We start from the raw sequence: 144,179 nt of genomic DNA, 5'->3' as shown, positions 1-144,179 counted from the left end.
GAGCATCCTCCTGGAGGGGACGGTGGATGTAGACATGTGAGAACTAAAGGAAACCTTTGCAGGTGAAATCTCAGGGCTGAGAAACCACATTCCCATCTGATTAACTGCCATTTATGCTTCTAAAGACCTGAACTCCCCTGGGTTCTCAACACCCAGCCCATACAAGGACACTCAATAAACACTATATGAGAAGCATTAATCAATTTTTGTAGACTCCGTTATGGAGCTGTCTTTTTTGAGAGGTTTCCTCATGTGTTGGAACCCTAGAAGAAGCCTCTCTCATCTCATGCTCCCCTGTGTGGTGGCACTTAAAGAAGTAAACTGACACTGAAAAAAATGGCCAAAATAGCCAAGGCTTCCCCCACCCCAATTAGACACAGAGCTACTAGAGGCAGCACCCTGATTCATTAATGTCCATATCCTTATCTTTAGCACAGACCTAGGTATGTAGTACGTGCTCTGGGCATGTGCTTCTTGAATGAATATTGATGACACTACTATAGCCCAGAAAGGTGGGGCAGTGATTATAGATCTTGGGCACACTCTGGTTGCTAGTGGGAGTTGAACCATAATTTGGAAGGAGGGGTGGCCCAGGGTACTCACTGTGTCACTAACGCAGTAGACTAAAAAAGGAGTTCCTCCAAACAAGTGTCCCCAAATGTGTTATAAATAACAGACGCTGCTGTGGTTGTAAATGGACATTACATAAAAAGGGGACCCCCAGGAAGGTACCGGTTCATTCTGAAGCCATGTATGTATACTGAAGTTGAACAAATAAACAAAGGGGTGGAAGTGATGAGAACCGGGTTGCTCACGGTTGGAGTGGACAGTAGCTTATAGATAAGCAAGTGGGGAGGGCTGGAATGATCCATGTGGTAACAGAGCCATGTGGTAATGAGACTTAGAGACATCAGTATGGACTTATATTTAGCTTACTCTAGATCAGGGGTCCTCAAACTTTTTAAACAGGGGTCCAGTTCACTGTCCCTCAGACCGCTGGAGGGTCGGACTATAGTTTTAAAAAAACTATGAACAAATTCCTATGCACACTGCACATATCTTATTGTGAAGTAAAAAAACAAAACGGCAAAAACTCCCACATGTGGCCCACGGGCCGTAGTTTGAGGACGCCTGCTCTAGATACAGATAGAAATATAGATAAGTATTAGATTTGGATACATTAGACAGAGATAGATGTGTGTGGATTCATGGGTAAGTTGACACACATACATATATTTCCTAGTTCTGGGAGGGGCTAGAAGCAATGACACCCCAGTAGTTATGAGCACATGCAACATCCAGATCTTGGTTTCTAAATGCCATTCTCCAATAAGAGAAACCAAGGTTCCTTGGAGAAATGGCTGATTCTAGGACTGGGATAGAAAATACAGAAGATGAGCCTAGAGCATCTCCCAGTGACAGGAAGTAAAGAAGGGCTCAAAAGACAAACTACGTGAGTATGTCAGAGGGACACAGGAGTCAGCTCAGAGTTCCCAAAGATGAGTGACTACAGCTGGAACAATTTGGGCAAGAAAAATACATAATGTAGTACTGGGTCAAAATTCAAAGTATAACATAAATATCCATAATAAATGATTGAATAAACAAGTGAGGAAGAATATACAAAGCTCTTACAAAAATTCCAAATAATTTATGTGGATACTCTGCACATTTCCTACCTCTTAAGGTTGGATTGCACATAGTGACTTTCTTCTAAAGAGTAAGGGATGGGAAGGGAGGGGAAAACTAACTTTACAGTGGGAGAGTCTGACAAACATACCAGTCAGGTGATCAAGGTCAACATCAGCATTGATAAGGCATTTTGATAGCATATACTTTTGATATGATGCCATGAAAAGAGCACTTTACCTCCAGGTTCTTCCTCCCCAAAACCCATAACCCCAGTCTAATCTTGAGAATAACATTAGCCAAATTCCAATTGTGCCTACCACCAACTGAGGGCCATTCTACAAAATACCTAAACGGTACACCTCAAAACTCTCAAGGTCATAAAAACCAAAGGGAATCTGAGAAACTGTCATAGCCTTGAGGAGACACAACATCTAAATGTACAGTCAACCCTCCGTGTCTGCAGGGGATTGACTCCAGGACCTACTGTGGGTAACAAAATCCGCAGATGCTCAGGTCCCCTATATGCAATGGTGTAGTATTTGCGTATAATCTCGATTTGCATATGGGCTACCGCAGGTGTGCCCTCACATCCCTTTATTTCCATGGATCCAGCATAGAGCTAGGTGTGCTCTTTTTCCAGTTTTGCTCTTTGGAAGTTCCTGGGATTTTATTTTCCAAATATTTCTGATCTGTGGTTGGTTGAATCTGCAGATGTGAAACCCACAGATACAGAGTGTAATGTGTATCCTGGGTGGGAAAATGATTTTACGTTTAAAACTATGAAATCCAAGTAAAGTATGGAGATTAGTGAATAATAATGTATCAATATTGATTCATTAACTGTGACAAATGACCATACACATGTGAGATGTCAATAGTAGGGGAAATCAGGTGTCAGGTGTATAGAGACTCTCTGTGCTGTCCTTGAAACTTTTCTGTAAGTCTGAAACTATACTAAAATGAAAGTTTAAAAAGGAAACAAATAAAGATACAAAGAAAATAAAAACAGTACAGAGAAAGCCCAATAAACACAGGGGTAGGAACACCATTGTTTATGATAACAAAGGTGCCTTTTTTAGGTCACCTCATTCTGCATCTCCCCCACCTCTTTTTTAAATTTATTTTTTAAATATTTTCATTGAATTCAGAGAGGAACAGAGAGGGAGAGAGAGATAGAAACATCAATGCTGAGAGAGAATCATTGATCGGCTGCCTCCTGCACGCCCCGTACTGGGGATCGAGCCCGCCACCTGGGCATGTGCCCTGACCAGGAATCAAATTGTGATCTCCTGGTTCATAAGTCAACGCTCAACCACTGAGCCACACTGGCCGGGCTTCCCCCACCTCTTTAGTTCTATGCCTGGGTACATCCTACACCAGTACCTTCTGGGTTTCTTAGCTATACCACTGATGCTAGCATCTCTTTTAAGTCATCTAATGCTGCCTGATGCTTTCAGGTGGATGCTTTTCATCCGGCAAGCTCCATGCTAACCTTTCAAACTTCAAAGTGCTTAAGCATCGTCTGGAGAAGAGTGTTCGAATGCAGATGCCTGGGCTCCATCTCAGAATCGGATTTAGTCTGTGTGAGGGAGTCCAATTAATCTGCATCTTTAATAAACTTCTGAGGTTTTTCTGGTTCACACATTCTGATCAACCCTGCACTAACGGGCAGAGAACAAGAATGATTTCTGACTGTCGTTCCTTCGCTTCTGGTTCCACATCTGGCGCCATCAAGCTTCCTAGGCACTATGAGCTTGGCAGGTAGTTGACACTCAATAAATATTTGATAAACGAACGAACGCATGAACTATCAAGATCAATATTAATCTTTACTCTTTTTTTATTGTTTAAAAACTTCGATGCTGGGTGTCAGGCCCAGGCATACATCATGGTAAGAGGACCACAAACTCCTAGAACTGAGATTTTAAAAATCCACCAACACTCAGGGCCATTCATTGTGCAGACCCTGACTGAGGTCCAGCGTGGTGGGAAAGATTTTCTTTCTCCAATGTGAGAGAGAGTCTTGCTATTTGTTGTTCTGAAGCCAATATCATTTTTTTAAAGATTTTTTTTCCCTTTACTTTTTTTCCCCCCTGCTTTTCAGGATCAGTGAGATAGCCCTGCCTTCTGAATCAGCAGCTCAGTTATTAGTTTGGTTGCATTTGCAGGTGGAAAACTGGAGACACATTTTTTCCCCACAGGCAGAAAGGTGCGTGTGCAATTAACTAATTGCAGGCTGATCCTCATCTGGTGTTTGTGAGAAACACACTTAGACACACACCTGCATGTCCAAAAGGCAACCTCTGACCAGGGTGGGGAGGGGCGGTTGTGGGGGAGATAAGGAATGATATGCTCAGAAGAGCTAAGGCGTTTGGGCAGAAGTGTCCCCTTTCCACCAGGGCTCCTGTGCAGGTCACCCCTCCGGTGCCCCCAGGAGCAGAAGGCCACATGGGAAGGTGAAATGTTCCCTGTTCCCAGAATTCAGTTAGAATGGCTGTCATTGTTTAAGTTAGAATATTGCTGGTTAATTGTTGGCTCTGAAAGAAAAATGATGAGCAGGGGACCGGTTCTGCATGGATTTAGTGTATTTGAATAATTTAGACCCCCGCCGTTAATCTGACAGGATTGTTTTTCTCTCGCAGTAGCCTGCTGGTACAAGAATTAAAACTGCCGGAGTAGCAGGGGCTGTGCTAGAGCTTAGTAATGAGGTTTATCAGTCAATAAATGATTTTATACAGCAAATTAAACTGTAAATTTCGTATGGGTGGTAAATATTTAGAGAATAAAGATATCTGGTTAATGAGGAGGCTGGATCTTGGGTTGTTTTTGTTTTGTAAAGAGCGAGAAGGAAAAAAGAAAATATCAACCTTCTAAATCTTGAATGTGGTTGGGGTTGGATGACAATTTGCTCACTTACATGTCTCTCTCTCTTTCTGTAAATAACAGAGGATGACTTCATTGTGTATTTAAGGATGCAATGGAAAACCCTCCTGTCTTTGACTGTGCCTACCACCAGAATGAGGTAACACTTCCCTCACAGCATCCTTCGGAATGCAGAAGGACAGATAGTATGTAAATTGCTCAGACAGTATCTGGCACAAGGCTCATCCTTTCTGCTATGATGTACTTTTAAATGCAGATACCCCCACGCTGTGCCGTGCTATGTGGTAGCCGCGCACTACATGTGGCTGTTCCAATGTCAACTTACACTAATTAAATTGAACTACAAAAACCTTCCCTTTCCCAGCTGCCTTCGCCCCATTTCAGGTGCCCAGCAGCTACCTGTGGCTAATGGCTGTGGTTCTGGACAACGCAGGCATTTCCCTCAGCACACGGAGTTTTGCTGGACAGCACGGTGCCTGAATCAGTCGGACAAGTTCACGCTTCCTGAGCTGGGGCAGTCCTAGGTCAGGCACAAGCTACCTAGGATGGTTTAATTGGCACAGGTTTTTTATTGTGTATCTGGGTGTACGTGTAAAAGGAACATCAGAAGGGAACATTATATGGTTTCACCCATATCAGCATTCAAGACAAGGCCATTAAAGTAATGTAAAGTAAAAAAAAAAAAAAAAAGCCAAGCAAATCAGTTTAAGAAAATATTAAATACATCAGTAGTGGTCATAACTATTTGGCAAAAATATTCAAGGTATATACAAAGGAATAACTGATGTTTGAAAAATATTGAGCCAATAGGTCCCAAGGATCGAGAAACTGAAGAAGAAGTGAGAGAAGAAGGAAAAATAGCCCAGTTGAGAGGCAGAGAGGGAGGAATGTCCACATCAGACTTGTCCAGCCTTCGTTTTGCTCTGGACTGAATGAGACCACGTCACCTGGCCCAGCTGAGTCACACACAGTCAGCACCTGCTCCAGGACTCCACAGGCTCAGCCTTCGTGGCATTGCCAGCTCCTTCAACATGAGCTCCCCGTACAGGTGGGCTGTTTGGAACGGGGCTCTAGAAACTCTCTGTGACACTCTGACCATCTCAAGTATGAGTGCGATTTGCAGACAAACATTGTAAGTCACACATCAAGGATGAAGACCTAGACATTCTGAATTGCACTTGCTAGCTTCCCACCTGGATAGTCCAAAATCAAGTCACCATCTGCTAGGAGGGTACATCACCCCCCATTGGCTCATTCCTTGAGGCAACTCTCTTCACCTTTCTGTCCCTAGTCCACCTGGTAAAAGTAAAATCTTGGGGGAGCTGGAAATACCATTATATCAGGGTCCTTAGAGAGAAAAAAATATCACAGTCAACTTGGATTATGGGGAGAGAGTTTAATAATTTTTAAAGACTATTAATAAAGATATGGGCAGTGTACAGGTAAACCAAAAGGTTCAGAATCTTGGGGCTGGTAGCATGTGGGTACCATGGCTATTGCTAGACTTGAAGGAGCAAGAAAGATGAGTGGGATATGGCTTCTGGATGGAGAGGACCTCCTGACATGCGTATAAGCTCATAATGACCTGAGGGGAGGAAGCCAGAAGAATACCCAACCACACACTCCTCCCTTTATCTCATCTCTTCCTGGGTGCTCCCCACATGCTGAGGGCCAGACAGCAAGGACTTTGTTGATGAATCCTGCCCTCCAAGGCAGGGGCAGGGTGTAGAAGAATGGAGAGTGCCTTGAAAGAGCAATGGGAAGCTCTTGGCACAATCGTTCTCCCTGTTGAGGTTGACTGAGCCTCATCTTCCCCTTCTGGTATCATAGGAGAGGTGCTACCTGCCAGGAGGCCCCGCTCTGTATCTGCCCGCAGCCCCTTTCAGGAGCTCATCCTCCCGGATGGGCTCCGAGCCCCAGGCATCACTGAGAGTTCAACCTTCTGGAAACACTTGACATCCCATCTCTGAGAGTCTGAATTCCTGCTGTCTGCCCAGCTCCTTTAGAGCTCAGTCACAGCACTGGGGAGATCCCAGGCTTTTTCTTCCTCATTCTGGTCTAATCCTGCACACCCTGGTGCACCCACTTCCCTGAGCTCTCAGGAAACAGGACTCAAGGCCATGTGCAAGTTTAAATTCTTTCAATAGCAAGTAAGAGAAACCCCTGTCTCACACTTGCTAGAACAATCAGGATATTAATTGGGCTACATGATTGGGAGTGCAGACTTTCACTGAATGCTGCGTTCTGACTCTCCTCACTCTGCCCCTCCCACAGGCTGATAGCAAGGTGGCTGCAGCAGTTCTTGGCCTGTCTCTGTAAACTACAATGTCCAGATAAGAGAGGGAGTCACTTTAAAATAGTTCTGTTTAGTAGATATAGAATGCATGCTACATTTCTAATTTCAAAGAGACTAATACTTATATTTAAAAAGTAAAATGAAACAGGTAAAATTAAATATACCAAAATATATTTTATTTAACCCAGTATATGCAGAATACTAGCCTTTCAACATGAAATCAATAGTTTATATATATATATATATTGCCCCAACCAAGTAGCTCAGTTGGTTATAGTGTCGTCCCAGATGCCCAGGTTGCAGGTTTGATCCCCAGTCAGGGCATATACAAGAATCAACTAACAAATAAGTGGAACAACAAAATGCTCCTCATCTTTTCTCCTTCTCCTTCTCCTTCTCCTTCTGCTTCTCCTCCTCCTCCCCTTCCTCCTCCTCCTTCTTCTCTCTAACACCCCTATATCCCTCCCTCTCTCTCTAAGAAAAAAAATTAACAAGTCAAATAGATGAAAAAGAATGTTGCAACCAAAAATAATGTGTATTTTATAAAAGAGTACAAATATATCAATGAGAGATTTTACATTGTTTTTTATACTAAGCCTTCAAGAGCTGATATCTATTTGAACTCACCACATGTCAAGGGCTCAGCAGCCACATGTGGTTACCAGCTAGTCTGACTGGTACAGAGCAATTCCAGAAAGTTCCCCAGAAGAGTAGGGAGCAGCTAGAACATGGTGCCCTGTGTTCCATTGTCCCAATGGTCTTGTGGCCCTCATGTAACCATCACTGGCAGGGGAGACCATTTCCTTGGGACTCACCCAGCCCATCTTTTACACTGTGGGTTGAGTCATTTCCCCCAAAGCACATGAACTACTTGCAGAAGCTGAGAAACATAGAACATGAACTAAAAGCCTAATAACATGAGTTTTCTGTTGGGAAGGGGTGTACTGGACACTGAGTAATCCATAGACAGGGTCCACAGCAGACGGGCCCCTCTGGCAGGGGTCTTCCCTGCTCCTGGCTTGAGGACCCATTCTGTCCTGATGTAAACGCCTTTTCTCCGAAAGGAGAGCTCTGAGGGTTGGATGGGGGCAGGTTTCCCCTCTGTGGATCCAAGAAAGCTGACAACGATGTAACGGACCCTGCCATGCAACGGACCCTGCCATGCAACTCCACAGAGATTGATTTAAGAGGCAATTGCCTCATGGGGCTGATTGGGCCTTTTTGGGTAGAAAACTGCTTTGTCAAATAAACTCTATCCGCTGTTTAAGCAACTTATGTGCCCTCAGTATCCAAAGGAACAAGAATGGAGATGCAGGTGCTTCCTTTTAAGGGTGAAAAAGGCTTAAATGTGTCAAGATTCCGAGTGTGAGGTCGTAATAATGACGGTTTCCGCTAATTAAACACACACCGAGTACTCTGTGGGCATCACCTTATTTAATTTTCTTTTTCTCATTTTTTTAAAAATATGTTGTTTCATTGATATTTTTTTTTTTTTACAGAGAGGAAGGGAGAGGGATAGAGAATTAGAAACATCGACGAGAGAGAAACATCGATCAGCTGCCTCCTGCACACCCCCAACTGGGGATGTGCCCGCAACCATGGTACATGCCCTTGACCGGAATTAAACCTGGGGCCCTTTAGTCTGTAGGCCGACACTCTATCCACTGAGCCAAACCGGTTAGGGCACCTCATTTAATTTTCTAAAGAAAGTATGCATAAAAAATGCAAATGGATTTGTGTTCTCTACTACATAAATATAAGCCACTAAATTTCATTTTCTCACTTCCACGTGTGTGAGCGAGGTAGATATTTGGGGAGTCATAGCAAGCAGGTCATGGTATAGGGAATGGTGCTCTGAACATCACGTGGCAAAGACTTGTTGCTCATCAAATAGGATTTAGGTGCCGCCTCTCTGAGCCTGGGCCCAGGGCAATACTGTGTTTAAGTTAGGATCATGAACCCCAAAGCACACAATTCCTAGGGTGGCGACTGTCCCTCTGTGTTCATTGTATCTAGCCATGCCATATGAAGGGCGCAGAGAAAATATGAGTTGAGTGGAACTGAAGCTCAGGGCCTCATCCTGGCTATTTTGAGAGCATGAACTCTGCTTTCAGCAAATCTAGGTTCCATTTCGTGATCCGTCACTTTCTGACGATGTGACCTGGAACAGATGACTCAGTACCTCTGGGCCTCAGTGTTCTCATCTGTAAAACAGGGATAATGGCCACCTCATGGTGTCAGGGTTTGGAGTAAATGAGATGATGTAGGTCAGATAGTTAGCACTGAGCTTGCCCTATGTAACAGGAACCCAGTAAATGTAAGCAATCACCAAAAATAATCTTCACCATTTTTGCCACAAGAACAATGAAAATGAAGCCATTTTCATTGTACGGTATACAAATTACTCTACTCATCATGCCTTTTGATGATGACAGACTGTTTTATTCAGCTTTGCAAGCACCGAAAAGAAAAATAACAATAATGTACAGAGTGGGGGCAGTAGAACTTAAATCTTTGCTGAAGGGTAAATGAATGGATTGAAAGGATGAAATAATATGGAAGTCAGTATCTTTTGGTTGGAGGAAAGGGCAATACATAAACAATTGTATGCCTATGTTCCCTCAAACTTTTTTCTTCAGTAGGTCTGACGTGCCAACTAGGAATCTGAGTTTTTCCAGCTTTACTGAGGCACCAATTACAAATAAACCTCTATGTATCTAAGGTGTTCAACATGATGATTTTATATTTGTACATTGTGAAATCACCACAATCAAGCTAATAAACACATCCCTCATATCACCTCACATATAGTTACCTTTTCCTTTTTGGGGTGATAACATGTAAGATCTACTCTATTAGCAAATTTCAAGTATACAATACTGTATTATTAACTATAGGCACCATGCTGTATATTAGATCCCCAGAAGCTGAAAGCTTGTACCCCCTGACCACCATCTCCCCATTTCCTCCACTTCCTGTGTCCCTGGCAACAACCACTGTTTTACTCTTTGATTCTATTGGTTGAGGTCATACAGTTTTTGCCTTTCTGTGTCTGACTTATTTCACTTTGCAAAATGTCCCAAGGTTCATCTATGTTGTATAAAGTGGCAGGAAGGACTTCCTTCATTTTTATAGCTGAATAATATTCCATGGCTTATAACCTTAATTACAAAAATTAGAATGGCGGGTCAAGTTTGGCCCACGGGCCTTGACTTTGCCAACCTCTATCCTAAATATACCCTTCACAGGCCTTTTCCTCTATGCAGCTGTCCTGGTTGCTGTGCAATCAATTCTACTCTTTTTGGCCATTCCCAGCCTTTGTTCATCTTCAGAGGACCAGAGTCCTCTGGTGCCACTTGACATGTTTCCCACCTGCTGCATTTATCTTTGATGTTAGTTCAGAAATCAGGAAATCCAGTATGGGCGAAGATCTGGCCTTTGGGTGCTGTCTCTCTTCAGGTGACTGAAGCTAAAAGGAGACCAACACTCATGTTGAACTAAAAGCCATAGATGGTTCAGGAAGAAAGGCACCCTTGCCCTACAGGAAGCCATCGTGGCCACACACAAACTAAACCAGGGCTAGGGCAACTGACTCTTATGGTCACAAGGGCCCCTGTTCCCAGCCCAGCTCAGCCCAGTCATTTCTCCAAAACCAGCGTGTGCACCGGGAGCCATTCCTTTGTTTAACATGGCATCTGTTAAACAGCTTTGAATATTTTTTAAAATCTTATTTTGTCTCAGAACATCTGTGCCCATCTGGACACTCTCCCTCCCAGCATTTCACTTTTAAGTTGGATGTAATGATCAGATGTTCTTGCACAGATTCCGGAACAGATCTGGGTGTTATTGAACAGACATCAATTATACTGATGTCGTGAGGCATGTCAATCTCAGCTGGGAAAGTGACAGCTTCCTTATCATCAAACCAGCCAGCGTCCCAATTCATTTGCTGGTGTTGTCAATAACAGTTCATTGCAGACTTGGATATGAGCATATGTTCCCCACCTCAGTCTTCTCTCTTGATTCTCTTCCCCCCAAAAGGACTGAATATTCACTTTCTATGGTAATTCCCCACAATGTAGGCCTTATTTGTCCTACTAGTAATTGCCCCTAATCTATCTTACCTAATAATAGACAAACATGTAAATTGACCTTACCTCCACTACACCCACAGCCAATCAGAGTGAGTATGCAAATTAGGAGGCCAAAGATGGCGGCCGCCCAGCTGCTCCAGGAGCAGAGTGGCCAGGCAGGGCCGGAGACCTGCTATGAGAGGGAGGGTGAGGGGGGGCGGGTGGCGAAGGGATCTACAGGAGCGGCACTCTGGCCGCAGCGAAGACTCCGGAGTCTGCAGCGAAGACAAAGATGGCATACTCCAGCCGGAGTCTGCAGCAAAGATGGCAGACTCTGGCCACAGTCTGCAGTGAAGACAAAGAAGGCAGACTCTGGCCGGAGCGAAGGCCTGGGTCCTGGGTGCCGGAGGAAAAAACGGTGCTGGAAGCCAAAAGAAGGAAGGCCTATTGCACGAATCTCTTTGTGCAACGGGCCTCTAGTATATATATAAGCTTAAGCAATCAGCCAACTGGCCAATCGGCCAGTAGGTATGACACACACTGACCACCAGGGGGCAGATGCTCAACGCAGGAGCTGCCGAGTGACAGCAACTTTGCAGAGTGCCCTCTCACACTCTGGAAACCCTCAGGGGATGTCATACTGCCGGTTTCAGCCCGATCCCCATAGGCCAGGCTGAGGGACCCCACCTGCCAGAGGGATCCCGCTCACTCTACAGATGCCCTTCGAACTCTGGCACCGCGCCAGGTGTGGCTGGGGAGGGACCGCAGGAGGTTGGCTCTAGGGTGTGTCCAGCCGGTCTCACCCAGTCCCACCCCCCTGGCCACCTTTTAATTAATTTCCTTTCAATGTGCATGAATCCGTACACCGGGCCTCTAGTAGAAAGATAAATTCCTCCTTTAAGCATGACTATCATAGTAGGCAGGGCATCTCCTCTTTCCTTGAACTTGTGCCATTTTTATTTCTTGTTCAGAATGTCTCCCCTTTCCCACAGATCCTGGGAAACTAATTTAGGGATGAGCTGCAATTTATATAAATATTCAGACCAGGCCTCCTACAGGTAGTGGACTAGAATTCACCTAAGTTAATACTTGCTTCCTAGAAATCTGTCGATCTACTTTTCTGGTCCTTTTAAATAGTTTGGTTACAGCTTTTGCAATAGTCCTGAGCTTCCAGGTTGGTGAACATGTGGAGATGTGGGGAGAGTGGCATTTTTAGGGGGCATGGAGTCCCTACATCTTTCCCCACACTTGCCCTATACATCTCTTCCATCTGGCTTTTCCTGGGTTATGTCCCTTTATAACACCCCCATAACCGAGAAAGAAAAGGAAAAGAAAAATAGTCCTATCTTCTGTGTTTCAAGGAGTTCCTTATATCTTTTTCTTTTAAATATGTGAGATTCACATAAATCCTTACTGAATGATTTTATACAATTAGAATATTGGTGCCCTGGCCAGGTGGCTCAGTTGGTTGGTGTGTCATCCCATAGACCAAAAGGTTGTAGGTTTGATTCCCAGTCAGGGCACATACCTAGGTTGCAGGTTCAATACTGCTCAGGGCACATATGGAAGGCAACCTCTCTCTCTCTCTCTCTCTCTCTCTCTCTCTCTCTCTCTCTCTCTCTCTCTCTCTCTCTCCCTTAAAAAAAAAATAAAATAAAATAAAAAAAAAAAATTAAAAAATCAAATATTGGTATTGCTTTGTCTTACAATAGAGACTAAGTTTCTTACAGAAGCCCTGAAAGTCATTTGATAGACTGAGTGAACTGTAAAATGAGCTGTCATACTTTTCTAAATGGAGTAAAAATTTAAAGCCGCCCTGTGACACATTACTGCTTAAGCTTAAGAATGACTCTGGGCCCCTGGTAACTAAATCCTCCTATGCCAGTAATTTCAGGCCTATTAATCACCTATTCAAAAACTATTAATCACCTATTCGAAAACTATTAATCACCTACTTGAAAACAATCACTTTTTTTCTTAGTGACTCTGGTTAGGAAACTGGGGTTAGTGATGTTCCCTCCAGGAGTCTAGAGAGTGCCTTTCCCTTTATGTTACACTCTGGGCATGTCATTGATCTGCCAACCCTAAAGTAAACAGGCTGTGGTGCGTGTCATGATAATGGTCTCTTCCGTGATTAAAACAAAACAAGAAAAAGAAAAAAGGCTTGTATTAAGAAATAATGACTAGATTGCACAGAAGTTGGGCTGACATAGATACTGAGTTATGGCCTATAAAGATGGTCTCTGTTTTAAATGTAAGGTGTGACAAAGAGTCTGTCTCATCAAAATTCAAATCTTTGAAATTCGAGTTTCTTGTCTATAAAATAGGAATTAGAAGACTTAGCAAGCATTTTTGGATCTCTTCCCATCGGACATCCCGCAACCCTTTATCAAGAACATCTCCCCCACAACATACATGAAGATGCCCCTAAAACCATATGATGACAAGCGAAGTCTCCTTTCCCAACCAGAGTGGTCATGACCTTTTGGACTTAAAATGGCCACTTGTCCCAGAAAGAAATACTTGGTGGCTGGCTGGAACCATCAGATTCTCCCCGTTGGGAATGTGGAATCAGGGCATAGAAATACTGAGTCTTAAGTGTGGCCATGAAGAATGTTAAGTTTTCCAAGGTATGGCCATGTTTGGACCACATGCAATGAGGTGAAGAAACCTGTTTTGCAACAAGTGAGTGGGAGAGAAAGAGAGAGAGAGAGAGAGAGAGAGAGAGAGAGAGGTGGAGAAAAACCTACATAGAATTCAACACAAAAGCTGATGAGACCCTGGGAAGGGGGGCTTCCTTTGACACTATTCTGATCCTAGTTATCACCCCTAGTGAGGCTTACTCCCCCTCCTCCCCTTGGCTCCCATAAGGCCTAGCTCTCTTTCTTCTTAAACCCCCTTTTGCTTTTGCTTAAACTGTTCTTTGCCACTGAATACTGTAAGACATAAAGATAAAAAGAGACAAGCATCTAACCTGCCTAGGACAGTGAATGACTCCGATGTAACCAACACTTTAGTTTCCCTTTGTATGTACAGGTTGCAGGTGACATGCATTTAACTAACAGGATTTGTGTTCTGGAAAATGCTCTGGTGGTTTAAGTTTAAATGAGGTGATATTAACAATAGGTTTCTGGGTAGTCTATAGTTTAGGCATGCGGAAAAAGCCCCCTTCAAGAATAAGGTCTGATTCTGTTTCTGTAATTTTAACTTCATTGTGTATGTTCTTATGTGTTCATGTGTGTCCATACCATGAAAATTTTTTTTTCAGAATCTTCAAGTCTATGCTCATCTGATCATCAGTTCACAGCATCAGGCCTTCCCTCTTGCCCACTCTTCATGGAAATTATTCTTCCTCTACCTCCTCTTGTTTCTTTTCCTCCTCACCTTCTCCTCCCTTCTGTGGTCCCAGAAGAGTTCAGAGGAGGAGATAACTCATTCTGGCTCTGCTAGAGGCAGAGAGTGAGGACCACTGGAACTGGATATTCCAGAATAACCAGGTGATCACATGGGGTGGGCAAAGATGAGGAAATTGAAGAAATAAGTGTTTCACAGACATAATTTCATATATTGGGAGAGTATTGCAGCTTGTCACTAGGCAAGCTAGATTGTGAGAGTCCTTGATAGTTATGCTAAAGAACATGGGGTTAGCCCAGCTGGTGTAGCTCAGTGGTTGAGCATCGACCTATGACCAGGAGGTCACAGTTGGAATTCTGGTCAGGGCATATGCCCAGGTTGCGGGCTCGAGGCAGCTGATCAATGATTCTCTCTCATCGTTGTTGTTTCTGTCTTTCTATTCCTCTCCCTTCCTCTCTGAAATCAATAAAAAAAATATTTTTTAAAAAAAGAACATGGGTTAAAACACAAAAGCAGAAAGGTCACTTTTGAACCAATGAAATAGAAAATCCTCCTGCAACAGTCAGATATTAAGGACAGCCTCCAATGAAACCTGCCTGCCAGTATCCGTGGCCTGTGCAGTCACCCATCATGCTGAATCTGGGCTGTCTTGTATCTCCCTTTCACCCAGAGTAGGGCAGAAGTGACTCTATGCCTTGCATCTTTCACTTTTGGGCTTTGGAGATCTCTCGGGTGCCATGTAAAATCCAGGACATGAAAGGACTTGGTGAACTGAAGCATGTTTAAAATGTGATCTAGTTGGGGCTGTGAACCACAGTGTTAAAATCACAGTATCACTTGGGTCTTGAGATGGCTAGGGACATATATGCCCGGATTGCTGCCCCTCAGAGGGAGATGGTAAGGGAGAGATGGCCTGTTGCCTGATTGGTCGTGACTGCCTAGGAAACTATGGTGAATGGGATTCTAAGATGCAGCTGGTTGAGTGTTAAAGTGCTAAGATTGATTAGTGATGTCTGCCACAGTCATGGAGTGAGAAACTAGGCACATATATGATCTGTCATCTCAGAGATGAGTGTACTGCCCTGGCCCTAGTGAACTTGAGAAGGTCAAACTCTACAGACTCAGGGGTGGGAAGAAGGGTTCTGATCAACTAGTTGACCCTCCCTCTGCAGAGCAAAATAAGTGGGAAGAGGGAGCAGCCATATGGAGAGAAAGCCTCCATCTGAAAGCAAGAATGCTCCCTCTATTTTGACATGAGCAAGCCCAAAGCCCCCAGCCATGGCCAGGCTCCAGTCCAACAGGTGGGAGAGAGAGTCACTCTGCACACTTCTTCCAAATGGCTCTGTCAAGTGTGACCCTGAAGGGCTGCCACTGAGCCAGCCTGGAGACTCAGACACTCATCAGCTCCTGGGCTCAGAGAGCTCCCCTGGCCGCCTTGGCCCCTTTGGAGACACCAGAGCTGCAGCCGCTAACAAGCTCTGACACAAAGCAGCCAGCGCAGCCATTCACCAGGAACGCTCCTTCCTAGGGCTCACTGGCCACGCCTGCTTCCTTGCTTGCTTTCCAATTCTGAGATGAAAGGCATGAACAGGACTCCAGGTAAAGAGCTCAGAGTTTCCCCAGCACACGTGCTGAGCACATTGGTCTGAGTGTGATGGTTGTTTGGATCGCTTTCGTTGTTTGGCTCGTCCTTCACAAAACCCTCAACAAGATGTAAAACAAGACGTTTGTGAAACAACGAAACCCAAGTGGCGTGGGTATCTTCATTGCTTCAACCCTGAGATTGACAGTAAAAGACAAAATATTTCAATACAATAAAAGTATCGTCAGCAAAAAAAAAAAAAAAGGTATGATGACATACTGAGAATGCAGCACTATGATAAACCAGTATAAAAAAATTGACGAAAAGCAGAAACACATAAGACTGCAATTTAATCTTTTTATTTGAAATATAAATATTGTTACTATCAAGCTTGACAGTATAGAAAATGTGTGCCCTGCAGCCTTCTGACAAAACAAAATTTATATTTAAAACTTCCTGAAATAATACCTTTTATCCATAGGGTTTTGTCACATTGCAATGGCTCTGAGCCTACTGTATGGCCCTGCACCTTTAATTATTTTATGCCTAGAAGACACATTTTAAATAGAAGAGGCGGGTTACAAGAGTTTTGACAGCTGAAGCTGATTAAAATACTGACAACATGCACTCTATAGAATTCCCTAGGGTTTTTGTCAAAGACCCATAGGAAAGTTAAAAATGAGAATCCAAAAAAAAAAGTATTTTTACCCACTAGCATGAAACATTCAGGCCAGGCTAGTGTCATTTGCTGCCTGGCCCTTGTCAGAGAGACTCTTAACAAAAATTCCCTCTTTCAAATGTTATAAGGCCACAGACTGAAAAACCGGTCAGCCCATTGAATTTGCTAATCTGTTTCCAGTTAACAAAGCGCAGGGCCTCTTTCCAAGGCCAGCTGTTTCATCTCATTTGCTGAGGAGAAGAAAAGCTGGATGGATCGCTTATTTATTTATCAGTCTCTTTTACAAGGGTGTTACCAACTGGGCTGGTTTCCTGGATCAAGTCCCCACATTGTTTCTCATTAGGGAGTGTGACTTTTACAACCCCCAGTGAAAACCGAGTCTCTACCAATCCAATCACTCGTGTTGCCCAGGGTAGTGAGCCAGAGCCACTGTGGTAAAGGATCCCTCAATTTGGAGGTGATTCCTAAAAGCAGATAGTCTCTTGATATCTGAGGCCTGAATTTTAGGGCTGGATCATCATGAGTTCGTTGAGTCCCATGTGCATTTATTCATTCTTTCATTCATTCACTCACTCACTGTACTGATGTAAATGGAGCACCTATTCTGGGCAAAGTTTTCAGGGTCCTTGTTCTTGAGGAGGGCACCCATCAAAAAACCATGGCCAAGTAGCACTATACCTAGCAATACTGTTCTTCCAAAATTTCCAGACAAATAAAAGCTAAGGGAGTTCATCACCACACAATCTGCTTTGCAAGAAATGCTAAAGGGAGTTCTTCAAGTTGAAATAAAAGGGCTCTAAGTAACAACATAAAAACATATAAAAGTATAATTAATACTTACTGGTAAAGGTAAATATATACTCAAATTCATACTTCCCAAATACTATAATGGTGGTTTATAAATAACTTTTATCTCTACTGTAACTTTAAAAAATAATAATATTAAAAATAACTATAACTACAATAATTTGTTATTGTGGATATGCAATATAAAACAAAGTAAAGTTTTACATCAATAGAATAAGTTATGGGGAAAGGAGAAATAAGTGTTGAGTTTTTGTATGCAATTGAAGATAAGTTAATAGACTAATATCTGTAATATCTGTTTTATGTAAGCCTCATGATAACCACAAAGCAAAATAAACAGTAAATAGAAAAATATAAAGAAAAAAGAATTAAAATATACCACTACAAAAAATAAATCACACAGAAATAAAGGAACTAAAAAAACAATAACAGTAAGAAAACAGTGAACAATATGGTCTAATTTATCCCAACAAAAGACACAGAGAACCAACAATGTGCTGCCTACAAGAGAGTCACTTTAGTTCCAAAGACATACATAGGTTGAAAGTAAAGAGATAGAAAAAATATTTCATGCAAATGGTAACCAAAAGAGAGCAGGGTTGGCTATCCTTATATCTTATAAAATAGACATTCACTCAAAATCAGTCACAAGCAACAACAACAAAAAATCACTATCTATGTATATAAAAGCCTAAGTGACCATTTGACTGGTAGTTATAACATGCACTGACCACCAGAGGGCAGACACTCTGACCTGTAGGTTAGCTTGCTGCTGGGTCCATTTGGGACTGGGTGAGATGGGCGGGACACACTCTGAAGCCCTCCTGCATTTCCTCCCTGGTCCCAATCAGCCCCCATTGGGACTGGGTGAGATGGGCCAGAAACGCCCTGGATGAATCCGTGCACTGGGCTGATTTCAGCCTGATCCCTGCAGGCCAGGCCAAGGGACCCCACCAGTGAACGAATTCATATACAGGGTCTCTAGTATAGTAATAAAATGGTCAATTCCTCAAGAAGATATAATAATTGTAAATATACAGGGTGTTCCAAAACATGTATACACACTTTACAACTGATAGCTCAATTGATGTTTCTTTCTTAACCCATTGGAATTAATAATTATCCAAAGTGTGTATACAGTTTCAGGACACCCTGAATATTCACCCTACATTGGAGCACCTAAATATTCAAAGCAAATATTAATAGAAAAGAGAAATAGCAATACAATAATAGTAGGGATTTCAATACTATGCTTTCAACATTGGATAGATGATCCAGACAAAAAAATTAATAAGGAAGTAGCAGACCCAAATAACACTCCTGAACAACCAATGGGTCAATGAAGAAATCAAAAGGTGAACCATAAAATATCTGAGATGAACAAAAATGAAAACACAACATACAAAAAAACTTAAGATGCAGCAAGAACAGTTCCAAAGGAAAGACTTGTAGCAATGAATGCCTACATTTAGAGAAAAGAAAGATCTCAAATAAATAACCTAACTCTACACCTCAAGATATCAGAAAAAGAAAAAACAAGCCCAAATTTAGCAGAAGGGCAGAATTTATAAATATTAGAGTGAAAATACATGATGTAAAGACTAGAAAGACAATAGAAAAAATGAATAAAGCTAAAAGTTGGGCCCTGGCCGAGTAGCTCAGTTGGTTGAAGCATTATCCCATACACCAAAAAAGGTTGAGGGCGCAATTCCCCACTGGAAAACATGCTTATGTTGTGGATTTGATTCCCGGTTGGGGCGTATAGGGGAGGCAACCAATTGATGTTTCTCTCTAACATCAATGTTTCTCTCTCTCTTTTTCTCCCTCTTTCTCTAAAATCAAGGGGAAAAAATATCCTCATGTGAGAATTAAAAAGAAAGTCATTTTTTAAAAGATAAACAAGATTAACTAACCTCTAGCTAATCTATAGATTTAAGACAATCTCTATCAAAATTCTAATGGCATTTTTCATAGAAATGGGGGAAAAAAATCCTAAAATTTAGATGGAACCACAAAGAACCAGAACAGCCAAAGCAATCTTGAGAAAAAAGAACAAAACTGGAGTCGTCACATTTGTTGATTTTAAACCACATTACAAAGCTATAGTGATCAAAACAGTGTGGCATAAACAGACACATAGACCAATGGAACAGAGTTGAGAGCCTAGAAATAAATACATTTAGAGTCAACTAATAATTGATGAGGGAACCACAAATATATTGTGAGGAAAGGATAGCCCTTTCAATAATGGCGCTGAGAAAACTGGATATTTACATGCAAAGAAGGAAAAGGAGAAGGAGGTGGAGGAGGAGGAGGAGGAGGAGGAGGAGGAGGAGGAGGAGGAGGAGGAGGAGAGGAGGAAGAAGAAGAAGGAAATAAAAGAAATCAGACTCCTATTTTACACCACTCACAAAAATTGACTTCAAATGGATTAAATATTTAAAAGTAAGTCCTGAAACTGTAAGCTTCCTAAAAGAAAACATAGGGAAAAAGCTCCTTAACATTGGTCTTGGCAATAATTTTTTAGAGATGGCACCAAAATACACAAGCAATGAAATCAAAAGTAAACAAGTGGTTCTACAATAAACTTAAAAGCTCCTGCATAGCCAAGGAAGCAATCAACAAAATGAAGAGGCAACCTACAGAATGGCAGAAAATATGTACAAGCCATATATCAGACAAGGAGTTAATATCCAAGACATAAAGAACTTATATAACTCAAACAATCTGATATAAAATAGGCAGAAAACACTTTTTCCAAAGAAGACATACAAGTGGCCAACAGGTACATGAAAAGATGCTTAAAATCACTAATCATGATAGAAATTCGAATCAAAATCACAGTGAGATATTATCTCACACCAGTTGAAATGGCTATTATAAAAAAGATAAGAGATAAGGGTTGGCAAGCATATGGAGAAGAAACCCTTGTGCATTATTGGTGGGAATGCAATTTGGATAGCCAGAATGAAAAAGAGTATATAGATTTCGCAAAATATTTAAAATAGAACTGCAATCCCACTTCTTAGTATACATTCAAAGGAAATGAAATCAGTATCTCAATATCTGCACCCATCCATTGCAGCATTTCTCATAATAGCCAAGATATATAGATGTAGATAGAGATAGAGATAGATAGAGATGATATTGATATAGATTAGATATATAGTAGATGTAGATATATAGATAGATAGATATAGATATAGATATAGATATAGATATAGATATAGATATAGATATATAGACATAGATATAGAAATAGATATATAGATATACAGATATAGATATGGAAACAGCCCAAGTGTTGATTGATGAATGAATAAAGAAAATGCAATATACATCTACATCTTGGAATATTATTCAGACATAAAAAAGAAGGTAATTCTGCTATTTGCAACAACATGAATGGACTTTGAGGGCTTTATGCTTAGTGAAATAAGTCATACAGAGAAAGACAAATACTGTATGATCTCACTTATATGTGGAATCTAAAAAAGTCAAACTCATAGAAACAGAAAGAATGGTGGTTTCCAGGGCCTGGCAAAAGGGAATTACAGGGCACAAATTTCCAGTGATGAGATGAATAATTTCTGGGGAGCTAATGTACAGCATAGTGATCACAGTTAGCAACATTGCATTATATATTTGAAAGTTGATAAAACAGTAAATCATGTTATCACCACACACACACACACACACACACACACACACACACACACACACACATTGTAGTGATGTGAGGTGATAGGTGTTAACTAACCTTAGAGTGGTCATCATTTTGAAATACATATGGGGATAAATCATCATGTAGTACACCTTAATCTCACACAATGTTATATGTCAATTATATCTCAGCAAAGCTGGAGAAAACTGAGTATGCTTTGAAAGGGACCACAGTGGGAAGGGGACTTTGGCTGAAAGGGATCACGTGAGGGAGGAGCAGGAGGCCAGGAAGCAATACTGATTGGGGGTGTAGCAAACCCTCTTAGGGATGAGACCCAGAGAGTAGATGAGGTTGAAAGGGGTCAGCAACATTTTCTGTAAAGAACCAGAGAGTAAATACTTTAGGGTTGTGGGCCACACTGTCTCTGTCACAATTACTCTCTCCATCGCTATTCAATGGCAAAAGCAGCCATGGGCAATATGTAAGCAAACAGACACTGCTGGGTCCCAATAAAACTTTATTTACAAAATCAGGTGAGGGGACCATAGCTTGCCAGTGTCTGATCTAAGAGGAAAAAGGCAACAAAATGTGTTGGCTTTGAAACGGCTTACTGAGGGATGTATTCTATCAGCATTAGGGAACCACTGAAGATATGAAAGAAATGGATTTTCATTTGAACTTTTGAGGAAATATCAAGAAGTAAGATGTTTTCATTATATGTGACTCCTTTCTTTTAAAAGCTAGTAAAAGCAATGACCAATATTTATCAAGTGGTTACTTTGTTCCTAGGGCTTCCTTTGTGCCATTTCATTTACTACAGCAGCCCTAGAGCAAGATACCGTGTTTCCCCTTGTTGTGTCCCCTAAGGGCTCAGAGCGGGTAAAATCCAGCCTCTGCTACTTCATTTACAAGCAGAGTTGGCTTCTGCAGTTCACCTGGTTGACCAAGGGCTCAGAGGCAGCATGCTTCTAGATATTCACAAGCCTGCGGGGTAGATGACAGGAGCCCCCATGAGCAGGCCAGGAATACAGAAACTGAGAGGGTTTGCCTGCCTTCAGTTTGTAATCAGCTAAAATTAGCAAATATGGAGGAGGAAAGGAAGGGACTACAAGATATACTGAGCACCAGCCACTTGCCTGAACTCTCCAGTGCACTTCCTACTGTTGATGGCACTGGTGTTGTTTTCAGATTTGGGCTATGACCGAAATCCCCATGAACACTGTATTATAGTCTTTCAGTGAATGAATGTAAGCATTTCTGTTGGCCACATAGTCTTAGATTTGTTTTTTTTACCAGAAAGTTAGCCTGTCTATGCCAGATGTTTGCCTATTTACTAATAAAGTAGATGTATTGTGGATATATACTCCCCTAAACAGAACTCTTGAAGGCACTAATAGTGAATCTTGGACCCAAATCTCAGTGGGGCAGAATGAGAGGGGATGTTCAGAGGGGCACAGAATTACAAATTAACAAGGAGGTGAGCAAGACTCAGGGAAAATTTACCGCTAACCTGGGTTAGAAAATCCAGCTCATTATTACTTTATTGTGCTTTGATTCAAGCTTAATATCATTCTGAATCACTCCCATTAAGCTATTTTTCAGATTCCCCTGCTTAATGTCTTAAATAGAAATAAATTGTTTGCAACATTAGTTAACAGTATTACATCATGGGAATTTTAAACACCACAACTTGGAGACAATAAAGCTTTATTAGGAGTCTACTTATAAATCTGCATTGGCCAAGGCTGAAGATATTTTTGGAAAGTGTTGGCTATTTGAGCTACTAAAAGAAAATCTGTTTCTTTGAATTCTCCTAAATGCTGTGATGGCTTTCACTGATGGCACTGGCAATATTTCATGGCCTCGTCTATGACCTAAATCAAGGGTACTGTCAAACTTGGCTCTTGAAGTTGGGAGATGGAGAGGTGGTGGTGGTAGTGGGGGAAGGGGTAGAGGGTTGGAGCTTGATTATGTTGAATTTAAAGAGGACTACAACATGCAAAGAATAAAGAAGTTCTCATTCTGAGGCAATCTGAGCTGAACTTATAGAAACTAGTATTGTGTATTTTGTTACATCCAATCTTTGAAAGCTTTGGAGTCTGGATCACTGAATATTCTCAGTGTAAGGACAGTGTGAATTTTCATTCATTTACTAGTAAGTAGTTTGTTAAAAGAGCAGGAACATAAACTTCAGAGTCAGTTAAACCTCTGTTTCTAAATTGTGACCTTGGGTAAGTTTCTTGGCTTTTTTGAGCAGGGCCACCATGCACAGCTGGACAGGTTGCTAACAGCTAAGGGGGCAAGTGAAGGCTGAAATCCCACCTGTGCCCCACTAGCCAAGTCAGGAAGCTGTGTCTTCAAGGTGTGCCATTTGCACAAAGCTGTGGTTGCCCTGACACCAAGCCTCAGTTTACCCACCTTTGAAATAGAAATAGAATCATGAACTTCACAGTATTGCTGTGGGAATTTTTTAAAGATCACAGAAGTAAAATTTGCAGCACACTGCCTAACATCCTGCACATATTTTTTGCCATACTTTTTGCCTTTCCTGATGAGGTATATGCAGTCCTTGTCCTGGGTGTTAGGAAGACATGAGAGGGAAGGCATCTTTTTTGGGGGTGAATATGCAGGAAGCTTCACTCTTTACAGATCCACTCATAAAGTTGGCCTCCCTTTTCGTTCTGTTTGTTGTTGTTACTGTTATTGTTATAAAAACCAATATAGTGGATATCACAGGAATTTGAGGAACTAGGAAAATATCCCTGATAACCACACAGCTAATTATCATGTCTGTGGGTGTAATGATGGCTGTTACATGACAGTGTTTATCAAAGAAAATTCATGTAAATCAGGACACAATTCATAACATATAATTATAGAGCATGGCCTTTTGATCCTATTGAGAAAGATAATGTTAAAAATAGGAACTAAGTCTGGTTCTAACCAAAAGACCAAATTGTTTTAGGTCAATTTCTGTTCAATCAATTGGGTCGTAAATATTCAATCTGATCCCTTTACAATCACTGAACCATTACAACCAGCGATGATGAAATAACTATATCAGCTCAGTAGTCAAGCTCCTAATCTTTTTTGCCTCTTGACAATTGAATTAACTAATGTGATTAAAATACGGTTGAGTTAGTGGCAGCAGAGAGATGCCATCCATGATTGAGCAAAATGGAAAAAGCTTCCTGCATGAGGCTGTGTAGGACAGGAAAAGAGGTGGACGATGCCTGAGGCTTGAGTCCAGGCCCACGCTTTACTTTATATAAGCAGATGATCGGTCCATGGGGGTAATTTGCTGAATAATATGGGTGTCCCCAAGAGTGTGCCAAACAGGTGTCCTTGCCAGCTCAGTCCGGAATGACCCTACACTAAAACAAGAGAGACGATCAGAACCTGGAAAACGGAGCTCAGGTTTAAAACCAGAAATATGGGAACTCAGTGAGTTTAGTGGAAGACCTCAGAAGAATATGTAAGACACAAAGACCAAGAGAAGGCAGAAGGAACTGGCAGAACAAGAGGAGGGATTTGTTTCTGCTGTAACTTTGCATCTGTTGAGTGTCTGTTCATAACATCTGCCTTAAGAATTGATTTTGTGGTAGTTCTTGATTGATGGGGGAGATTTTTGATGTGAAGGTTTAACAAGAATGAAATAAGTCATATAAAATGAATAGCATCCCACAACAATGACAGTTGAGATGTGAGTGTGTGTGGTGGATAATAAATAATAATTTTAAAAATAAGCTCAATGAATGTAGACACTTGTTTGTATGTCAGACAAAGTCATAACAGCAGCGTTAACACCTACTTTGTGCCAATCTTTTTCATATATTTGGGATGTCTTTTCTTGTTTAATTTTACTTAGTTATTAATTTAAAAGTTTAATTTTGAGGTAAAACTGCAACCATTAGACATGATTGCTCCTTTAGGACATATGTGACCTGATAGGAGAGGTTGCCCAGGGGGGCGAGTGAGACTGGCTGTTTTAAGCAACGTGACTACAATCTTTGTGTGCATCAAATTATTTTTGCAAAGATATTTTATTTAGGAAACACAATTTTAATGAAAAAATATATATTTTAAAAAACAATTGCTGTTTCTAGTTTTTAATTTTTTTAGCCTTCACATATAGTAAAAAAAAAAAAAAAATTCCCGTAGTTGTGTTACCACATGCATAGATTCATATAACTACTATCACAGTTAAAATTTAGAACACACCCATTACTATCAAAACCCCTCCTGCTAGTCCTTTGTGCCATGTGTCTCCCATCCCCAACACCTGGACTGACCTCGTTGCTGTCACTATCCTTTTACGTTTTTGAGAATGTCATAGGAATGGAAGATAGTGCAACCTTTTGAGACTGGCTTAGCTTACTCAGTATAATGTCTCCGAGGTTGAGGTAAGTGGCTGTGTATATCAACAGTTCATTCCTGTTTATCACTGAGAGCATTCCATTGGGTGGATGCACCACATTCGGTTTACCCATTCACCCACTGAAGGACATTTGGGTTGTTTCCTATTTTTAGCAGTTATGAGTAGAGCTTTTATAAATGTTCATGGCAGGTTTTTGTGTGTGAACATACGTTTTTACTTCTCTAGGGTAAATGGCCAAGAGCGGGATTGTTTTATCACATGATAAGTGTGTATTTCACTTTATAAGAAACTACCAAAGTGTTCTCCAAAGAGGTTGTGCCATTTTATACCACCACCAAAAACATATGAGAGTTACAGTGGTTCTATGATTCACAACCACAGGAGTTCCCAGGGTGAAATCTGAAACTGGACCCCACATTGGGAGCGCAAGGAGAGACCTAAAAAAGAGGAAGGCCAACTCTAGAATGGCAGGTGGCAGGTTTCATAAGCAAGGGAACTTACATATGAGGCTTGTCTTGGGTGACCACAAGATGAGTAGATTTCCAGACCCACCTGCCAGAGTCTTAAAAGTTCATATACCTAGAGGCCTAACTGGGTTCAGTCACATATACTGTCTAGATGGTCTCAACGATACGCCACTCTTTCAAGGCTCCCACTCTGGGAAACATGAGCAAAATATGCATTCCCAGGACAGGGGAGAGGATAAGAAACCTCCAGTTGCCTGGATTCAGCTCACAGGTCAACCAGCGGTCACTTCATTTGATGACCTTCTTCAGTAGTCATCACTTGGGATTGTATTTATTTCCTAGCCATTCTAATAAGTGTATAGTGGTATCGCATTATGGTTTGATTTTGCATTTAATTAATTGCTAATGACTGAATTTCTCTTCAGGTGCTAATTTGCCTTCTCTTTGGTGAAGCATCCATTCAAGTCTTTTGCCCTTTAAAAAAAAAATAGGTTATTTGCTTTCTTACTATTGACTCATGAGAGTTCTTTATTTATTCTGGATAAATCTCTCTGATACTTTCCACTTTCCTAGGGCTCATTTTTTGGTCCCTCCTCCAGAAAATTGGGGCTATTGCTACCCTGCTCTGCAGCAGCTTTCCCACAACTGCACGTGCATCCACAGCCAGGTGGTGGGGAGACAGTGAGGAACAGAACAATAGACAGGCCACACCCTTCTGAGACCAACGAGAGAGGAAGGTTCCTCTCCCTCCGGGTTTTAGTAGCTTGAAGAGCCCAGTTTCCATCATCGTCACTGTGTGATGACTACCTGGGCATGGGGGCTCAAGAAAGGTATTTTTCAGAATAGAGGCTATCCCCCTTCCCTCTGAGCTTTGGGAGTCCCCTTTCCTGCTTCTTGAGCTGGAGCCAGATGGCTTCTTGGGGAGCTCTCTTTGTGTGTGTTGATGCCCACTTTGTGTTGTGAGCTGCCTTTCGACCAGGCTGTGGATAGAGGAAGAAAAGAGGTGGTAAACTCAGTAGAGGTTCAGGGACACTGAATTCTGCTCTTTGTCCCAAGCTGCCTGCTGCTGTGGCTTCCAGAGTCTTCAGATACTTCTCGAGGCATATACTTCAGATACTTCTACTGAGCTTCACAGTGTCATTCAGTGGAAGAGACAGGATTGGGGGAATGGTGCACACATCATGTACATGGAATTGAGACTGATCTACTGCACTTATGTCTTCAGGTTTATCCTTGGAGATGTATATTATCAGGGACAGGACTTGGGTATGGAAGTCAGATCTGAGATAGGATTTTCTCCGACGCTTACTCGCAGTGCAAACCTAGACGTGCTGTTGGCTTCTGTCAGCCTCACTTCTCCACCTTGTTTAGTGGGAGATGAATGCATGTCACTGAGTGTTACTGTCCAGTTCAAACAGCTAATGTGCAAAGTGCCGGACTCAGAGCAGGTGATAAATTACTATTTATTTATTCCCTCCATTCCCCAGTCTACCTCCCCGATGCTTTTGTCCTGGAGCAGTAATGGGGCTAACATTTCGAGTGTGAGGAGCCATGTTCAATCTGATTTTGCAACATTTTGCAATTGGGAAGTGGTAGGAAGGGGAAGGGAAGGGGTTAGTGGCTGCAAAAGCTTCAGGCAACTTGAAACAAAAGAACCCCTTGGTTCTACACAAACAGGGTACACAACGTTTTTAAAACAGCATAAAACCATCGAGGGAGCAAGGCTGAGATGCCTCTGTTCTGTGTAATGTATCATTAGGAAGATTCCCATTCATATACCCCAGCAGCTATTGACATTTCATTATAAATGCTCAACATAAGACAGCAAGAAATTACAATATACATATTTAAAAGCCCTATATTTTTTCAGCCATGGAAAGAAAGTGAAATATATTAGGAATTGATCAACCATTTAGTTAACTTTAAAAAGGCAGCCATTACTTTTGCGAGGGGGCACAGGGTGTGGTATGCAATAATAATAAAAAATGCTAGGAAAATATTAAGTTGGCATGTCCAAACCCTGAAAATAGAGACTGCAGGGTTCAGATGGGGTGCTGCCCATCGGCATTACCTCCTGCCTGAAGGGTCACTCAGGAAGCAGTGCCATGGACTCCCTGTTGTTTTCACTGCTGAGAAAACGTTCAGTATCTTACACATGGCCCTCACTTTGGGAACTCCGGGGGCTGAGGGGTTGCTCTCTGGTGTCAGTAACAGTAAGGGCTGCACATCTCTGGAGTTACCATTCTGTTTTCCTTTTATAACCTCTGTGAGTCATGTACCCATGTGTATGTGTTACTTCCAGAACACTCAGACCAAATCGGTGGTCCTCTTCCATCCAGGAGACTAGAATGCATGACGTGTATTTATGCACTTAGTGTGCTGACCTCAGTGCTGGCTTTGTTTGTCTGTCTGTTGCAAGCATGCACGTCACTCACCCTATTGAGAAGGAAAGGCTTTGGAAAGAACTGATCTCCTGATCTCCAGTTTCACCCTTTGCAATCATCCCTCCTTGCAGCTGCCAGCAGGATTGTTCTACAAAATCTGTCTGAGGCTGTCATGCTTCTGCCTAGGAAGTCTTCATTATCCCCTGCCGTTCAAGACACTGGGAGGCAGGCAGGCAGAGTGACTCGGAGTGTGGGCGCTGCCTGAGCCCACCTGCAAGTTCCAGATCCAGCTGTGTATGCCTTGGGAAAGTGACTCAACCTCTCTGTGCCTCAGTTTCCTCATCGTTAAGTAAGCAGGAGCTAGTGCTCTGAACCCTCTGGCATCTTCTTCTACCTGCCCTTGTAGCGTAGGTCTCCCTGTGGTTTCTCCTCCATCTCAACCTGAGTATTCCTATCCCCTTATCATACATTCTCTTCCTCAAAGTTGCTCAAGCCATTTCTCCCACCAGAAATGCCTTCTCCCACTCTACTTGAAAAAATTCAGACCATTCTTCAAGTGTTAATTCACACATGATCCAACAGTCTGAAATCCTTTCCTTCCTCACCTTTCCTCTAGAATTTTGTCTCTGCTATTCTTCCAGTGACACATTTATCTTATTTGATGAATAGTTATTTAGCATCTACTAGATATATAAGGTAATAGGTAAATCTTTGGGGAACTATAAAAAGAGAAAAGAAAATCATCTTTCTCCTCGTAAAGCTTACAGTCAACAAGGGGAGAGACACAGAGACATGTTTAAAGTTTGGAGACAATGAGATTCTAAATGCCATAATGAAATATTTAATGTTGTAGGAGTTTAGGATGAGTCTTTTCACTCCTCTTACACACAAATTGTCTTTCTTCATTTTCTTCTTAATCGTGTTTCCCATTTTCTTTGGGAAATATGAAAAGGGTGATAAAAATGATGACACACTTACGACACATTACATTGTGCCAGGCACTGCACTAAATGATTTATAGCAGGTATTCTCAATCTTGGTGGCCTACTGGAAACTCTTGGGGAGCCTTGAAACATCCCAACCTCAACCCCAACCATTAAAACAGAAGTGGGACCTAGAAATCTGTATTTCCAAAGTTCCCCAAGTAACTGCAATATGCAACTAAGGTTGAGAATCACTGCTTTCCATGCATTATATCAATGTTTTCCAGATTATCCTCATGACAACTATCACCTGGAGTATCAGGACAACAACAACAATAATAAAACAAAACAAAAACAAGGTCTTGAGCCCAAAGCCACTACCTCAGAATTTCCAAGGAAGAGGCCCGGGAAGCTCTAGTTTTTGACAAGCACACTATTAATCTCACATTGAACAGGTGAGGACACCGAGGGGCAGAAAAGTTAAGGCACTGGCCCAATATCAGGTAAAGCCTGGACTTAAACCCAGGCAGTCTTATATCAGAGCCCTCAACCTTAATCCTACTGGATTGGGTTGGTACACCCTGAGTTTGGAGGACGCAGACCTAGTAAGCATTTAAGGTTTGTTGAATAAACTAAAGAAGTCATTGATATATTAAGACCCAGCAAACCTTTCCTGGAAATACTGACCTAAGGTGAAGGTTAAATCATTAACGTTGAGGTGGAAGGATGTGGGACATAGCTCCTCCATTTGGGCCTCTGAAACTTTCATCATCTCAGTGTGACATGAGGCCAATGTTCAGCTTGCCTCAGTCCCAAGTCTATAAAATCAGAGAGATGCCATTCATCCGCTTCCTCAGATAACATTTTGGAAATCTCAAGATATATGCATTCACCAAACAATGATACAAATGTGTGCCACAGGCAGGCTGTGCTGCAGACTCCCCCACACATGTGCACCACTCATCGCTCAATTGCTCATTAGGATCATTGTTGCAAAGCCAGTGCAGCTCGCCCACCCTATGATTTCTGCAAGTTCTAGAGAACATCTTGTAACTGATCATCGTGTTTCATCCCTTATCTATCTGGACTGAATGAAGAGGTTTTTGAGGAGGAGGTGCAAATGAGCAGAACTTCGAAATGTGCTGGAAAGAGAAGGTCCAGAGACTTGGGTTAAATCCCCAGCAGCTTAACCTCAGAGAGGCACTTCCCCTCGTGTGTTCATCTGTAAAACCCAGGTGCCAAGAGCAGCTATCTCAAACATGATGATGCATGTAAATCACTTAACAGTCCCTGGCACCTAGTGAGAAGTGAAATAATTGGCCGCCATTATCATGCGTCATCATTTCATCTTTGGTGCAAAAAGAATTTGACCATCTGGATTTTGCTCTGGGAAATCAATGTATTCCCAATGTTGACGGAAGAGGAGCTTCCTCACCAACCCTCCGTCACCATGTACTCTCACATGTACATACCATAGAAGAACAAGATTTCCTAACTTCCATATATGTAGGATGACTGTGTTGGGTGGTTGTCAGCAATATAATAATTTGAGAATGAAATACAAGGAAGGGAAACTATTTCTACCTTTCATGTTTAAACCCTTTGATGGTATTCTATTGCACTTAGAGTAAAATTTGAGTTAAAGGTGCCTAACTTTTCTCCCCTTTCCTCAAGATTCAGGCATATGTGGTTCTTCATGTTTTTGAACCGGTACACTCATTACCACCACAATCCTTTGTTCGTGCTCATCTCTCTTCCTGGAAAACTCTATCTACAACCTCTAAATGATTTCCTTTTTCTCCTCTTTCAGGTCTATGCTGATATTCCAGCTTTTCAGAAAAGGTGGAGTTTCACCAACCCAAAGCTGCATCTTGTCCCACTCCTGGTTCAATCAAACATTAACATATACTAGTAGCTACGTTATTCAAAACACATATTACTATTTCTGTTATCTTCTGTGCTTGGGTTTATTTACTTTCTCCTCTTACTAGAATATAACTATCATGAGGGTTGTAACTGTGCTTGGCTTATTCACTATGTTATCTCCAGAACCTAATGGACTTTCTAGCTCATAGGAGGTGCTCAATAATATTGCTAAATAAGTGAGTGCTAATACCTCTGGCACATATGACATATGCTGCCCCAATCTACACTTTTTGGAGAATAAATATTTGCCTTCAGATGGCCATACTTTTAAAGAAAATGATCATCTAGGTTCACTATTCATTTATCACACATTCACTGAGCCCCCACCACATCCCCATCTTTACAGGGCCCTGGAAGCACAGTGAAGCTCATAGGATAGAGGAGAGGCAGATATGAATCCACTTGATGAGCCCAGACTATGCATCAGGAACCACCCTACACGGTTTACATGTATTAAGTCTGTAAAGTACTTCAAATAGCCTATGGAAGGAATGCTGTGATTACCTTTGTTTCACTAAAAGGAACACTTAAGCCCAAAGACATTAAGTAACTTGACCAGGATTTGACAGTGAGCAAGTGGGAGAGCCAGGCTTAGAATCCAGGAATCCAACTTGAAATCCTTGCTCAGAAACTCTCCACACTGTACTGCTGCTCCATGTGAGAGAAACACAGGTTCCCAGGAGAGCAGAGATGATTGCTCCAGGGAAGCGACAAAGCTTTAGAGAGAGTTGCTGCTGGGTGTGTAGGTTGTCTGCAAAGATGCCCATGGAGAACTCTCCCCTTCTCCTTGAGCCCTTGCCATGTTTGCATCAAGAGTTGAATTGTGTTTCCCCTTCCCTGAAATCTGGGTTGGCCTGTGTCTTTCCACTCCAGTGCAACATGGCAGAGTGAGGTACCAATTCTGAAATCTAGTCCTTAAGAGCTCTGGAAATTTCCATGTGCATTTTCTTAGGATCCAGAGACCATGTCAAAAAGCTCAGACTAGATTCCCAAATGGCTTGCCGATGAGTAAGTCATGTAACAGCAACATCATCTGGGACAGAGACAAGCCATCCCCGGCCCAACCTTGCTGAAACTGCAGTCTGGTAAGCCAATACATGGGTGTTGTTTTAGGTCACTATTTAAGATGAATTATTGCTCAGTAATAGATAACGGAACCTTTGAGAAAGTTTCTACCACAGCCAAACCTGATTAAGCAGAGACCCTGCACTTTGGAATAAGAGCTAGTGATACAAGAATGAGATGTACACTTCCCTGAAGGTTGTCTTAGAGACAGATGCTGCCTTAGAGGCAAGTGTAGCCTGTAGCAGGTTTTGCTTTTCAAGTTCCTTTCTCTCCTTCCCTCCCAATGCAGGTTGCATAGAAGAGATTGTGCTATGGGACATGGCCACACTGAATCATGGAAATTGAATGGCATCCATACCAAATTGGTTGTGTCTATCATTAAGACAAGGTTTGGCTGGACCAACAAAGATGATAAAGGGGTTTTTAAAGGGAAAGCATACTCTTTCTTTCTGTGGATTTTTAAACTCTCTGCTCAAATTCTGATCATTCTCCAGGTGAGGGAAATAGCAGATATCCTAGTTACACACTCACTATGATACTGGTTACTCGATCTATAATGCACAAGAGAATGTGGACTACAGAATGCTCATTTTGGTAAGGACTATAATGCATATTAGAGTTTTCAACCAGAAATAGAGTCCCTGGTGCTTACAAGGCTTTAGAAATCAGCCCTAATGGCTGCCTCAACTAGTCTTCCGATGAAGGCCAAATGGGTCAGAAGTTATGCTAAATTATCCATATTGGTTAAACTAATTCAGAGTCATAAACCAGAACTTGGAAATCTTCAGTATGTGCATCTGTCCAGTTCATATCAAGTTCAGTGTAATCTCCATTATATAGAAGGTGCCAAGTGGGCAAACTCAGACTTACATTTAATTCACACATAATATTACGTAGCTTCTGAAACAGTTTTGCCTCAATAAAGGTATAATTAAGAGATATACTTGCAAGCCAAGGAAAGGGATATACTGCTATTATAATTAAGAACACTGGATATAGTGAAAAGAAACACCGGCTTTGAAAGCTGAGTCCATGTGCCCCTGTTCTTTCTTTGACTATTCAAGATAGGGAGTTGGACAAATGATTAAGCATTTCGGAGTCTGCCAGCCACGACTGGTTGGCTGACCTGACCCCTTTCCATAGCCCCATCTCTCTCGCCACCACCCAGCTAGGGGTGGCCAAGCAAAAGTTCTGATCAAAGAACGGGAAGTGGAGATGCCTGCAGAGAGCTCTGAGAGCTTTGATTTGTGCGATACAAGAGGACACACTCAGCAGGTGTGATTGTTCACCCCTCTCCCCTTCACCTTTTTTTTTTTTTTTTTCATTCTGGATGTCCACAGGACGACGGTGAGGAGAGAGAGAAAGGGTCTAGGGATTTCTTGGCAGATTCTATTCTGAAAGGCTCACCTCCAGACCTCTTGTTACCTCTGTTTCATCACATTTCATCCTTGCCCCTGAATGGATTTTTTAAAAAGATATATGAACTTCCTGGATTCCTTAACCTGTAAAATGGAGACAGAATCCTGCTCTGCAGAGATTTTTGTGAAAAGTGAATGGGATGGTAGTAAGGAAAAAAAATAAATAGTCATAACCCGGCTGGCATGGCTCAGTGGTTGAGTGTTGACCTGTGAACCAGGAGGTCAAGGTAGCATTCCCGGTCAGGGCACATGCCCAGGTTTCTGGCTTGATCCCCATGGGGGCCATGCAATGATTCTCTCTCATCATTGATGTTTCTCTCTCTCTCTCCCTCTCCCTTCCTCTCTGAAATCAAATATATTAAAAAATAGTCATACGCATGCAGACTGGTAGCATTGTGCTCCCAGACAAGATATGGGGGAGCATTTTAATCTTTATGTTTTGTATCATTACCCTATTATTCTTATTATCTTTCCAAATACTTGGCACTTATTTCATCTGAGTTGAAGGAAGGAGTGTGGAGAATGGGTTTTGATGAGGAGAGGAAGGATTTGCTATCAATATTTTAGAAATAATGTCTTCTGATTTTCCCAATCTTTTTATTACCTAGCTTTTATTGTTCATATGTATATATACATTTACATATATATATCAAATTATATATGTATATATACACACACACATACACATATATATTGATATGTGTTAATATGTTTCTTGATATATATATATCTACACATACATAAATATATATGTGTAGATATATTTTTATACACACACACTGTGAGGACACAGTGAGTATGGTGGAGCTAGTCACCAGGAACAACTCCAAAGTATGTGTTTTATAAAGCTTCTTCGGGAGTGTGTTGAAGCTTGTTGTTGAATTGAGATTACCTGGTTAATTCTTTGAAGGTTGGAACGATCATTAGTTCTAAAATCTTGTAACTGACCCCATGTAAGACCTCTAATTTTGCTCTCTGATATGTGGACTGAGTGAAGAGCTGACCAAATAGACATTTGTTTGTTTTATTTTTAACAGCAACTGGGAAATCAGCTTATGCCATAAAGTTGGCTTTAGGGAGATTATTTCATTAGATTTCAGGGTAACGTTAACAGGCAGAAAATTCCTTTTGGCTTCCGAACACTCTTAATTTAACTCTGGGACTATAATACATTCCTAAGGTATTTTTCATTGTTCTGAATACACTGAAAACATTGACTTTAACTTGTAAAGCCATAAAATATTTGCAGTATTTTCAAGTAACAATACCAGAAAGCCAGCATCATGCTGAGTTAATTCTTGTTTTGTTTCCCCCCCCACACACACACCCCTGAAAGTGGAGATTGAGATAAACCCTAGCTTTAGCTCCAGGAGATAAGACACAACGTGCCCTGGTATTTGTTCAGCAGTGTGCGTGGAAGAAGCAAGGGAGATGTTTTGAGAAAATGAGCTGCACATCCTTCAAGGACCCCATAGACCCAACAGTGCGAACTGAGAGCCAGCTGCCTCCCAGGGGACCAAGCGCCTCAACCCTTTCCAAGGGAAACCAAGAACTCAGTGTTACTTGGACCAGTTCCCTAGCCCTGAATTCAATTACTGCCCTGGCCAACCAGGAAACGAGTTATTGGTCAAATTTTGTATTCCCAGAGCTCAAGGCATTTTGATAATTCTCAAAGGAAAAATAAAAAGATTTGTTTTCAAAATGCAAATATCCTTGGCAGAACTGCTGAGACCCAGGGTATTTGGGGTCACAATGTCACAATGTCCTTTGAACCCACCACTATCATTTTCTCGTGGTTTCCTGTTCCTGGAAGCCTGCTTGCTCGATTGTTTTGATTAAGCCCAGTTTGGGGAGCCACATTCTTAGTGCACTCGACGCCATATTTTATGATAAATCTCATTCAATTTCCCATGTAGGGTGGCAAGCTTTATTGCTTAACAAACATTGCATCTACTCGGCCATAATTTATATCTGAATGGGTTTATTATAGGCGTTGCATTTCATTCATTGTGCAGCTAATTCCATAACATGCTGCCTGCTTTCTCTATGGCTGTTTGGCCATTATCAGCCTCCAAGACAATTGAATCTTTCCCTTGCAGTTTCACAAAATGGTTTATGAATATGTAATACAAACTGTGTTAACAAGGCAAATATACTTCATTTCTTTTATGGCTATTTCCAGGCTGTGGCTGGGAAGAAGAGGCATAACAATGTGTCTCACTTAGAGGATGTTGTGTCCTTAATAGAGAAATGCACTCCCCTTAGTGGTTCTCTTTGAAGGCCCGTATTGTCTTTGAGCGAGCCATGTGCTGTTGTGCGGGTTCTGTGTGAAATGAGCCCCAGTCGACCTCCCATGGATTCAATTATCTTCTCTACACGGATGGCACGCTCTTCTCCTTGCTTCCCCCAAGCTCGCTCTCCTAGTGTGGTCCTACGTGGTATTCTGACTACGAAATAGCTCCATTTGGGCACCCTGCCGTCATGGTGGGAACAGAATTGCTCATTTTCTACATATGGCTCTCTCCCTGTGTACCTCTCCCTGTGACCTTCATGGCCAAGGGCAGCTCTAGAGTGAAAGGTTTGTCCAGATGGTGGGAGATACTCTGATCAGGCTCCATTCTGAAGAGAGACTGCTCACCTGGTCAGCAGGTATTTATAATTCCAGAGTACTTCACCTGGATCTTAATACCCAAAAGACCATTTTTTAAATTGAGGTATAATTGGCATGCAAATTATATTAGTTCCCGGTGTATAACAATGCTTCGGTATTTGTATATATTGCAAAATGATCACCACAATAAGTCTGGTTAATCCCACCAGCATACACAGTTACAGAACATTTTACTCTTCTGATGAGAACTTTTAAGATTTACTCTCGTCGCAACTTTCAAATGTGCAATACAGTATTGTTAACTATAGTCACCATGCTGTACATGACATCCCCATGAATTATGTTATAACTGGAATTTTGTACGTTTTGACTCCCTCCACCCATTTTTCCCATCCCCCAGCCTCAGCCTTGGCACCAACGTGTTCTGGGTCTATGGGCTTTTTGTGGGGAGAGAGTGTTGTTTGTTTGTTTTCAAAAGACCATTTTAAGTTGCAGTTGGAGATATACCCTTTATGTCTGTTCAGTCAAGAATTTTACACTATGATCTTCCTTTTGAAATAGGTATTATTCCCATTCACAGGTGAGGAAACTGAGGCTCCAAGAGGTTAAGCAACTCATTTTCGGTAACATTTCTAACGACGAGTCAAAGGGAGGCAGAGACTTCCCAACATCTGAGTACCAAAGCCCATGGTTGCCTCCTATGGAGATTTCAAATCTACCTGCCTATGTCCATTTCCACGGCCTCCATCTCAGGTTGAACTATCATCAAATCCCACCTGGAATACTAGGGAGTTTCTTCCTACCTGTCTGCCCACACCTATCCTTACCTCCCTCTAGTCCATGCTCCCCTCTGGAGTCGGGCTGTTTCTTCTATAGTAGTGCTGCCTGCTAGAACTTTCTTTAATGCTGGATGTTCTATATCTACATCGGTCCTGTGTTCCATACCTATCCTGTGTGATAGGTACTGGCTGCGTGTGGCTCCTGAGCACTGAAAATGTGACTAGTGTGACTAAGAAGTTTTAAAATTATTTAATTTTTATGAACTTCAATTTACATAGCCACACACAGCTAGTGGCTACTGAATTGGACAGCACAGATCTGAAGTATAAATTGAACCAAATCTCACCATGGCTTAAACCCATTAAAATATTCCCGTTTCTTTTAGGTTAAGAACCCAAATCCCTAATCCAGTTTACAAAGGCCCTGCATGATCCCGCTCCTGAAGATCTTTCTCAGGTGGAGTTTGCATCATTTCTTCCTCACACTGTGTACCAGGCCCTCTGGCCTCCCTTTACTTCCTAGTCTGTGCCATACCCCTCCCCTGCTTGGGGCCCTGCCACAGGGCATATACTGTAAGTGGAATTTTCTCCCCGCCTGCAGCTCCCCCAGGGTGCCAATGTCCTCCCCTTCAGGGAAGCCTTCTCCACTCAATAGCTTTCAGGACTTGGATTGGACCTTCTTACATCACCCTGTTCTCCTTTCCGCCATTTCCCACACTGAACATTTCTATATTTAGTCTCCTGAGTTCCTGATTAAAGTGTTAGTTTTCTCTTGCTGCTTAACAAGTTAACAAGTTTGCCTAACAAACTTAGAGGCTTAAAACTGCACCCTTTTATTCTCTTACAGTTCTGGAGGTCAGAAGCTCAAAATTAACCTCACTGGGCTAAAGTCAAGGGGTCATCAGGACTGCATTCCTTTCGGGAGGTTCAAAGGGAGAATCTGTTTCCTCACCTTTTTGAGCTTCTAGAGGCTGCCTGCATGCCTTGGTTCATGGCCCCTTCCCCCAATTCTAAAGCCTTCTAACTCGTCTGCCTCCCTCCTCCATGTTAAGGACACTTGTGATTATATTTGGCTCATCTGGGTAACCCAGGATAAACTCTCCATCTCAAGACCCTTCCCCATCTACCAAGTCTCTCTTACCACACAAGGTAACACATGTACTGGTATAGGCTCCAGAGACCAGGATGTGGACATGGTTGGGAGCCAGTATTCTGTCTACCAAACTCCCCAACTACCTTGTAAGCTTCATCATAGCAAGGACTACCCATAATTTCCAAGTACAGTATCTGGCGCATTGTTGGAGAAAGAGAGAGGGGCGGGGAGGGGGGGGTAGGGAGAGAGAGAGAGGAGAGAGAGAGAGAGAGGAATGAACAATGTAATTTCTCTATTAGAAAGAAATCACCATGCAGAAAAAAACACAAACAGCTAACTAAGCATCTATTTTGTCTATATGTTGATGGAAACGATAATTGCCCTCATTGTACACCAAGTATAAACTGAGGTGGGACTAATATACAAACCTGCCATCCTTCTTGCTGAGTATTATCAACATGCCTGCCTTGACTCTGGCCTGACTTCTTTACAATTTCACCAGGCTTGTTCAACATCACCTCCTGCCCCTCATGACTCATAACTTCTCATGTTGAACTGATTGTCTCCATGAATTAGAGAAGAGATGCCTCTTGAACAGGAATCCAGGGAAATCACGACAAACACGCTGACAGTACCCACGGTATTTGGTCTGATTACAGGGCAGCATCAACAAGTCTTACCCCCTCTCCCCCCACTGAGGATTTTGAGTAGGGAAAGCACTTACCATTGTTCATGCCCTGGGCTCAGAGGCATGTGAATGTGCATGCACGCGCGCGCACACACACACGCACACACACACACACACACTCACACACATATACACACTGCTCAATAATCTATTTTAAGACATAACACAAAAATCTTATGCTGACAGCTGTTGCCTCAATCACTGAATTTCAAAACCTATGTTTTTTCATAAATTGTGCATAGTTCATAATATGTTTGGAACTGGATGGGAACTGGATTAAAATCACCAAATCAATGGACAACCATCTCCACATCTTCATTTCAGATGAGGAAGCTGAGGTCCCGAGTGGGGGACTGCTTTGTCCAAGCCCCACACAGGTGCTGGTGGCACAGTGGATACCTTGACTCCTACTTCAGTGCTTTTTCAACAATCACACTCTCAAAATACTTTTTAGAATTTTGTTCCTTAGGATTTCTCCTGACCTTGCTGAGGTGTGGGATTTACTATCAAAGAAATCGAGATTGAAATCCTGGCCCTGCCCATTTACCATGCATCTGACACGGCCCAAGCTAATGACTCTGACCACTTCTTTGTCATGTGTAAAAGAGAGGGAAGGAGGGAGGGAATAGCAGCTCTCACATGCTTGGTGTTGTGGAATAAAATGAGACAAAACTTATAAAACCACTTTTCGTGGTATTTGCCATCATACTGACTGAACAGACTGTTCCCATCCTCTCTTTTCTCCCTTTTATATCTACTTTTATGAACATGTGTTCTCTCAGCAATTTAAATATTAATTAATTCAACCAACACTTATCAAGCACAATCATGAGCTAGACATGCTCCCAGGCCCTGGGAGGGAAGGGTGAGGAAGACACTGTCCATGGCCTCATGGTGCTTAGAGTCTGGAGACATGTCCAGAGAGGTGAGCAGGTGATGGGGTTCCAGCTGGTCAGGGTGATCCAGGAGACACAGGGGACCAGAGAGGGGGAACCACAGCAGACTTTGGTCCAAGAAAGATATGAAGAAGAAAAAGTGAGGTCCTAGCTGACACCTAAGGAATGTGTAGGAGTTAGCGATGGAGAGCAGGACAGAAGTTCCTGCAGAGGGAGAAGCATGAGTGAAAGCCAGGAGGTGAGCATCATGGCACATGGGGAGCCGACAGAGGTTAACTACAGCTGGATCTCAGATGTGGGGTGTGGTGGAAAGGTGAGACTCCAGAGGGAAGCAGGGGTGAATAAAGCAGGACTGAGATGGCCGGGCATGGAGAAGGACAGGGGGTCCCCCAGGCCAGCTCATTCATGCACCTTGACCTGGGCTGGGCCTTGAGCATACAGCAGGGAACAGAGAGACCGTTCCCTGCTTCCATAGCCTTATGTTCTAGCGGGGAGCAAAGCAGAACACATGGGCTGGTACTGTGGGCGTTGAGAAGCTCCCAGCAGATAGGAGGTACCAGACAATAAAGTGTGAGGCTCTGCGCCTCAGAGCGCTAAGAGATGGGTATTTTCAGTTGAGTCCAACCCACAGGCCACCTTGGGGCTTTACTAGGGTCCTTGAGATTCAGCCTCACTGGCCCTTACATCAGTGCTCACGGAGTCAGGAATGTGGGGATTTCAATAAAAGTGCAGGCAATGGGTCCGGAGGGAGCCCCGGCTCAAATGAGCTTTTATATTTTTATGTGGAATGTAATCACGTTTGGTCATGATCGAGGCTGCCCCGTTCCTGCTATTAGAGCGTTTATGGTTCTAAGGGGGATACGCGTCTTTGGCGATACGTGCTTGCAACTGAACGCAACAGGGTGTGCTGATTCTGGACGCTGCTTGCAAAATCCTAAGAGCACAGAACCAGGGCTGATGGGCGATGCCTTTGGGAGCTTGGTCAAGAGGGCTGGTGTTGTCCACAGGCCCAAGGGTGACCCGACCCAGGGAGGGTCCCCTCAGGAGAGACAATTTGGCTTGGTAGTTTTCACAAACATTTGCCCTGATGCCACGTCATAGAAGGAGTAACTATCCAATAGGTGCAGGTTCTTTATGTGTTTTAGCTACAATTTTCAGAGCTACACAAGGTGGTTACCATTCATTAGACCCATTTCCCATGTGGGCAACCTGAGGCTCTGAGACATTAGTGATTTCCCTGGGAGGACACAGTCTGTAAGTGTGTGTTTCCTAGGCTCCCACGCGAATCACCACAGCCTGGGTGACTTAAACCAACAGAAATGTATTCGCCCACAGTTTAGGAGGCCAGAAGTCCTGAATCAAGTGTTGGTTACTTGTGGAGGCTCCAAGGGAGAAACCGCCGCATGCCTTACTTCTTGCTTCTGCTGGTCACCAGCCTCACACAGCCTCTTCCCTTGTGTGTCTGTGCCCTCTCCTCTACTTATATGAACACTTGTCATTGGATCTATCGCCCATCCTAAATCCAGGGTGATTTCATCTCCAGACCCTTAACTATTTACATTTGCAAAGACTCTTTCCAAATAAGGTCACATTCTGAGTTTCTGGTTGCACATAAATGTTGGAAGGGCACTATTCAACCCAGCACTCTAAGTAATGGGAACAGGAGGTAGACCAGGTCTCTCTGAGTGCAAGCCACTCAGGCAGGGGACACCTGGCTGTGGTGATGCCACATTTATTCACATCACCTCTGGCTTCCTAGCTTCCCACTGAGTTCCCTTCCATCTTCCTTATTTCCTCAACTCAGGCTGGCCCCAAAGCACTTCTTACAGACCCCTCGGAAGTCTCCCTAGCCAGGAGCATGGTTTATGCCCGCCATTTACCTTCACACCATACCTGTGAGGTCTCCATTGTTATTACCCTCACTCACCAATGAATAAACTGAACCTGCCTGGAATCCACATGAACCGAGTGGCAGAGTTAACACTCAAATCAGGTCTGTCTGACGACAGAGCCAGTCGCTTCACTACCTGTAACATCATTCATGACTCTGACCACAGGGACACCCAGAAGGTACCTGGGAAACAGAAAGCAGCACAATGAACTCCTCCTGGCTGTGTCAGGGAAGGGTTGATGGAGAGGTAGCACAGCTCGACTCGTCTGGGGCTCACCATGTGATGGCACATAGACAGTGGAGCCAGACAAATCCAAGTTCATGCCCTGGCTCTGCTGCTCTCTGGCTCTGTGACCATGAGGAACTGACAGTGCCTTCTGAGCCCCTGTTTTCTCATCTGTTAAAAGGAGATAAAATATCTACATCAAAAAATTGACTTGAGAACTCAAAGAATAAATGTACATTAAAGATGTAGAGATAGAAAAGGTGTAAAGTTTGGCAGGACCTACTGAAGCAGTACTCGACTTGTGGGGAAACAGCCAACAGAGATGCATGCACATGTGTATGAAGAGACATGTACAAGAATGTCTGCCGCAGCACCATGCGTAACGACTCCAAATAACCTAAATGTCCATTGACAGTAAAATATCAGTGTGTGCCACACTCACATATAGAGTAGCGAAAATGAACACGGTACAACCATAAGCAACAACAAAATGGATCTCACAAAAATATAATGCTGAGCTAAGAAGCCAGTACATACCGCATGGTTCCATTTATGTAAAGTTAACAAACCAGCCCTAGCTGGTTTGATTCAGTGGATACAGTGTCAGCCTGTGGACTTAAGGGTCCAGGGTTCAATTCTGGTCAAGGGCACATGTCTGTGTTGCAGGCTCGATCCCCAGTAGGGGGCATGCAGGAGGCAGCCAACCAATGATTCTCTCTCATCATTGATGTTCCTATCTCTCTTTCCCTCTCCCTTCCTCTCTGAAATCAATCTATATATATAAAAACCCAGTGACCAGAATGGTGAAACTATCAGAACGACCAGTGGCTATGACGTGCACTGCGGCAGCCAACCAGCCTGATCCAGGCCCAAATTGTCTCTCCCCCCCGCCCCCCCCCACCAGCCCAGCCAGATAAACCCCCATTGGGGCGAGCTGGCCAGACCCCACCTGTGCATGAATTCGTGCACTGGGCCTCTAGTAAAGATATATATTTTAAAAAGCAAAAACTGATCTATGGGGTTAAAAGTGGGGTAGTGGTTACCATTGACAGCAGTAGGGGATGGTGGTTAGAAGGGAGTACATGGATGTACCTTTAGTATTGGCCACAATGCCTTGATCTGGGTGCTGTTCACAAAGAGATGAGTTTGTGAAATCCATCAACCTATACACTTAGGATCTGTGAACTTCCACACAAATTTATACTTCAATACAAAGTTTAATTTTTAATATATTTTTATTGATTTCATAGAGGAAGAAAGAGGGAGAGAGAGATAGAAACATCAATGATGAAAGAGAATCATTGATTGGCTGCCTCCTGCACATCCCATAGTGGAGATCGCACCCGGGGCATATGCCCTGACAGGGAATTGAACTGTGACCTTCTGGTTCATAGGTTGAAGCTCAACCACTGAGCAACACTGGCTGGGCCAAAGTTTCCTTTAGTTATATGGAAAAGCATCTGACACACAGAACATTTTCAGTAAGTGCTCATTTTCTTTCCGCAAGAAAAGAAACCTCCACCTGTAAATGACATCTGCAGTGACATCAACCCACTGGGGCACCAATAATTTAGGGAAAGGGCCCAGAGGGAAGGTCAGAAATTCGGATGGAGAGGGGGGAGGAGGACACATTTGCTTTGTCTCTGTGGGTTCCCTGGGCTGGGACTTCTGATCCATGTCAAAGTAGGAATCCATTAATGGCTCCATCTATTTTTTCCAAAAGGTTTGAAAAATTAAGCTGGGCTTTCAATCACATCCTCTGCCTCTGCCTACCTCACCAGCTTCCTCTTACCCACCGACGTCCAGTCACACTGGCCTTTGTTTGACTTCTTCTAGAATCTCTAGTCTCAGCTTATATGGCCACCCCTCAGCCAAAACTAGCTTCTCCCTAGATGGTTCGCTTTCATAAACCTCTGTTCTTCTATGACATTGGAATTCTCTCAAATGTTAATTTCATGAACACTGATTTCACTGTTTGCTTGTTTATTTTCTGTCTTCTCTTTTTACCAAATTTATGTTCATTTTTAAAAAATATTTTGCATGTCTAATATATGTCAGCAAACACTTTTCACATTGTAGGCTTTCAAAATAGAGTTATTAAATAAATTGAATAAAAAGCATCTTAGATTTGTTAGAAGAATAATAGATTTTCTTACTAAAATATTTGCCAAGCAAAAGTATTTTTAGTCAGATAATTCCAGATCACATTGATTCTCAAAATCTAAAATCATTCAACTAGAAGCATTTTTTGCAACACAGGGATTTCAGACTATAACACAGAAACCAGAAACACATGAATGAATAGTGGAGGCCAGATGTCACTAAAAGGGATGGTAGGGGCAGTAGCAAACTGAAAAGCCAACATGTGACCAAGCAAAATGCAGTGACTATGGATCTGCCCTATCCAACTGCTGCCATTTGGGAATGTAGATCTTTTTGTCCAGTTCCCCAGTTTTCTAAGAGAGGCCAAAAATCCACTTTTTTTTTTTTTTTTTGGTATGCACACTCTGCCAATTTTTTAGTATTGGTAATCAATTTAATGTTTCTTAAGAATATGTAGTCAGTGTGTAGCTAACTATTTCTGTGGACTGCCAGCAGTTGGCATCCCCCACTCTGTCCCCGATCAGCTATGTAATAAAAGGGACCGAGGGTAGCAGAGAGAGGAGACGGCTCATTCTAGATCTCACAGTTTGTATGTGGCCAGATGTGTTCCGGGACCTGGGCTCAGAGCTCAATGACATTGCTCCTCCACCCACAATCAGAAAGACCTCCCTGCACACATCTGGCTTAATTGAGATAAACCAGCCATCATAGCATTCAATTATGTCTTGGAATAAGCACACGCTATTGAGAAGATCCTATGCGCCTCTCTGTATTAGCATTAAGTGAAAGCTGGTAGCCCAGTTGCAAGGTCCCATCACAACAATCTCAGGAAAGGGAAATGAGGCTGCTTTACCATTTCGTGAGTTTACAGCCAACCTGGAGTCAGAGTTCCACACCAGGTGCCCTGCTTGAAAACGCTTCTTTGTGAAGACCTGAGCCCTCTCGGCTTGCGGCAGCCCCCTTTCTAATTCTGTCTCAGCAGCTTGGGCCTAACCCTGTTATAGAAAGAGTAATCGTAAATCTGCATGAAGTTTCTGATGATTAGTTTTGCTTGGAATTGGGCCAAAGAACCCAGACTTTTGCCAATTCCACATGTACATATAAGTTCTTGCAAGAAAGAATGCATTAATCCTTCCCACTGGGCTGGGGATGAGGAGTGGAGGGGCCCCCTGGAGGAGAGCACCTCCCTGACTTTCGTCCTATGTGTAAAGAGTGTGCCAGGACCACTTAGCAGGCATCTCAATAAGTGGTCTCACTTTATCCTCGCTGCAGCACCGAGGGGCTGATTAGGAATTTTTTAGGCAGATGAGAAAATTGAGACTTAGATTTGAAGTAAGTTGCCCAAGTGCATGCAGCTAATAAGATGTCAGCTGGGGTTTGACCCTATCTTAACCGATTGCAAAATCCCTGTTGCAGGGACACGGGTAGTTCATTCTGTAACCAAATGATGCCAAGTGCTGTGTTTTGCCAATCAGCCAGGGACAAACAATCCATGTCACTGATCACCCATCTCCCTGGCTTCCTTCTCTCTCTTCTTTAACACTGATGATGTGCAGGGCATGGTGGCAGTTCACTCAGAGAGGAGATGGAAAAACAATTAGACATTAAAGAGAAAGCCAGCCCATCCATGACAAAAGTGCTTACTATATTATTTAAAAAGAAAAGGAGGAAGAAGAAAAAGGCAATGCGAGAGCTCAAAACTCTGGGTATAAAGAGGACTACTAAATGCACTTCATGACTCAGTGGTCAGTCCTGGCAGTGAAGAGCTGGGCTTCGGTAGGCTGCAGTGACTGCAGTCATTTGAAGGGAATAAGGAGGTAGTGTGCTGAGGTCAGAGTCGATGGATTGGGTTTCAGGCAATTGAGACTTGTACCTCTTCTCACCTCTCACTAGGTACGTGTCATTGAGTGAGCTGACTTGTGCCTCCCTCTTTGTTTTCTGTACCCCAAACAAGGCTAGCACAGCCTGGTGACAGACTGAATTCCCAGTTCAGCCTAGAGAGAGGAAGCAGAAGCTGTCAGCTGAGAATGCCACGTGCTTAAAGTTAACCTGCACACCTGTGTGAGCTCCCCTGCTCTCCACCTTCCTCCTGTTAGCTTGGCTGAGAACCACACTTGCCTGATTCCGAAGACCCCAGGGAATGGGAACAGGAACTGGAAGATGTGAGTGTGTTGGCAGTATGGATTTTGTTGTCACAGAAGGGAGAGAACTCGCCATTCCAAAGCTGAAACTGGCTGGATTTTAGGGTATTTGAGTTTCTTCCTGACAGTGGGACCTGCAGGGCAGGAATGTCTTAGAAGAGGTGTGTGTGTGTGTGTGTGTGTGTGTGTGTGTGTGTGTGTGTTGGAATTTTAAGCAGAGAAGAGGCAACTCCTCAGCTCTTGTTGGAAAGGATCTCCTGCAAAGGGGACAATGGAGAATGTAGAACTTAGAAGGAATTTACACTTGATTCCGCATTAGGCTAGCATGAGCAAGGCAGAGTGTGTGGCTGCAAATGCAGGTGGGAAGGTAGATTGGAAGCTGCTGGAAATTCTCTCCTGATGGCTTCTATTTCTCCGCTTACAGCTGAAATGAGAAATTCATTTCTGACCAGGGAAAAGGATGGGGGCGAAGGGAGGAGACTGGTTTTAGAGCATGCAGTGATTCATCTTTCCAAGCTACTATGTCCCCACCAGATGAAGGACAGAGAAGCAACCATTGGCAAGCTGGTTGATAGTACACAGGGTCATAATAATCATTTATCAACCACCTTCTTTCATTTTACTAATAACACCAAGTTGTAAAGAGATGATGTGACTCCTCACTTCTAGTGATAAATCAAGGCAGTGGTTCTCAAATAGGGGCTATTTAACCTCTCATCCCCAAAAGATACTTGGCAATAGTTAGAAACAATGTTGACTGTCACAGCTGTTGGGATGGAGCAAGTACTGCCACCTGTATCAGGTGGACAGGACTAAGGATGCTGCTAGATGTGCTATAACACACAAGACAAGACAGACCACAACAAGGAATGACCCAGGCCCAGAGGTCAAGGGCTTCTTGGCTGGAAAACCCTGGCTCAATGTGAGGTTTGACTGGTACAAAGATCTCTTATGCTCCCAAAGCAACCTGGGCTTGAGGTGAACTAAAAATCCTTGAATGCCCCTCTTTCTCATCGTGTCCCCCACGCTCCTCAGATAATTGACTTTGCTGGACCTCAATATGTGACCTCACATTTCCTCTTGGTTCCTATATTACAGAGTTAAACAACCAATTATTGGAAACCTTTGGGCATAATAATTGCTGGATAGAGATTTGTGGTTGAATCAGGAAATAACCAAAGTCAATTTCCAACGGAGAGAACCCCTGAAAGAAAGAAGCTAATAGAAACATTGGACATTCAAGGATGTGTTATGAGTTTGAATGAACTGCAGGCTAAAATAAACTAGCTGATCACCCAACACAAATGGTGATTGTGGGTTGAATTTGGTTTAGGTATACTGCGGTTGTAGGTAAATACACTGAATGCTAATGGCTTTATAATAGTCTTATTAATTCACACTTCGTAGTTAATGTCTAAGATAAACTCTGTGTCTTTAGAGTAATTTATGCATTGCACTTTTAGAGAATTCCAATTGAATGAATATGAACATAATCATTTTGCACAAATGTTCTCTGAGGAGGGAGCAGGAAGTATGAACCCGGGCAGAGACTCCCCACTGCTTTATTCATAATGGATCAGCCGATTCATTCCTTATTAATTTAATGGAGTACAAGTAAGCAGCGTAACAGCTTGAGTTTAGGAGTGTTTCACAAATGGGGCTTTTTGTCTGTAATCGCTTAATCCTGCAGGCTAGGCCTCATAAATTGAATAAAAGAGGGAACTGGGTTTTAATTAAGTCCCAGGAATGAGGCTGCGTCAAAGACACAACCACCCCAACAGACAGAGGGGTAAAGAGTGTTTGGTTAATATCCCGAGCTAACAGCCTCCTGGCCCAGGGAGCCCCTCACTGGAACCCTTTGATGTCTGGCTGGAGGGGAAATCCTTTCCCCTTCACTGGCCTGCTTCGAGAAGGGCAGTGAGAAGAGAGATGACTCTGAGCTCTTGCCAGCCCCAACCTCCCCCACTGAGCTGGTGTTCAATCAAGAAAGGCATGACTGCTGCCTGCCCCCATCTGCATCTGTCCACATCTGACTGCGAAACACAGACGGTTAGCCAGTAGCCCAATTGGTAGAAAAAGTAAGGAATCCTTTTCCAGCAACTTCTGTGTTCCATGGGGTTGACTTGGATTCATATAGTAGCTGCACGCTCTAATAGTGAAGGTCCTGGACTAGGGTGGTGGTGAAGCTTTGCAGTGTATGATAAAGACTACATTAAGTTTCGGTGGTCCAGCATTTTGTAAAATTGTGACTCACTGAGGACATTCCACGAAGGAAGCTAGCATCCTGGTTATCACTTCCTACATAAAATAGAAATGTCCTTTATGAAAAGTGGGAACATAAACTCAAATGGAACATTTTCCTATACCTTTCCCGACCAATATGCCCAGAAAGCCCCCAATTGCCAAAATCTCTCGTAGACCTCTGGGCTTCTGCAAAACATCACTTAAGATCCCTTGCGGGAGATCTCGTCTGTTCCAAAGATGTCCGCGTACTTGTTCCTGGAATCTGTGAACGTTTCCGTGTGTGGCGGGAAGGACTTTGCAGATATGATCTTGAGGATGTGATTTGCAGGTGTGATCTGCAGGATAGATAAGGGGAGATTATCTTGGACGACCCAAGTCAGCCCAATAAGTGAAAGGGAATCAAGAGAGTCAGAGCCAGAGTTAGGCAACATAAGAAAGCCCCTGTTGCTGCCTGAAGATGGAGGAAGAGGCCACTAGCCAAGGAATGCAAGTGCCTCCAGAAACGGGAAAAGACAAGGAAACGATCTTCCCCTAGAGCCTCCAGAAGGAACGCAGCCCAGCTGAAATCCTGATTTTAGTGCAGTGAGACCCGTATTGGACTCTGGTCTCCAGAACCTTATATAATAATGTGTGTGGCTTTAGGCCCCCAAGTGTGTGGTCATTTGTTACAGCTGCCACAGCAAGCCAGACAATGCACATCCCTGGGGCACCTGTCTCCTGTTTCTTTAGAATTTAGACTGTCTGATGACTTTAGCCTGGTTCTTTGGCCCTCACTTCTAGTTCCATTTCTACTTCCCTAACTTAGGATAATAAACTCCTCCATCGAGCACAGAAACAGATCAGAGCTCTGTTCAGGGCAGGGTCCAGCACATGTTTAAGACCTTTTGCTGATTGGAGAGCGCAAAGTTGCTGCGACTGTGTTTTCCTTAAAGAATACACTGTCGAGACAGAAAGAGTTCTGCTCTTAATAAAAGTAATGGAGACACAGCAGCAATGATGCCTACTGTGGTGAGGGTGACGAAGACATCACTACAACTTACTGAGCAACTTACCTGGACCACGCCATTCCCATAGCATTTTTCTAATTCCCACGTGGGAGGTAAGTCGAATGCCTATTTTGCTAGTAAGCACACTGAGAGGTTAGTAATTTGCTGAACCAAGATTCAAACCCAGCATCTTTTGGTGACAACGTTCCTGATCTTCCCATTAACCAGAAAACTTGAGAATAAACCTTAGTTTTGAAAATAGTTATTGCTTAACTAATTTTGTATGTGAATATGACATTGTCTTTGTTAAAATTTTAGGAAAATAAATTTTTTTAAAGAAAAACAATATTACTTTAAATGCCACCAATCAAAGACAACACACAAGGTTCCTTGGAATCTTCTTTCTTTAGTTCTTCCCTCTAGGAACTGAACTATTGCAAGCTGCTCAGCAGTCAAGCTGTCAAAGACTGAATGGCTGGCAGGCTGGTCTCTGAAGTCAAGGGGCTCCCAGAGGAGTGGGGACACGGTCACAGAAAGAGTAGAAGATGTTGTGTGACAAGAGCTGTAATAGAGGGATGTACATGGCAAGGCCCCTAATCCAGACTGAGGCAGGGGGAGAGGGATCAGCCTGCTTCTGGGGACAATGACGGGCTGAGACAAATCAGATGATAAAGAGGAGAAAGTGTCCCGGGCACAAGAAAGTGCGGGGACACAGAACAGGGTGAAATGGTGAGGGGAGAATGTGGGGGGTGGGAAAGAGGTGGCTGATGAAGAAGAAACCGTGGAGGGTTCTCATGGCCTGACACTTCCTCAGTGTGGGACCTTGGGGAAATCCCTTGTTTCATTTCTGAGCCTAGTTTCTTTCTCTCTAAAATGGAGATACTCTTACCACCCGCACCTAGTGTAATAAGTATTGAATAGCAGGACTTGTTTTCGTTGTATTTTGGGCACTTGCTTTGTGCCAAGCTCTGTTCCAGCCCTTCACTTAGATTAGCTTGTTTTGTCCCCACCCTTACCCTTGAGAATGTTTCTATATTTGTCCCCATTTTACAGATGATGAAAATGAGGCACAAAGGGTGTCAGAGGCAGAGAGGGCAGAGCTGAGATTCAAACTCAGAATGTCTGGCTTCAGAGTTCCAATACTAATCTCTAAGCTACATGCTATCAAGGGAGACAGCAGCGTTCCTTACCTTCAATACAAGAGATACTGAGGAGAATGAAGATAAGTTCCCTCCTGAGTCACCCACACAGGCTGAATTTTTGCCTCTTGCTTATCTGATGGACCAATCTTTAGTTATTGATTAATAATCGCTAGTATCTATTAAAAATGTGTGAGCTGCCAGGCACAACACTAACTCTTTTGGGTTGCCCAACTTAATCCTCAGACCATCACCATGACAATTTGCATTTAATTCAAAAGGAAACAAGCTATCTTCCTGAAGAAAATAACAGCTAGGAAGTGGGAGAATTTTGACTCCAAGTAGGGTCTTGAGTTTACATGCAGAACCATGTGGCAGCAGACATACATGAGCTGAGGTGTGAAGGCTGAGGGAGGTACAGAGAATCACCTTGGCCTACCCCAGACACAAGCTGTGCCATCCCCAGACAGGAGGAGACAGTCTTCTCTCCTGCCCATGCCGGCAGGAAAGCCAGGATGAGCAGTGCCTGGAGGTAACACATCATACTGGCACCCTCGCTGGCCACATTCCACTGCAGAATGTGTGGTGCTCCCATCATGGAGAATAGTGGTCCCTGGAAGCACATACCCCTCAGGCTTTCTCGCACTGTGTCTGCTCTGGGCGCTGGGTGCCCATGCCCTGACTCAACCCCTGGCACTGGACTGAGCAACCTCTTCTACCTTTGTTGGTGGCAAACACCTATTGTGTGTTCCCTACTGGCCCAACTGGGCCTCAGGATGGCTCCTGCCAGTCCTTTCTGGTCTGGGGGCTCCCATGGTTCTCCAGCATTAGGGAGCGGGAAATGACTTGGTATATAAGATCAGAAGAACCTGCAACTTAGTTCCAGGAGCCGCGCCCTGTGGGTAACTTAGTGTGCTCTGCTTACTCTATGCCCTCAAATGTCTCACAGGAGCTATTTTATTAAAGTCTGTGCAATACTTCCTACTCGTTAGAGCAGCATTTGGTAAATGGGCTTACTGTGGGAGGCCGAGACACAGAGGTGTTAAGGCACCTGCCTGGGTGGAGACACCTGAGGCATTCTTGCAGTTTTATATAGTAAACAACCTGACGCTAAGTTCTTAATAATGAAGACAATGATATTAATTCTGTACCAACAACAGCTAACATTCTGCAGGCCAGGAACTGTGCTGTTTTGCGTGCATCCTTTCACCGAACCCTTACAAAATCCCTGAGGGGTGGTACTATTTCACAGATGAGGGAACTGAGAGGCTAAGGGACTGTCCAAGATTCCAGAGCTTCTAGAGTCACCCACCGTAGTCCGTACATGGGTGGTTTGTCTTCCAGAGCCTGTGTGTGTAGCTGTGTGTGTAGGGCTTCCCATTATGCAACCAGAGTTGCTTGGGACAAGACAGTAAAATGCATAGTGTGCCATCTTTCCTCTCCACAGCAGCACAGTGAATGGACACTTAAAGTACATCTAACTGTGGAGAGCAGAGGAGCCTTCCTGGAGGAGGTGACCCAACTAGTATCTTGCTTTTCCTGCCAACATCCCTGTAGGCCCAGCTTCAGGTGGACATGTGGGTGCAAGTTGGGAAAGGTGCTTCTGTGTCCTCAGGTGAAGAGAATAGAAGGAGGACCACTGGGGACAACTATGTAATGGCTCCTCCCCAGCTTCCAGGCCCCGCAGACTGATTTCAATGCACGGGGGTGATCCAAGAACACCCTAGTTCAGGCTGTGGCTGGAAGAGGGGCATAGTGGTCCTTGTACAATATTTTTTAGAGTCAGCTTGAGAAGATGACAATGGTTGACACAAAATGGTTCTGATACAGAGAGATCCCTGAGTCAGGCCCCTGCACTTCAGGAAACCCTAGGATATGTCCTACCTAGGGAGCTATTCTATGGACTAGAGGTGGATGGGCAGATGCTGGAAAATACCAGCTCTGGGAATGTGTTTCTCTCTAATAACAGCTGGAAAAGCCCTTTTCATTAACAGCAAACCCCTCTGTCCCTGCCCTGTCCCCTACAAAAGAAAAAATAAAAAGAGAAAAAGAAATCCTGTTGGCTTTCATTCAAGAGCATTTTTTTTTCAAAACTAGGGCCACCTTCCTTATCAAACTATTGACTTACGGACAGATGATTGGACCTTGTACCAAATTGAGCAAACGACTAGGCGGATGAGGACGCACTGTAAAAAGATGCACTGCCCCTTTAATATCTCAGGTTTCCTTTAAACATAAAATTATAGCACAATGCATGAAAGGACGGCGGCATTATCCTTTATCACAATACCCAGCCAACTTTAACTCGTCTCAAGTGTTATTATAAGAAATAGAATTTACTGCTATGGACTTCTCCTCAATAGTGCTCCTTCCCTGTTTAATGAAATGTCATTATTCCAACACAAACCCTTTCTGTTTGCAGCCTGTTCCCCCACCCAGCCACTATATTTCATTTCCTGCAGTTACGTGATATTATTGCCTTTTTCCACAGCTATTGATTTAGGTGTGTATGGTTATTACAATGCAAAATAAAACAGCTCCCCCATCCATTCTACCTTGTACCATTGAACATTAACTTAATTTGTTTCAAATCTGCATTTGATTTGGCAAGGAAACCATTTATCTTTATGAAGAAAGCCCTCATAAAGTAGAGAGTTTAGGAGATCACTGCTTTAAAAATTTAATAGCCTTGTGTCTTATACACTAGAAAAATGAATTAAACCTTCAAATAGTATATGTCTCAATGTAACCTTTTTGCATTCCATACTATGTTTAATTTATTATATTCTGGGGGAGGGGGGATTAGAGGACCGATCACAGGATGTGGCTTGCTTTTGCATTGTATGAATAAAGTTGGGGTCTACTGCGCATGAGTATTGGGATATGTTGCAAACCCTTGTTCAGTTCGTGCTGAAGTTGATGCTGTGGTTTCAGGTGGTGCTAGTATGGGTTTTACCCAGGGCTCTTCATGGGAGAAGAACAGGCTCCATCCCTGGAGCACTTGAAGTGCAGCCTGGGAAAGAGGGGAGGAGGAGGGAGACAGAGCTAATGGAGATCTGAAGGCACTCCTAAAAGATTCAAAAACAGGCAAATGCCTTCACTCGAAGTCACAGGGCTCCTGTACGGGACAAGAAACAATGCCTGAGCCTAGATCTCAGTCGGGACCAGAGACACTGATATCAGTGCCAACAGTTCAGTTTCATAGAAGGGAGGGCAGAGGCTCCAGCCTTTGCTATCTCTCTACTGATGTGGGCAGCACAGAACTCCAGGTCAACAGAAGATGAAGCTTGAAGAGTATAAAAGTATAAACGTCTCAATCCTCAATTGAATGAAAATATGGTTCAGTTTATATTTTGGGACTCTGGGTCAGTGTACATATTGCTATGTAAGTTTCTTGTTTCCTCCTCCACCACCACCACCATCATCACCATCACCACCAACTACCACCACATCACTATCACCCCCACCATCACCACCAACTGCCATCACCATCACCATCACCACCATCACTATCACCAGCATCCCCCCCCCCCACCATCACAAGGGCAATTAAATACTTTTATATGCCCAATATGCTAAACCCTTTACATCCATTCTCTTCTTCAACAATACAACAATGCCAATGCCAAATTATAGGTATTATATCTGTCTTTTTTTTTTTTTTTTTGCCAGAGATTAAAAGAAAATACAGAAAGGTGAAGTAAATTGCTAGTGTCACAAAGCCAGAGAAGTCATGATTTAAATCCAGGTATTTTTTTATCCAAAATCATATTGCATTTTTGGTGTGCTTCCACTAAATAACTTCAGCTCACAATAACCTCTCATGTACTTAGGACTTTTTCTTCTCCAAAGGCTCAGTTGCTTCACTAGATTCGTCTGACATTTGAAACACAGTCTATAGGATTAGCCATGCTCAGAGAGAGGGGCAAAGGGCCCGGGGGCATGGCTGGAGGGTGGGTTCAGAGGAATGCTTCTCTATCTCTATCAATCATTGAGAATTCCTAATGCTGCTCTGGAAACCTGAAGTACCTCCTTGATTTGTATTGACCTCCCTGGACTTAACTTGCCTTTAGGGCTCTTTTTTTGCTTTTTAATTATGAACTACCTTATTGGGTAATTTCCATATAGTGAAATTCACAGATCTTAAACGCATGGTTCAGTGAGTTTGTATAAGTGTGTATACCTGTGTAACACGAATCCCCTAGTAAGATGCAGAACATTTCCATCACAAGGGCTCCCTCCTGCAGCAGGATACTCCTAATCACAACATCCCCGGCCAATACCTTTTTTCTTTGAAAAATATATTTGTAATAAGTAGCCAACATTTATCTTATGCTTACTATGTGGCAGGTCCAATGCTAGACTCTTTCCATGGAGTCTCTCATTTAATTTACACACTTCTATAGGTAGATATATTATCATGCTCATTTTAAAAATGATAAAACAGGATTAAAGAAATTAAGCAACTTGGCCATGGTCGCACATGATGGTCAGAAACTATTTCTGACATGATGGTCAGAAACTACATTTCTAAAATAGTATGGCCCCCTCTCTACACTTCTGTCCCTGGGCCCTCTGAGTGCCCCTTCTTTGTAGTTTATTACCAAACTGCTTCATGTTGCTCTTTCATGATAGGACCCCATCAAGACTTTACCAGCTCCGTAGCACAGAGCAGGATTTGGAGTATGTAGGGGCTGCTACATGCATCTGTGTTTCTTGATTGACCAGGACACACCTGTAACGTAGAGAGTTTGGCTTATTGACTTGTTGGAACAAGAGATCATCCATTCCATTGGAAGCCATGGATTTTCTCAGTAAGAGCCTAGAAGGGAGCTATAGGATGTGGGGCTTGTGTTAGGTGATTTTGAAGTGGATTCAAGAAACGAAGAGTTTGCTGTAGATTGGGTACTGAGAGGAAGCTGGGATGATTCTATGATTGTATATCTTAAAATATCTGATCTATAGGGAAGGCAGACAAGAGTGAGGCTATAGCTGTGATTGGTAAAGAAATAATTTTCACTCATTTATTTTAAAAAAATATATTAACCGAGGAAGCATGATGATCCAGGGATTGTGTCAGGTTCCAAGAGTACAGCAGTGGCCCAAACAGCCAGGAAGTAATAGTGGAATGAGTAATAAGTGAGAAAGCGCAGTAAGCTTGGTATTGCTACCCCCATTGAAGTGGTGAGAAAATGAAGGCACAGAGGAGTGAAGTAACTTCCCCAAAGTCTTTGGAGTTGTGAATGGCACAGCCAGGATCCAAACTCATCTGTCTCTCAAACACCATTGCCATTTCCGCCGCTTTCTCATTTTCCTTAGGGACAGCTCAACGATGCAGACCTAAACTTCTTTCACACGCGTAACCCTCTTATTTTCCTTAAATTCCCTGAGAAGCTGCATACATCCCTTCTTCGGGAGGGACAGTGGCCATTTCTAAAGCTACTTTCAACCGTGGCACTTCTCAACTTTCTTCACTATGGGATCACAGACATGTATCTTGTTATATGCAGCCCCTAATATTTTGATTATTTTGATGCAAATCCATCACCCATAATAAATTCCCCTGCTTTCCAAATGCAATCGATTTTAGAAGCATGGAAGCAAAAACTAAGTGAGCTCTGACAGTCTTTGCGAGTGTCCGTGACGGGAGAGACCTAAGTGGCTGAAAGCTATTTTCCTCACCGCCGATCGGCTGGATGGTTTTCTTTGCACAAACACATACACATACGGTCTGGCTAATGCTTGCTTTTTTTGGACATATGTGAGCAAATAAATGTAATTACGAGCAAGATGTAATCACAATTGCTTTGCTATTAAAGCTGTTGTATGCTCTCGTGGCTTGGTTAACAATATATGCAGGAGGATGGAATTGCTTGCTATTCTCCCAGGAAGAAAAACACGCCAGAAGTATGGCCTCTTTTATATTATATCTGCGAAAATACAACATTTAAATGCAGAATTTGACTTCCCAAGAATCGCACCAGAAAACCTTTTAACAGAAACAGCAGGGAGAGAAAGCTTTTTAAATCATGATACTCCATGAAGGATTATGAAAATGGAGGTCATCGCACGAGACGGAATTGCAAATACAATGAGGAAAATCTCCTCCTCTGTGTAAATACATGAGGACAATTTATTCTTCTCTGTTGAGCCATCAGGGGATATTTTCAGCCTCTGGGAAAAAAAGAAAAGGAAGGAAGCCACCATGTCCAAGTGGATCAGAATGATGGGCTTGGCTGGTACCAGGTAGTAATGGGTGAGCTCCTCACACACTGAACCCGCTGCCTCGGAACAGCAGCCTGAGGCTTTGTTTCTGATGCTTGTTACGCAGCTGAAGATACTGCCCTGTATTCAGTCCTCAAGGGAAGAACAAGAATGGGCAAATCTACTGATGTCGGAACGCCCAAATGCCAGCTTGCAGGCCAGTGATGCTTTCAATATGATCAAGCATTGATCATCTTCATACTTAACTCACATCTCAGAAATATCCGACCCTACCAACTGGGTTATTTGGCCAGCTCTGAGTGCTGGGCTCTTTGGTGATACTGTCAGGAGGAAAGGGATTACTCAAATGTGTATCTGATTTCTAAGTCATGATGAAAGGCCTTGTAAAAGTAACACTTTCATGTTGTCTAATGGTATTCCCAAGCATAGATATGCCTTCCTTAGGAGTCATGATAGATATACAGATGAGATAGATAGATAGATAGATAGATAGATAGATAGATAGATAGATAATAGATATATAGACATAAAGATACACAGATGGGTGAGCTAGATAATAGACTATGATAGATGGATTTTGTGAGTGTGTGTGTTTTTAATATTTTTATTGATTTCAGAGAGGTAGAGAGAGAGATAGAAATGTCAGTGATGACAGAGAATCATTAATAGCCTGCCTCCTGCAGACCCCACACTGGGGATTGAGCCAGCAATCCAGGTATGTGCCCGAGCTGGGAATTGAACCATGGACCTCCCAGTTATAGGTTGACACTTAACCCCTGAGCCACACCGGCCGGGTTAGATGTTTTTTCACTTGCCATTTCTTGATCCCTTACAGTGATCTGGACAACAATCTTAATACTGGGAATGTACAGGGTAATAAGATGCAGGGGTTCTGCCCTCAAGCATACTATTATCTAGAAAGGCAGAAAACTGAGTAAACAAATGATATCAATAAAAGGCAGTAAGTGCTATGTGAGAGTGGGAGAAAGAGGGCTGCTTCTTTGGTTTGCCTACACGAGGTCTCAAAATCTTGACTCAGATTATGTACTGGGTTTACCAAGTAAAATACTTTAAAGTTCAAAAACTTTTGTTTTCTTTGTTCATTGTTGTTCTTTTTTAAAACAGGACTTTGTAAGCCCTTTATATGAAGCTAAGCATTTTATACGAGTAACAGATGCATACAGTAAAATACACTATATAGTGTTTCCTATACAATGAACATTAGTGATGCTGTATTTCTTCAATGCTAAAGTTCAGGTTTTTCTCACATTTTAGCCCAGCTGGAAATTGGATGTGTCCTCTATCAATGGAACTGCAAAATTATCATTGATAGCACTTTTCTTTCTTAGCTATACATAAAATCCTGTTGTGCGTTACTCTTAAATGCACAAATTATAACTTACATTAACATATTAATATATCAATAATAATTATATACAAAGTATTGATTACATAGTGGTGTGCTGATAAAGGTTTAACCAGCTCTCTGGGCAGGGGGGGGGGGGAGTCCCTGATTTGTAGCATTAGGCAAATTTTCATGGTGTAAGTACTCCTACCATAGTCCATTTTCAGCTATCAAGATGACATCATGGAATGTAAGCCTTGGCAGAGATCAACAGGGTGGGCTCTGGAGAGCCTGTGGGAGCGGGCCCAGCGCCCCACTGCACACACCTGGGGCTGTTTTCAAGCTCTTCCCCAGCTAGTGCGGCTCAGGAAGCCAAATGGAGGTCAGCTGTACCAACCTGCAAAGCCCTGGTTTTCACTTAATGTCACCCTGACAATATCACGTTGTAAATAATCTAAAGCACAGGTCTGATATTAATTTGCAGGCCCTTCTCATTTGGCTCTTAGTCTCTGCTTGTGAGAGGACTATTTCTGTCCTTAATCCTACTTAAATCCTGTTTTCATCGTCTGCTTTGGTGTCAGCTGCTGACTCTAATTTTTGTGTAATGATATTTCGCATTCCACAGCAATCTTCACCAGAAATGGGAAAATACATACATTTGGGGCTTTACATGAACTGCAGAGCCCAGATGGTCTCTGTCTGCAAATGTTCTGAGTTCATACTTGAAGGCTGGATTCTTTCCCTCTATACTCAGGAGAAAGGAAAAAGATTGTCCACTCACACCACCAGTATTCAGTGTGGTTCTGGACATTCTAGCCAGTGCAATAAGGCAAGTAAAAGAAATAAAAGTGATCCCAACTGGAAAGAAATAATTAAAGCTGTCCTTATTCATGTATGACATGATCTTCTATGTAGACAATCTGGTGGAATCCCCCAAAAGAATACTGGAACTAATAAATGAGTTTAACAAGTTGTAGTATACCAAATAAATATGCAAAGTCAGTTCCATTTCTATACACTATTATTAAACATTTGGAAATCAAAACTTTTTAAATAGCATTTACAATATCATAAAAAATATAAAATACGTAGGAATAAAGCTGACAAAAGATGTGAAAGACCTATACACTGAAATCTGCGAAATACTGCTGAAGAAATTAAAGACATAAAAAATGGAAAGATATACTGTGTTCATTGGTTAGAAGCCTCAATATGGGTAAGATGTCAATTTTCCCTAAGCAAAATCCCAGTAGGCTACTTATGGTAGAAATTGATAATATTATAAAAGTCACATGGAAAGCTAAAATAGTCAAAACAACTTAAAAAAATAAAGGTGTAGTGCTAACACCCCCTGATTTCAAGAATTATAATAAAACTTTAATAACCAATGCATAGCCCAGCCGGCTTGGCTCACAGTGATTGAGCCATGACCTATGAACCAGGAGGTCACAGTTTGATTCCCATTCAGGGCAATGTCTGGGTTGTGGGCTCAATCCCCATTGTGGGGCGTGCAGGAGGCAGCCAATCAATGATTCTCTCTCATCATTAATGTTTTTATCTCTCTCTCTTTTCCTTCATCTCAGAAACTGATAAAAATATATTTGAAAAAACTCAATGCATAGACAACTGATTTTTTACATGGTGCACAGACAATTCAGTAGATGAAGTACAGTCTTTACAACAAATGGTGCTGGGATTTTTATCCATACCTTGAACAATATATAATATTAACTCAAAATAGATCACGGCTTGAATATAAACCTAAAGCCAGAGGCTTCAAGAAGAAAATATAGGAATAAACCTTTTTTACATTGAATTAGGTAATGATTACTCAGACATAACATCAAAAGCATGATCCATGAAGGAACAAGTTGATACATTGGATTTGATAAAAATTTAAAATGTTTACCCTTCAAAGGACACTTTTAAGAGAATGAAAAGACAAGCCACAAACTGAGAGAAAATATTTGCAAATCATGTATTTGGTAAAGGACTTATATAAAAAAAAGTAAAGCCAATAATAAGAAAACAAAAAACCCACTAAATACTAAGATGCATGGGTAGCAAGTATTTGAAAAAGTGACCAATACAAGTAGCCATAAGGGAAATGAAGATTAAAACTATTAGATACCATTACACACCATTTGAACGACTAAAATTAAAAGGACTGATCTCAGAATGAATGTGACAGCATGGCAAAGTTAGAGAACGAAACGACAGATTTGCAGGTATGTTTCCTAGGGTTTGAGGGCTGCATTCTGGGTAGGCATCTGGATGGTCCTACACAATCACCACCAATACAGTCAGCATTCTCTGAAGCACCAAAACATTCAGATAATACAGAAAACTCCAGGCCCTAGGTCCCAACAGTATAGGAGATAAATAACCCACCTAAATAGGCAGGATTTTTGTTCCTCCACTCATTCCACTCCCATGTCTTTGGAACAGTTCCACATGAGCTATTCTTAGCTATATCACTGCAGTAAAGGCCAATCGTGGAGGCATTAAAAACTGAGTAAAGCCATGTCCACCTAGTAAGAATAAATTCCTTAAATACGGCAAGGGAGAACAAGTATACATTAAAGGTGCTGCAAAGAGGGGGTAATTCTCAGAGGTGCTTACAGTCCAAATCAGGCGTCCTCAAACTACGGCCCGAGGGCCACATGCGGGTGTTCTTGCCATTTTGTTTTTTTACTTCAAAATAAGATATGTGCAGTGTGCATAGGAATTTGTTCATAGTGGTTTTTTTTTTAACTATAGTCCGGCCCTCCAACGGACTGAGGGACAGTGAACTGGCCCCCTGTTTAAAAAGTTTGAGGACTCCTGGTCCAAATCAAATCACCTTTCAGATGCCAGTAAGAACATATATTCGTTATCAGATATCAGATTTTCTGCACTCAAAATCGTCTCCTTTCTAGTTCTTTCTCAGGAAGAAACACAAAGTTTGTTGTTGTTGTTTAGCATAAACAATACATAAACAGTTTCATGAGATACATAAAAGGATAAAGCAATTTTTTTTCTACAGTGCAAAGTGACCTTCCAGGAAACCTGGTCAGCTGCATCCCCTGAGACCAAGTCTCCACTAGAGAAGGCAAGTGAAGCCAGTGACAGCAGCAAATGAACCCTTTTCTCATCACGTGGCTTTGGGGATAAGAGCAATTCTAGGGAGACCCGAGTACTCACCAGGGCTTCTTCTCTCAGAAATCACTGACTCCTTGCCTTCTGACTTTCCAAGATACCAAACCACATTTTCTTATGCTTAGCACACCATGCTAAGTACAAGCCTCCAAAATAGGCAAGCATCAGGAAACTACAGATTTGAGCTGGAAAGAATTCAACAGCATCGAACTCAACCTTTTCATTTTACAGACGAGGAGACTATAGCCTAGAGAGCCAGAGGGTTCTCCGAGATCTCCTTTCCATTCATTCAATAAACATCTCCAATAGACTATGCCTATGTCATTGAGTCCATTGAGTCCTCGAGACATCTTGGGTTGTAGGAGTGACGCTCACTTTTTAGATGAAAAAAGTGGGACTCCAAAGTCCTGAATCCATGCCTATGATATTAAATGACATAAGTGAACTTAAAACTTGTATCTTAAGATTCTAAGTCCAGTGGTCTCTCCAATATAATGCTGGCGGATGCCAGAAAAGTTACAGCTCATAACTTTTAAGTGTTTTCTATCAGTGAAATGGAAGAACTTGACATTACAGCCATTTAAATCATTTTGCCCCAGCAAACCCGAAGACATCCTCTGTTTACAAGTGGCCTCTGGATAGGGTCTTGGGCTATGGGTGTTAACACCCTTGTTATGACTTCAACTCTTGGCTGTGAACCTCTTTAGATGGGCTTCCTGGGACTCTGTTCCATTACACGCAGAATTGGAATAAATGGAGCCCAGAGGGTGTTCTTGGGGGAAAAGATCAAAATCAAAGGATGCAGCTGGTTAGAGGTTGTCTCTGTGGAAAGGGACATTGCAAGTGAGGTCTCATCAGGTTTACAAATGCACCAGATCCCCATAGAACCAGCCATCTACTATGAATGGGATGTCCATAGTGATGTTTCCAAAATGCACATCTGGTACCCTCTCTCCTCTCCTCTCCTTTACCCTCAGGGTAAAGTCCACACTCATTAACAGGTCTTACAAAGCTCCCTGTAATATGATCCCTGTCTTCCTCCATCCTCATCCTTCTCAACCTGGCCCCTGAGCTGCTTTCCATTCTTAGCAGCCGGCCTTCCTTCCCACCTCTAGACCCTTCAGCTGGTGAAGCTCTCAATCTTCAGGTCTCAGCTCAGATGTAATTCCCTCTGAGGAGCCTTGCCTATGCCCTCAACCCTGTAATAAATGGACCTAAGTTGGGCCTCTTATTCTCATATCCCTAATCAAACTGTAATGGAACAGCTTGTTGAATTTGCCTACCCACCACTATACTGTAAGCTCCTAGCTCCCCACCGTACCCAACACCAGGCTCAGTGTCTGGCACCCAGCAGATGCACAAGGATCATGCCAAATGAATGAGTGAGGGAATGGATGAATAATACTTGGTCTATAAGCAGTTACACTAGTTAATTGAAAGCAACAAAAGATGACTAAGTTTAGACCTGTCTTTCCAGGTGATTTTTTTTTTTTTTGAGAATTAATGGGATCAGCTCAATGCAGTGTCCTGTGTCTCCAGACCACCCAGGAGACATGCAGAATGCATATTTGTCTCTCTCACACGCAGAAGAGGCTTCAGGAGAATCTCCGCAGAATCATCAGCTAACTCTAAAAGCAAACATGCAGTGTCTCCGGTGCTACAGAATTTATTTCTCACTGATACCTAAATGGAACCTGAAGTAGACAGAGAATGAACACAAAGACTCTAGAAGAGGCAGCCTGTCCATGAGTAAAATGAAATCACTCCCCATTACCTCCAATGGACAGCAGTTATGAGCTCCTATACACAATTTGAAGGTAATCGTGTAATTTAAAAGGGGGGGAAACGCCAATGGAACTTAATGGCAAGTGACATTTTGACTCAGTGGAGATGAGAATCAAGCAGCTTTCTTCTGGTGCCTTCCCTAGGTTCACAGAGGGTTAATTCTGTGATCCTTGGGGATGCCTTAATGGCCCTGGTTAGCCAAACCTTGATTCAGAGCAGGGGCCGAAGATTATGTTTTCTTTGCACATCCGCAGAGGTATTAGGACATGAAGTGAAGATGACAGGAGGAGAATATCTCCTTTCTCCCCGGAATTGCCCCAGGAGAGTTTTGCACCGCGACCTCCTCAGACCCTGGCTTTGCATTAGAGTTATTGTCCTGAGAGGAGATTCAGTTAGAGCCTCTGATTCATTTCGTATAGTGCTCTCTTGTTTATTCTCGGTGGCAGCTAACTTGTAAAATTTTATTATGATTTTTTTTTCTTGGTTTGTGTCATGGAAGGGATAAAAATAACAATGATTCTATCATCAGCCCTAAATGCAGTTGTATAAATCTGCACCAAGGCCGAGTGTCCACAGGGGAAACTCGGGATAACAGGTTATTCTGTTCCCAGTGGTTGTTCTCTGGGTTTGGATGTCGTGTTTTTAACAGCCCAGAGAGCGAGGGAGGGCAGGAAGCATAAGGCTTGTGGGTACCACTGGCATAGTGGTCACGTTAACTTGGATTTCAAATTTTAGCCTTCCTCCCATACTGTTATTAGGGTGATCCATATCAAACACAGGGTGATAGAGTCACCACCACCACCAATTGGTGATTCACCAAAATTACTAAGGCTCACTCTAATTGCCACATTGAGCACTTCTCAGATTCCCTGCCACCCCTCCCCCATCCCTGCTTCAACATACAAAGAACCCATTGTAGGTCCACTGTTTCATGACTATGCTTTGCAAATGCCATTCCCTCACTTAGAACATCCCCATATTCTCTCTCAGAGTCCCCCCCCCCAACTAATTTATTTGTCCAGAATTAACTCAGACATCATCTCCACCAAGCTGGTCTCAAAACACCCAATTGAACATGAAGCTATTGAAACAGTCCATTTGATTATCTGTATTCCTTATCAAACTCTATGCCACCCTCACATTTCCAAAGCCAGGCACAGTGATTGCAACATCGCGGGCATTCAATACAGCTGCACTAGACCTCCTGTCTTAGCCTAGACATTACCTCCAAGAAGTGATCTCATTCCTTAAGGTGTGGTGGCCACTCCTCCTATTTGCACACCATTTAATCCAACTTGCAACATTCATTGGTATCTCTTAAAACTTCCCACTTACTTGTCTTTTCTCCCTTTGGATCAGAAGCTTCTCCAGGGTGGTGAGTATGTGTTCTTTGCTCACTAGTGCACGCCTAGAGCCAGGTATGGCACCTAAAACAAAATAGGTGCTTAGTAAAAGCATGCCAAATAAACTAACGAACGAACAAAATATGCAGAGAAAGAGTGCCATTGATTAAAAACCTAGCAGATCTTTAGAGTGGCCACTAGCAACTCCCACTAAACCTTTGAAAACCATGATCCCACAAACACTGCTTCCAAGACAGGAACAGATGGGAGAGAGGTCCTTCCCAGTAGGAGTATTATGCTCCTGCCTGACACCTTCTGCAAAGCCCAGAATACCATACTGTCATAACATGATGACAGATGAAAACTTCAAAATTAAATTCAAGCTCATCTTGCAATTTTGTGTTTAGCCTTCTGTTGCCAACCTGGGAGGTACTTATAAAACAGCTTGAGGATTTACCACTAATACCGTCTCTAAGACAACATTGTCTGTTGGCAGTCAGGGCTCCACCGAATTGCTGTTTTGGTGTTGGGTGTGTTAAGGGGATCAGGAAGGGGCAGAGAAAAACAATAGGATTAATCTTTCACTTGTCAGTTCATTTTAGCTGGGCAGGTACATGGTTTTTGAGTTTTATGATGGCTCCAATTGAAGTGGAGGTAAACATCTCAAGTCCCAGTCTACATTGTTCTACTGTTTTGGTTTGTCTTGTTTTAATATAAGTTTCATTCTCTTCTCTACACTTGACCATGTCCATTTCTCCCAGGGGTATGGAACATCCAGCCCATTGGCCATATAAGGCCTGGGAAATCATTTGGTCTGGCTCTGCCCAGGCATTAGGGTGAGTTAATTAAATGTTTGACCAAATATAGCAGGCTAAATTTTAAGTTGATAATTTTGTATGGCCCAGGAATCCTATATAATAAAATCCTAATATGCAAATTGACTGAACCTGCAGAATGCCTGGTGGAATGACCGGTTGCTATGATGTGCATTGACCACCAGGGGGTAGATGCTCAATGCAGGAGCTGCCCCCCTGGTGGTCAGTGCACTCCCACAGGAGGAGCGCCACTCAGCCGGAAGCCAGGCTCAAGGCTGGCAAGCACAGTGGAGGTGGCAGGAGCCTCTCCTGCCTCTGCTGCAGGAAAGCGGTAAGAAACAAGGGGTCCTGGACCATGAGAGGGATGTCTGACTGCTGGCTTAGGCCCAATCCAGGTGGTTAGGGGTGATCAGGCAGGCAGGCGAGCAGTTAGGGATGATCAGGCAGGCAGGCAAGTGGTTAGCGGCGCCAGGGGAACATGCCTAAGCCAGCAGGCAGACATTCCCTGAGGGGTTCCAGACTGTGAAAGAGTGCAGGCCAGACTGAGAGACCCTCACCCCCAGTGCACACATTTCGTGCACTGGGCCTCTAGTGATGTTATAAATATCCAAATGGCCCTTGGCAGGAAAAAGGTTCCCCACCTGTTGGCCTGCAGATAAAATGGTTCCATTGTCTCTCCCTCCATCCTATGGATATCCAGCTTTATAGTTGATTTTAAGAAAGAAAAGTACCTTACAAAAGTCACTATTAGAGTGAATTGTAGTTGACTTTGACAATTCTTTCAAATTTGCTGTAAGTTTCTATCTAACCACAATTCTAAGGAACTATCTTCATAGATGGGTTGCGTTAATAGAGTAGAAATCAAGCTAGACTATTTAAGAGCTGGCATGGTCAGGGAAGCAATGAATGCTACCTGATAAAGGACAGGCTCTCAAATCAGTTTGATCTGAACCTACAATTTCTACTTTTGCAAGTTGTTTTTTCCAAGTAGATTTTTTATTGAAGTATAACATATAACAAGGTTTGGCTAACTAGGGCCATTAAAGCATCCCCAAGCAATGCACAAAATTATAATTGTGCAGCTAGATGAATTTGAACATACTGAACACTCCCACATAACTAGCCTCCAAATAAACAGACATTACCAACACACAGAGGCTCTGCTCATGTACCCTCTTCATCACCAAACTCCACGGGAATCATTATCCTGACCTCTATCACCATAGATTAATTGTGCTTGCATTTGAATAATACAATATGGAATCAGACAGTATGAACTTTGTATATGACCTTCTTAATCGATGTAGTATTTGCGATATTTGTTCATGTTTGTACGGAGCTACCATTTATTCATTCTTAGTGCTACAGAGTATTCCATTGTGTTAATACATCACAATCAATTTCTCTATTTCATGGTGGATTTGGATTGTTTTCAGTTTGGGGCTCTTATGAAGAGCACTTCTATGAAAGTTCTATTAACATATTTTTTAGTGAACATATGTGTGCACTTTGGGGAAAGTACTTAAGAGTGGAACTGATGGGTCACAGAGTATCCTATATTCAACTATTGATTGACCTAAATCTAAATTCACCCTTCCAATTTTGGGTTTAGTTACCTTAAACAAGTCATTTATGATTGCTGAACCTGTTTCCCCATCAGTGAATGGGGAAATTTTGCATTGCAGAGTTGTTTTAAAGATAAGATCAAGCAGTATAAAGTGTCTGGCATAGTTCTGACAAATAAGTAATATTTTTCTCAAAGATGTTTAGTGCTCACTAAATATTCCATGTGCTCCTCTTTCTACCTTTTGTTGCAGCTACATGATTTGAGTTGTAACCAGTGGGGAATGAGTGGAAATGAGGTGTGCCACTTCTGGGCCACCAAGTCATCCCCAGCTCTCTTTTGCCCTGATGCAGAACCCTGGAAAGCAAGCAAAGTGGTGGCGTTACAAGATGATAGAATTCCTCAGGATCCCTGAGTGACAGCATGGAGCAGAAACTCCACCAACTGGCATTAGACATATAGCATACATAGCACGAGCAAGAAACGTACAGTGTGAAGTTACTGATCTGTCTAGGTTTGTTGTTATTGTAGCACACCATAGGCAATCGGGTAAATACAGTACTCAAATGATGCAATATGGCCCCACCCCAATGAAACCATTAGAATTTCCTTTCAAAGGATTATGTGACTCAGGCTCAACACAGACATCAAACATTAAATATTACTTCACTTTTAAATGGTAAGGAAATATTTTCTTGGTGTGACTAAAGAGAAAAGATTGAAAATGATCTTTCGATGGAATATGTTCATTGAAGAATTCTCTTCTCAGTTGAGAAACCAGATTGTAATTCCAAAATTGTGTCTGATGTACCCAAAACATAGCACTGCCTTCACAAAGAGAAGGCCCTTGGTGATTATTAGTTTGAAAAAAATAAAATCCTCTCCCACCAGGTTCAAAGCCAGCCTCATTCTTTTGTTCCTATAAAGACTTTTTTTCTTCGTGTTCCCTGGTGTCTACATGGCCTATGAGTTTTCTCCTAATGATTAAAATCCTAAAAATACTACAAAGAATGCTTAATAAGGCTTTTGTGTTTTGCTGTTGCTATAGAGACTGTGTAGTGTAGGATTTAAAGTACGTGCAAATATGTATTTTGGACAGTGTTTAAAAACACATATAATTTACCCAGCCATAACAGCTACTTCAGTGTTGAAGTTCAGTGTGATAAGGCATATGTAAAGCATTTTATAGTGTGTTATTTATAGTTATTTGCTTAATAGCCTACAACAGTTCCTTCCACTGTGTAAAGGAAACAGGCATTTACCCGGTTTTAACAATGAATATCATTTACTCCACTTAGCAATTGATAGTCTTGAGTCCCATGCAGGCTAGAGACGATGCAGTTGGTATAATGTTGATGCAGGAACAGAAACCATGTTGACAGAGAGTTACTAGGAAAACAAAGGGTCCTGCTGATGGAGTCTTGAGCTCATTAGGGAAGTTGTTGACTGAACTACTCTGGCTCCATAGGAAGTCTCTGGAAAGATGCCACTATCTGCTTTGAAGTTACCCCCAGGAAGGGACCCAAGGGTGAAATAACACCAATAATAATAGCAACAACAGCTAATAGTAATTGAGCAAACTTGACTTGGCCACAGGCCTGGTGCTCAGTGTCTCACATTCATGATCTCCTTTCATCCTCATGACATAATGATTCTATGAGATGGGTACTGTTATTATCATTGTCAGATAAGGAAACTGAGGCAGAGAGGTTATACAAATTGACCGAAATTATCACATAGTAGGTAGATGGTGGATCTGGGAGTTGAATCTAGGTCTGTCTCACTCCAAAACCTGTGCTCTTAAGTACTGCTCCCTATCACTCCCATTCAGCCAGGGAGTTCTTAGACCACATAGAGGTGAGTTCTTTATTAGTCTATGAGCCAAAGAATAAGATGTGATCACAGTCATTGAGCTTCTGCACTGTACAGATCCTTTACACATATCATCATTTAAACCTTTGCACTCGCTTGCTTTTTTCTCGATTCCTTTATTCTACTCAGGATTTAATTTTTTAAATACCCCAGATTTTACAAAGCGCGGCAGTAGAATAAAAAACTGGAGTTTCTTTTCATACAAACTTATTTATTTGGATTTTTTTATATTTCAAATTATTGATACATTCAAAGAGTAATTTTAATCTCGACATCCGAGTGCAAAAGGTTAAACCTCACCACAACATCAGGCTTCAGTACCGACATTGTTCATACGGCAAAGCTGACTCTCAGGCTAGACCTGTCCAATGTCATAGAGCTTGCATGCAACAGTACCAATACTCAACACCAGATCAGTTTTAGCACAAGAAACCTTGTCAGATACTGTGGGATAATTTTTCTCCTAGGGGATATTTGGCAATACCTAGAGACATGTTTTGGTTGTCACAACTGGGGAGAAAGCCACTGGCATCTAGTAGGTAGAAGACAAGAATGCTGCTAAACATCCTACAATGTACAGGAAAGCCTCTCACAACGAAGAATCATCTGGCCCCAAATTTCAATAGTGCCAAGGTTGAGAAATCCTAGCTTAATGTAATTAAATACAATCTAAGATGGACTGGGCAACATTATGTCAATTGAAGTTAAAATAATGTTGGTTGTTCATTTATTAGCTGAATTAAAAATGGATTTCAAGATTTAAAAAACTTTGAAAAGTCAACTCATCACTCCCCCAAATATGTCAATGAAACTTGGGATCAGAATGGACCTTATAGCATGTGAGATGATGTGGTAAAAGGCTCTGAGCTCATTCAGACACATGGAGAACTGAGAAAGAATGTTTAGCTGGGCAGGCAGGAATTTGTCTTATTTATTGCAATAGCCATCTTTCCAATGATGATAGCTAGCACATGGTCAAATCTCAAAGCCTGTCTCATACTTTTGTTCTTGGTCATTCCATAAAGGAGGGAGTGACTGGAATGGCTCCTGGTGAATCCACCCATCTCATTGCTCTTCTCTCCCATCTTCTCTTTCTATCCCTCACAATTACCATATTTGTCCATGTATAAGATGCTATTTTTCTCTAAAATCATTAGACTGAAAATTGCAGGGTGTTTTACACACGGAAGTCAGCCAAGGAGGGAGCCGCTAGGTGCATAGCTGCCCATACCTTGTCAAAGAGGCTTCTTTCAATCACGAGCCTTATTGTTACTGACATCAGCTGATGCTGTAATTGGAGGTGAAGGTGGAGAGTGCACAGATGCAACAGGTACCAGGTGTCAAAAAATAACAAGATAAATACCGGTAAGCAATTGTCTTACTCTGCAACATTCAAACTGAATGTAATCAACTATGCAAAAGAGCATGAAAATAATAGTAGAGCTGCAGAGAGACAATTTGGACTTCCTCCCACTGAGTGTATGATCAAACAGTGGAGAAAACAGGAAGAACAACTCCTTAAGATGCCAAAAAAGAAGAAGGCCTTAATAGGAAAACCAGCAAAATGGGCAAACTTGGGAGCAGAGGCTTAAGACTTGGATTATGGAGTAGCACCAGAGTGGCTTATGTGTGTCAACCAAGCTTATTCAATGTCAGGCAAGAATGTTTGCAAGCGACATGAATATTGTTGATTTTACAGGAAAGGCAAAATGGTACTTCAATTTCATGAGGAGAGAAGGGTTGGCCATGAGAACATGAACAAAGTTAGCTCAGAAAATGCCTCCAGTTTATGAGGATGATCTCACATATACAGACAGTGATTCAGAAGATAGCAGTGATACAATAGAAGTTGAGGAAATTGATGTTTCTGGAACTAACAGTGATGAAGAAGAGAGCAGTGATGCAACAGAGGCTGAATAAAGTGATATGCTGTGTAATATCATAGTACTGGTATGTAAACATTACCTGCAGTAATTACTAAATAAAAATGTGTTCTGTTTTATGTTTAAAATATTGATTTCTTAATTTTGGGTTGAAAAAGTGGGGGGGTGTCTTATACATGGGGGCATCTTATACACAAACAAATAGAGTATATATTCATTGATTCAATCAGTGAGCACATAAGTATCTACTGTGTATGCATTCTTACTAGGACCTCTACTCAGCTGGGGACTCATCGCAGGGCACCATCTTAATTCCTGACTAAGTAAAAAATCTACATCCCTTTTATAAAATACATTTAAACTCCATTAAGAACAGGCCCTTTCTTTGGCTTATTCAGCACTATATCTTTGGATGTGTCTGGTCCTAGGATAGTGCCTGGCACAGAGGAAATAGTTGCTAAATATTTGTTCAGTAAACTAAATAAATTAAATTAACATATTCTATGATGATTATAAAAACGCAGAAGACAAGAATAAAATTCATGGTGATCCAGACTGCTTAGAAAATATAAGGATCAGGATGGAACCAATTCTGGACAAGTGTTGGGTGGTGTGTTCAGGTACAAGCATACGCATAGCCAGGAGGTTTGAGAAGTATTGCAGGAGTCCAGGGGAGTCCCAGGAATATAGATATCTGAGCTACTCTGTTGCCTAATCCATGGTCCATTTTACTCTCATCACAGAAGCTCCTTGTGGGGTGTCAGCCTTGTGTCTTCACTATTCCTACTTTGTCCTTTACTGAACCCAACCTTCTCTCTTCCATGATGAGCTGTTAGAGATATGATCCTGGATTCACTGGAGCCCTTCCCTGGGGGATCCTGGATTTTAGGACCCAGCCTTTAGTAGTCCAAATAAAAAACTTCCCTTTATGGAGCACTATCCATGTGTCGGATCTGGAGTTAAGCATTTTATGTCTATTATAGCACAATGTCATCTTAAATAAAACCCCACAAGGATGGTACAGCTATTCCTCTTTTGCAGCTTAGGAAACTGAGGTTTAAGTCATTTGCATAATGGCTAATTGCTTTTGGCTTTTTAAAAATGCAATTTAAAGAGAGGGTGCCAAGTTTCTGGGTGGGAACTCAAACTAAGATGCTGATGATGATCTTATATTTCAATGTTAGTCCTTTATGTCATCACTGGCCTCGTTCCAGCTCCAACTTTGCAGCTTTGCTGGGATTTCTAAGTAAGAAAGCAGAAAGGTGCTAAAAGATTTGGGGAAAATTAACCAAGCCGGAACATCTACAATAGGAAGAGGTCAACAGTGTCAACCATTGAGTCCAAGAGAATATAAGAAACTCTAGTGAAATATTTAACTAGATTCCATATTCAGCGGATCTGGTCCATGGTCATGACATGGGGAACTGTACGGTAGTCAATGAAAGGAGTGCCTTGAATCAGACAGGTACTCAAGCATTTAGATGAGGTTTATTCAAATCTAGGAGAGGCTGAAGGTCACTTGGTCCAGTCCTGGACATCCAGGCTGTCTTGAATTAGGTGAGGGGTCAAGATAGCAGCCCATGGGATAAATGCAGCTCTATGTATTGTATCAAACTGGAAGAACATTAGGTAAATGTCCACATACACACATCCACTGAAAATGGGTGGAGGATTAGGAGGCATTCTTTTGACAAATATTTATTGAGATTTTTCTATGTGCCTGGCACTGGGAATGGAGTTGCAGGCAAGAAACGGGTGCTATCTGCACTTGAGTTTACAGGTCAGCAAGGTAGACAGACAAGATACAGGTAGTCCTCTGTTCAGCCAGGCTACAATAGTCACCAGTGTAGAAGGGCTGCTGATCTTTTATAATTTCCCTACTCAAAAGGTGGTCCACAGATCAGCAGCATCGGCCTGACATAGGAGCTTGGTTGAAAAACAGAATCTTAAACCTCACCTCACACCTCCTGAATAAAAATCTGCATTTTGGCAAGTCCTCCAGGGACCCACATGCTCATTAAAGTTTGAGAAGCTGTGGTCTGCAAGCCTTCCTTCCAGAGTAGGGGCTTTGTTGTGTTCCACCAGGCACACAAGGGCTGTCACTTCCTGCCACAGATGTCCTCAGAGATATGAAGGTTATACCAGAATCAGCAGGGATCAGGCAAAGGAGAAGCAAACTGTATTCTCAAGAGCTCCTGGAAATAATTACCGTTCTCTTAATAATAAATGAATAGGCTGCAATCCCAGAACACATTGAGAACAAAGCAAAACATGTCAATATAAAATCCAGCAAATAAAACAATCAATTTAAAATAGATTTCTCTAAATGGTTCGCCTGCTTGGGCTAAGTGCCGCGCCTCTGGAAGCTCACAGCATATTGTGCTTATACCTGCCTCAGCCCTTGTGTTTGAATCTTGAAGTTTTCTGTTTATTTGTCTGCCTCCCATTCTAAACTAAGTTCTTAGAGGACCCTCTTGCCTGGAAAGATAAGAAAAGGGTCCTGACACTGGGGAAAAAAAAAAAAGATTAGAGGCAGTTGTAAAAGACTGAAAGAATAATTCTCTGTGTGAAATATTTTCAACAGAAGAATAACAGTACATATGGTCCTAAATTCCTCCACAAGTATGGCTGAAAGGTCCATTCCCTATGCCATAGCCACCCATCCACCCCCATGTGAAGTTCTGAATTCTCAGGGTCAGCAATTAGCATTTGCCAACCCAATGACTATAGTCTGTTCTCTTTTGAACTTCATGAATGTTCATTGGAAATGACAGAATATACTTATATGGTTATGCCCTTTAGTGATACCTTCCCACATCGACTCTGAACTTGGCCACATAATTTACTCCAGCAGATGGGACAGAAAAAAACTCAACATAAGCAGAAGCTTGAAGAGTCACTTCCATTTCCTCTCTCTCATTCCTTCATCTTCAGCATGAGAACAAGCCTGGACTTACCTGCGAGAAAGTGTGAAACCACATGAAGCAGAGTCCTGACCATGTAGGAAGACGCAGTCAAGGTCAGCAAGGCTGCCTAACCAACACAAACCTGAGAAATGGGAGAGTTATACCAAGTCAGCTCCATCCAGTAGAACCACCTAACCAACCATCTGCAAAATTCAGAGCTAAATCAATGCTCATCACTTTGAATCACTGGGTTTCAGGTTGTATGTTATATAGCAATAACTAACTACTATAAGCCAGCAAGTAGAAGCAGCTTCCATTTGAAGAGTATCTAATTTCTTTCACACACAAACCTTCTTTGCATTTGAGTTCTCTGCTCATGCTGAGTGGGCTGTTGGTATGGTTCAGGCAAAGAAAAACAAACACCTATAGAAATAGACCCTGCCTTTAAGAATGATCACATTTTGGGGACACCTGGAAAGTCACTTAGAAGCTGCTTTGAGTCAAGAAATAATCTCCAGCCTAGTTGGTGTGGCTCAGTAGTTGAACATCGACGCATAAACCAGGAGGTCATGGTTCGATTCCTGTTCAGGGCACATGCCCAGGTTGCTGGCTCAATCCCCAGTAGGGGGCATGCAAGAGGCAGCCAATCGATGATTCTCTATCATCATTGATGTTGCTATTTCTCCCTCTCTATCCATCTCTCTGAAATCAATAAAAACATATCTATATATATAAAAGCCTAAGCAACCATTACGAATGACCTGTCAACTGGTCATACTGATGTGCACTGACCACCAGGGGGCAGATGCTCAATGCAGGAGCTGCCCCCTGGTGGTCAGTGTGCTCCCACAGCCAACCTCCCGCAGTCCCTCCCCCTGGCCTGTTGGTCCCGATTGGCCCCAATCGGGAATGGGCAAGATAGCCCCCATCGGCCCCAGATCGCTATCCAGGCCGAGGTACCCCACCCGTGCAAGAATTCGTGCACCAGGCCTCTAGTTAAAAATAAATAAATAAATATGTATAATACTGTACACTAATGATGTCATTTTTAAAAAAGGAAAAAAAAAGAAATGATCTCCAGAGGCAACTAATAGCAGGAACAGTTTTAGGGTCAGTCTTGTTTCTTATTGTCAATGGAGAATAAGTGTGGAAATGAAAATGTGTGTGAATATGAGGAGTAGACAACAAGTTGAGCTAATTTAAGCAATTAAAAGAGGAACATAATTAAAGATGCATTTATCAGGACTCTTCTAGTTATAAAGAATGAAAAACAAACTCGAATCAACATAAGCCAAAAATAAGGCACGTGATAGCTAACCTGACTGAGAAGGCGTTCAAGGATGCTAAGGCATATGGATCACAAGCAGCAGTGCCTCATCTCACCCCTATAACTCAGAGACCCTAAGGAAGATTGTTTTTCATAATAGCTCTGGCTCACAAGGCCAAGGCAGGCCTCTGATGGGCCTGACTTGTCCCAATCATGGCTGAAACAATCATGATGGGCAGAAGAATACTGTTGCACTTTGATTGGCCAGGCCTGGTCATGAGCCCAAGAGGCAAAATTCCCCCCTTCCTAAATGACATGGAATGGGAGATTCTTTGGTCAAGAATCAAACCAAACCAAACCATGAGAGTCAAGTGTCTCTTTCGATGCCTTTGAACCCAGTAGGTGGCCTTAAGTCTGAGCAGCTGGCTGTGCCCTCCCAATTTCTGTGTTAGTGTCTCTTTGTGTGTAGGTACATAGCTCTAGTTTCTGACTTTATCTCTTCTTCTTTCTCTGTGTCTCTATCTTTGTCTCTAACTGCCTGTTCCCAGGCCTCTCTAGTGTGTTATTTGTCTGTCTGTTATCATCTCTTCTCTTAGTTTCCCATTCTGCCCCATTTCCCTGCTCCCTTTCCCCTCCCTAATTCACCCACACTTCCTAGCAGCCTTGGCACCCTGAACTAGAGCCCCTCTTGCTTCTACAATGCCATCAGGCCTGCCCTGTGCTTCCTCTTCCCTGTCACAAACAGCTGTGTCCTGTCTTGATAGCTTAAACACACACCGTTTAATAGACCATGCCAACCTCTGGATGTTCGAGCCAACATAGAGGACTGATCCCCTGCAAGAGTGAGGGTTCACTGCGCTTGCCAAACCTGGGGCCCCTGAGTAGGCACAAAGGCACAGATGGGGCCACCTGGCTGCTGTCATCCAGCCAAGGTCTCATCCGCCACACAGACACCTGAGGAGCAGCGATGCTAAAGCAGGCACCCTGCTATTTGTTAGCAGTGGGCCACCGGGGAGTTTCCAAGCTTGGCTTTGATGAAACTGAAAAGGTTGACTCATTAAATGTTTGGAGAATGTGAAGCTGGCGCTCAGCCCTGTGTTTTCTGTAATATCAATTATTCCCGGAGACCGCTGCTGCTTGCTAGGCTGGGAGGTACTCAGAGAGAGGGAAGTATCACCCTGGCTCGCCTCTAAGCTGCAGGAATGACACAGCCAAGGTGAGAGACTGGTCTTAAGAAAGACTCAAGGAGCTGGGGGAGGAGGGGTGCTGCCCAGCTTGGAGGTGAAGAGAGAGCAAGTTACCTGCATAATTGCTGTTGCTGACCACTCCCCTGTAACTGATTAGACAGGCATCCAAGATGCACTTGTTAGGCAGATAGACGCTGTTTGCATATAAATGACCAGGCTCCCTCCCCAACTCTGGAAGGAGGGCATAATTACTTGTTTTGTCCCAGGAAATTTCATCTCTGTCCACACCCTCAATTTCTGTCTACATACATGTCTCCCAACTATGGCCAGACTTCTCCCAATTTCAGAATTCTCCCTCCGCTTACCTTCCTGCCAGCTCCTCTGTGATGCATCAAAGGGACTTGGATTCAGTGTGCCTAAGATCACACCCCAGTCTCCTCCTCACCCCCACCTGTCTGCTGTGTAAACCAGTCCTGGGACAAAATCCTCACCACCTGTGCCACCTGTTTCCCTGCCTCCATATCCAGTCCTTCCCAGGGACTAGTGATTTCCCTCCTAATAATGTCTCTAGTACATTTTATTTCCTTTTTAAAAAATATATTTTTATTGGTTTTAGAGAGGACAGGAGAGGGAGAGAAAGAAACATCAATGATGAGAGAGAATCATTGATTGGCTGCCTCCTGCACGAGCATGTGCCCTGACCTGGAATCGACCATGACCTCCTAGTGCATAGGTCGATGCTCAACCACTGGGCCAGCTGGCAGGGCAAGTTTCTAGTATAGTCTATCACTTCTCTGTTGTGGCCACACCCTTTCTAATTCAACCCAACAGCTTCTTGTCTGGGCAAAAGCAGCAGCCCCCCACTGACCTCTCCCCAGCAGGCTGTCCGTGTAGCCAGAGTGACCCTTCCAAGAGGCAAACCTGACCAAGGCACCCCCTGCCTGCTCTTACTCTGAGGATAATGACCTAGAAACCCCTGCAGTTACTCTGAGGATAATGACCTAGAAATCTTCAAAAAGTCCTAGAAGGCATGCTCTGGACCCCTCCTCTGCTTTGTCCCTGACCCCCTCTCGGTTCCCTGAAACTATCAGGCTTCTGTTCCCCGTGTTAGCCCTTCCATCTGGAATGCTCTCTGTCACGCCATCCTCCTGCCACAATTGGTCATGTAATTTTTGTAAAGGTAGTACATTTGATTCATAAACCGAAAGCCTAAAACTTTATACAGACTAAATTCTCCACCACACTCTGCCCCATGTCCACCCAGGTTTCCCCCTATGCTCAGTCCCCACCTTCATATACGTTAAGAGATTTCTAAAGCATATTCAAGAACATCCACACATACATTATCTTCTTCCCACTTTGACACAAAGGGTAGCACAATATATACACAGGTCTGTGCCTTGCTTCCTCTTTTTACTAAACAATATACCTTAAGATTCTCCCATTTCAGTACACAAACTGAAGTCTCAGTTTATACAGCTGCATAGTATTCCACTCTGCGAATGTCCCATACCATTCTCCATTCACAAAGCCATACGTTGGGGTTTAAACAATATTACTGCAAATAATAATCTAATCTAATAATAGACAAATATGCAAATTGACCATACCTCCGACACACCCAGAAGCCACGCCCACAAGCCACGCCCACCATCCAATCAGAGCGAGTATGCAAATTAACCCAAACCAAGATGGCTACAGCCACAGAGAGCAAGGTTCCCTAGGTAACAGAGGAAGCCAAGCTTTCTGCCAGCCGTTGCAGGCCTAAGCCTCCACTCAAGCTACAAAGTTTCAATTATAGAAGGTAAACAAGTTCAAACAAATGGCGGCAGAATGGAGCTTGAGAGAGCAGGCCAGGGTTGCCGCCAGCAACAGGGGTAGCAAAGCTTTCCGCACACCCTGGCCGGGCCCACCCGCTTAAGGCAACAAAGTTTCAATTATAACCCCAACACAAATGGATTCGGGCCTCGGAGGGAGCCCCAGGCTTGGCTCTGCTCCAGGCTACAAAGTTTCAGTTGTAGAAGGAAAATAAATTCCAGATACCAGGGTCTCCGCTTGCATCCCAGGGGGCGTGGCCCACCTGCAAACCACCACAAGCCCCTCGCTCAGGCCGCCCCATGCCCCAAGGGAACCCCACCCTGATCAGGGACACCCTTCAGGGCAAACCAGCTGGCCCCCACCCCTGTACCAGGCCTCTATCCTATCTAATAAAAGAGAACTATGCAGATTGATCATCACTGCAACACACAATATAGCTGCCCCCATGTGGTCAAAGATCCTGCCCCCATGTGGACACAAGATGGCCACCACAAGATGGCCAGCAGGAGAGGGCAGTTGGGAGGCACCCTGCCTGCAAGGGAGGGCAGTTGTGAGGGACCAGGCTTACAAGGGAGGGCAGTTGAGAGGGATCAGGCCTGCAAGGAAGGGCAGTTGGAGGTGATCAACCCTGCAGGAGAGGGCAGTTAGGGGTGACCAGGCCAGCAGAGGAGGGAAGTTGGGGGCAAACAGGCTGGCATGGGAGTGATTAGGGGGTGATCAGGCTGGCAGGCAGAAGCAGTTAGGGGCAATCAGGAAGGCAGGCAGGCAAGCAGTTGGGAGCCAGCAGTCCTGGATTATGAGAGGGATGTCCGACTGCCCGTTTAGGCCCGATCCCAGGGATCGGGCCTAAACGAGCAGTCGGACATCCTTTGAGGGGTCCGAGATTGGAGAGGGTACAGGCTGGGCTGAGGGACAACCCCCCTCCGTGCACGAATTTCGTGCACCGGGCCTCTAGTGGACATATAACATTGGAAACAAGTTTATCTAAAGGACAAAATCCTAGAAGAGGAATAGGTGGGTTTGAAATATTATGCACTTGCAATTTGGATAAATATTGCTAAATTGCCCTCCTTTGGGGCTTTAAGTGGCATTCTCACAAGAAACTGTTTGCCATGACCTTGTCAAAAGACTGCTTTTATTTGGTCAGTCTGTTAAGATATATATATATATATATATATTCTACTAGATATTTTGAAATGCCAAAAGACTTAATATTCATCCAGAATGATGCTTGCACATAATGATACTGAGCAGCACACCAGGGGATGTAAATGAAGCTGCTCGTGATACCTGGATACTTGGGCCCAGATGACTGCTGGCCGAGGCTTCAATGTCTCCGCAATCTGTATGTAATAGCAGTGAGGAAACTATGATGGGGCGGGGGCGGGGGGGGGGGATGGTATGCTATTAGTTCACTTTTATCATTCACAAAAGGGTCCTTCATCCAAGGAACACTAGGCACATTTGGGGGTAGGTATGAGCTGAAGTGATAAGAGTATGCAAGGGGGAAAAAGGAGATGGGACAGGACACTTGGGTCTGCGTTTTAAGGAGAAATGTCTCGCCTGTGCTGTGTGTGCTCAGGTACAACCCAATACTCCGCTGCTTAACAAAATACTGACTGTGCAGCTGACCGGGTAGGCTCAGACCGGGGTAAGTGGGAGGGGGGGGGGGTCAGAGTGAATGAGAGCATAGATTTGGGATCCAACAGTCCTGGCACAGATCCCTCTTCTAGCACTAGTTGTGCAGCCGAACAGAAGTTACTAGGCCTCTCTGTGTGATTCAGTTCCTCCATTTGTAATATAAGGAACAGTAATTTCATACAGTTGTTTGGAGGATTAAATTAGATAAGCTATGTGGAGTGCATAGCATTGTGCCTGGCACCCTAAATAAATGGCTTTTATTATTCCATGACAATAATTAGTTATGATTTTATGGCCTTAGTGTGTGAGCTACAGCTCGCTCACCAGTGTAAGGTACAAGGACCTTGGGTCAGACAGAATTGGTGTCTTCTAGGGAGCTGACTTCACTAGGTGCTTATCATGGGTAATTTTAATTCTCAGTTTCCTCGCCTATCAAGCTGGGGCAATATCAGGTAACTCACATGACTTCTATAAGGATGGCATGAGAGCATATAAAAGGAGTGCATAGCACATGCATCATTTTAAATCTCAGTATCCGGTGGAGAGCTAGGCCAAGGGAGGTGGTAGGAAATCTGGAAATCTTTGTTGTTTTTTTGTTTGTTAGACTTTTCTTTTTCTTTTTCTTCCTTTTTCTTTCTTTCTTTTTTTCTATGAGAAATTGATCTGGTTTCCCCCACAGCTATGACAGAGATGCACCCATACACACACGACCACCATCACCACCAAACAGTAAGATCTGCACCAGCTTCCCTCTGGGGGGTATGTGCTCCTGACCAAATGGAATCGGTGGTAGCTGTGGCCCAGCCCTCCCCACCCTGCTGCAGAAGTTGAAGCTCTAATTCACTCTGAAAGGGCGTCAGCAGCACCCCTGTGAGGTTCTTAAATGTTTTATGAGCTCCCTGAAATGCTCAGATAATTAAAAACACTTTCTTAATTTAATAGCTTGGCTTAATGAAACCAGGACTTTATGTTTTATTTGGAAAGGGGTGAACATCCCAGTCACACTTACTAATATTTTAAGAGGATGCCCAATTGTGTCCAGGGATTGAGGGAAATCATTGCTTCAAGGGGGAAACGGGCTTTCCCGAGTCTGTGACAAGTCTTGGGCTTATTAGAGCTCATTACATCCAGGAAGCCTGGAAACCTAAATTAGCAATCATCACATCTGATGAGGCAGGCTATTATTAAGGAGGCCACTTATTATAGAAACATGAATTATCAATTAAAAAGTAGTCTGCCCAGGCCCCAAAGGTCCAACAGGATTACCTATGCCATCTAGGCAGCCATCTCAAAGGCTAACGTAGACAGGAGATTCCTCTGAGGGCGACTTTTCCTGTCAAGTCAAATAAGCATGATCCTCTTAGGAGGAAAATGCCATCATTCAAACAAGTCAAATGTGAACCCAACTGGTTTGGGGGGATGGGGGCATCAGCAAGAGCCAGGGGTTCCAGAGTGTAGTGGTCAACTGGTCTCTAGAAAGTAGGGATTTTTTTTTGAAGGGTATGTTTGCTTTTTTCCAGGAGTGGCCACATGGTACAGTGGGATGGGCTTGGACTTCAAGGTCAGATGCGGTGGAACCCTGGAGCTTGCACAGCTCAGGGGAGCAGATTGTACACACATCTCTTCCCAGCTCCGTGGTCAGTGACATCCTATCAGTAGCTTGAATCAGGTGTGGTAGGAGGATTTACACCATGGAAATAGGCAAACACTGCAAACCTGTACTTATATTCCCTTCAAACATTAACCAACATCTTACTGGATGTAGGTCCAAAATCGTGGCTGACCCACTGTGAATATGATCATGGGCAATTCATTCGACTTTCCTGAGCCTTAGCTCTCTGACTACTAAAAAATGGAGATGAAACACTTTCCATTTAGTGTGGCTTCTGTTGTGTGTGTGTGTGTGTGTGTGTGTGTGTGTGTGTGTGTGTGTGTTTTCACTTCTCCATAGCAAGTATCCCTACCCAACATTATAATAAATCTATATCTGTTTATGTTTCTGTTATTGTGCTATTGTATGTCTTTCTCCGTAAAGCTCCTTCATTCATCCAAAAATGTTTATTGAGCACCTGCTGTATCCCAGACACTATGCTAGGTATTGGATACAGCAGTGAACAAAACCGGCAAAAATTTCTACCCTTGTGAAATATACAAAGAGTAAACAAATAAATGTGTAAAGGGTATGTATGTCAGATGGTGATTAACCCTTAGGGAAAAAATAAAGGAGGGTGGGGAATAGGACACGGTAAGATAAGAAATAGAAATTGCAATTTTAACTAGTGGGGACATGAAAGTACCACTGAGAAAGTGGACATTTGAGAAAAGAATTATATGAGGCAAGGGAATGTCAGGTGTCCCTGTGGGGAAGACGGTGCTAGACAGAGGGAGAAACAGACAAGTAGGTAGGACTGTGCCTTGAGTGTGTGAGAACTACCAGGGGCTACTGTGGTGGGAACAGAGGGGCTAAGGGCAAGAGCAGTTGTAGATGAGATCAGAATGGCAACAGAGACCAGATTTTATAGGCATTATGTGACCAACCAAACTTTCTGTGAGGATGGACATGTTCTATACCAGTGTTGCCAGCTACAGTAGCCACCAGGCACACAAACCTGTAGACTACTCGAAGTACAATAGAGGGAGTTTACACTATGGATTTTTAATTCTATTTAACTTTGAATAATTTAAGCAGCCACATGTGGCTAGTGGCTGCAGTTCAGGACAGCTCCATTACAGACCACTGTAAATAATGTTGGCTTTTGCCATGAAGAGCACTAGGCAGCGCTAAACAAAGCTATGCTATGATCTACCTAGGCTTGTAAAGGCTCATTCTGGTTACTCTACAGAGAATAAATTGTAGGGAAGGCCAACCAGCAAGGAAGCTATTGCAGTCATCTAGAAGGACATAAGGAGGGCTCCATGGTGGAAGCAACTGTATTTTTCTCTTCTCTATTCCCAGCACCTAGAACATTTACCAGAATATAAAACAGACAAAAATGTAATGATTAAAGAGGTGGGATGAGTTGAATTTAAAAAATAAGCTCATTACTAACTCATTCGATGCAGTTCCTTCTGCTTTGCCTAATTTTTATGGCTTGGCAGTGACATGTGGACCAACTTCTCCACAGGAGATATAGATAAGAATGTTGCTGAATAAATATCATCTAATTCAATCAGTACATCCCAAAGTTTATTCCACAGACATGGGTTTCATGGAATGCTAGTGGGTGCTAAATATTAAAAGATAGACAAAAAGTTGTATTAAAAAAAAAACTGGGAAATGCTAGCTTAAGCAAAATAAAAATGTCTTTACTGCAGTACCTAAGTATTAATGGCTTTAATATACTAATATAAATTGAGCAGCTCTAACAGGGGATAAACAAGTAGGATGTATTTTCCAACTGTTTTTGACAATGGGTCCCTCGTTTTTCCTTAGTTGAGCATCTGGCCCAGTGGCTGTTCAACAGAGCACTCCTTAGGACATTTTGTATTTGATTGCTGAGTAATGGAAAGAGAAGGCTGATGTAGGCTGCCACCCCTGGTCATTCTCTAAGACATCGCCCTAGTGAGTTTTCTCTGTAGGATTTAACCCTATCCTGAACTATTGCCTTCATTCATGTCTTGATTTGTTTATTTGACTGTAACTGATGCTAGGATGAAACGGGTTGAGGGGTCCTGACTATTCTGTTCACAGGGTACTTCAGTGCCCAGCACAGTGGAAGGATTGGCCTGGAAGCTATGATGACTGAGTCCCTAAGACTGTGAGACAACTCGTATCCAAGCTCTAAAAAGAATACGCGTAGACCCTGCCTTCAAGCCTCTCACCATGAGTCTAAGATTAAGGATAGATACTTGAGAAACAAACAGGTGAGAAAGGATACAATTGACAATTCATGATTCCAGATAAATGGTGTGGACATTCAGTCCCTGAGATCCCTGGGGCTGGATGGGGCTGAGATTCTTTGGAGGAGGTCAACTTGGGCAATGAGGGTCAGAATGCCACAGAGAGGCTGAGGAAAGCAGGCCAAACACAACAAATGGTGTTTTCCAGCACAGAGACGGGGACATGCAAGTAGACAGAGACCAGGCTCCTTAGGTGGTGAACTTGGGGCTCCAACTCACATTAGCCTGAGCTCAAATCTCAGCACAGGGTAGGTGGTCAAAGGGGAGGCGCTAGCAATAAATAGATAACACTACTTGAGGGCACCTACTAAGCATTTTACCAGATCATCTATCTCCGCAACTCTCCCGGCAACCCAAAGGATAGATATCTCACTTTTATCAACAAGGAAACTGAGTCTCAATGGGGTGTCTCTCTGCACCACCATGCGGTATTGCTGCCTCCAATAATGAGATGCCCTTCATGGAGATCCATGCTTCAATAGACATTACAGATAGAGTCAGGAAGCTTCCTGAAGTTGGGATCTCAGAGGTAGAAGAACCCATCTGTGCTTGACAGGGTCATGGGAAGGATCAGGAAAGTCTTCACAAGGAAGGTGATGTTTAAGCAACATTGTGAAGAAAGGATGTCTCCACTTGGCAACTAGCGTGGGAGGGAGGGCATCACAGGCTAAAGGCACAGCCTGGACAAAGGCAGGGGAGCCTGGCACAGCATATGTGGTCAGCATCACAGGCAAAGGCCAACCTCTCTCAGTGCACGTTTAAGTGAATATTTAAATATTCAAATCAATGTTTCAAAAAGCAACTACTGCCAGATCTCTCAGGAGTCACCAAAAATTATTTCTTTACAATGTCCTGGCAACAAAAAGCCAATTAAAATCCTAGGAATCGGAAGAAAGAAAATAAAAAATCCTAGGAATCAGTGACTGAGCATACAAAAACCAAATCCTTCTGAGGTCATGTCTCCTCTCCTCTGGTTCTTTTTCCTCATTGATCGAATTTAATTGGAAGAAGTTACCAGTACAACGACTGTGAGAGCAAGTATCCTGCTTAAAATGGGCCCCATAATAATTATTGACTATACCTTCTATAATAAGCCATATAATTTATCGCTCCAGCTTCGCTTCCTGGGCCTCATATCAATACCACTCACGCGCAGTGGTAGTAGGGGAATAAGTGTCAAGCACAGACTTATTTAATACTTTATTCCTTAAATTCACTCTCTCTCTGCAGTATATTAGCCACAATCAGGAGCTCAAATAGCCCCTGGTCAGGATAAAGAAACAGCATAGGACTAAGGAGCAAAGCAGAGGCTTGGTGTCAGGCTGACCTGGCTTCAAATACTGATTCATCCACTTATTAACACTCTCTGACTCTGTTCTCCCGTCTCTAAAATGTGAGTACTGTCTTTCAGGGTTGCCGAGTAAACGAAAATTAATAATGTATGTCAAGATCTTGACCCAAGACCTAGCATACAGTAAGGATTTTGTATATGCTTGTTTCCTTTAAACCTTTCCACTTTTATGTCACTGTGCATGGGCAGGTTCGCCATTGGTCCCTGCTGAGGGCTTCCTCCATGTTCTGCTCTGGGAGGGGATGCTGGAGGATACATAAGATGGGGAAGGTATGCCTTTGGTTATAGGGGGCTTGTGACCTAGTTAAGGGCACAGGTTATACAGACATGATGGAATAAGAAAGAGGACACTTCTCATTCAAAGCTGGATTCTGAGTGCTAAAGGAATTCACAAGGTGCACGATGGGTGTCTTCCAGAAGGAGGCGAGACTTACACAATCACAAGGATTTGGATTGGTGGGTGAGAGAGAAAGAGAACACCACGAGCAAAGAGCCCAAGTTGAGGTGGTCTTCAAAGTTCGGAAATCTTAACTATTAAATCTGTCAGTGTTCAAGCATTAGTCTTCAAGTGGGCAACACAGTGGGATCCAGAAAATTCTAGGAAGGCACCGGATTTCAAAATGGGAATTTATAATTCCTCCGATTTCATAGTGGTGTTTTCTTGTTGGTTGAAACTCTCTTGATTGTAGATGTATGTGCACGGCCCTCTGAGATGGTGCAATTAACCTTTGCATCTTCACGTAAACATTAGTCATTTTAATGAAGCCAAATATAAGGATGCTCCCTGGCTTCATTTCCAAGTGATGCCCCAGCCCGTACTGGGGAAAGGGAAGTTGCCGCGGAGCTACTAATCATTTCAACATTTCTTAATGTCCCCAAAGACCTGTTCGTCTTTAGAAAAATCATGCCTTGGACTTTACGACAGAGTACACGTGAAAGTTGTTAATGTCATAAGTGTGTCTTCTTTCATGGCTTTGCACGACTTCAAGAAGAATGCATGTTGGAAGCAAGAAGCCATCAAGCGCTTCTGTGGTTTGGGTTTTGCTGAATGCAATGCTCAGTGAAAAACCGCTCTGGGAAAATGAGGTTGAAGAAACAAATTTATATGGGACATAGGCAGTAAAATATCATTAAGTCACAATCAGTTTATGCAGAGTGGCTGCCAAGTCAAAACAAAGAACCATTACCTGTTATTCTACTGGAGCTCTCTGCATAGACCCATGGCAGCTACATCTAAATCATTTTTTTTCTTGTTCTTGAAAGTTTCTTTTAACAGGACATTATCCCATAACACACTCTTGTGCCCTGCTCTTTGTGACCAACCAACCTATAGTCCCAATATATATTCTTTCTTCATTGGGGCCAACTGGTGACCATACCAACACTTATCACCACTGCCTACCACCCTACCCCTATTTCCCACAAATGTAATCAGTTCTGTAACATCACTGTCCTCTAAGTCTTGAATTGCCAATACATTTCAAAATATTCTATGTCATTTATTATACCACATGTTATGGACATAGGGGCTCAACCAAGAGTTAAACAAACAAACATTTATTGAGCATGGCTTGCAAAGATACTAAGGCAAGGTTCTGACTTCAAGAAGCTCAGTTTATTAAATTGTAAGCTAAATCCTCCATGGATTCAATTGGAGAATGTTTCATTATTAAATGAATTGAAAACAGAGTGGAATTCACCTAGCACTCATATCCATTGTGATGTCTAGGGATGATAACTGGGTTCCCCTATTTTTCTCCTCCTACTTGGTCAACTCCAGGTTAGTCAGTTACCCTTCAAGAAGGAGTGCAAAGTTTTTACTGCGCTTGGGTAGGTCAGGAAAGTCTTACTCCCTCTTTTATGTCACTGCCTTGATGAGTATGTGTTTCTCTTTTAGTCTCCATCACTCCACAGTCAACTGTTTCATTGATGCTTCTGCCTCCTTTACTAGACTTGAGCTCCTTGAGTGCTAGTCCTTGACTTTTGTCACTTCTACAACCAGCATCTAGTTCGGTGCTTGATTCAAATCACACTTGTTACCTGAATATGATAAATTAAGTGAGGTTGCTGTTTTAATATGTTTATGTTTATCTGCATGGAAACACATATTCAGTCTATTCTGTTATCCAGAATATTTGGGGAGATACAAAGTAAGGCAGCATGTAGACCAAACCATTCCATTTAGTTTTATGTGGCTCTGGGATCTGCCCTTTGTTACTACATGTAAATCTATCCTATCTCTTCAAAGCAATGTTCTCCTCACCATAACACCTAATATTGTGTTGTTATTGTTATTCTTTTTTCCTAATGAACCCATGTTTTAAACTTTTGTTTGTTTAATTGATTGCTTGTTTTGTTTGCTTGACTGTCAAACTTCACTTAGTAAGAAAAGACTTATTTTTCTTGCTACGATTCTGATCAGCATGAAGAACCAAGATTACTACTATGGGTTAATAAAACGCTGCCCAAACAAATAAAATTAACATGTTTTGTTAGACGGTGCCACCTTTCATCAATAAGTGCATGAGTTATTTCTGTGTTTGAAATATTAATAACTAGAGACCTGGTGCATGAATTCGTGCACTGATGGGGTCCAGCTGGCCCGTCCCAATTGGGGCCGATCTTGCCAGGCTGGCCAGGGAAGGGGCCACGGGCAGTTTGCTGGCTGGCCCCACTCCAGATCAGGGTAGGGGGGGCGATTGGGGGCAGGGCCAGCCAAGGGGAGGGACTGAGGGGAGGGGCCACTGGCGGTTGGCCAGCTAGCCCTGCCCCCTGGTTGAATTCCTGGTTGAACTCCCAGTCAAGGAGACAATCTGCATATTAGCTTTTTATTATATAGGATGGCTTTAGAAACTCCAATAATGCTTTTACAGGCCTCTAGAAGTATGTAGATCATGGATACCCAACCTCAGCTTGGGAAAAGATTAGTAATCATCAGTAACAGTGATTGTCTGAGTAATCATGAGCGACTCCATTGTCTGTCAACTACCTGGCAGGCACTTGTCTCAGCTCTGCCACTATGTGACCTTGGAAAAGTCACAAGATCTCTCCATGTCTCAGTTTCCTATTTGCATAAAATAGGGAAAGTATCTATCTTCCTCTTCAAGGGGGGGATTTTAAAGATTTATACGATTTAATTAAAAGCATGAATAAACTCCTTACTAAAGTGCCCTGTGCCTTTTTTGGAACATTGTCCTGCCCTCTAAGTGGTAGGTAACTATTACTATTTTTCAGACTTCCTCTAGCCTGTTCCCTTTGCCAACTTTCTCACTGCATAACAACCCATGGAGCAGTAGATTTTAAGGACGAAATTTAATAGGATCACATGGCCCGGAGAGGAAAGAATTAAGGCAAGTGAGCTCGTGTGTTTCCATAAATCACGTAGAATTTAATTGGAAGCTGTGGTGTTTTCTGTGGCTGGAAGACAGGAGAACGGAGGCAGCTCATTACATTGATATGTCAGGACTGATCAGGTGAGAGTGAGAACTGGAGAGAGGGCCAGCAGAGACTGATCATCCGTTACTTAGACTTAAGTAAATCAATTAGCTGTTGATGAAGGCTCATGAGGAATCTACATAGTGCTATGTTCATAAGCAGGATTATTGGTTGAGGTGGAGCTACTAAGATGAGCTCGGAGTGATTTTCCCAGTGAAATATGATATTCCAGCTCTCTCTTGGGCTCCCACTGAGAGAGAAAAGAGGAAATAAAAAAGCCAACAAATTAATACTCCACCAATTCGGTTTTGTGGAAGCCTTCACAGAAAGAAGCCAGAGTCGACTTGATCAGTTGAGCCCAAGTCTCCTGCTTCATCATAAATGGAGTTTATAGCTGGCTCTAAGAAATGATAAAACTCCATCCATTCTGATTTTTAACCTCACAATACTGTATCTTCTCACCAGCCTCCTCCAACCTTCCCCTTGCTCGTTCATTTTCTCCCTTGGGTTGGTCCGTGGCCATGAGGGTCACGGTTTCAGCTCTCCGGTTTGGACTGCTTTCATCCAGCTCATGGCCTGTGAATTGCTGGAATAGAGGCTGCAGGCAACACTGCTGAACAGCTTATGCATGGAACAGAGACGTGAGAAAAACCCCTCTTCCCACTGTTGGTTGAAACTCTAGGCCATGAACTTTGTGGGATTCTAAAATTGAGAATATGATATGATGACATGTCAAGATGCACATGCATACGTTATCACTGACTATGAATGTCCTGAGGTGACCCAGTCTGTTGAGAATGAAGATTTCTGTCCCCAACTCACTTTGTCATTCCGTGTCCAAGCGGAGGAATTTAAGATTTTAGGAGTTGGCTTTAATTTCATTTTGGGGGAACAAGGTGAGGACCTCTGGTACATTGAATATCTTTAGAGTCCCACTGATCTATTTAAAATCTGTAGTAAGGGATGACTAGTTTTAGCATGTAGCTAATTGCACCCACATCTGTGTTCTTAGGAATTGTCATTTACACGTTATCCAACAGGTCTGAGGACACAGAAGCCTACTTTTAAAACCATACATCTTCCGGGCAGACATGTATTATTTTTATATAATGAAGCGGTTGTCTGACTAGCAATATAACAACTCAGGTGTTTTTAAATAAGTAGAAAAAATGTAGCAGGGATACTTAATTCTGCTTCTGGAGCAGGCTGATAAATCTAGCCAAACATCTTTATTTTTTTACAGTACATTAAGGGAACATTTCTATCCAGTCAAGTCATAGATCTTCACATTAAGGGGAAGTGTGTTCTTATATTTCGTTTTTGTCTTCAGAACTGCCTTTGGAGTTCTTTCACTGGGAGTCCTAGTGATGTTATTCTGCGGGAGGAAACTCGGCCCAAACTTGATTTGAATGAATTGGGCATCACAGAATGGTGTCTTTATGCCCCTTGCCACCAAAGGCTTTGTCTGCAGGAGAGTCTTGCTTTTTTTTTTTTTTTTTTTTTTTTTTTTTTTTTTTTTTTTACAAAAAATGGACATGATGTTTGAAACTGGATGAGAAATAGATGGTTTGCCAAACTATTCTCTCGACTTTTGTGTACTTTGAACATTTCCATAATAAGTAGTTCTTTCAAAGAAACTGGCAATAAAAGGGGAAAAGGATATCTATGGGAAAACTATTAAAATTCATTTCCCATAGATACACGGGCACTCACTGTGTCCTGGACTGGGAACTAAGCAGTAGAAAGTAGAAACGAGAAACTGTCCTCAAGAAACTCACTCCCTGGTTGAAGTGAGAGATAACTTGCTAAGGACTGAATGTATGAGTTCCCCCAAAGTTCATATGTTGGAGGCTAAATCCAATGTGATAGCATTAGGAAATGAAGCCTTTGTGAGGTAATTGGTTCCGGAGGGTGGAACCCTCATGAATGAGATTGGTGTCCTTATAAGAAAATCCACAAGAGAGATGATCTCTCTTTCAAAATCCAGATCTCTCTCTCTCTTTCTCTCTCTCCCTCTATGCCCCCTCCCCCACCCTTTTCCACACCATGAAAAATAAATGGCCATCTGCAAACCAAGAAGAAAGCTTTCACCAGACACCAGTTCTGCTGGCATCTTGATCTTGGACTTCCCAGCCACCAGAACTGTGAGAAATAAGTGTTAGTTGTTTAAGCCCCCGGTCTATGGTGTTTTCTATAGCAGCCTGAGCTGAGACCCTACTGTAATTGTAGTCTTTGAGACCACACAAGCTATGATTGGGCCACCTGGCACCACAGGCAAACTGCTCTAGGAGTAAAGTTAAAGGGAAATTTTATTTTAACTATGGGACTCGGAAATTTTCCTAAAGAAGGTGATAATTGAGTGGCTATTAAAAGATAATCATGACTTTAAAATTCCAAGGATGACATACACAAAATAGTACAAATATAGATTAAGAAGGTTAGAGATATAGGGAGTATTCCCTGTTTCCTTCCCCTCCCCCCCCTTGACCCCTCAAATGGGGTCTGGAATGATGTTGGGGGGTGGTGCTCCCTAGGATTCAGGGGGAAATGAGGCTAGAGAGCTGAGTTAAAGGCACATGATACCCAGAGCATTAAATCTCAGGATGAGGCACATGAAATTTAACTTGGAGAATTAGAAACTCATTCGATAAATGAAGTAAAGGGAGTAGAATGCTCCCAATTTGGTTTTAAAAGAATAATGTAGGTAGCAGTGTAAAGGATTTCGGAATTTAAACTTTAAGCCAGAGCTTCCTGGTTGGCCAGAGCCCTGCAGTGATCTCACAGCCAGGCGGAGAGCCTGAAGCAAGCTGGGTGGCGGCGGCTCAGGGGGGTGCTCTGTGGGCAGACACAGAAAAAGGTTCAGACACAACTCAGCACACTAATTGTGGGGATGATGTACAGTCTATTGCTACACAGCTAGTAGCCAGACTCCCAAATTATTCCCTCTTACCTTTGATTTAAAATGGTTTTCTTACTCTGCCCAATCGCAGCTGGAAATGGCCTCCCAGCTCAATTGAGGAATAAAAGAAGGGCAATCAAGGTCAGAGAGAAAGAGAGAGGGAGAACATTGATGAGCCATGTAGGATGAGGTGATGAGGGTCCAGGAAGAAAGAACCACTGATGGTCAGAACAAGGATGACTCATTCAAGACTCCATTGAGGAATATGCAGAGTTGAAGGGACTAGGACAGGCCTTGTTGCCATAGCAATGCAGCCTCTTTTTCCCACCCAACTCTCTCTCTCATTTGGTACCATAGCTCCTGCAATCTGAGCATCACCCAGGTCCAGAACGTCTTCCTGAACCTCATCTGGGCCCAGTTCACTGCTTATGGACCACCATTCAAAGAAGTGGTCAGGGGTAGAGCATGAGTCAAAGAAAGAGTCCTAATATCAAAATGGTGCCTCAGAGTGAAGTAGGAGCTTTCAGATGCATTGGTTCTTTATCCTTATTAACATCTCTAAGATTTTTCTCACTTTTTACAAATGCTGAAATTGAGGCACAAGGGGCTACATTTTTTTCCCCTCTCCCCACGGTTGTGTGGCCATTGGAATTTGAACCGGGCCTGACTCAGATGTATGTTCTTCTATGAAATATTATGACATTTCCCCATATATATGGGCTTTGAATCCCACGTCTAATGCCTTTCTTTTATTCATTCACGCATCATTCAGTAAACATATATTAAGTGCCAACTAGGAAATATGTCAGGCATGTGCTAGACATTGGGGGAAATGGTGTATCCATATATACACAATTTCTGCTCTCATAGAAATTAGAGAGAGATACATTTCTGAAATAGCAAATAAACCAGAGGAAGGAAAAAACTGAGACCAGCACTCATGGAAAAGAAACACTTTTATAAAGTCCCCTTAGACTTTATAATGAACTAGAGGAAATCTCTAAGCACTTACTCCACGCCTAACCCTCTGCTAAACCCTGAGGACATAGGGAGAATGTAGTGTGTCCTCTAGGAACTTGCTGTCTAGGACAGGAAGGCGCCTGGAGACACAGCAATTCAGTGTGACGAGTGCCAGCAACACGAGGCCCGGCAGAGAAATTAGCTGTTTGGAGACACAGGTCTAAGACCAGAGAAAGGTTTTCAGAGGCTGTTACCACTGGAATGGCTTGCACAGAAGGAGTTCAAGTTCCTCAGGCACGTGTAGAAACATGCCTTCAATACGGTGCAGAGAGTCAGAGCATTGGAATGATGGATACTGAATATAAGGAGGGTCTCTGAGTTCACAGCTCTATTGCAATATCTTAGTGGAAGAGTAGTGTTATTTATTTATTTTTTATTGTGGCTTAAGGTTAATTTTTGTTGCCATAGACCAGCTTGTGTGTTTCTAAACCAGTGAGTATCGGTATCTCCTTGAATTAACAAAAAATAATGTTATGATTAAAAGAAAAAGAATTCCTATTTGGATCAGGATGAAATGTTCAAATTTGAAAACTTAATGCATGAAGAGGAGAGATTCGGCAGCATGTCCCTCACTGTCTCCTGGTGGCCAACAGGAAGTGCTAAGTCTGACTGTGCATGACAGATGTCCTCAGATTTGCAGCCAGGTCACCCAGTCACGTTGTGTGGTGAGAGTCAAGTTCAAGAACCCCTCTGTGGTTGGAAAGAGTTTGTTTTAACCAAAGAAGCTAGGGGTCGATGGCCTCTCAAATGAAACAGATAAGGCAAACAGAGGGTTCTTGTCAGAAACAAATGTTATGTCTCTCCCTCCTGAAAAGCTTACAGATAGTATCAGTCGGAGTCTACTCGGGCCTAAAAAGGAGACCCTGAGAAGTAATATTAACCAGACGCTTGGCAGATCGTTTATTTATCTCCCACTAAATTCAATAAAAAGACCCATATATAAATAAGGGAAAATAATGCAACTGTTAGTAATTTATCACTGGATAGAAAGCCATTGTTGCCCTTATCTCTTCAATGATGTTCTATTTCCAGCTGGTCATGGATTATGGGTTACGACATCCTTCCCCTGTGACAAGCGAGGTCCTACAGCTCAGACCCCATATTCCAGAGACCTCGTGGGCAGCTCAATGTTGAGGCCTGGAGTGTCTCATCCATCTTCCTTGGGAGAAAAGGACATTATTTCTAAGAAACATTTATTCTTATCATTTAGGTGCCTCTGAGGGAGGTGTGTTGTGTTTAAAGGCTCATTAAAGAGGCAGCATTATATTAATTTCCACACTTCTCAACTTCTTTTTGGCCATTTAGTAAAGGAATGTGTTCAAGTTGGCTTCAGAGAAATGAGTGAGATAGAAAAATTTGGCATCTAAGAAAATCGGAGGTCTAGGAATCAAAACGGTGGCCTATTTGTTTGATCATGGTGTTAATTTATTGGTGAAGACAATGACAATAACAGGTAGTGTTTACTGCATACTCACTGCATTCTAGACATCATTTCAACTTTAAATCATTTTACGTGAATTATTTTATTCAGTTCTTCCCAAAAACTTCCAGGTGGGTATTTTTAACTTTATTGTATCGAGGAGGAAACAAAAGCCTGAGGATGAGTACCTTGCCCACTGTCACAGAACCAGTCAGCAGTGGAGGGGAGACCTGAGTTCAGGATCTGATCCCATTGCCTTTCCTGTTAGATGAGTTTGGCAACCTAAAAAATTTCTCTGGTGGTAGTGCATGATGAGGAAGTGAGACCACAACCAATGCCTGGAACCCCGAAGAGCAAAGCAAAGCATATGAACTTCTTAGGGCTACTGGAGCCACTAACGTTTTCAAGAGTGAAGATGACATGGGGATATTTGAATTTCAGCAATCCCAGTCTCTGACAGGAAATAGGCAGGAGTGAGACTAGGGAGTCCATGAGGTAGGAAGGCCAAATCATTGGGCCACTGAGTATTTGAAGTAGGAGAGGACTAAGACTTTAAAGAAGGCAATAGCCATGAGGATGGACAAGAAGGCATATTTTAAGGATTAATTGATGAGATGTTCTGACCCCATGAATGAACTATCTATGCCACAAGGTCAAGCCCTGAGTCCCCTTTCTTAGTAGCATCTTTCATTTGTCTCTTAAAACAGTGTATTCTCAATGCTTTGTTGGAATATTTGGGTTCTTTCTCAACCTTCTGACTTTTGCAGGGAAGGAGAAAACCATGTTGAAACATAAGTATCACTAATGTAAGAGCCACCAATTTGGCTGTATTCTTGGTATCTCTGCTGGGAGCTGTCCTGCTAACCCTCTGTCCATTTGGCAACAGGGGTAGGCCCCTGGCTGAGATGGAGTGGAACACAGATGGTGGGCATTTTCAGTCTTGTGAATTGATAAAGACTATAGCAAGAAAGAGGAGCAGATACATAAAAATGAGCAAAGACAAGAGATGGAGAGAGAGTCCTAATGACATGTAAGGTTCAAGTCCCATCTTCATGGTGGCTCTTTCCCTGCCCTTGAATATCATAATATACACCAAAGCCTTATAATACAAACTTCTCCATTGCCATTTCTTCTGGTTAAAGCTGATTTTAGTTGCTTGAAACCAAAAGACTCCTAACTAAGATGATACTATGTCTAGCTTGTTCTATAGGGCCATTGAGATCTTCATAATTTCCTTTTTCCCAAATTCTCCCCCCGGGCCTCGCAAATTAACCAACTTCCTAGAAATGGAATGGGAGGAATGATATAAAGTATGGTCACTGGGGCAATATTACATCCTGGGGGCAAATTTAAAGGGAATACTCAATTATTGAGCATCTATACTCTACTCAGGCATGGTACCAGATACAAATAGTAGGTCTGAATTAATTTGATAGGCTTTAATAGAGATATTTAGAAAGCATACATGTATTTGTGCTTTTGTGGACTGATCTATGAATACCCAGACCCTCTCAATAAAATCTATGACTGCATAAGTCTAGACCATCAAAGGAAAAAGCCCTCTCACTCTCTCTTTCTCTGGGCCATACCATCATGGCTGTGCCTACTAGATGCTGCTGTCTGAACTTATGACCTTCCCCAGACCAGACAAATAGAAATCAGCACTTTCAGGGACCCCAAGGCGGCCAAGATGCAACATACCCAACCTTTAGTGGCAGTGTCTTCATCCCCCTGCCTGGAGTTCTGATATTGTAACTATTGTTTATCTCGGAACCAGAAACCCTCTTCTTACCATCCCGTTGAGTGGTGGAAGCTGTAACTAAATTTTGCTTTCATTTTTGGATATCCACCGTGTCTTTTTCTTTGTATAAAAACCTACTCAAAAGACAAAATACCTTTCAGTAATTCAACCTGCAGAACCAGCAAAGTCATCATTCTACAACAGTTCTTCCCCTCAGCACAGACAGGAAAGCAGACTGAGAACACCCAGCATCTGGTTCGATAGCGGGCCTTCGCCACAGATGTTACGTGTCTTAATGTTTCAACACTACATGATTTCACAAGACTGTGTCCCAGACCCCATGAAAATAATAAGAAAAAACAGAGTGCAATTTATCCTGACCCGGAGATGAGGACATGAGAAATGTTCATAATTCAACTGTCACTTGGGCTAAGTAGAATGACCTTGGAGTTGTTCGGGTCCCCTGAAGCATGTGCTCCGACATCTAATTGACACTTGGAACACAAAGAGTAGGACCTTGAAGAGTTGAGACATCTCCAAGACTCAGACAGCCCTCTGAGGTCCTAAGCACTTATTTCTTCTGTCCTACCATTGCAGTGGGACAGAGGAAATAATTTTTGACATCTGAAGATGGTCTCTCCATAGTAATTGTAGCTAACATCTCTTACATATGCTCTGCCACTTTATGCCCTTTATGCAGGTGATCTAGTAGTCAACAACCTTAGGGGTTCATTCAGTATTTTACTTATGATCAAACTGAAGCACAGAGAGAGTAAATAAAATTTGATCCAAGTTACTCAGGGAGCATGTGTGACTTCCATCCAAAGAGCCTAACTCTGAACCTGTGCCCTAACCACTACCTCTTGGGGATAGCAACTTCGGTTCCTGGATAAAGGAGACGAGGACAGGGAACAAATATTTGAGTACCTATTACACGCCCAACACTATATATTAGGTGCTGGCCACTTTATGTACATTATTTGGCTTAAATGTCAAAATAACCCTGTGAAGCTTTGAGGTTGAGTGACTTGCTCTTGTGGTGAAAAGAGGAGCACCCACTTAAACCCATGTCCGCCTAGCTCCAAAGCTCAGGGTCTTTGTGCTACTGAGTAATGTTTCCCTGTTGTTTTCAAATAATCCACCATCAGATGCATCCTTTAGCGGAAGGGAGAATTGGTACATTTACACAATGGAATACTATGTGGCTGCAAAAAGGAACTCTTACCATTTGCAGCGGCATAGATGAACCTGGAGAGTATTATGCTTAGTGAAATAAGCCAGTCAGAGAAAGATAAAGTATCACATGATCTCATTCATATGTGGAATCTAATGAACAAAATAGATACAGAGACACAGAAGCATGGGGCAGACTGACAAATTTTAGAAGGAAGGCAGGGGTGGGTGGGGAGCAATTAATCAGAAAATTTATATGCATATATGCACAGCCCATGGACACAGAAGGCCTGGGAGGGTGGAGGGAGTCAATAGGGAAAAAAAAACCAAAGGGGACATCCATAATACTTTCAACAATAAAGATAATTTTTTTAAAAAGAGAAAGAGTGACAAAATCCCTGACACTAACTTGAAAGGTTAGTGAAGGAATTTGAAATAATTTGAGACAGATATTTTTAACTCTGTGATACTCCTCAAAACTGCCCCTCCTCCCCAAGAGTCTTGGCCTACCTCCAACTCATGAAGATATTCTTCTATGTTTTATCCTAGAAAGTTTTAAATTTTATATTTAAGTCTCAGATCCATCTAAATTAATTTTTGTCTAAGGAGTGAGGTAGGGGGTCAAGGTTTATTGGTTTTTTTTCTATATGCTTATACTGATGTTCCTCAAAAGCAAGTGACTGGCCTGGCCAATGTTGCTCAGTGATAGAGCATCCACATAATGAAACAGGAGGTCATGGTTCCATTCCCAGTTAGGGCACATGCCTGGGTTGCGGGCTAGATCCCCAATGTGGGGCGTTGCCGGAGGCAGCCAATCAATGATTCTCTGTCATCATTGATGTTTCAATCTCCCTCTTCCTCTCCCTCCCTCTCTAAAATCAATAATAAAAGTATATTTTAAAAAAACAGCTGACTGGATATATGGGAATCTATTTCTACACATTCTTTTCTCCCATTGATCAAGCTGTCTATCCTTGCCCCAATACCACAAAGTCTAGAGGAAAATAAAGGGACCCAACATCTCATAGTAATAGGACTTCCTACTCTACAGGGCTAACATTGCCAACATTTGGGTCTATTTTGTTTTTGGACACAGGGATATGTTTTTAACAGAATTCTTATAGTACTATATATATAAATGTTTATCTTGATGTCTTTTTTTTTTAACTTAACTTGATAAGAGGCAAATTTTCCATGTCATTACATATCTTTTGAAAACATTTTTTATAGCTACATACAGTCCATCATTTCTACTTAACATAATTTACTTAACCATTTTGGCATGCATTCCATTCCCACATTTTTGCTATTTATAAATAATGTTGCAATGAACATATTTGTGCATAAATATTCATGCACATTTCTGACGTTTCCCCAAGAAGAAAAATGACTGTGTCAAAGGGCATGAACTTTGCTTAGACTCTCTATATATTCTGCCAAATTACTTTCCATATTGATTGATTAACAAGCCCCACCCCCACCACTTTATATGAATGTTTATTTTTCTGCATTCTTGCCAAAACTGAATATTACCATTTTTAAATCTTGGCTAATTTTATAGCTAATGCGGTTCTTTCTTCATATCCTAATTTCTTTTTACTTGCTTTCCAGTAAAACTGAATATTTTTGCATATGTAACTATTTGCATTTCTTCTTCTGTGTCTTGTCTTGCTTGTATCTTTAGACCAAGATGCTATTAAGAGTTGGGTGATTTGTTTTCTTAATGATTCCTATGTACAAGACCGCTTATAAATTAATTTTTAAAAACCCTCTGTCAGATAAGGAGTTTGGATATTTCTTCAGTAAGTTTTATATATACATTTATAATGTTCCTCTTCCCAGGGAGCTCATGGTGATCACAGTGGATCCTGACTGCAAATAACTATAGTGCCTACAAAGAGTAATAAGGGAATTCAGGTGAACTGTTGTGGGCATTCAGATAAGGAAGAGAACATTTCCAGCTAAGAGAAACAAAGGCTCTTGCAAAAGGGGTGGTCTTTGTAGCTGTGCCTTGATGCATGAACTATGACAGTAGATTTCAAACTTTAAGATTCATCAGAATCACTTCAAAGGTTTATCAAGAGAGAAGACTGCTCTGAGGTGGGGCCTAAAATTCTGCATTTCTAACCTACTCCCAGCCAAGTCAATGTTTCTGGCCCAGATTTTGAAAACCACTGAATGAAGTAAACTTGGGAAGAAAGTGTAAAGAATGAAAGGGAAAAGGAAATTCCAAACAAGAAAGCAGACTCATGAAAACCTGAATCTCTTATTCGGGAGTTGGCAGTTTCATTGGGTCCCGGCAAAAAAAAATCTATAGCAACTTGGGCATTTCCCCTCTTCCTATGTTATAAGAATTCATAGGGAGAGCAGTGGAATTCCTTAAACTTCTCTTTAAGTATTCTATTTTTATCCCAGATTTATATGCAACATATATCTAATTACAGAAAGAAAGAAAAGAGAAAAGAAATAAGGTGTCCCAATCTCAGTAATTTTGGTCCACATTCAAGTTTACTCTATACTAATGTTTTTAAAATCCACCTTTTTTTTTTTAGTTTTTAATTAAATTTAATTTTAAATTAACATTATTTTGAAAAGAACTAATGTAAATACACAACCAGTACTATTTACCCTAAGTTAAAAGGTACATGTAAAAATAAATACCATGAAAACAAAATCTTGATATTAAATTTTAATTAGATATTATTGCCAGTGATAGGTTCTGAGCCTGAAGTCTAATCAATCTTAGTTAAAAAGGGCCATTAGTGGAAACCAGAAAGAAGTGGAATTACCTGATAAAATACGGGATACTCAGTTAAATTTGAAGTTCAGATAGACAAGTACTTTTTTAGTATAGGTATGTCCCAGGCGCTATTTGGAACATACTACTAAAAATGTATTTATTGTTCATCTGAAATTCAGATTTGACAGGAGTAGTTTATATTTTTATTTGCTAAACTGGCAACCCTAGAAAGGGATTGACGATTTAGACCTTTTCTCCTAGACACTTTCAGAAACACTGAAATAAAACTGAAAAGGAAATAGCTGTCCTTTGATGTGTCCTGGTATCATTTAATGCCTTGTCTATGTGATGACTAAACTAAGGCAGCAAAGCAGAAAGCTCCCTCCGGGAGCAGGGCCCCTGACTGTAAAACACTGCCTTAAATCATGGAAGGGAAGCAGAATGAGAAGAGGCTTTTAGACCATAGTGGGCTCTCTGCAGCCAAGACTGGCATCTGTGCTTTTGAAGACACCAATTGATCTAACTTTTGCATACCAGGAGAGAATCTAAATCCCTGTGGGGACCATAAAGGGGGCTGCAGGCAAGGAGAAAACAGGAGATGAGTAGGCAAGTCCTCGAGCAATTAGTCCGACTAATGGGGAAAGTTTACACATAAATGGCTGGGCTTTCAAACCAGCCTTCTTTAAGAAAACCATCAAATCCCTAGATGTCAATTGAGGTTAATAAAAAATTCTAAAGTGTTTCTGCTTGCCTGCAAAATTACTCCTTTCTGGGTTAAAATTAATTCCTTGTAATCTTAATGCCCGCTAATAAAACTTTCTCATAAACGATATGCAATCTGAGAGATTCAGAAGATTATGTTCTGTTGCGCATGATGTTGTTAGGTATGATGGGGGTGCCTCTCCAATCAGACACTAAGATTGTCTCTTAGATACAGGTGTGTTTTGCCCACACAATGGGACTGAGGATAAGCACTGAATGACAGGAGTGAAGATAGCAAGACATATCCAATCTCTAAGTACCCAGAATGTTGACTCTTCCTACAGGCACTGATGGCAGTATGCATCTCCTTATCTCCTCTCCTGGATTATACCACTAGTCAGCCTTCACCTATAGCCCTGGGGAGTCTGAGCGGGTCTTACAATCAGGAACCAAATGGCGGAGTCGTGGCCACAGATTGTCAAGCAAGTACTTTTAGTTGAAGGCTGAGTGTCATTTTAATGGAACAAAATAGCTCTAATCTAAGAAATTTAAGAAGAAAAAAAAAGGCTCATGGTAACAGCAATGTACTGTGTCAGACGGTTTACATAAACCAGCATATGTACATACTGCATCATTCCCACTTTACAGGTGATAAGACTGAGGCAAGGAAGATTTTAGCGGCTTAGAGGGTGTATTGTCTCCAAATCCTACACAGCAGTAAACAGAAGAGATGGGAAAGAAAATATCTAACCTCAGGTCATCTTCACCGCCAGACTTCCTGGCCACTCTCACTCATGGTGGAGATGGAAGGATAAGTTAAAGACACCAGCTGCTTCAATTAACCCACTTGCTTTGTTCTTATGGCACCTTCACCAAGCAATCTTCTAGTTGCAATTTGGCTTCTCCTGCAACCATTCAAGGGTGAGAAATTGGTTGTGCCAACACAAACTGTTCCATCTTCAAGGCAATGATAATCCTGGGCTTGCAAAGATGAGGACTAGACCTTGAATCATGATAATTTTACCAGGATGTTGTCAATGGGTGGCTTGCAATTCAGTTTCCCCTCTCCCTCGCAAGTCTTATGAACATGCAGGAGCTCTTACTCCCACCCTCTCATTCTCTCTCCTCCTCCTCTCTCTATGCAGACCTGGAAAGCCCAGAGGATGGATTGTGAGTGAGAAAGAGCATTCTTTTGTGCCTGGCAGACCCCAGTCTACCTTTATCCTCAATGTTATTAATTTCTAAGAAGGCAGTCAATTTGAAATGGGCTTCTAAATGCTCCTTCCCCCTTCCTTTCAGACTCTGAAATATGACATCCCTGTGGGTACCAGAGGGGGGCAAAGGCCATGAATATTCTGTGTCTTCCTGAAACCTTTATCCAGAAGAGGTCAGGGACAGCTCTTTCCTTTTCAAAATTCAAGGCAAGTGTCCAAAATGTTTATTCATGTGAATTTTCTTAAGCATCAAAATCGAGACTATTTAACTAGTTAACATTTCATTGTTATTTATTTATTCCATTGCTTGGTAAGCAGTTGTTCCATTCGTTTCTAAAAGAATTGGAGTTGAATTAAGAATATTAAGGTATACCTTATATTTATGGAAGGTGGGATTCCTGGTTTTAAAATTTCTTTCTTACTTTAGCTTATTTGTATTTTCTAGGTTGTCTTCAATCACCAAGTATTATCTTATAATATTTGAAAGTATTTTCAAACATAAACAAGAATGAAAAGAAGCCCCAGGCAGCTTCTTGCATTACATTTGGGCAACTGTTGACATCCTAAGATCAAAAATTGAAACCAATATGTCTACCTAGTCCAGCGGGAGACAAGGCAGCCTTCATTCTGACCCACAGACAGGAAAGGGGAGTTTACTCTTGGCCTGAGCAGACCACTCTGAGATCAAATTGATCCCCAGCAGGCTCGGCATTGATATGGCCACTGTGTGAAGAGTAAGTGGGTCAACCTCAAGGTCAGACCAGGTGGTGACAAATAAGTGAGTTCCTCTGGGAAGATAAAACCTATACATGACCCTCTTTCCAGCCCAGGGGGTTTAGCCAGCCTCTCTGGAGGACCAGGACATTCCTACCTTGTGTCAATCATCCATCTCTCTCTCTCTCTCTCTCTCTCTCTCTCTCTCTCTCTCTCTCTCTCGTTAATGGCTGGCATTCCTGATTGGGTTTAGTGCTCATGGCTGGACTAACCTTGGGGACAGGCAGGCTAACTCACAAAAGCATCCACCTTTGGGTTGAAATAATAACAAGAACACTTTCCCCTGCTTTGTCAGGAATTTTGCCAGGAGGGCTGTGCATGCTACTTTATTAAAATCTGAGCGATGATACCTTGAGCTAATATTATAATGGCCCTTTGACAGGAGCAGAACAGTCTTGTCAGGGGCGCAGAGCCTGAGCTTGACTGAGTGGGGAGTTATTCTACCCCGGACCCCACTCGGTCACTCCTGGTCTCAAGCTTTGTGATTCTGAGGATTTCACCTCCCGTGGGTTTGAGCAGCAGCAGCTCAGCATACAAAATGGTGACATCCTTGTGCTCTTACTTCTGTTTCAGTTCTTGATTTCATTCTAGCACTTTCTTTCATTTCCTGTGTGATCTGGGGCAAGTGTCTCCGAGTTTTCCTTTCCTCAGCAACACAACCACAATCATTACCCACCTCGGAGGACTTAAAAGGGAATGGCTATGCCCAGGCCAGAAGAGGCAGCTTTGCCTCCCTTGGTTAAGAGTTCATCGCCCGGGGACAGCCTGGCCACACGGAATCCCAGCTCTGCTCCTCAGTGCAGAATAAGAATATGGAACACACAGAGTTGTTGTACATGTGAGTAAATGTGTGCCAAGGGCTGGACACAGTACCTCTTTGATCTTCCTGCATCAAGCTGTTATGATTTATTCCAAATAAAATCACCTTAACAGAATAAACAACACATATTAGATACCCAGTAATGGGTAGCGTTGTCCCTAAGCCTTTTATTTGCACAATTAGACACCATTTCAGATGATTCCACATCGATCACAATAGGGCATAGCTTCAGGAAGCCAATGCCACAGCAGCACCAGACCGGTATTTCAGTGTCTGCAGCGATCCCTCCCATCCTTCCCGGCTTCCCAGGGAAGCTCAGCAGCCCTGCAGGCAGAGGCAGCTGTGACCTGCAGCGCAGCAGTAGGAAATGCCTGTGTCACTCAGGGGAGGTGCAGCCAGGGATTCAACTGTCAGCCAAGCCTCTCAGGGAGTCACTTTCTCCCCTCCCCCTGGCCCCACCAGGGGCAAGCTCAAAGAAACTTTACACAAAAAAAACAATTTACTTAGCCAGTCATTTTCTAGATTTGCTCAGCAATTATTTTAGCTATTTGTGTTTAAATGAGACTTTTCTCCTTCCCTGCCCAGTGCCTTTCTGCTTCATAGGATAGGGAAGCCTCGGCAGCATTTTCTCTCTCTATAGCTGAATCTTCATGGGCAGAGGCTGGGGGAGTGTGCTTGGGGGGGGGGGGGGCTAGCATAGAGAGTGGCTTAGAGAAAACATAAGTTGCAGGTCCAGTTTGGGAGGCTCTCAGTTAGTGATTAAAACATAGACTGAGCAACAGAATCACCTGGGTGGCAGGCAGCTTCCTGGATACCCGGGGTTCTGGCCTAGAGTTTCTGACTCAGTAGGTTTTGGGTAGGGGCAGTTGGAGTGATGGTAAATTTTGCAAACAACGCTCTTGGGGAGCAGTGGGGGAGGGATGGACAACACATTGATTTGTGCCAATTTCCTGGTGCAAATTTCTCACCATGGCCAATTTCAGCTACTGATATGTCACTGAACAGAGTTGGGAAGAGATGTGCCCAAATGGTTCTTGTGAGCTGGTCAGAGCTGGTTCCAGGACACCACTGGGTCAAGGCCAATAAGCTGCATGTTTATTAGGTTTTCCTGGCTGGTTCTGACACAGTGGACACTGTACTAGGCTTTTTAGGAAGAGCAGAGATAGATAGAAAAGCACAATTCTTAGTCTAGAACCAAAATTAATGTAGGTTTGTTTGTTGTTGTTGTTGTTTTTTGGGGGGGCAACACTTCAGTCTACAAATATTCATGTACCAGCATCACCATTTCGGTCATATCCAGGTACATGCTGTACTATTTGTTACTTACTTTTAATCTACTCAATATTTTATCCTTTTCTTTAATAGCATTGTATAAGAGCTTTTATCAGCACTTTAAGTGCAAAACTATTACTATTTGCTATAAATAAAAAGGAAGAGAGTGAAGAAATTATAATAAAAGCCATACTGTTAAAGTCTAGTTATATAACATCTGTCTAGAGTTCTGAGCCTAAGACCTGCTTTCACTTTGTTAAGCCTTTGAGAGGCATTAAAATCCTGTTAGCACCAAATGGTGACATTCCCCTTTAGATGATTAGGATTGAAAAGTAGTTGCAAAGGGAGTAACTTCCTCTCTATGAGAAACAGTTATATAAAGCAAAGTATTAGCACAACTTAAAAATATTTCCCATACCAAATAACACTGAGCTTGAGCTCACCAAGTCTCCTAGAAAATGGAGATAATCATAGTGGTGAGCATGACAATGGTGATGATGATGGTGATGACTGTGATGGTGATAATGATGGTGATGATAGTGATGGTGATATATGATGGTGATGGTGATGATGATAGTATTGATGATGATAATGATTGTAATGACGGTGATGAGGATGGTGATAGTGGTGATGATTGTGATGGTGATAATGATGGTGATGATAATTATGGTGATGATGGTGATAATGATTATAATGATGGTGATTGTGATAATGGTGATGATGATGGTGATGTGATGGAGATGATGGTGATGATGGTTATGATGGTGATGGTGGTAATAACAGTGATAATAGTCCTAATGGTGATGATGGTGAGGGTGAGGAAAATTAGCTATCCATTATTGACCTCTTACTATATAATGTACTTTAAGCCAAGTACTTCACTTGCATCACCTCTAATTTCAGGTAAAGAAACTGAGGCTTAAAAATATTAGTCTACTTGGCCTCAGTCACATATGGATCATGGAGTCATGATTGGATCCTAAGTCAGGCAGACCCAGAGACCATATTAATAACATGTACATCCAGTTTTTGCTGTTGGTTTCCTTTCCTTTCCTCATGGCTTTGTGGAAGGATTAAGTAGTATTATGTATGCAAAGCCCCTGACCCACATCCAGCCAACATGAGATGTTGGCCTCCATATTTCATATGATGATAAGCTTGTGACATGTTCAAACTCTCCATATCCACTAGAACAGTGGTCGGCAAACTCATTAGTCAACAGAGCGGCAAGCCACGGCTCGCGAGCCACAGTTTGCCGGCCAATGCCCATAACTGATTTTTCCCTTAAAGTTATTCCCAAAGCCGAGGTCCCTTTAGCCCCCAAATAAATGAAGGCTCCTCTGCGGCCTGCCACGTGCTATATACTAAGGTCTTATCATGACCCATGTACTCCTTAATCCCTCTGATCCCCAATCTAAGGCATCACATATATGGAGAAACATTAACTTGGCTCCAGCTGATAAGATGTTGTTTTCCTTCTCATTGACTTCCTGGAGATAACACTTTTGAACTTTGGTAAGGCATTTTTTCACAGCCAGCCAGATGTAGTTCTACAAAAAGGGCTAATGAAAATCATTGGCATCAAATTCTGAAATTACAAAAGGAGATAGATCATACCTAAAGACACTTTGGGTTTTCTGCACAACTCAATTTATAATGGGAAAGCAAAATGGAAAGAGCGTGCCAAACCTCATAGACCCCCAGCCTTCAACTAAAAGTGCTGGCTAACAAGTTATGTCTCCCTCACATGAGCTGAAAACTCTTACTGTGATGAGTCGCAGCCTTGATGGGTCTGTTTCCATCTCTAAAATGGGAGAGCAAAGCATATTTTCCTGCATCTCAAATTAGTGTAATGATGGCACTAATAACAACTGTGATGTTAATAATAATCACCAGTTTTTGAAATTATTAAATGAACGGTCTGCAAAATAGCTTTAAATTTTCTAAATAATCCTATAAATGTTGATTATTAATGGCACCCATCCCAGAGGAAGCTGTTTATGGAGAGGTTGAAATGAGTGGTGGTTATTCATCCGCATGTGATCCATACAAAGGTCAGGGGCTGTAAGAGGTCTGGGCTGAAGCTGCAAGCCTTTTATATGGCCTGGCTGTGGATGTCCCTGAACATTTCTGTTGCGTTATTAAGCAAGTCACTAAGGCCACTCAGATTCAAGGGAGAGGAAATAAGATTCCACCTTTAATCTCCCCAACCACACAAGCCCAAATGTGCTTAGGAAGATGGTCACCAAATCAAAGGAGTGAAGGACATGACCCTAAAGTCCCATGAACCAGAGTCTATGTGAGTTTTAAAGTTTCTAATCGGCCTGTAAACATCTGGTCTGTTAGAAGCTGTATGAAAGGATGACTGCAAGTTTATTCAGAAAGTTTCCAGAGAATTAAATCCAAGAGATAGGAAGGCCCGAGACATCCTGGATTATTTGGATGCAGGATTCCACACCATCACAGGATTTTCTTTTTTGCCCCAAATCCTTGATTGGAGAAAAAGGGGATGGTTCCAATGACAGCCTGCCCAGTGCCCACCCACCAAGCCAGTGACAAAAAGTGGGCTCTGCAGGGGCCATTAGCAGGCAGCGCACTGGAGGTCCCGGCCACGGCATGGGCCTGGAATACAGAGCACATTTATTTATTTTTTTAAAATATATTTTATTGATTTTCTACAGAGAGGAAGTGAGAAGGATAGAGAGTTAGAAACATCGATGAGAGAGAAACATCGATCAGCTGCCTCTTGCACACCCCCCATTAGGGATGTGCCCGCAACCAAGGTACATGCCCTTGACCAGAATCGAACCTGGGACCCTTGAGTCTGATGGCCGACGCTCTATCCACTGAGCCAAACCGGTTTCGGCAATACAGAGCACATTTACATGCTGCTCTGGAATCCTTGGGAACTCAGAATTCAGAGCAAGAAAGCCACCAGAAGACATCGCCCTGTGGCTAAGCATGATGAAGCTCTGAGAGACAGCCTTAGAATGCAGTCTACACAGAGGAAATTAAACAGAGGGCGCTATGTTCAAATCCCCTTCCAGCGCCGAGCATGGCAAATTAGACACCTGGGAGTTCTCCAGGCTCTGCAGCTTCAGTGGCAAGAGGCCCAATCCCCATGCCCGAAACTTTCTGTTAACTGTACCCAAACCCTAGAAGTATCTACTGGAGCAGGAACAAGCAGCACTGGCAATATGCCCTGCCCAGGCCTCACCCTCTTTCAGCAGTGCAGGGAGGAGGAGCACTCCAGGAGTGTCAAGCTGCCCCCGCTTGGTGGGCTGGACCAGGTGCCCTCGAGGATGCGGGAGGTCTGCCCCCACCACGCCACCCTGGCAGTGAAAGGAACTGATGCTGGGTCAGCAGCCAAGCAGGAGAGAAGGGGGAGGGGGCTAACAAGCCATGCCCTAGAAACATAGTCAGATTTGAGGTGACGTGTGGGCCACAGGGAAAGCTCCAGGCCTTGGCAGAAGCAGTAGCACCACGCTGACAGGTTGAAAGACTGAGCGGTGTTGACACTTGACCTGCACACCCCGCCCTCCCTCCCTGCTCACAACAACGACCCTCTCAGGCCTGTTCCCAGGACTTCCAGAGGCTGGAAGGGAAATTAACAACATCGACAAAACCAGTCAGCAGTGTGCAGCCCCTTCTGGCATATAATGGCATCAAATGACAGAACAACGAAGCGATTTTTTTTTCTCTCTTTTTATTACCCTGAATCTGAATGTCCCCAGTGTTTTCTACCACTGATCATTGAAGGAAAAGATGAATCCAATAATTCAATGATTAAGCAAGGTTTCCTTATTATCTTAATCTTTCTCTTTTCCTTCCTTTCTTCCCTTCCGTTCTTCTCTTTCTTTCTCTTTTCCTCCATCCTTCCTCTTTTCCTGCTTTAGCTTTCATTATGGACTTCCGACGTATACCCTTAGACTTCTCATTGGCCCTTCTCAGCCATTAACGCAGCACTGTACCTAAGAATACGCACCGTGATGCTGGAACAAAGCCTGGAGGTGACCGGCTGCGTCCCACGACCCATGCCTGGTGTCCCCCTCCTGGAGCCACGGCCCGAGCCAGGTATGTGGGAAAGAAAGGATTTCTCAGGGAAGGCAAGAACCTAACAACATGCCTGGGGAGGGGGGTGGGGGGACACTTTGAAAAACCCATGATTCCAAAAAGGGAGTTTATCTCTACATAAATTAGGGGCGGTTTTGCTTGGCTTAACAAATAGGACAGAAAAGTGTAGGCTCTGGATGCATGTGGGACTATGTTCCAATCCTGTATTTGTCACTTATAAGCGTGAAGCTAAGCCAGTAACTTAACCTGTAAGATGGAACCATAGTAATTATGAGATTGAAGAGTGTTGAAATGAACTCGCATGTGGAGAAGCCCCTAACACAGGGCTTGACACAGTTGGGGCTCAATAAACACCTGTTTCCATGACAAGTAACTTACAGCTAAAGGGTACCATGGTATAGTCGACACCAGTCTACCTCTCCGAAAATGTTACATCCAGGCAGCGAGTTCCCAGTGTCTGCTCTCCCTACAACTTCATTTATCCACTCATTTAACCCTCCCTTCCTTTCTTCCTTCCTTCCTTCACTGGTCAGCATTTATGAAATGCCTACTGCATGCCAAGTCTTACTAAGAGAGGCCAGTAGAGATAGCAATAGGAACAAATGCTTGTTTTGTTCTTGGGGAATCTGGACCTTCCGAAACACCGAGAGTAGCTGAAACGTGAGTACGTTTTCCTATGACCTCATTCTTCCTTTATTATCATTGGCAGCATTTGCTATGTTTTAATCATTACCTAACGGAGTTCTATAGCGCTTTACAGCCCATAATCTACTTTCACATTTCATAAAAGCGCAGCGAGCCAGAGATGAAAGGGCCAACAAAGGGTGTATCACAAGCTCATCTTGCTTTGTTTCTGACCAGTGACCTATCCCAGGGGCTGGACAATGGGGGCACCAAGCAGAGTGTGTAGAGTCATTCTCTCTGCTGAGAGCAGGGGCGGAGCTGGTGTTTTCTGAAAAGTGCATCTGAGACTAGTTTGGACAGCAGGTTTGGGGCTCAGCAGCCTTTCCCAGCCCGGCCACTGACTCAGGCACGCAGGTGTGCACTGCACAACTGCCGTTACATAAATGACAGTGGAAGTGGAGTCCCTTGACATTGCACTGTGCACAGCTCGCACAGCCTTACATAGCAGCCGTGCCTCCCCCTATGTTACCTGGATATGAGTACAGCTTGTTGGACTCTAATAATCTATAATAATAAAAGCATAATATGCTAATTAGACCAGACAGCTGAATGACCTTCCCAACGAAGCCGGCGCTGTGAGGGCCGAGCCCCTTGCACGAATTTCGTGCATCGGGCCTCTAGTAAACTCAAAAAATGAACTTCTGAGCCACATTGCCTCTCGCCGAACAGAATCAATGTCAGACACTGCTTGGTCTCATATTTCCTTTTTCCATAAGTACAATTTTATTTGACAACTGCAGCCCGAATATATAAAGAATTAACTGGGGGTCTGCATTGTGGGATATTGCATCAGCAACATTAACATAAATATCAATGAACCTACGTCTCCACAGCTCAGATTCATCATGTGGATAGAGCTCGGGTCTGAGGGCTGGAGGAGGGGTTGAGAGAATGCCTAGAGTGTGCTTCATTCACACGGTGGGCACCTGGAGCAGAGTGGGCACAACACCCCAGCTCCCTGGGTGTCTCAGCGAAGTCCAGGCCAGGCAAGGAAAAGAAAGAAGTGTCTCTTGGGATGGAAACCTGGCCCCACCCCTTCTGAGCTGTGGAACCTGTGTGTCCTGGATTTGCTCCTCTGTAAAAGGGTTTGCATTATACTTCGGCAACGGATTGTTGTGGGGTCTCAATCTATGCATGTTTGGAACAGAGGAGACTGCACTAAATCCTAGTTTCTTCTTATTTGTCCCCTCCCAATGGCTTAGCTGGTGTGGCTCAGTGGTGTGGTTGAGTATCGACCTATGAACCAGGAGGTCATGGTTTGATCCCCAGTTAGGGCGCATGCCCCAGGTTTCGGGCTCAATCCCCAGTAGGGGAACACACAGGAGGCAGTCAATCGATGATTCTCTCTCATCATTGATGTTTCTCTCTCTCTCCCTCTCCCTTTCTCTCTGAAATCAATAAATTTTTTTTTTCCTTTTTAAAAGTTAGGGAGTAAAGTAGTTGCTTGAGTCATATTCAAAGCTGATGTCAAGTCAGCAAACATTTATTGGGGCTCTGCTGTCTTCTAATTTTTAGAATGGGGTCTGTGGATGGAAAAAGTTCTATCTGTATAGACCTGCACTTTATTAAATCATCCGGTGAAAAACCCAATTTTATCTTCTTTTCCAATTCATTGTATTCCCAATAAAAAATTAAAAAAAAAACAACTTAATTACTAGCAAATGATATGTCTAAAATAATAAAATGCAAGCTATAAGGCCAAATTTTTATTCCTATTCTTATTCCTATTAGATTCCACAGACATAAAATGACAGTGGCCAATTGGTATAAAAGTTTCTAAATGTGCAATAGTAATTTCTGTGCTTTCTTCCCCATAGACAGCAACTAGCAGTGTGCAGACAATGGGCCACATATGCAGTGAAGTGGCAGCTAATGCAAGTAGTGGGCAAGTGTGTGTTTGCTCTGTATGCCTGTGTGAATGAGTGGGCCTCGTTACTTCTGTGTGAGCCCAATGCACACTTGAATTTTTCTGTCACTTCTCGCTTTCTCTCCCAGCTTCTAAGTCTGCTTGGCAGAGACTGTATACACATCCCTGGCTAAGGATAAACTCTTAGTAAGTAGCCACAGCAAGCCATTAAATGTGTGGGTGTAACGTGGGAATTTGAGAAAATAACTCCTCCACACGCCTTCCCCTCCACCCTCTTACATTGCAGCCTTTACTCTCCATCATTGCTATGCATTGAATCCCTCAAAATGACCGAGTGCCCCGCCCATTTTACAGAGGCATACCTCGAAGATACTGCAGGTTCAGTTCCAGACCCCCACAATAAAACAATAGAAATAAAGTCAATTGTAATCTCTTTGCTGGTGGAGGGTCTTACCTTCGATTGGTAAACAAAATTGCAACATCTGTGAAGCACAATGAGGTGACTCGCAATAAAACAAGGTATGCCTGTGCCCCCAATCGCAGAAACGTATTCAGAGCAGAGTGTGACTCTGCTATTCCTAAAAGTTCAAGTTTACCATCAGGGAGGAGTTACAGTTAGGGGAGGGCTCAGAGCAAAGGTTGTCTCATGAAAACCAGACCCTTCACCCCACTCAGGAATGTCTCTTTAAAAAGGAAATCATTGTCCTCTTCTAAGATGATAAAAAAAATATATAAAGAAATAAATAAAACTACCTCTTTCTGAAAGGAAGCCAGTCACTGCTTTTAATAAACTCTTTGGCTACCAAGATGAAACAGGCAGACAACAACAACAAAGGAGATATTATTAACATAATTTTATATAATTGGATAGAGGGGTAATATTTATTTTAATATTACAGAGGAAATCTCCCACAATGCAGACCCTGGATTAATTCTTTATATCTTCGGACTGCACTTATCAAATAAAATTGTACTTATGGAAAAAGCAAACACATAAATCTCGCCCCATTGTCAGCTGGCAACTCTCCGCAAGGGCTAATTGTATTATATATCTTCTGCAGCCATGCCTCGTGGTTGCCAGGCCCAAATGCATTATTATTTATTACATGAACAAATGCAATTTTCTTCTTGGAATCTGAGTTTGGAATTCCATGAAGGCGTAAACTGTGTCCCTCCTCTGTTCAGGAGGAAAGAGTAGGACCCCAATGAGTGTAATCTGTTGTCGAATTCTCTCGTGAGGATAAAAATCTAAGTTTCCCTTGAGAGACATCAAATCAAGTCTAGACGACGTGGCCTCTGAGGGCGGTTGGCGGGGGAGGGGCGGTGGTAGGTGAAGCCCTTCTAATCCTCCTCTTTGAAATGCTCCTTCCCAGGAGGAAGACCGACTCCAGATTTGCCAGAACCTGAACCAGCATTTGACTTAGTCCTGTTTGTTGGGGATCAGGGTCACTGTGCCTTTGAGTGCCTCATTATGTCTATGCTCCCTCTCGTTATACTCGGGCTCTCCCTTTCCTCTCCTTCGTCTCTGTAGGACAGGCTCACTCCCATACTGGAGGCTGATGGATGGCCACCTTGCCCTTTCCGATTCATTTGTCAAGCAGACCCAGGACTACTCTCAGTTGCAGGATGAGCCAAGTGAGTTCTTTCCTGCTCTGGTAACATTCTCCCAGGCCTAGTGGGTGTGTTATATTGGTCCGGAACATGTGTTAAGCCTGACCATGTTAGTGTAATGGATTTCTGCATGCTCCACCTTACTCACTCGCCTGCCCTGAGATTCAGACACATATGCCAGTTATTGTAATTTGGGGTTTCTTTGTCACAATCCTTTGTATATCTATCTCCCTTAGAACATCAACAGGGAGTTGACTTGAGCAAATGAAGCAGACTTTGGTCAACCCTAGGTTCCTGCCAAAGGGACATTTAACAACAATAAAAACACTAGATACATAAGCACTACAAAACTAGCAATAAAAACACTAACAACAGAGTTACTCCTCTGCTCTCGTTCAGCTAAGTGCAATTGGAACAGCTGTCATGCACTAGACACTGGGTTGGGGAGTTTTCACAGACTGTATCCTGTAACCAACACAGCCGCTGTGGTGCATGACCTTCACCCAATTTTCTTCAGTATGGGGAAAACAAGACTCAAAAAGTTTGACCGCTACTCCTCCTGCTAACCTTGAAATCTGACTTCCCAATTCCATTCCCCAGAGTCTTTCCATTTCCTTGAAAGCGAGGCCCTGGGTAAGACAGACAGTGAATCTAGACCCCTGTGGGTGTTTAAAAAAATTTAAATAAATTGTTTAATTCATTCCTCCACCAAATCAAGAACTGGAAGAAAACCGAAGAAATAAGTAAACACAATCCTGCTCAGAATGCTATCCACTAAGTAGGAATTCTACAATGGAGCATTCTGCGGGAAGGGGATCATTCCCTGCCTTTCCTTCATTAACCCAATTAAAATCTCATCAACACAGAAGGAAATCAAAGGCAGAGTCAGAAAGAGATTGTGGCTATGCCTCCAGGATGAAAAGCCAGATGGTCAGGTCTCTCCACCAACCTGTCTGTCCATTCTTAACTATAAGTCCCATTGGCCACACTTCTCAGATGTGTAAGCTATCTTTACTTCTAGCAAAATGTCATCCCCACCCCTGAAGTTAGGCACATCTATGGAAAACAGATTAATAACCAGATTGAAATGTATCTTCAACGCCTGGCAAAGGAGGAAGTGGTTGTGTTTTTTTGTTTGTTTGTTTTGTTTCTAGTAGGCAATGGAGGTCCAACTCATGGTTTGGGACAAAGGTACAGGAAAATGAAATGAAAACATTTTTCTGTTGGTTTACCAGAGTCTAATCCCTGGACATAGCACATCCATGAGAAGCATCGACACAATATTGGGGCAATTCACAGATCATTTCTGCACAGTTTTAGAGGACATTGGGAGAAACAACAAACAAAGGAAAATTATTGATTACATAAGTCAAGTAGGACATAGGACTCCTTACCAAACCTAAAGTGATATAACCTCCAAGGATCCAGGGGCCACAAAATTCAGAGAACTTCTCAGATAAGACATGACTCATTTCCACAAACCTGGAAAGTACCTTGGACCTTGCTCCCTTCCATTCATAAAAATGCTGCTATCAGTGAATAAGCTCACCGCCCAAAGCAATTGTAAATTCTTTGGCTCTTTAAGCTAAATCATTGTTTAACTCACCTCTCCCCCTTGAACCCTGGGAAATATTAACATGTTTTCCCAGGTCCAGGGAGGTACATAGGTGTCCCTGACCCTCCCGAGATGAGGACAATGGGAACTCCCATTTATTTGCCAATAACATTTGCTGCATTGATGATGTGCAAAGAGAAATGGTCAGAATTCTATGTAGAGAATCAAGACAGGCTCCGTTATTTGTGGGACCCAGTGCAAAACCAACATGTGGACACTCTTATTCAAAGATTATTCAGAGTTTTGAAGATGGCAACAGCAGAGCATTCAACCAAGTGGGAGTCCTTCTGAGTATGGGGACCTGGACAACTGCTCAGGTCACAGACCCACGTAGCTGGCCCTGCTGAGAACTAACAATCAGCCATTGTCACAGATTCTGAGAATAATCTGAAGAGTGGACATATCGAGAAAATGTATGTTCTTTATGATCAGCTGGTTTTGGGGGGCCTTCCCTGCCATGAAAGAGCCACTATAATGGCCTTTATCCCTCTGAACTTAGAAGCAATCTAAAGCAGGTCTCCATAGACCCCACATCTTGACCCTGAGGGGTTGGGGGGGCGGATTTCCTCTTTGAGATTTTAGGAAGAAAAGAGTGATGAGTGTAAGGTAACTGATACAACAAAAGGAAGAGAGCATATCACTGAGGCTTAGAAGAAACTGACCTGACCTCCCCACCCAGCAGGTGAGCAGGCAGGGAATGGGCAGGAAGAACTAAACCATTGCACTCCGATACCAGGGAGATGCAAGAGAGAGGAGCAGTACAAAGAGAATGGTTTTTTAAAAGAGGACAAGACACAGAATTTTAAAATTCTAGGAGAGCCACAAATCACTCCAACGTTCTACCCTCAGCTTAGACGCAGTGCAATTTAACCAGTGCAGAGGTCTATAGCAGGGACCATACTCTTAAGGGGGAAAAAAGATGAGAGATCTTCTAAACTGAGACCCTTAAATCTGTTTTCCCCCTGTGATTTAAAAAAGACAACCATGTTTTTGTTTACTTTAGTGGCAGATGGACGCCAGGGCTTACGAATCAAGCGCTTTAACCTACCCACACATTTACTGTGTATAGTTTACATAACTGATTGGTAGCCTTTAATAAACCTGGTCATTATAAAGAGAATTCAATAACTATCTGAATCCTTAGCATCCTAACAACCAGAACCAGAATATACAGATATGGACACATCAGCGATTAAAAAAGGAATACCCAGAACATACAAGACACAAAGATTAAGGAGAAATATTAAAATATTAGGGGAACAAAAACTAGGGGACCAAAACAAGTCAACCAATAATTGAGTCAAAACCCATCTTCTTTCTTTAGGGGCCAGGAAAAATAATGGCAATATTTTTCCAGTGGGTTTTTCTCAACTATCCCCTTAACCATGGCTCTAAACACAGATGTGCTGAGTTATTACTGTCTCTTCTCCCAAGAGGGACATTGAACTAAGATACCGTCCATTCACTTTCAAGCAGACCCTGAATATGATCGCCTCGGCATTTGTTTGGGAAAAACATCTCACCCCTCAATATTGAAAGGGTTTGGGGGTAGAGGCTGTATTCCAGGAACTTCCCCTCAAAAAAAAAATAATGTATACTTTGACATTTAACCAAATTAACAAACATTAACTGCACACAAAAGCCACTTTGCTGAATGAGCCATTTAACCCTATGGAACAATCCACCCGAGAGCTATGGGAGGAGAAGCAGCGTTGGCAATTCTCAAACATTAAGATACTTAGCTGTCTACACCCTGGCTCCTTCGCGGTCAGAGAAAGCTATGTTGCAGAAAAAGAACGTGAGTCCAAATTAGCAATTTGGCAGCATTCTTCAAAAAGAAAAATGTAACCTCAGGACTTTCCCAGCGCTCTCAGTTCCGTCTGCCAGGATGTGTCGATGGAGTACAGCCTTGTCTGTACCCAGGGCAAGGAGGTCGCTCCCCACAGCACCCCTTTCCTTGGCATATGTGTAAAAATTAAGAAACTTTTTCTCCATCTTCAATTTTTTTTGGGGGGTGGGGGGCACATCTCTCTCTGGCTAATTGCTGATTTTCTCTTAGCCCAAGGCTATGACACTTTCTGTCACATCACTTTTCTCGCCAGCAGCTTCTCATCACAAAAATCATCTCTCCGTACTGTCTTCTCCAAGATGTGAGGGAATCGAAGAAATCCATGTCTACATCCTGCCCCCATGAGAGTATAATTCTTGGAAACCGGTGACCTACAACCACAGCTTTACTTGATTTATCTTCCCGAGGGACAGGTTTTCTGTCCCAGGAGGGCGTGAATGGGCCATGTCTGTTTTATTCATCTTCCTATTTTCAGGGCTGGATTCCTCATATAACCATATTAGTGTCTCAATAAAAGTTTAATGAATGAACAGTGAGTGGTGAGGTGCCATGACTTACTATTTATTTCTTCCAAAAGCGTCTTCTGAGGCAGAGTGGATTCTAAAGAAATCACACATGGCCACCAGGGTCAGCTTACACACAGATGGTAGCCATGCATTTTCTGCTTGTCCTGATAGCAATTTTCATTGTGGTTGTGCATACCCCAAAGTGCTGAAGTGAAATGCATGTCCACAGAATCCAGGAAACCTGTCATTGGGGTCCCCTTGTCTCACTAACAGCTTCTTCAGAGAGAATGCATCCGGCATGAACAGTCCCTCTTGTAAAACATGGAAAGGCCACTGAGTTCTGTCCTGCCCTCATTTCTTTCCTCCATTAGAAAGTTTCAAACGCTGGGCATGAAAATTCATATCTCCTGCGTTTGTTGTCAATGTCTAATTCTATATTTAATTATTTTGACTCTATATATTTTGAGCCTATTATTTTGCCCATACAGCTGCATGGCTAGTATATTACATTTCTAACGTGTTAATCCACCTAGTGTGTGGTACTTTGTTAGGGAAGCCCTAGGAAATGAATATACCATCTTAAACCACAAGTTAACAGCACACTTTACTGTGAAACACCAAAAACTTTCCCATTAAATTCGGTAACAAGGCAATAATTCCTGAAGGATAATAATAACTGAGAGTGTAACCTGCTGAACAGAAGGCCCCTTCCACTCATGCACAGGGCAACCTCTGAATCCATTTACACCGCATGCGCAGTGCCGGCTGCTCTGCAAACAAGGAGAGAGAGGGAACAATACTAGTGAGGTCTTTGATGATTGTCACTACGCTTCCTCCTATACCCACTGGTCCTGAAGGTGACAGGCATCAGCTTGAATACTTGAATCCTGCTTTTCCCACTTCTTGTTTAACCACTTAGCTTTCCTGAGCTGCCTTCCTCTAATCTATAGACAGTGATAATATTTTTGCTATAGGAAAGATCAAGTCGAAATGTGAGTGGATCAAAAAGGCACTTAGCTCAATACTTGCCACATAGTAGGTGCTCAATAAATGTTGGTTTCTTTCCTTTCTGAAATATTGACATATCATGGTGAGCCTCAGAGATGAGAATTATATTTGGTCAATTATGCTATTCATTTTCTCCCAACTGTGGTAAAATTATAGATTTAAAAATCTCTCTGTAGATCGATTTCTCTAAGTCTATTGAATTACAGAGAGGCAAATTACATACTGAACCAAGAGGGAGGAAAGAATGTGGTGGGTGGGAGGTATTTTTTTAAATTGGCCCACAAGGAAGAATCATTGAGATGTAGGTAATGTTTGATCACTATTTTCTCTCTGTTTATAAAGACAGTGATAGCCAAATGGTTCAAACTCATACACTGATGGGGCAAATTGAGATTTATGTACCAAGGGTGGTTGATTTCACAGGTTGTTTAATGCACAGACAGTTTTTAATTTAATATTTTCCCAGAGGCCTTTAAAAGTATTGGGTGCATTTTGAAAAGTCCAATAAATATTTGTCATTTTATATAGGCCCATCACTTTTGGTTTGTTTGTGGTTTTTCCCTCCCCCTCAAACACAAGTCAAGTGAAATGTTTAAGGTCTGAGCCAAGTGTCCAGGAGCTTATTAAAAATGAGTCCAAATGAATTTGCTGGCAAATACTGGGAGTATGGAAATGAGGCCACATTTAAGAATCCCTGAGTGGACTGGAGAAAGAATGCTATGCACGATGCCCTTTGGGGTAAGTCAGGACTAGAAACCTGAGTAGCTGAGAAATAGTCCAGAAAGATGTGCAGGGAGAGAGAGGTACCTCAAAGGCTAGGGAGCATGGAATATCTAGTTTATGAAAAACAGGAGGGAGGGATTGCTGCCTCCCTAGCCCACGTCCAACACACACACACATACACACACACACACACACACACACACACACACACACACACACACACACACACACACACGTTTCAAGTCAGTTATCTGACAGCCAAAGGATATCCAATTAACACTAATCTCATAGCTCACTCCCTCCCAATGCTCTCCAGGCAGTTGTAACATATTTATTTGTATTTTTCCCTATCACTGAGCTCCATCAAGCCTACTTTTTAACATCATAAGAATCATTTGTCACTTATTCATCAATGTATTTATTGAGTGTCCACTGACCTTTTGAAGGGTCTGGGGTAAAATGTTGGGCAAAAAATTGGCATAGTCACTCTTTCATTAAATTTGGTGTTTAACAGAGGGCTCTGCCCCTCCATCCTGGTTCTCACTGCCTTAAATCAGAACATCAACACCTCACATGTGGCCATTCCAATCCCCTGACTTCAGTCTGCCTTCTCTATTACCCTCCATACTTCAGCCTCAGGAGATGTAAATGTGATCACATCACTCAACTTAGAAATCCACGATGGCTCCCTATTGCCTACAGGGTAAAGCCCCGACTCCTTAGTAGCACGTAGAAGAATCCGGCACAATTTTAAACTTCTTCCCTGCAGCCTCATCTTTAGGCTCTTCTCCTACTCTAATTTTATGTGTCAGGGACTTCCATAGATTGTTACTGACCTGAGACAGTATTTTGGAACACAACCCCTACCTAGCCTTGGTGCTTTCATCCAACATTTTAAATCATTTCCCCCAATGTGTACCTGTTTCATGGGCCATCAGTCTGGTTAGTGCTACATACTGGACACTCTACAAATGATCTCTTCATGGAGTGCCCCATCTTGGAAATATTCAAATTGTAATCTGCACATCATAATGTGTGTCCTTCAGTTCAGGTAAACATTTCCTGAAACCTAAGCCAGACTCTACTCCGTTTAGGGCTACAGACATGAATAAGACATAATCCTGTACCTCAAGGGTCTGACCATCTAGTTCAGGGATGTAAGTAAGAAATAAGGGCAGTGCAAGGTGATGTATTCAATCATATAATAAACTAAGATAATGTATTTTGTAAGAATGAATAGCTGGTTTTAGTTGCTTTTGACTCAAGAGTAAGAGGTCTTCAGAGAAGAGCTGGTTTCTGGGTAATGCTTCAACAGATTGTGGACGACAGAATGAAGGCCTCCCAAAGACATCCACCTCCTAATTCCTGGAAACTGTGAATATGTTTACCCTGCTTGGCAAAGGGGACTTGCAGATGCAATTAAGAATACTGAGGTGGGGAGTTTATTCTGGATTATCTAGATAGGCCCCATGTCATCACAAGTGTCCTTATAAGAGGGAGGCAGGAAGGTAAAAGAATAATTTTATGTTGTTTTAAGTCATTAAGCTTGTGGCAATTTGTTATAGTGACAATAGGAAACTAATATACAGACATACAGGAATTTATTGGGAATTCATTAGACAAACAACATGTGCAAAGCAAGCATCCTAGACCACTTTGTGGTCTAAGAAGAGTTGGGCAGAGGCATCAGGGAGTCCTCAAACCAACGTTACCAGAGGAATCCTGTGTCTCTCAGGACTGGGCCTGCCACGCTAAGTCATTGGCTGGGAGCAATCAAGGAAACAGTGACCTTGGCACAAACACAGTGAAAGAGTCAGAGCACAGCAGTGGGTGTTGACCCATCTCCCTCCCTGGAGTTGGGCGCTGTAGGGCAGATTCTCATGGCCACCACAGTGACTGTGCCACTGCCACTGCCATTGGACCTGCCTCAGTCCCCCTCCCCCACCAGCTCAAGGTGGGCCATCCCTCAGTGGGACTCTCAGGGTATTGAGATGAGACAGGCTGTATACCTCCCTTCTCTGCTCACACCTAGGATTGTGAGAATGGCCATGTTTATTCTCCCAACACTAGAAACCCTTCTTTCCTTTATCTTTTTTTATTATGCTTTATTCATACCTGGCAGGTGATTCAGTGTTCTCAGTGTAAATTTTCAGTTTGAGAAGAATAATCACCTTTTAGTTCTTCCTTAAGAACTAGGATATTAGTATTTAATTAGGTTAAAATATCCTGCTTTGTAAATTATCACAGTCTTCCCCTGTTCTTGGAAGCCAGACAATTGACAGACCCTTCTCCCAAGAGACCCAGTCTGTCTTCAGTGCAGAGATAAACCAGACATGGCCAATATCAAAGGGTGCTTTGGGCTTCATAACTGAACTGAGTACCTGTTGCTTTTGGCTGCTCCATATTCATTCCCCTTGCTTCTAGTAACTAAATACTTGCTTACTGTGGAGAACCCGTTCTATGGGATTTAGGTGAATGCATTCACTCATTTTCCCCTATAAGAGAAAGAACTAATCAGGTGACCTAGCCTGTCCAATCATTTTAGTCCATTTTCCTAGCTGTAGTGACCAGCTCAGGATGGTTCAGAAATAGAACCTACATCTATCTGATGCTATAGCCCCATATGAAAATAAAATAACATATGCAAAATGCATGGCACACAAAATGGATTAAAGACTTAAATATAAGACTCAAACCCATAGAACTCCTAGAAGAAAACACAAGCAATAAACTCTTACATTTCTCTTCATTATATTTTTTTTGATATATCTCCTTGGGCAAAGGAAACAAAAGAAAAAATAAATAAATTGGACTACATCAAACTAAAAAAAATTGTACAACAAAGGAAACCATCAACAGGATAAAAAGATAACCTACTGAATGGAAAAATATATTCACCAACGGTATATTCGATAAGGGGTAAATATACAAAATTTATAAATAACTCATATAACTCAATACCAAAAAAAAATCCAATTAAGAAATGGGCAGACGGGTGAGCCCAAGTGGCCCTGGGTCTGGGAGAGGCCAAGCATCCCTGGGTCCGGGTGAGACCATGTGTCCCTGGATCCGGGTGAGGCCGCGTGCACCTAGGCCCGGGTGAGCCCAAGTGGCCCTGGGTCTGGGAGAGGCCAAGCGTCCCTGGGTCCGGGTGCGACCATGTGTCCCTGGATCCGGATGAGGCCTCGTGCACCTAGGCCCGGGTGAGCCCAAGTGGCCCTGGGTCTGGGAGAGGCCACGCACCCCTGGGTCCGGGTGAGACCATGTGTCCCTGGATCCGGGTGAGGCCTCGTACACCTAGGCCCGGGTGAGCCCAAGTGGCCCTGGGTCTGGGAGAGGCCAAGCGTCCCTGGGTCCGGGTGCGACCATGTGTCCCTGGATCCGGATGAGGCCTCGTGCACCTAGGCCCGGGTGAGCCCAAGTGGCCCTGGGTCTGGGAGAGGCCACGCACCCCTGGGTCCGGGTGAGACCATGTGTCCCTGGATCCGGGTGAGGCCTCGTACACCTAGGCCCGGGTGAGCCCAAGTGGCCCTGGGTCTGGGAGAGGCCAAGCGTCCCTGGGTCCGGGTGCGACCATGTGTCCCTGGATCCGGATGAGGCCTCGTGCACCTAGGCCCGGGTGAGGCCACGTGCCCCTGGGTCTGGGAGAGGCCAAGCGTCCCTGGGTACGGGTGAAGCCAGATCCTGGGTCCGGGTGAGGCCGTGCGCCCCTGGATCCATCCGGGTGAGGCTGGGTCCCAGGCCCGGGTGAGACCACGCGCCCCTTGGGTAGGGGTGAGGCCACGTGCCCCTTAGTCTGAGTGACGCCGTGCCCCTGGGTTCGGCTGAGATCAAACCAGAGGGAGTCGGACCTCCATTACCACCATTTGTCCACCATCCAGAGCTGAGGGGTCAGTGCTGACATGTACACATAAGGAACTACTGGACATTGAAATTGGGTCTCAAAAGAACTGTTGGTCCAGGGGGAATCTCGCTACAGATTGATTCATTTGCCTGTCAGCATAACTATTATTGCTCGTCTCACATTCAGTTCTTATTAGTATATATCTAGTGACATATGATCTCGCTCATCTAAGGGAAATGATGAACAACATAGACTGAGGACCAAGAACAGAACCAGAAGCAAGGAGGCATCGATCGGACTATCGGGACTCAGAGGGAGGATAGGGGAGGGTAGGGGGAGGGTGGGGGGAGGGGGAGAGTTCAATCAAAGGACCAGTATGCATGCATATAAGCCTATCCAACGGTTAAGTTCAACAGGGGATTGGGACATGCGTGGGGAGAGGGGTGGGATGGGAATGGGGGGATGAGGACAAATATGTGACACCTTAATCAATAAAGAAATTAAAAAATAAATAAATAAATAAATAAATAAATGGGCAAAAAAAAAAAAAAAAAAAAAAAAAAAAAAAAAAGAAAGAGCTAGAAATTCAGAGCACATTATTTTCAAACATGTTTGTCACATTGTTGTTTACATTAGGGAAAATTTGAAAATAAATTATACAACCAAGGTTGTTGACATAATGTTATACTATCATTAAAAAGCATTTTTTTGTAGCTCATTTAATTGATATAGAAAATGTTTTCAAGAAACATTAAATTTTAAAATAACAGTGTAAAACTATATGTAATACCACAATTGTGTAAAAGACAATAGGTATATGTGTACATTCATAAACTAAAAAGAATAAAAATATTAAGAATGGCAAAAAAAAAAAAAAAAAAAAAAAAAAAAAAAAAGAAATGGGCAGAGGACCTGAATAGACACTTCTCTACAGAGGACATGCAGATGGCCAATAGACATATGTAAAGATGCTGAACATCAATAATCATAAGATAAATGCAAATTAAACCCAAAATGATATATTACCTCACACCTGTCAGAATGGCTCTGGTCAATAGCTCAACAAACAAGTGTTGGCAAGGATGTGAAGAAAAGGGAGCCTTTGTATACATTTGGTGGGATTACAAATCAGTGCAGCCACTATGGAACAGTGTGGAGTATCCTTAAAAAATTAAACATAGAACTACCTGATGGCCCAGTAATTCCACTCCTGGGTCTATACCTGAAGAAATCCAAACCTCTAATGTGAAAAGATATATGCACCCTTATTTTCATTGCATCATTATTTACAATAGCCAAGATATTAAAATAACCCAGCTACCCATCAATAGATGAGTGGATAAAAAAGATGTGGTGCATTTATACAATGAAATATTACTCAGCCATAAAAAAGGAATGCAATCTTCTCATTTGAGGTAACATGAATGGACCTAGAGGGCATTATGTTAAGTGCAATAAGTCAGACAGAAAAAGACAAATGCCATATAATTTCACTTATATGTGCAATCGGAACAACAAAATAAACAAACAAAACAGAAACAAACTCATAAGGTACAGAGAGTTGATGGCTGGCAGATGGGAGAGGGGTTGATTGCTGGATGTAAAAGGGTGAAGGGACTAATAAGTACAAATTGGTAGTTACAAAATAGTCAGAGGGATGTAAAGTACAGTATTGGGAACCTAGTCAATAATATTGTAACGACTATGTATGGTGCCAGGTGGGTACTAGAATTATTGAGGGGATCACTTTATAAATATGCTTGTCTAACTACTATGCTCTACACCTGAAACTAATACAAAATAATACTGTAAATGAAAAATAAAATCTAATCCAGAGTGGGAAAAAACATGGCCCAAAGTAAACCCTCTCCAGTTGTAACCCTCCCATTTCTTTATCCTTTCTGATATAGTCAGGTCTCCTTATGTAGACCCATCCTACCTGACATGAAAATTCATCTATTGCCCTCCAGATTTGAGGTTCTGGGCCAGAGTCTCCCCAGCATTACACCATCATTTGGACAGAGCACTCTGGTCTGTGACTACACTTTCTCAGTCCAAATGCAAGCCCATCAATGCTGTCCTGAACTCCTTCTCCTCCTCCCAGGACCCACGGAGGTACCAGCAAGCCCTGTTGCCTTTACCTACCATACAATTTTACCACAGAATGCTAAGTGCAGAACCCCCTCAGCACCTAGAGCATCATTTATCCAGGACAAACAGCAAAAGGCCACCTTGAGGCAGAATCTGTCATTCTGACGGTATTCAGGAATTCCCAACTTTGTGACCTTCGTGCTACACGAGTATCATGTGGCACACGTGGCGATGGAAAACAGAAGACCTTCAGATATTATGTGCGGAAAAGTAAAAATTGCTGAAATTAGTCACGGAAGATCCAAATATCTCCTGTTGCTGAATCTGAGGCATGTGTATGTGCAGTGGGAATAAAGTTATTAAAAACATTTTTTCACTATTTATATATGTCCTATCATCTGGCTTGGCTCTTTATGGAGAAATAGAAAGAGGAGCCAATTATGTCCTTATGGGAGGAAAGGGGCCAAGAAAGGTGGTGTTGGGTTAACTTCCGCATCTGCTATTGACCCCAAAGATGCCTGGACTAGAGGCCTCAAGTCATGGATGCCCATTGCTTCTGTCTGTCTGCAATAGTAAGGGTATAGTCAGCAAGTTTCCTTGAGAGTAAGTTTGTGACAGCCTCTATGTGATCCATTTATCGAAAAGTTATTTTTCCCCTGGCCAGTGTGGCTCAGTTGGTTGGCGCTTTATCCCATACAGCAGAAGGTGGTGGCTTCCATTCCCGGTCAGGGCACATTCCTGGGTTGCTGGTTTGGTCCCCGGTTGAAGGCAACCAATTAATGTTTCATCTCTCTCTCTCTCTCTCTCTCTCTCTCTCTCTCTCTTTCTCTCTCTCTCTCTCTCTCCCCTCCCTTCTTCTCTCTAAAATCAATTTTAAAAAAATAAACCTTTAAAAAAGGTATATTATTTCCTAAATTGTATCATTCCATCAGTTTCTGTTAGGGTGAAATATTGGTAGCATACAGGGCTTGTCAGCAGACCTAGATTTGAGTCTCCATTCTGCCACTTACTGGCTGTGTGACCTTAGGTGATTTTCCTAACCTCTCTGAGCTCTGGAATGCCCAGCTTTAAAGTGGAAACCATAAATGTTTAAGGCCATTGTGTGGACTGGATGAGATACTGCATGTAAAATTCTTACCATGACACCAGATTCATTGTGGGAGTTCTGTGACTGTCAGCAATGATAAAGAGGGGAAGATGATCACCATTTTTTCACTCTATTTGCACATAAGGAATTCAATAAACGTGTCCCTTTTGGGTCTTTTGAATAAAAGCCACCTGGACCCAAGAGAAGGCACCAGTTAGCTCTTTGGTGTCAGAGCAGATCATGAGAAATAAATCGATTTCCTGGTCAATGGTGACTAACAGTCACATGTGACCCTCTGAAGAGTCAGTGGCTCCCTTTTGTTCGATCAGTGGGCAAAAGTTCAGCCACGGACACCAAGTCTTCAAATGCTCCTCTCTCTCAGGACTGCAGGGTCCGATGGGAAACCTCTGGAGATGAGGATCTCTGGAGACCCTAGGTTCTTCCCATTTTAGGTGAGGCCATAAATACCCTCCAACAAAGCTGACTTCTAGCAGGATATTTCCACAGCTGGCCACAGTGGTGATCAGGAGGGGAAGGCAGAGGCAAGCAAGACAAATAGGGGAGAAGTTGGGTGAACTCCTTTAAAGTTCAAACATTTAATTTTGTCCTGATTTTGTTCCAGGCTAAGAGGTCAAGTCATTTCTTATTTTATCCAAATCAGCTCAGCACCCTCTAGAGAGACGGCAAGGGTGCTGCTATACTATTCCCCAAACTCTTGACTAAATGTCTATACAAATTGCCCTGGAAGTTAGAACCTAACAGGGCTTAAAATAATAAGAATGTTACAATCCCAGTATTCAACAGTAGATGCATAATGTGGGAGATGTCAGTGTTATGTGCTGCACATATTAGCTGGTCTGATGCTTTTTAATTGTTTTGGGGCAGATTGGGTTTGGTTTGATGCAAAAGTTCCTTGGGTCTTAGGACTCGCTCCAAGAGCCATTTTGACAGAAAGGTCCCATCTCAAAAGATTGCTTTAGGGTGCAGAGACCATCACTGGTCTCTCGTGAAACAATGGAAAAGACTGGCAAGGTCTCTCAAACTCTCAGGGTTTTCATCTGCAACAAGGGTCCAGTTGAAAGTTCTAAGGGAGTGACAATTGAATGGCAATCTGAAAGATGAGTGGGCATTAACTAGACAAAGGAGGAGCATGTGTCCCAGGAAAGGGCATATCTAAAACCCCAGGAGGACCAGTGGTGGGCTGGAGCCAGCATGTACCTGTTCACCAGAGCCAACTATGCCCAACTCTTCCCAACTTCATGATAAGTGATATCACATTTGTAGCTGGAAATCGGCTTTGGTGGGAGCATTTATAACACAGAAATTGGCAGATGCCACAAATTAGGGCTTTTTTTTTTTTTAAGGTCAAGGACCTAACATTTCTTGTACTCTTGTTGCTAGCAATCTGCATGGCATATTACAGAAGCTCATTAAAGGTGAATTTTCTGGTTAAGTTGGAGATAGTTACAGAATTCAGTCATCTACTTTCCCACCAGAATGGTTGAGAATCAGCATGGAGGAATGAAGCAAAATCTGGGCTGATGAAACCTGCCCAAACATCTCAATTCCTGATTGGTTCTCAGAGAAGTAGGTTCCCATCTGCCTTGAGTGGCAACTCTTCCATTTGCTATGAACATAGGCAAACATCTGAGCTTCTTTCTTCATAGCTTTGACAACCGTGCTCAGTTATAACTTTCCATTGAAAGCACTGGTATGGTAAGTACTGGGTTTTTCTTGTCCAGAAGCCACCCAGGGACTCACAAGGTCTCAATAGGTCTATCTCCCTACATTACAGGAAGAGAAGGAAATTGCTGTCCAGCCTTTTCTATGTAAGTGATAATATTCAGGATACATATTATTAACAAGGGCTTAATTTTAAGAGTGGGAGTTCTGGAGTCTGTAATATTTAGTTTCAAATCTTGACTCCATCAGTATTTTGTGTGATGGGGGAAGCTTATTTATCTTTTCTGTGCCCAGGTGTCCTTATCTACAAGGATTTTGATAGCACCGACCTCCTAAAATTGTGATGAATATTTAATGAGATAACACAAGTATAATCCTTGGCATTTAACCTTACTGTGCAGTAATTTCCCCATAAACAGCAGTCAAAGGTTTTGAAAAACTAAAATTATAGACTTGCAAGGGATCTAGAGATTTCTTAGTCAAACATCCTTCCTGGTAGACCTACCACTTATCGGGAACCACCATGTGTGTGCCAACTTGCTTTCTGGATGCTTGTTATTTATTAGTTACAGTTTGTAAGGAGCTCTACAAACTACCTATCATTATCCTCATTTTCCTAATGATGGACCTGAGGGTGAGTGAGGTTAAGTGACTTGCTTAAGGCCACAGTTAATACCAGGCTAAACCAGATTTTTTTTTTCTAGGTCTGTCTGTCTTCAAAACCTGTGTTACTTCTCTATACTATGCTGCCTCAACAGGTAAGAAAGTCCAGAGAGAGGAAATAAATTGCCCAAGATAAAAGAAAAATAATAGCTCAACCACAATTCAAGTCTTTGAATCCTGTGCTGGTATAGTTTGCATCAGCCCTCAATGTCTCAGTCAGCACCACACAAAGAGATTTAGATCAGCTCTATTCAGGACATCTGTAGGTTAAAATAAACCACATGCTATGTGTTGGCCAATGATGGAATTTGAAGACTCCTGTTCATAGGTGGAAGCAAAGGACATTAAATACCTTTCGACTGCCCAGGGGTATGAACTACAACTTTAGTTTTTTTCACCGCAAAACCTAATTTCTAAGCTTCCCAGCATCACTTCTAGTCCTGTTCCCTATTGGATCTGTGCCTCAGTTTCCACATTTGGAAAGGGAATCATAACACTTCACAATGCCATTGTAAGGAGGAAGTAATCTTAAAGCACTAGGTATAATTCAGTATACACACAGGTGCACACCCATATTTAGTTTCCTTCCTCCCCCATAAATACAATTTTGCCATATAGCTGCATCTTAATCTCAGCATGGGGAGGAGGATATTCTATAGGATAAGCCCTGAACTGTGAGTAACCCTGACCCTTGTTAACACCAAAAAACATCTCTCTATCAGGACTCTCCCTCAATGATGGGTGGTGGTGACAAGGAATCAAAGTCCAGTCCTAGGACATTCAGCAAACATTAACTACCTCATTAGTGATTGCTTCACATCGAGCTCTATTGTATGCCAATTAATCACTTACACAGGACCATGAGTGTGGACAGGTTGGTCACAATGATGAATGAGCACCACACTCAGGTGCTTTCAGGAATAAGTCACGTGGAAGAGGCAGGAGAGCCAGGTCCAGTCCCCATCCTGTGATGAGTCTGTGTTCACAACCAGTCCCTTTTATTACTTTTGAGAAAATGATTGAGTATGAAGACCAAATCCCAGCCCAGTTCAGCTGGCGGCAATCAGCTGAGTGCCCTGGAGTGAGTCCCTACACAGGTCCTATTTATGAAGAAGGGAGACAGACATGGTTAGAACGACATGGCTTTGGATCCCAGCAGGAGTGCACTTCCTGGCTGTGTGGCCTTGACTTCAGGGGAGCTGGCTTCACAATCCATACGCATGCTGAGTGTTTCTCCATAGTCCACAGTAGAGCTCTATTTATTTGAATGTTTACAATAGTGTTTTTGTTGGATTGTTTGCCATGGAAAATCATTTGGTCTGAACCCTTGTATTAGTTTCCTATTGCTTCTTTAACAAATTACCATCAACTATATGGCTTAAAATAATACAAACTTAGTGGCTTAACACCCAATGCCTTACAGCTCCTAAAATCAGAAGCCCAATGGGTCTTCCTGGACTAAAATTAGTGTCGGCAAGACTGGGTTCCACTAGAGGCTCTTGGAGAAAATCCATTTCCATGCCTTTCCCAGCTTCCAAAGGTGCCTGCATTCCTTGGATCTGATCTCCTGTTCCATCTGCAGAGTACATCACTCCAGCCACTGCTTTGTCATTCTGTCTCCTCCTCTGACTTTTGGATTATACTGGACCCTTGTCATTACACTGGGACCAACCACATAATCTAATATAATGTTCCCATCTCAAGGTCTTTACTGCCATCATATCAGCAAAGTCCCTTTTTCCATGTAAAGTAACATAGTAACAGGCCTTGAGATTAGAATGTGGAAATTTTGGTGGGATGCATTGTTCTGCTTATCATACTATCTTCTAGTCAGTCAGATTCAAATCACATGACAGTCAACACAGGAGAAAGAGTTTAACCTCCAATGGCAAACCGCTTTGATGATAACAAGGAAATGGAAGGGAAAATAAGTTGAGATGAAAGAAAGTTATCATTTAGCAAGGCTAACTTGATCAAATTGAACCGATCTGTTCTTGGTTTCCATCTGTGAAGTGAGGATTATAGGCACTACAAATCGTATAGATTTGTTGGGTTTCAATGAGATAATATTCACAAAGCCTTTGGAACAGTGCCCAGCACATTGTGGCATCTGAAGAATTCTAACCCTGATGTCTGAACTTCCTCATAATTACTATGCCATTCACACAAGAAGAAAGGAGCCGGTTGTTGAGTGATCAAGGATAAGTGTCATTATGGCTTTCTGACACAATATGGCATCTCCAAATAACTCTCAGAAACACCTTGCAGACTTCTCTTGCCAGATTTAACGACACTCTTAGATTTTAGTGGTGCTAACATGGATGGCAATTTAGAACTTCAAGGCATTTTCTCCCTTCATCTCCACAACTCTCTACCCAGAGGTCAGAGTGGTTGAGCCCAAAGTCACACCACTGAGAAGTGGAAAGCCAGGTTCTAGTGTGCTTTTCCAACGCCAAACCCCTTGCCTTCTCCACTGTGCCCTGCTGTCTGTGTATTCCCTCATATCCATGTCACACTCGGGTATTATGGCTGAGAAAAGAAGGATAAGAGAATACAACAGAAACTAACAGGAGACTCAACTTCAAAACAGCTGTGAGTCATCTGTACAGAATGACCGCTCATAATTTCTATTGCTGACATTTTCTTTTGAGGATGTCCCTTGGGCTCAAAATACTGGCGTTGGAGTGAACTGGGTTGGAATCCTGGTTCTGTGACTTTCAGAACTCAGTGATATTCAGCAAGTCACTTAACCTGAGTCTGGGTGCCAGCTCTGGCTCAGGGAAGGCCCTGCGTTACTGTCTTTTGGGCATAACTGTAAAAGTGAATGTAATTGTTGAGTGACAGATTAGTGGGGTCAGGCTACACTTATGGAATTGTTCCAAGGCAGGTTTGATTGGATTACTTCTTCTAGAACTCTTGCAATTAAGTGGAAACAAAGATAGAGGCTAATTGGCAGGCTTGGCTGAGGTGAGCTGGCTTTCCTTCCGTCAGTCTTGCCCCTATTTTCTAGGGACACATACTTGGGGAGATAAATATTTAGATTTCAAGAAGTCATACTCACTTTCTCTGGGGCCATCTCCCCTCAGCTGGATATGAAGAGTTACAATTTGGAAGGTGCATCATCAATCCAGTGGCAGCTATTCTGGAACTGGATTGGAGACACTTTCAAACCTAATTAAAGTGGTCTCCCTTTTTGAATTTGCTCCAGGTATCCATTTATTGCCTGGGCTAGAAACTAATTTGTAGCAAGATTTGGGATCCAGGCCCTTATACTGGGAGGTTTGTAATATGTGATTAAGCTAAACCATTTAGTTTAATACCAGAGAAGTAATTTGAAGTAAAAGAGATTACATTCCATATTCCCGAAATGAAATACCCTTCAAAGTATAAACAGAATTAAATTGCATAAAAGTATTTTTTCTGAAACAAAGTACCCATTTCAGGTGCTTTCTGAACACACACTTTGAAATCTCTGCCTTAGAGTCATTTCTTCAACCATAAACCCAATCCCTTCATATATAAACTTGGTGCCTTTTCTCCCCATTGTCTTTTTATTTTTTATTTTCTCCTCCTTTCTAATCTCATGCTGACTCTTTCTATTGCATAAAGAATAAAGTCTAAAGAATGGCTAAGATGTTGTCAACTACTTAGCACAGTACCAGCACATAGAAGGCACCCACCAAATCATAGCCAACATCAACCCCGTCATCATTTGTCTAGAGACCCTCTCATCTGGAGAGTGAGGGAGGGTGGGAGGAGATGACAACTGAAAACCAGAGAACCAGTAATTGAGAGATCTAATCTGTGCCTAACAATAGTTTTCACTGAGTTCCCCAAACGACTCTGTTATGTGGATCTGGCTAACTCCATATTATAAAGGAAGAACTGAGGTATGGGTACGTTAACACTGCTGCTCATAATCAAATGTCTACTTAACTCTCATTCAACTTGCACATCTCAACTCAATCACTGCCTCCTCAGTGAAACCCACGCTGAACCCCTGGACAAAGTCAAATCTGCCTGGTATACAATCTCCATCATGCACCACCACCCACCCCCTCTGTAATTCTTCTCACAATTGCATGTTTACTTTTATTTGTTTTATAATTTGATTACGATTTGTCTCTGCCAAAACTAAATAAGCTTCTTGTGTTATTTTCTCTGCAGTCTTTAGCACACATTGGTACTCAATAATTAATTCGTGAATAAATAAATTAAAGAATAAACAGATGAATTAAAAAGACCAACAATAACAAGTGCTGACGGGGATACGGAGAAAGTGGAAACCTTACACATTATGGTAAAATTGTAAAATGGTGAAGCCACTTTGGAAAACAGTCTGGCATATCTTTAAAATATTAAACACAGAGTCACCATATGACCCAGCAATTCCACTCCTAGGTATATATCCAAGATAACTGAAAATATATGTCCACTCAAAAACCTTTACATGAATGTTCATCGTATCATTCTTCATAAGAGCCAAAAAATGTAAAAAACTCAGACATCTATCAACTAATGAATGAATAAACAAAATGTGCTATATCCATACCATGGAATATTATTTGGCAATGAAAAAGAATAAAAAAACTGACACATGTCACAACATGGATGAATCTTGAAAACTTTATATTAAATAAAATAAACCAGTCACAAAAGGCCATGTATTATAGGATTCTATTTATATGGAATGTCCAGAATAGAAAAAGCATTAGACAGAAAGCAGATTAGCAACTATCAAGGACTTAAAGAGAAAACAATTGAGAGTGACTGCTTAGAGATAAGGAGTTCCTCTTTAGGAATCACAAAAATGTTCTGGAATTAGATAGTGGTGATGGTTGCACAACTGTGTTCATGAACTAAAACAAAACAAAACAAACACTAAAATAGACACTTTAAAATGGTGAATTTGAACACAGAGGATTTTTAGAGCAGTGAAACTATTCTGTATGATATTGTATTGGTGGATACATGCCATTATACATTTGTCCAAACCCACAGAATGTACATGAATTGTGAGCCCTAATGTGTACTATGGACACTGGGTAGTTATGATGTGTTAGTATAGGTTCATGGATTGTAGCAAATGCATCAATCTGATAGGAGCTGTTGATGAAGGGGAGGTTGTACATGTATGGGGATGAGGCTGTACAGGACATCTTTGTAGCTTCTGTCCAACTTTACTGTGAGAACCCAAAACTACTCTAAAAAATAAAATCTTGTTTGAAATGGTGAATTTTATGGGTAATATGCCAATAAAACTATTATTTAAAATTGAACCCACAGAGGTTTGGTAGTCTCTTTTCTGGGCCCTTTCATGGCTCTGTCATTATTATATATGACCCTTATATTTATGAACGCTTTCTAATGTATATATTATTATACTTGTATTTTACAGGTTAAAAACTAAGGCTGAGGGTCATAAAGTGATTTGCTGAAGGTTTTAGTTAGTAAGTGGAGGTAAAGGGGTTGTAATTGATGGATCTCTAACATGTCTTTGGACAACAATCTCTTACCAATCTCCTTTGAGGTCCTTATTTTATTGTTTGGTGAAACTGATACTTGTAAAGACTGTCCAGGTTGGAATCAACAGTGTAGCCTTTATCCATGACATCACAATGCTATCCCCATGGAGGTGGGATGGATTCAAATCAATAAATACCTTCCCTGTATCTAATGATGGAAGGTTGTTACATAAGCAAGAGATCCAACAACCTTACTTTTATTGGGTGGAAACAAAGGACCAAAACATCTTTACCAGTAAAAATGATCGGAAAACACAAGATGAATAGAGGAGGGAAGTGTTAGGACAGTAGGGAAATATAATCGTTGATGGTCATTTGGAACCTTGCAGCCACAGGAGGACAAAGGCCAGGAAAAACTTGCTGGACACCAGGAGTCAGACCATGTAAGTCAAGACACCTGATCACACACCTGCATTCCATCAGCATTCCAAGCTCACCACCTCAGCCCCAGACCCACTGACCACAAAAGCTTCCCACTAGTGACTGCATATAAGGATGAAACTCCAGCTTCTGGGTGCTGCCATTATCGACCCAATGTCTCCTTGGCTCAGGGCTGTGCAGCCCTTCCCTTTGGTTATTCCACTCCCCATCCCCTTCCCTTAAATAAATTCAATTTTTCTGTATCCACCATCTGATGGCTATTTAGCCTACCCGAGTGCACTACCCATATTAACCTTTCATTTTGGTGGCCCCATGGGGAGCTGAGAATCTTGGTCCTTCATTCCCTCTTCTCCAAAATAAAGTGACTCACCCGTCCAGTAGAAATCAGAGGGTCTGGTGGTCTGGCACTTGTGGACGAAAAGGGTCCATATGGTAACCTGGATAGCTCAGGCAAGGCCTGCGGGAAGGGTCTTGCAAACTCGGAGACCTAAAGTAAGCACCAAGGATTGTCTGAAATTAAAACTTTTAAAATTAAAAAGCAATCTATGGTAGGTAGTCATGTCCTAGACCTATATATCCCCCAACAAAGATCAACTTTGATCTTAACTAAGCCTATTGTCTTTTTGCATCTAGGAATGTCAGGGTAACTTGTAACTTCCCTTTTTTCCAGACCCCTCAGGGCACAACCAATGTGCCAGGGCGCCAGGGGGGAGACCTTGGATTCCCTCATTGTTATTGTTATCTGTTAATTGTTGACAGTTAACTATTCCTGAGCCCACCTATGTAAAAGAAGCACATGTCTATAATTTTACTTTTTTATCCAACCCCAGAGGTTTCCCCACTTTGCTTTATCCCACCTCCCTAATTTATCACCAAAGGATTTCAAGTAACCCAATAATGTCTCCACTTTGGATGGTAATTTATGAAACTAAGGGGAAAACAGCCATTCTCCGGCACATTATCTCAATACCCTGAGATTCTACTTCCCGGCACTTGTCCACAGTTTGGCTCAAATAAACTCACAAAAATTTTTTACAGGTTTGAATGTTTCTTACATTAACACACTCCTGCCGCTGCTTGGGAGTCCTGAAGGACTTGGTTGGTGTTGGACCCTGAGACTAAAAAGTCTTTAGGGGCCTGGGAGGGGGGTTGGGGGAGTGAAAGGGGAGAAAGTGGGGCTTCCCTTCTGGCTATCCCTGTATGGGCTACCAAAATGAGAGGTTAACATGTCTGTTTGGGTCTTGAGGGCAACTAATGGGTCATCTCAGAGTAACAAGATATAGCTCTGTCTGAGGAGGCAGCCCTGTGAACCCAATCCACCATTTATGAATGCCCTTTACAGGAGAACTGTGCAAATAACCCACATGGGCCCAGCCCAGGTCTTCCTTAATGGAAGGTTGACAGTTACAGGTTTTATGAGTACAGGATGAAAGATTGACACATCCAAGGGCAACTCTCAATGGGCATTCGGGTCTCACCAGCTGCTTGGTATTGTTTTTCACAGCATGGCTTTCCATGCTGCAAATCATTAAACCTTCAAAATCCCAAATTCCTTAGCCCTGCGAAATCTCAGCTGATAACGTAATGTGATCACTCTCTGAAATGCAATGCTCTCTGGGGTGGTGCACATTTGCAGGTTAAAAACAAGAGTGGCACATCACTCTGAGCACAGAGAAGATCAAAGAGGTGACAGAGAAGGTCTAGGATGTCAGTTCTCAAAATTTGGGTCTTAAGGACCATTCACACACTTACAAACTTTTGAGGTCCCCAAAGAACTTTTGTTTATGTGAGTTATGTCATTTGAAATTTACATTTTAGAAATTCAAACTGATAAAACTTTTAAAGATTTATCTATTCACTCACTTAAGTAACAACACTAAATCCATTACATGTCAACATAAATAAGATTTATTTTAAAATAGCCATAGTTTTCAAGACAAAAACAAAATTTATTTATTATTTTTTTAATCACTTAAATGGAATTTTATTTATTTTTAATATTTATTTATTAAATTGATTGGGGTGACATTGGTCAACATGAGCATAGAGGTTTCAGGTGTGGGTTTCTATGTTACAAGATCTGTATATTGCACCCTGTGCCCACCACCCAAAGTCAAATCTTCTCCTGTCACCATATATTAGGACTTCCTTCCCTCCCCAACCCCTCCCTCTGGCAACCAGCCCTCTGCTGTTTGTGTTCACAAGTTTCAGTTTTATATCCCACATATGAGTGAATCATGTGGTTCTTAGCTTTTTCTGTCTGACTTATTTCACTTAGCATAATGTTCTCAAGGTCCATCCATGTTGTGGCAAATGGTGCTTTTTCATTCTTTCTTACTGCTGAATAGTATTCCATTGTTTGTATGTACCACATCTTCTTTATTTAGTGCTCTATTGTGGGACATTTTGGTTATTTCCATGTCTTGGCCACCATGAATAATGCTGCAATGAACATGGGGATGCATATATGATTTCAAGAAAAACAAAAAAAAATCTAGTGAGAAGAGTAGCACTGTTTAACGTTTTTTGGAAAATTCCTTTGATGCCTGCTTAATAGACTACAGCTAGATTCTCACATCTACTTCCATATTCAATCTGTTATAATTTATTTTGGGGTTGAAGTATTGTCAGTTATTGTTTGATCCTACACTAAAACTCAACAAGAAGTATTTCTTAAAAATTAGTTGGAATGTAGAATCTGAAACCATACCAATAATTATTTTTGTATTCTGTCCAATTAAAATCCATTGGTCTATCTTGCATTTTGAATGGTTCTTTAGCCCATGCATGATGGATGATTCATTTGGGAAATATAGATTCCCTCAGTTAGGCAGATTTTTTTTCTAAATATTTTCACATTTCATTGATAAGATATTTTTAAAAATACATATTTGTTAATACCACCAATCTCATCCCAAAAGTATTCAAGCACTAGGAAGCTGTCAAGCTCACTGTTAGACACACAAGTTTTCCAAAATTCTAATTTTCACTTGAAAGCTTGAATTTTAGCTTTGGCAACACATACGGTCAGTTGTTTTCCTTGAAGTGACAGGCTCACCTTACTCATTTGCAAGAAAGTGTCTGCCAAATACCCGAGTCTGAATAATTTTAATTTGTCAGTTGCAAGTCCAAGTACAAATGATGCTGGCTGAAAACAAGTGGCTAGTTGAGCTCACAACTCAAGCCATCCCACACCTGCTATTCCTTGGGGGCAATGCTGTCCTTTGCTGGGCAGCAGAAGTGCTTTCTGAGTCCTTCCCCCTTCATCACACAAAACATCAGGAAATGTGTCTTCAAGGGGGGAGATTTAATGAAATTAATAATTTTTACTGTTTTATCAAAGACATTCATAAGAAAAATTGGCTTTTTATATTTGCTTGTTTTTTTATTGCAAGGCCTGGTAGCGAAGAATAAAATGACAACTTGTACAAGTGGCTGCTGCTGCTTTGATCCCTGTAAAGGCAAATGCATGTTCATCTATCACAGCTTTTGCACCATCGGGACCACTGTCAACACAGCTAAAAAGGCAAAGAATGTTTTAGTACTGTGAAAACAGTTTCCACCTTGCAGACTCCCTGACAGAATCTGGGGGATCCACTGGAGTCCATGGATCACGCTGCGAGGACCATCGATCTAGGGAACAGTGCAGCCCTAGGAAACCTAACTGACCACAGCAACGAGGCACCACTGGACAGTTTTCCCTGGAACGGGGCGATCAGGTATTCTTTCGAGGAACCTTCCACTGGCCACAATGTGGAGATGTTTTGAAGGGAAGTCTGACGAGTAAACACAGGAAAACCTATTGGGAGCCCAGTGCGTTCATCTGGATGAGAAATGATGAGGGTTTCAGGTGGGGCAGAGGAGGTGGGGTGTGGGGAAAGCCCTGAAGAGCTGTGTGAGGGTGGCTGTGTTATGAATCCTATATCCAGACCTCAACCCCATCACCAGGCAGGTCATTAGAGCTATAAATTACAAATTAATCTTTAAAAAAAAAAAAAAAGCCAGGGAAGAAAGTGTTGCGCGTGAATTCTTCCCCTGCCCTGTGTGTGTGTGGATTTGATGACTCTGGGTTTCCTCAGCAAAAGTCAATGAAACAATTAAGTCTCTGCCCATTTTTCCTCATCCTGATCTCAAACAGTGTTAAAAAGGCTTGCACTACACTTTTCACACCCGGGCCTGTTAATAATTCATGCGCTCCCTTTCTTCCGTTCTTTTGTCTTTACTGCTTAAACCCAGTGGAAATGTGGAAGCGTTCCTTTGGTTTCTGAATGCCCCATCCTTACAAACATTCAAACAGCCACCTTTTTAAGGCCAGTGTTTGGGGCTGCTGAAATCCCTTCTGTTTTCCACCAGAACCCCAACAAGGGATAAAAATTGATCTTTGCTAATTATGTCAGCTTGCTTTGTGACAAATCCTCAGTTTCATTTAAATAGCTTCGTCCAGGGGTCATTATAACTCAGCTAGAGACAGGGATTCTATTGCTTCTCAGAGTGTGGTTTGTGGGCCTGCAACATCGGTTTCCTTCTGGAAAAGGGTTTTTCAACTTTGGCACGGTTGATATTTGGGGCCAGGAAATTACTTTTTGTGGGAGCGGCATCCCTGGCCTGCACCCACTATATGCTAATAGCACCACAGTCCACCCCAGTTCTGAAAACCAAAAATGTCTCTGGGGGCAAAAGCACCCCAGCTGAGAACCACTACCCAAGGCCTCGTTAGACATGTAAACACTGCAGCCCCTCCTAGAGCTGGTGAGTCACAGTCTGCACGTTCCAAGACACTAGCTGACTCATCGGTGCATTAAAGTGTGAGAAGCACTGGGCTGGAGCACTGGTTCCCAGAGTTGGCTGCACATTGGGGCAGTGATGGGCAACCTTTTGAGCTTGGTGTGCCAGACTTCGCCAAAAAACTGAGCATAACTCGGGTAGTGTGTCACTTTGAGGAAAAAAACATTATTTCGCAAATGTTTCATCCTCAGGAGTAGCACATGTTTCATCCTCGGCATGCGGCCGCCTCAGCGGCCGCGTGTCATCAGAAATGGCTACGCGTGTCAGTGCTGACACGCGTGTCATAGGTTCGCCATCACTGCATTGGGGTCACCTGGAATCTCTAAGAAAATTTTAGTGCCTGGGCGCCACCCCCAGAGATCCTGATTGAGTTGGTATCGGTACAATCTGAGGACTGGGATTTTTTAAATTTCTCCAAGTGATTCTGATGTAGCCAAGTTTAAAACCACTATTTCTCGCATAGGTTAGCCCTAATCCTCTCATTTTTGCAGATGAGGAAACTAAGGCATAGAAGAGTCCAGGAACTTTCCCATCTGATAATCCGTAGAGCCAAGATCCGCACTGAAAACCTGCATCGTGCTTAAGGAGCCCTAATAATGCTCTACTAGTCCTGTCTAGCTCCTCTGACAGTGGGACCATTATTTGTCTATTTCTTTAATTTCTCTCTTCCTAATTACATGGTAAGGTGCCTGAGGGCAAGGAGCATATCTATCTGTCTGGCTTGCCATACCCAGGTGTCTCCCTGGTTCGAAAACACCCTCATACACAACAGCCAACATCAAGGTGAGTGAATGGGAGAAGAAAACGAACAAACAAAGAGCTAATTCTGTATCTCTAGGTGCCAAAGCCCTCTTCTCCACTGAGGAAGTCAGAAAAAAAATGGCAGGTTCTGTCTGTGGCTGAGAGAAGCTAGATGTTCCTCCTGCCTGCTCACTGACCGACCTCTCAGGCTCTATTCTGCCAACTGAAGCCAGAGGGGCTGAAGTCCAGGCCCAGGCAACAACCACAACATCAGCATCTCCAAGGGGAGACTTGACCACATGGTAACAGTGAACCTGGCATTCCACCTCCAATCCTCCCATCTTCATGTGTGGCCAGGCCAACCAGGTCTCTTTGTAGATCAAGACACCAAGGTTCAGAGTAGTAGAGACTTGCTCCTAAGTATTGGGGAGCTAGAATTCAGGGGTAGCCTATGATGCCAGCCCTACTAATAATCTGGCAGAGAAAGGTCCCTCTCTGGGTGTTCTAGGGTCAGGGAGACACTCTGGATGCCAGGCCCAGCTACTTTTTCCAGCCTTGTTTCTCACTTTTCTCCTTCCTCCTCATTTCTTCTAATCCAATAGAATTTTCCATCCACACTGACTCCCCTTCACTTCCTCGAATTGTTGTCTCTCACCTCTGAGCCTTTGCACATGCTGTTCCAAGGGCCTATAGTATCCCCCACAGCTCATTCTTCTCCATTCTGCAGGTCTCAACTCACATGTTAACTCCTCCAGGAAGACTTCCCAGACCACTCCTCACCACGGAGATCCTCTGATTTAGGTTGCTGTAGCACAGTCTCATTTCTACCACTGTATCCACAACACTGTCTGATAGTGATTCCTTGTTTAATGCTCATCCCTAATATATGATAACCTTTGGGAGGGCAGTGACCATGTTTAAGTGCTTCACCTCATACTCCAACAGCTAGCATAATTTCTGGCATGGATTGTGAGCTAAATAAACATTTATTCAAGGAATCAATAAAGCAAACAATGTTCACAGCATCCCAGCCAAGACTTGGGCCTCTAGGCTCCCTTTCAGCTGGGTCCCAGACTGGAATTAGAACAAAGGGGTGCAGGAAGGGAGAGGAGAAGTTTGTTTTTATTGGCATATTTGGAAAGTCGCATTATTTGTCAAGTGATCCAAAAACATCAGTCGCCAGATTCCTGCCTCCATATAAGCCTCCTCTGTCTTCAGGTCTCCTGGATAACACCTGAATGATAAAGGAGAGGTTGCTAGCAGCAACCAAGCTCTGAACCATGTGTAAGAGGTGAGTCCATCCCAGGGCAGGGAGTCAGAGCCTGGCTAGGCCCCGCTGAAGATAACTATGACCACACTCAGAAGACCTACTGGCGCTTACAAGGAATGTACCACCCAAGACAGGCATTTCGCCCAGTAGGACACTTGAATGCAAATATTTGCATGACTAAAACTTAGCAAACAGGGATATGCATTGTCCTGGGCCGACTCTGGGATGCATGGCTGTATGTGTGGCTGTGAATTTCTGTAGGCAGCTCAGCAACCAGAGCAAGGAGAGAAGTTCCATTTGGCCATTTGGTGAAGATGGCTGCTTGGAATCCCACAGAAAGAAGTGCAGACCTTCAAGGATCATGTCCTTCCTCCTTCTCCTCCAATTCCTCTTCCTTTTCTTCCTCCTTTTTTTTTTTTTTTTTTTTTGAATAATTTTTTGAGGTGAAAGTCTTATAACATAAAATTAACTATTTTAAAGTGAACAGTTCAGTATATTCACCATCTTCTGCAAGTCTATCTGGTTCCAAAATATATCCATCACTCCAAAGTAACACAGTAACACTCCATATCCATTAAATGCTTTCTCCCCATTCCCCATTCCTCCAGCCACTGGCAACTACTAATCTGCTGTCTCTATGGACTTGCCTATTCTGGACATTTCATATCAATGAAATCATAAATCTGTGGTCTTTAGTGACTGCTTTCTTCGACTTAGCTCAGTGTTTTTGAGGTTCACCTACATTGCAGGTTCACCCACATTGCAGCATGCTCAGTGCAATTTCCCTGATGGCTCTTCCCACCCCTTGTCACCCCCAGAACATCCTCAAACCTTACAGCTGCCCGGCAAGAGGCTCTGCCTTTCCCCTCAGAAATTGCTTATGGCAAATGATAGCACAAGTCCTTCCAAGTGGATTGAAAAATTGCAGGTTAATGTGGAGATGAGTACACTAACCCACTATCTCATCTACAGATGTGGCCCTGTACCCTGACATTGTGAATGGCAAGAGGTGGTTCCCTCTGGGGAAGCAGATCTAAGGGTCCACATTGCTCTTCTCCTTTTATTTCTTGTTCCCTCCCAACATGAGACCACAGCTGGTGCTTTGACACAGAGGTTGAGTAGCTAGATCTCAGTGCATTGCAATTTTGTCCTGACGCAGAATTGTCAAGACTTCCCATTTGAAAGGCAACGGTGGTTTGGAATGCCAACAATATGCTCTTGCTTTTTGACTCGCTCTGTGAACCCCACAGGGTTTTAGAATTTTTCCCCCCAATTTTTGGGTTTAGATATTTTTAAATCCAGTGCAGCACAAAGCAGAGTGTACCAGTGAATTCCTGTTTAGATCTCTGTGCGTTGCCAGCAATGAGCCTTAGAGGGGCTGAGTTTACATTATCTGTGTGGAACCCAGCAGCTCATGGTCAAGTGTGGACGAGACCAGCTGGGAGCGTCTCCCTTGCACTTCCGTCCAATTGGAGAGTGCTGAGAGGCAGGGCAGAGCTCACAGGCAAGCCAATGCCCTCTCTCAACCCTTAGCATCTCTCCTCTGGGCTATTGCTATAAGAGTTACCCCCTCCGGCTCATGCTTTCCATACCCCTACACAGCAGCCAGAGCCATTGTCTCCCCAAAGGGCTGACTGTTTGCTGTCATCTTTAAAATCCTTCAATGGCTCTCTAACCCGGGCAGCAGGGGTTCACCTGGGTCTAGCCCGCTCCCCATCCCCTCAGCACTCTCTAAACCACAGATAGGCAGGCCAACCTTTTCCATAAAGGGCAAAGCAAATATTTGAGGCTTTGCAGGCCATCACTGTCTCTATTACAGCTACTCAACTCTGCCCTGTTGGACCTCTACTGCTCTTGGACCTCACACAGCCACACACTCATGCTGATGAAAGAGATCTGAGGTCCAGACACTCAGTGTTCTTGGTTTTTTGTTTGTTTGTTTGTTTGTTTGTTTTTAAATGAAGCTTTGGTTTACAGCAGAAAAGTCATGAAGGGTCCTCATTGAGTGTCTCGGGATATGTGCAACGATACATGCAAAGATTGTCCCAGCGGGTTGCATTAAAAATGGATGTTGAAAGTTAAAATGCTCTACACCAGCATCACCAGCTACTTCTAAACGGGTGAATCCTTCCCCCCGACATAATAGATGGGTTCCTGCTGCCTCAGCCTTTTGGGAAAATAAGCACCCCAGAAGCCCCTGTGCAGATTTTATTGTGAAGCAGGTGTAAAAATCAGATGGCGCTCTCCTTACCGCCTCCTGAAAACCTGCTGATTTATGGAAGCTGGGAGAGATTGCATCGCAAGGTTGAAATCAGTACTCTCCCTTTTCTTGTGTTCCCCGTACCACTTGGCAGAACTCAGAGAAGGGTCCTGGTGCTAAAAATGGGAAAATAAATAGCTCTGAGAGGGTGTGTGAGAAAAAACTAGCCATTTTATCAACTGTGAAAATAACAGAAGAGCTGAGACGAGGGAAGTCAGAAAGAGAAACAATAATAGTAAAAGTGGAGTCTCGGTCCTGCCTATCACATTTACGTGATGTGGTCTTGGGCAAGTAAAGTAAGTACACTAGGACTGACACAGGTCGCTGGATGCCTGCCTATGTCCAGTATCTCTTTCTCTCTTAGAAAATGTTACTCTGCTAAGAGACGATTTTCCTAGCCTCCCTTGAAGCTAGGTGCAGCCATATGACATTGAGCTGTAAACAGAAATGTGGTAGCCAACTTCCAAAAATGACTTTTAAGAAGGGGTATGGCCTTCCACGTCTACTTTCTTGTCACCTGGAATGTATGTATAAATAATGGCTGGAGCTTAAGCAGCTCTTTTGGACCATGAGGCAGCATGCTAAAAATATGTCTCTGGTGATTTCATGAAACTGCCATACCAACCTTGAATTGCCTTGCTTCAGTTGTTCTTTTACTTGTGAGAATAAACCTTGCGTTTGGAGATTTTTCTGTCATGTAAATCCAAATATAATTGTAATGATACAAGTACCAACTTCATATGTTTGCTGTGAGACTTATAGCCAATGTGAGTGCAAAGTGCCTGGGAGGAATACAGGATGATAATCTTTTCACTCACACACACACACACACACACACACACACACACCCTCCTTCAAGTGATAGTCTTCACCAAAAGTTTATTATCTATACTAATAAAAGGGGAATATGCTAATTAGACTGGGAGACTTTCCGGACGTCCTTCTGGACAAAAGCCATGGTGGTGGGGCCAAGGCAGAGGCAGTTAGGGGCGATCAGGCCAGGAGGGAAGGGCAGTTGGGGGTGATCAGGTCAGCAGGGGGGAGCAGTTGGGGGCGAGCAGGCCGGCAGGCAGAGTGGTTAGGGGCGATCAGGCAGGCAGGCAGGTGAGCAGTTAGGAGCCAGCAGTCCCAGATTATGAGAGGGATGTCTGACTGCCGGTTTAGGCCTGATCCCATAGGGAAAATATATGGAATTTTGTCTTACTCTGGATGCAAACTCAAAGATTATTATTACACAAGGAAGGATTTGGACCTTGTTAAATTTAGTCATTTTAACTACTTTGAGTTTCAATTTTTTTTTAATCTTTAAACTATTAAACTAAAATAGCACCTAGTCTCAAATGATACAGCAGGCCCTCAAATATCATTTCGTTCAACATCATTTTATTATAGCATTGATGAGATGCCTTAGGAACTTAACTCTTGTTTATTCCAATTAGCCCATGGTAAATTGGTTTTGTTATAGGTCGTTTCTCCTGAAGTCCCAGAACCTATCGACAATGTTAAACTCCCCATAAGACTTCTACACTTGAATGTCTAAAACCCAAGGCTAAAACAAAACTATTACTTTATTTTTAAGCCTTCTTCTCTCCGTGATCTTCCTCCCAGGAAACAACACTTCCCTGTCAGTCTGGCCCACCTCCCAAGAGCTACCCTTATTCCCTCCTTTTCCCTCCTGCATCTCATTCATCAGCAAGCCCTACTGAATTCCCTCCAAAGCTTCTCCCAAATCCATCCATGCTCCCTGCACATCCACACTGCCTGATGCCAGACCCCACTGTTTCCTTCCCAACTGCTGTGGCTCCTTGATTGGTGCTTTTGGTGCTGGTCTTGTTCTCCTAAAGAAGCCAGAATGACTTCTTTAAAAACGACTATCAGATGATGTCACTGAGTCTGATGAAAACTGTCTAGTGAGTTCCTAACACAGTTGAGTATACAATCCTTACCCTGCCTTCCTCACCAGCATCTCCTACCTCTCTCCCTCTTAGTTCCTCGGCTTTAGTCATGTGGCTGTATTTCTGTTTTCTAAATGCATTGGCTTTATTCCTGCCTTGGGATCCATGTGTCTGCACTTCCCCTTTTCTGCAAAGCCCTTCTCCCACATCTTTGCATGGTGTCAGATTTCAGCTGACTGGCACCTCCTCAGGATGCAGTCCCTGACTACCCTCTCTGAAGACCCCCTCCCCCCAGTCTCTATCACATCAGCATGTTGTAGCATCATTTTAACACATGTGCATGCCTGGTGTTGGGGGTTTATTTATTTGCTTGAAACCCCCACTAGACGGAGCCCCATCGGAGTAGGGACCTTCTATGTTGTTTCCACGGCCAGATCAC

The 144,179-nt window shown here is 42.7% G+C and overlaps 2 long non-coding RNA genes across 4 annotated transcripts; both read left to right on the top strand.

Annotated features, from left to right (window-relative positions):
• Positions 1 to 89,772: 89,772 nt before the first annotated feature.
• Positions 89,773 to 115,789, top strand: LOC114230894 (uncharacterized). Of its 3 annotated transcripts, XR_008554959.1 has the most exons (5): positions 89,773 to 89,947; positions 107,475 to 107,652; positions 108,186 to 108,312; positions 111,577 to 111,838; positions 115,532 to 115,789. It is a non-coding gene; the product is annotated as an uncharacterized LOC114230894 (long non-coding RNA). The 3 variants fall into 3 exon arrangements; XR_008554957.1 differs by lacking the exon at positions 115,532 to 115,789 and having other exon boundaries at positions 111,577 to 112,924; XR_008554958.1 differs by lacking the exon at positions 115,532 to 115,789 and having other exon boundaries at positions 108,186 to 108,316; positions 111,577 to 112,924.
• Positions 115,790 to 132,551: 16,762 nt separating this feature from the next.
• LOC129147726 (uncharacterized) lies at positions 132,552 to 138,254 on the top strand. The gene is made up of 3 exons (XR_008554996.1): positions 132,552 to 132,791; positions 136,185 to 136,508; positions 138,066 to 138,254. It is a non-coding gene; the product is annotated as an uncharacterized LOC129147726 (long non-coding RNA).
• The last annotated feature ends 5,925 nt before the right edge of the window (positions 138,255 to 144,179 follow it).

The sequence above is a fragment of the Eptesicus fuscus genome, chromosome 21 (assembly GCF_027574615.1).
Source record: "Eptesicus fuscus isolate TK198812 chromosome 21, DD_ASM_mEF_20220401, whole genome shotgun sequence".
NCBI classification, from domain to species: Eukaryota; Metazoa; Chordata; class Mammalia; order Chiroptera; family Vespertilionidae; genus Eptesicus; species Eptesicus fuscus.
Note: the sequence above shows the minus strand (reverse complement) of the source record. Positions and strands in the feature narration are given on the sequence as shown.